This window comes from Lepus europaeus, chromosome 20, assembly GCF_033115175.1.
Source record: "Lepus europaeus isolate LE1 chromosome 20, mLepTim1.pri, whole genome shotgun sequence".
Classification (NCBI taxonomy): Eukaryota; Metazoa; Chordata; class Mammalia; order Lagomorpha; family Leporidae; genus Lepus; species Lepus europaeus.
The window spans coordinates 12,850,831-12,995,009 of NC_084846.1; the positions used below are offsets into that span (position 1 = coordinate 12,850,831).

A 144,179-nucleotide genomic window follows, 5' to 3' on the forward strand; every position below is an offset into this window, starting at 1 on the left:
AAAATGAAGTAAGCATTTTAACAGGAGGCAGGAAATTACACTGAGGAAGAACCCCACTGCTAAGTCTAAAAGCAAGTTTGATGAGTGCATTCTCTTGTACACAGGTTTCAAAAGCCAACAGAACCTCACGCTAAGCCCAATTTGTGGTATATTTAACCTTCCACTGACACTGCCCCAAGAAGGGTTAAGCCCTGAAACTGAAGGCCAATCTGCATGTGCTGGGGACTAATTCTAAGAGCCACTTCTAACCCTCCAACATGTATTTCTTTACAAACAAGCATTTGAAAACTTAAAGAATGGCAAAAAGAAAAATCTAGCAAAAAATAAAAATAAATAAAATAAAAATAAATCAAGGAAATGAAATGAAATAAAATAAAATAAATTAAAAATCTCAAGCCTCTCCAGGCAGGGTAACTATAGCAAGAAGACGAGCTGGTGGAAACCTAGGCCACACCAAAGTGTGCCGAGCCTCCCTTGCATCTTTCTAAGCACCTTGAGCCACTCTACCTGGCCATGTCCTAAATAAACCATTTCCCTGAGAAGGGGAGGATGGAGCAGTCAGCCTGTCAGCAACATGTAAATAACATATAACTGCCAATGGAGGATCAAAGCAAATTAGGGGGAACACAAGGCAGTTGGACAGCTCCTTCCACAGGACAGGAGACTGGGTAAGAAAGACACTACTGGGAGCAGACCTATATCCTCACTCATTTCCTTCCCACTTTTTGGTACAATGGAACCCTGTTTCTCTCCACTCTCGTAATCCTAACTTCATTACTTCAGGATCAAAGTCATACACAAAACCTTCCTCTGAAGCTGTCCCAATAGACAAATGACCCAGAAACCACAAGGTCCATAAGCATCATCTCTGGAGGCTGCTTGCTAAAGACAGACTCCTGTGCAGCATTCCCTGTGATTCTGCTGAGGAGGACTAGTGCAGATCCAGGCAATCTGCATTATATACAATAATCCCCACACTTGAGGACCCCGTTCACAACCACTATCACATAAGATCTGAAGCTAGCAGTCCTGAGATCACAGGATGACGCCTGCTCTTGAAATGCTCAAGCCCTTCCTGTCTGTTATTTCACATGGTCATTCCTTCTTCACATACGCATCCTAACTATCCACTTTGACCACAAGGCTCCCAAGGAAGAGGAAGCAGTGCCTTTATCGAGTTCCCTGCAAACACCACTGTGGACAGTGCTCTACACACAGGAACCCAAGGAATGTCCATAGGTTTAGAGAAATGATGAAGAGGCCAGGGAAGGGAAATCACAATGATGTTGGCACAGTACCAAGGACTCAGCTGGAATGAACTATTTTTGGTGTGTCTGTACATGCCATGATGGAACAATGGCTTCCTGTGCCTTCCTTTTTTCCTTCTTCATTGCTGTTGGCACTATACACTTAAGCTCCTTCATAAACATCAAGGCTGAGTGATGCACCTCCCATGAGAAATGCACCTCTGGGTATTTTGTGGCTTCAGCTAATGGCACTCTAGGTCTTGAGAATTAGCATGCCTTTGCAGAAGGCAAAACAGAGAGCTGAACATGACATCAATAAAAAGACAGGGGGCCTGCACCGTGGCTCACTTGGTTAATCCTCCACCTGCGGCGCCGGCATCCCATATGGGTGCTGGGTTCTAGTCCCTGTTGCTCCTCTTCCAGTCCAGCTCTCTGCTGTGGCCCGGGAAGGCAGTGGAGGATGGCCCAAGTGCTTGGGCTCTGCACCCGCGTGGGAGACCAGAAGAAGCACCTGGCTCCTGGCTTCGGATCGGCACAGCGCCATCAGTAACGGCCATTTGGGAAGTGAACCAATGCATGGAAGACCTTTCTATCTCTCTCTGTCTCTCACTGTCTATAACTCTACCTGTCAAATAAATTAAAAAATAAATAAATAAATAAAATAAAAAGACAGGACCCTTACTCAGCAGGGCAATGCTCTCTTTCATTCAACAAGTATTTCCTGAATGTCTCTTCTGGGCTAGGCATGCTTCTGAGCATTCTTTAGTCTCCTGGTGACTCCATAGTGACTCATCTTTACAAAGTTACTTGAAAAGCAAGGCAACCTATGATGTCAGGCCTCACAACCACAATGAACACAAAATGAACATTCTGAAGCATGCCTGGCAGTTGGAGGTCAGCTCTCATCCCTAGCAGGAAGAAATTTTTTTTTGTTACTTTCTCATGAGCAATCCTTGACAGCTCTGGAGTTCTTTCTTCCACTTACATTCTGTGCATTGTCCAAAAAGCAAACTGCCTTGCATAGATCCTTTGAATAAATAATTCCTTCTTAATTTTGAGAAATCAACACAAAGGTCACATGTTTCATTCCAGAAGGTTATCCCTGACTTTTTTTTTTTAAGAGGTATTTATTTATTGGAAGGGCAGAGTTACAGAAGGGGAGAGAGACAGAAAGAAAGACCTTCCAATCATTGGTTCACTCCACAAATGGACACACCAGCCAGAGCTAGCCGGTCCGAAGCCACAAGCTAGAGGCTTCTTCTGGGTCTACCACGTGGATGCTGGGGCCCAAGCACTTGGGACATCCTCTCCTGCTTTCCCAGGCACATTAGCAGGGAGCTGGATCAGAAGTGGAGCAGCCAGGACTCAAACAGGAGTCCATATGGGATGCCAGCACTACAGGTGGCAGCCTTATTTGCTACACCACAGTGCCAGTGCCAATCTTTGACTCTTAGACAAGACTAGATGCTCATAACTTTGAATCCTATGGCATTTTATACTTCCTCTTTAGAGCACTTTCCACAACACCCTGCAACTAACTAAAGTTTAAGGTCCAGAGAGCAGGAAGTTTAATCTACTTTGTTCAGCATCCCATCCTCAGTACTTAGACCACTGCCTGGAAAATGCCAAGTACTCAGTACATCTGGCTAGGTGTATAAATTAGTGAATTGCACTCCCTACCTAGGATGACAACTAAGTAATGCCTCAAGTACTCTGCTATGCTTTTAGTCACTCCCACCAATCAACACCTAAGATGAGACAGTACTATGCCCTGTAGTACCAGCATCTCATAGAGATAGAACTGGGAATCACAGGAATGCCCCAACAGACTCTAGGGCATGTGTTTCATTTCCAAAGAAGGATGCAATGCTCCAAAATCAATATGTCATCAAGAATCTCGGTATGAATTGGCCATGAGCCATAATGCCCGCTCTGTCCCAGACTTAATGAGAAAGTCTCTTATAAGTCACTCAACTTCTCATAAACAGCTTTGCCATGAAGAAAGTACCAGGCACTTCAGCAGAAGATGCTCTCTTCAAAGAAAAAAAAATGACAATAAAAGCTATCAGCACCACGCTGAGAAGTCAGAAGGAGGAGGCAGCATTTGCAATCAATGCTGTTAGGAAAGAGTTAAGTCCACCTATCTGGGTTCTTTCATGTATAAGTTAACCTTGATTTCTGCTCAGTCAAAATGAAGCCACAGCAGATTGGGTCTGTTTGGAAGCAATACATCCAGAGATTTGTTAGTCTGAGGTTGTCCTGTCTTTCCTTCTTTCTTTCTTTTTTTTTCCCCTGTTCAGGAAGGAAGCTGAAGCCTAAGCCCTAACTGTAGTCTGTTGATTCCTCCTCCAAGCCTGGGCTGCTGTCCATGCTGTTTACCTACTTCTAACTCCACCCTGCCAGAAGAATTCCTTCTTCATTGTGATCATGGCATTTGGCCCTAAATACCATTTTCAATGTTGCTCTTCCTGCTTCCCATATCCTTTTTGATATTATACGAGAAGTGCTGGGTACCGGACAGCAGAACTTGGTGTTTCATGATTGACAGAGGGGTTCTGTCGCAGTAGTCAGCTGAACCTCATCCTTTAAATTTAAAGGGAACCACGAAAAGAGCTGACAGGAGTTGAGCTATCATGTGACTTCTCATGTGTGTTTCGATGTGTACTTCTGCTATACACATGTGAACAGAAAACTTTTCAAATATGAGTCACATTTAAATTTGTCTATTTAAATAAAAGACTCAAATCCAGGTCTACAGAGAGAGGTTCAGTGTTTCCCACTCCCACCTTCCTACTCCCTACCTGTCTCACTGATATCCAGAACCCTTCTCTGATACTCCCAGGCCCATGGGGTTCCCTTTCTATGAAGAGAAAAACACCTGGTTTATTTGTGTGCTCTGGGTAATGGACAGCCTTCTTTCAAAACTCCCAAAAGAATGCACACAGACACTACTTAAGAGGCATCCCCCACCATCCTCCTAGGTAAGAGGCCTCTACCCACCCATCCTCCCTCTCTTTCCCCTGTTAATCTCTGCCCAGAAGTCCTTACCTCAGCCTTAATCTGTATTTTTCACCTGACCTACAAGGTCTCTTCAAGCCCCTATCCTAAGCCTCACATGAGAGTAGATGACCACATGGGCGAGGGTTGCAGATGTGTCTTATCTAGCCAAGAGGGTAACAGTGTCTTGTAACTTACAGTCTAAGCATACACCAGAAACTCTAAGATTTCAAATGGGAACAGTACTCAAACATTGTTATAGAGAATCTAACTATAAATTGCCCCAATTTCCAACTCACAATTTCTAGTAGCCCTTTAATTTCAATCAACATAATAGAAATTTCCAGAATAAGAAAACATCTTGGGACCAGCACCGTGTCTCACTTGGTTAATCCTCTACCTGCGGCGCCGGCATCCCATATGAGTGCTGGGTTCTAGTCCCTGTTGCTCCTCTTCCAGTCCAGCTCTCTGCTGTGGCCCAGGAGTGCAGTGGAGGATGGCCCAAGTGCTTGGGCCCTGCACCCGCATGGGAGACCAGGAGGAAGTACCTGGCTCCTGGCTTCGGATCGGTGCAGCGCCAGCCATCGCGGCCATTTGGGGAGTGAACCAAAGGAAGGAAGACATTTCTCTCTGTTTCTCTCTCTGTCTATAACTCTACCTGTCAAATAAAAAAAAATTATTAAAAGAAAAAACATCTTGAGATTGGGGGTTTTCCAACCCAGGTATTATGCAGATGTCTCACCCTAGTCAAGTTCCCTCCTGACTCAGAAACTCAGTTTCTTGTGTACAAATACAATGAAAGGAGAAAGAGGTTAGAAGAAACCCAGGGCTAATCCTTGTGGATGGATAATAATGAAGGCAGGAGAAGCATAGAAAAGGGCTTTTTAGTCTTCCTAGCTCCCTTTCCACACTCCCACAAAGGGAGAGAGGTGTGATGCACATTTTTTTTGTTTTGTTTTGTTTTGTTTTTTGGACAGGCAGAGTGGACAGTGAGAGAGAGGGAGACAGAGAGAAAGGTCTTCCTTTGCCATTGGTTCACCCTCCAATGGCCGCTGCGGCCGGCGCATCTCACTGATCTGAAGCCAGGAGCCAGGTGCTTCTCCTGGTCTCCCATGCGGGTGCAGGGCCCAAGGACTTGGGCCATCCTCCACTGCACTCCCTGGCCACAGCAGAGAGCTGGCCTGGAAGAGGGGCAACCGGGACAGAATCCGGCACCCCAACTGGGACTAGAACCCGGTGTGACAGCACCACAAGGCGGAGGATTAGCCTATTGAGCCACGGCGCCGGCCGTGATGCACATTTTATTATTTGAATACAGTGTATGTGTTTTGTTTCAAAGAAAGGCCTCCAAGGAATGAACTTGGGTTGACCAGAAGAAATCTAGAAAGCTTCCCAGGGGAAGAGTTCCAGAAACCACCAGGGCCCTAATGAATGCTGCAGTGTCCTCTGTGTGCCTGATTGTGGAGGCCATGGCTGGACACCACTGTTGGCTGACACAAAAAGCCTGGGCTTTGGAAATGCTCCCAGAGTGCTTCACAGCCTTGAAAAGGTGATGGGCAAAGTTCTGGACTGAAAGGACAATTGTGCAAGTGCCCAGGTACCCAGGAAAAAACTGAGTCCTGGTGCATGAGTCTGCAAATCTACGCCCCTGGGCACATGCCCTCATGCTTCTTAAGCCCTCGGCACCTTAAAGGTCCTCCCCATGCCCCCGCATATTCGTCCTTCTCCCAGAAACACCTGCATACCCCACCATCCCCCATCATCCCATGGTCCTGTTGTCTGCCCTCTACCCCAAACAGTCTCCTGCCCCTCACTCCATTCCCCACCCTCCACTCAAAGGACAGACAGGAAACTAACCCAAGGCTGAGTCCTTAGGATGACCTGGGGCACAGGGATGCCAGACACAAGGCGCAGGGACCCAACCATCCCTGGTTCCACACAGAGAATTCTCTTCCAAGCTCCATGCCCCTCAGAGAGACAGCAAGGTCACCAACATCTCTGAAAGCACTTGCAAGCCTCATCAGGGTGGAAGCTGGGGGTGAGGGGGGTTGGCAGGTGACGACAAGGTGGCCCTCTTTAACTTTGCCTATGCTAGCTGGTCCTGGGGCCCCTGGGACTCCTTCTTGAAATGGTCAACTTCTAGCCACCCTCATATAGAACAGCAAGGATAGCAGACAACTGTAATCAAGCAACAGCAGGGATCACTTTTTCACAACAATTGTTAAGCAGGCAGGAGCAGAAACAAATGAAAGTTCCCCTAGGCAGAGCAAGCTTAGCCTCCTGCCAGCAGCACAGAGTCGAGCCAAGCCAAGCTAAGGGCTCATCCTGTCCATCCCAGCCCTATATTTGCTAAGCAAACATTTCCTCATTCTGACAAGACAGAAACAGCAGCATGAAAAGGAGTCTGCATGATTGTTGAGAGTGAACACCCACACACATCACAGTCATCTGTGCCACCGACAGATTGGGAGGAGAAAAGAGGCTCAGCAAGATGCATGAGTAGCTGAACAAGAGTAGGGATAGGTCTGCTCAGGGCAGAGTGATGCCCCATGTCATATGGTGATTTCTGACCCAACACAGTGACCATCTGCTCCAGCTGCAATCCAGGGGTGCAGCCTGCTAACCTCCATACTGCCCTACAATCCCCAGTAACAGCAATTCTCCTAAAAGCCAAGGCTAGTGTCCCACCCCCATTTTGGGCCCAGGGCCCATGGAAATTATTCATTGACTCCCCAGCATTACCAGCCTGATGTCAGTCAGGCCCTGTTCATCCATCGATCCATGACCTGGATGGGTTCATCTGGTTCTTAGAACAGAAGATCCTCTAAGGCATTTGCCTTTAAAAGACACATCTCGGGGCTGGCACTGTGGCTTAGCGGGTAAAGCAGCCACCTGCAGTGCCGGCATCCCATATGGGCACCGGTTGCAGTCTCAGCTATTCCTCTTCCAATCCAGCTCTCTGCTATGGCCTGGGAAAATAGTAGAAGATGGCCCAAGTCTTTGGGCTCCAGCACCTGAAAAAAACTCCTGGCTCCTGGATTCAGATCAGTACAACTCCAGCCTTTGCAGCCATTTGTGGAGTGAACAAGGGGATGGTTCTGTCTCTCTGCCTCTGCCTTTATGTATCTTTGCCTTTCAAATAAGTAAAAAAATCTTAAAAAACAAAACAAGACACATCTCACAGTATAAAGTAGCACCCCCTATTCAGGGCTTCTAGGACCTGAGAAAGAACTTTCAAATGTATCACAGATGACAGCAAAGCAGAAATCCAGAAACTGCTGTGAGCCAAGTATTGGGACTACTAGAGAATATCCCTGACCACAGGGAAGACCAAGGAAAGAAGACCAAACAAAATCACTTAGGATCCATGTCCAGGGTTCCTCCTTGGGTGAGCCAGAAGGCAGGGATAGTCATGGGCAGTTCTGGGCCCCTCAACCCTGGAGTGAGCTAACTCCAATTCAGGCAGATGGATAAACTGGTAGGCTGGCCAAAAACTCACTCAGGCAGGAATCTGGACAACAGGGTGGCCCAAAGCAGATCATCAGGAGATGCACATGACAGGAGCCAGATTGCTAAGGAGCAGTAAATGCATGGATTCTAGCTCAAGGCAACAGATAATGCCTACTTTCTCTTTTGTTATAAAGTTTTCTTACTGAGGAAATGTTTATTTTCAAGGCCCTGGAGAACATATCTGTGGACACTTCATATGTAAGACACTCAAGGACTATTTGTAATTACTCCAGCAATATTAGCATCCTTTCCCTGGACAAGGAGCCTTTCTAGGGAATTATACATCTTCCATGAACAGCTTTTTATAAAACACTTATCCCATGTTCCAGGAGGAAAATGTCACCTCTAGAGGCTTCTTTTTTCCATAGAGCCCAACACCTGCCTTGGGAATCACCTGTGATGGCAGATGAATGGACAGGTAAGTCAACTAGAGTCATCTACTAGGAGAGAGGATACTTTACCCTAATAGCTATATTTCTACAGAAAAATGATAATTGAATCACAAAGAAATCCAGCTTATTGGTCTCCAGGTTTATGCCTCCCCATCCTTCTTCTCCCCTAAAGCCCCTATCCCCAGATCATTCTCTCCTCAGCCCCAGAAGTTGTCTCTCCCTTTGAAAGCAGGCTTGTCACTTGATTATGTGAAAAATACCATTTATTTGAAAATAGTTCTGTAGAGAGAACCTAAATGGCATCTAATGGGAAAAATCAGACCTTCTAATGTCCCTTAAATATATGTTTACATAAAACAGGCGGTAAATATTCTGACACATTTTGCCATATTATAGGAGCCAAGAAAGCTGCTGTCTACTTTGTCTAATACCTTTTCAATCTTTTCCTATAGAAAAAATATTTCTCTCACTTTCCAAACATTCAAAATCCAAAGCACCAATGCTTTCCAGTACAACTTTGTGAAGGCTGCTCCAGCACCTCGGAGGAAGAGAAGCAAGGAGCACAAACACTGGGTGTCCACAGAGTGACAGTCTCCTCCTTACTTTACACCTTTGCTTCTGCTTAGAGATTGGACACAAAGGTGTGGGAAGATATTTGTTGATCCTCTTTCAGATCATAAAAAGTAACCAGAGTAACTCCATCTTCTATCAATCCATCATCTCACAGAATTCAGACAACACATACAGGATATTGTGTTCAGTCTTGAGGGGCTCATATACATTTAGCCTAACCACAGATGGTCCTTCTACAACCATGGTTACAACAAAGACTAAACAGTTTTATCCAAGTCCTTCTTGCAAAAGTTATTGACATGGTTATGAAATTAAAACAGAAATGGGGCCGGTGCCACGGCTTACTAAGCTAATCCTCCGCCTGTGGCGCAGACACTCTGAATTCTAGCCCAGTTGGGGTGCCGGTTCTGTTCCGGTTGCTCCTCTTCCAGGCCAGCTCTCTGCTGTGACCCGGGAGTGCAGTGGAGGATGGCCCAAGTGCTTGGGCCCTGCGTCTGCATGGGAGATCAGGAAGAAGCACCTGGCTTCTGGCTTCGGATCGGCGCAGTGCGCCAGCTGTAGCGACCATTTGGGGGGTGAACCAACAGAAGGAAGACCTTTCTCTCTGTCTCTCTCTCTCTGTCTAACTCTGCCTGTCAAAAAAATTAATTTAAAAAAAATCAGAAATGAGTAAGAGGCACAAGAAGTAAAAATGTATGGTTCATTTTCAAAGAAAAAGTGCTTAGAGAAGCGATGGGGAATCATTATTAAGAAGAGCCCACCAGAATCCTGGACATCTCAAGATTAGTTTTAGCTGCCTCTCCATCTGTTGAGCCTATGTTGGTCTTTATCTCATAAATGCTAGCAGGCTGTTTTTGAGCTAGTTGTTTTAAACCAGCATTTTTTTTATTATTTTTATTTTTTTCCTTCTTTTTTTTTATTTAATGAATATAAATTTCCAAAGTACAGCTTATGGATTACAATGGCTTCCCCCCCCATAACTTCCCTCCCCCCGCAACCCTCCCCTTTCCCACTCGCTCTCCCCTTCCATTCACATCAAGATTCATTTTCAATTCTCTTTGTATAAAGAAAATCAGTTTAGTATATATAAAGATTTCAACAATTTGCCCTCACATAGCAACACAAAGTGAAAAAATACTGTTGGAGTACTAGTTATAGCATTAAATAACAGTGTACAGCACATTAATGACAGAGATCCTGCATATTTTTTTAAAAAAATGATTTTCTATGTGATTTCCAATTTAACCACAAGTTTTTTTTTTTTCATTTTCAATTATCTTTATATACAGAAGATCGCTTCAGTATATACTAAGTAAAGATTTCATCAGTTTGCACCCACACATAACCACAAAGTGTAAAAATACTGTTTCAGTACTAGCTATATCATTACTTCACCTTGGACAACCCATTAAGGACAGATCCCACATGGGACGTAAGTACACAGTGACTCTTGATGTTGATTTAACAATTTAACACTCTTGTTTATGGCGTCAGAAATCTCCCTAGGCTCTAGTCATGAGTTGCCGAGGCTATAGAAGCCTTTAGGGTTCGCCGACTTCGATCTTATTCCGACAGGGTCATAGTCAAAGTGGAAGTTCTCTCCTCCCTTCAGAGAAAGGTACCTCCTACCTTGATGGCCCTGTTCTTTCCACTGGGATCTTGATCCTTCATTTAGGTCTTCTTCTTCTTCTTCTTTTTTTTTTTCCCAGAGTGTCTTGGCTTTCCATGCCTACAATACTCTCATAGGCTCTTCAGCCCGATCCGAATGCCTTAAGGGCTGATTCTGAGGCCAGAGTGCTCTTTAGGACATCTGCCATTCTATGAGTCTGCTGTGTCTCCCCCTTCCCATGTTGGATCCTTCTCTCCCTTTTTTGGTTTTATCAGTTAGTATTAGCAGACACTAGTCTTGTTTGTGTTATCCCTTTGACTCTTAGATCTATCAGTGTGATCAATTGTGAACTGAAATTGATCACCTGAACTAGTGAGATGGCATTGGTACATGCCACCTTGATGGGATTGTATTGGAATCCCCTGGCACGTTAAACCAGCATTTTTAAACAAGTAATTTTTAATACTGCTTTAGCCTTTCCCTTCTCTGTTAAAACAAGAATAATGTGCTTAGCCTCGAGTGGAAAATTACTAACAGTTAACTGGCAGATTTGGCTACAAATGCAAAGCTCATATATGAACAAGAAGTTATAGTGAGGCAGAAATTGGTGTGTTAAAATGGAATAGCGCTGACTTGGCAGAGCAAACAGCCCATTTCTGAGAAACAAAAACACTTAAGGAGACAGGTAGAAAGGAAAGCAGGGGAGGGACCAGTGCACTAGGGTATATACACATCATTTCTTCTATCACGAATGTGTCTAGTCAACAGTCCCCCTTCTTTGCAAGGCTGTGAACAAAGCCTCACTTGTCCCTGACTTCATCTGTCAGAGTACATCTTTTGATGAGTAAAGTGGTCTCTGGTGGACTTATTTCCTACAAAGGCAACTCCAGATACTGTGGTCATGCACAAACACCCTCGGCCACAGGCTCCCTGTCTATGCACTAGGAGAACAGACAGCTCTATAAGGAAGGAATACATGGAACAAGAGAAGAAAGGATGCCAATCTACAGAGCATGCAACTAGAAACAAAGAATTTTTCCCACCCTTCTGGTAAGATTTTCATGAATTTCCAGGTCAGAATTCCATTTTACTTTGGTAGACAGACTCACTGAATTTCTCTCCAGCCAGCTGTATTCCTGTGTGAGTGATCCATCTCCATGGGGGATGATGCCACCACATAATGCAAACCATGTAAACAGCAGTTATGCCATGACACTCTGAAGAGAATGCAGTCTGACAGGTTTGGGTTAAAAAATGGAAATACAGGGGCTGGCGCTGTGGCACAGCAGGCTAAAGCCCTGGTCTGAAGTGCTGGCATCCCATATGGGCACCAGTTCTAGTCCTGGCTACTCCTCTTCCAATCCAGCTCTCTGCTATGTCCTGGGAAGGCAGTGGAAGATGGCCCAAGTCCTTGGGCTCCTGCACCCACGTGGGAGACCTGGAAGAAGCTCCTGACTCCTGGCTTTAAGTCAGCGCAGCTCCAGCCATTATGGCCATCTGGGGAGTGAACCAGCGGATGGAAGACCTCTCTCTCTGTTTCTACCTCTCTCTCTGTTTCTACCTCTCTCTGTAACTCTTTCAAATAAATAAAATAAATCTTTAAAAAAAAAGATGGAAATACACAAACAAGCTGGATTTGTTAGATGAGAAGAAAGGAATCTTCATCTCCAGTTGCTACTTTGTAGCTTATCACTTTTGAAAGGATTTCATTTTCCACTTGTATTTGGAGAAATAAAAAGGCAAAATCAGTCCCAACCTAATGCACGGCAGCTTTAACCACCTGTCAAATTACAGCTACCTTTTTTTTTTTTTTAAAGATTTATTTATTTGAAAGTCAGAGTTACACAGAGAAAGGAGAGGCAGAGAGAGAGAAAGGTCTTCCATCCGGTGGTTCACTACCCAATTGGCTGCAACAGCCAGGCTGCGCCAATCTGAAGCCAGGAGCCAGGAGCTTCTTCCGGGACTCCCACATGGGTGCAGGGGCCCAAGGACTTGGGCCATCTTCTACAGTACAGCTTGATCACTTATTACATCACTCAAGAAATGATGACCAAAATAAAACAGAACAGTCCAACAGAATGTCAAGACCTGTTCAACAATTATCTCCAAGAAGTAAGATCAGAACAAATACAACTCATCAGAAAGGAAAAGGGTGGGGCAGGCACTGTGGCACAGTGGGTTAAGCTATTGCCACCTAAGGTGCTGGCATTCCTTATGAGTGCCAGTTCAAATCACAGCTGCTCCACATCTTATCCAGCTTCCTACTAAGCAGTGGAAGATAGCCCAAGTACTTGGGCCCCTACACCCACATGGGAGACCTAGTTAGACTTCCAGTGTCCTGGTTTAGGCTTGGCCCAGTCCTATTCATTGCAGCCATTTGGGGAGTGAATCAATGGTTGGAATATCTCCCCTCTTCCCCCTCTCACCATTTCCCTCTCTTTCTGTAACTCTGCCTTTCAAATATATATATATATATATATATATATATATATATATATATATATATACATATATATACACATACATACATACATATATATGAAAAGGGTGAAAAAGGAGACATAGCAAAAGTGACAGACAATGGTAGCATTTGTGCTGTCCCTCTGCAGCCTTCTGCCTTAAGTGGGAAGGTCTCGAGCTAATGAACACTGACGTAAAAGGCCCACTCACAACATATTTCAGACCAAAGATGGGAGACTCACAAAGTAAACTGATTTTATGAGGACTTATTGAAAAGATATGCTGGGTTTTACTGAAAAGTAACATTGGGTTTAGGCAGATGCCCTTTACTGCACAAAGTCAACACAGTGCCTAATTCAAGGAGACAGCCTGAGCAAGTGAGAAGGAAGGCAGCTACAACATCTCTATTACTCTTCTCCTTACCATAAAGAGAAGAAAAAGAGGGGTATTTATGCTGGTGGTTATAAAAAGGAGGAAAGCACAAAAATTCAAGAAGAGGGGACAGTAAACCTCAGATATAGTTGTCCTGAGAAATTAATATGAAATAAATCTCAGAACAAAATGTGGAGTGGAAAAACACCCTCAGTTCATAAATTTTCAACAGGGTTGAAGAAAAGTGCCTTGTCACCCACAGCCCAATCATTTCCAAAAAGAACTATTTTCTGATTAAAATAAGCAGATTTCAGGGATCAGCATTCCTAGACTGCTAGTGCCAAGTAAAGGTGTCATTCCCACTACAGGTGGGTGTCCCCAGAACCAAACCATGGAGTTAGAGAACACTAAAAAGACCATTTCATAAGCAGGAATTAATAATAGTTGTGAACATGAAACATGGAACAGCTGTGTCTAGTCCTCCAAGTGAGCCCCAATGTAACCATCCACCAAATAAGTGAGGTCCGAAGAGAGGTCAGCTTTGTAGCCTTGTGGTCACAAGAAAAACACAGCTACTTGAAATGCGCTGATACTTTTGTCCTTCTCTGAAAAACAGCCTGATGTGGACAACAGCTGAGAATTGGGACAACAGAATCATATAGTCTTTTGAGTGTGAACCAATGACTAAAGTTAAAAAATAATATAAAGTTCAGAGAAAATAATAAAGGAAGAAAAGAAATGAGGGATGGGTGAGTTTCTTTATCCCTTCTCTCCCACCAAATTCCCTAGGAACCTATACTTGCTAATGCAGTAGCATTCACTCCAGGACATCTCTATACCCCTCTCACACCAGACTCCTCAGAGAATAAACCAACTATGTTCTTGGGAGAAAGGCAGCACTGAAGCCAACTTGCCTTTGGCCATCTTTAGAAAAACACTTCCTGGAAAAACTAGCAAAGCTCACTGATGAGAAACAAGTGAATGTCAATATTCTATAGCTATTGGGAGGGAAGGAGTTAGCCCTTCCCATGACTAGGAACATGCACAATGACACTCACATGTTGAAAATGACTGCCAGGGGGCCAGTGCTGTGGCATATTAGGCTAAGCCTCCACCTGTGCTGCCAGCATCCCACATGGGTGCTGGTTCAAGTCCTGCTGCTCGTCTTCCAACCCAGCTCCCTGCTCATGGCCTGGGAAAGCAGTAGAAGATGGCCCAAGTGCTTGGGTCCCTGCATCCATGTGGGAGACCTGGAAGAAGCTCCTGGGTGGATCAGCTCAACTCTGGCAGTTGCAGCCATTTGGGGACTAAACCAGTAGATGGAAGACCTTTCTCTCTGTCTCCTCCCTCTCTCTGTAACTCCACCTCTCAAGTAAATAAAATATTTTAAAGAAAAAAGAAAGGAAGGGAGGGCGGGAGGGATGAACAGAGGGAGACAAAATGACAGCTAGGCAAAGCTTACTTGAAGAAAGAGAACACTCAAACTAAGGTTCTTACATCTGACATTCCAATCCTCTAAGCCAGAACAGGATTTCCCATTAAAAATCAGGCCAAAAACAGCAAGAATCATCTCAGTGTCATCAATGTTAAGTGAATAGAGGGAGCTAAATGGCAGCTGTGACCACAAATTATATCCCTTGCCATCTGCACCTGTGAAGTGCAAATGGGAGAATCTGTCATTGCAGTTTGTTTTTTAAGATTTAGCTATGTATTTGAAAGGCACAGTTAGAGAGAGAGAGAGAGAAACAGAGACAGATCTTCCATCTGCTGGTTCACTCTGCAAATGACAGCGATGGTCGCAGCTGGGCCAACCTGAAGCCAGGAGCCAGGAGCAGCCTAAGACCTGGGCCATCCTCCGCTGCTTTCCCAGGTACACCAGGAGGGAGCTGCATGGGAAGTGGAGAAGCAAGGACTCGAACTGGCACCCACAAGGGTGCTACGCTATAGCACCAGCCCCATCATGGCAGGTCTTAAGCAGCTAGGCTGGCAGATGGATGGCAGATGGATATTCTGATCCTCAATGGAAGAAAAGATAGAAGTCCCCTATACTGTGATTCAGCATCCTGACTGCAGGCCAGTATACATTTGGGGGAGCAAACTGAGGGAAGAAGTACAGTAATAAAGTAGGAAATGACAAGTGCTAAAAGTACCTGGCACCTCACCTTGATGACAGTACAAAGGAGCAAAAGTGTAGGAACCACTGGTGAACAGAATATGCACATCTCCGTCTACCAAGACAGATACAACAACGGCTCATGGCTGCTGACAAAGGATGGGAGCCATCACAGCTGACTTCAACCGTGGATACCAAAACCATCTGGGCTGTGAATGCCAAAGGGTTGGAAGGTAGGACAAACTGTCTTGAAGGTGCCCAGTGTAAATCCATCTTCTTCAATGGCCAGTGTCACAGCAGTCTTCCCAGGGAACGAGGCTGAACAGAATTGTGGATCAAGGCAGTGAATATTCCTGGGAAATCAACTCCTTGGCAGACCAGCAGAAACAACAACAACAACAAAAAAAAAAAAAAAAGAGGGGAGAACAAAGACAGAGGGAGAAAAAAACAGAAACCCCAAGTGGTTTAGACTCCACATTTCTGGCTTACAGATGCTCAGCTGAGAACAACCATAGGCTTTAGGAGCTAGTGGGCAGCAGCAGCAGCAGACCACTGTCATTTAGGAACATCCACAGACAACTTTCCATGATCTGTACATGACTGACTTGGGTCTGTATATATTCTAAGTGAAATGTACCAGATCCAAGAAAAGAAAAAAACAACAAAAAAATTCAAATACACTATGCTTTGAGAAAATAAGTTTTGTAAGGCCAAGCCACCCAGTAGAACAGGTGGAAGTCAATAATTTCATAAGGTATCACTCATGGTGGTCCTGATATTGAGAGACCAGTTTCCAGCTATGAAAGTTCCCTCATATGCATCCTTTCTTCATCACACCTAACAAAGTCCAAACACTGAGAAATCCTCACTTGTGCACATCTAGAAAAAGAGCATCTGTACATGTTCTCACATCTGTATATATGAGTTGGTACAAACTATACACATGGATACCTCATACACATTGGCATAGACATAAACACTCATCTTCCTGTGCCATCTAAGACACATGTTTTCAGAAACAGGTTCTATGTGAGCCAACAGCAGCAACATTATTTCTGATACACATTCTCTCATTATTTCCTATTTGAGGAATAAAGCCTTTTTAACAAAACAGTTGGCATCTCTGACAGTATTTTAAAAACATAATGGGGGCCAGCGCCGCGGCTCACTTGGCTAATCCTCCACCTGCGGCACCGGCACCCTGGGTTCTAGTCCCGGCTGGGGTGCCGGTTCTGTCCCCGCTGCTCCTCTTCCAGTCCAGCTCTCTGCTGTGGCCCAGGAAGGCAGTGGAGGATGGCCCAAGTGCTTGGGCCCTGCACCCACATGGGAGACCAGGAGGAAGCACCTGGCTCCTGGCTTCGGATCGGCACAGCGCGTTGGCCATAGCAGCCATTTGGGGAGCGAACCAACGAAAGGAAGACCTTTCTCTCTGTCTCTCTCTCTCACTGTCTAACTCTGCCTGTCAAAAAGATAAATAAATAAATAAAATTATGGGTGTCTTTCAGATGTGTTCTCTAGAAGTATCTGTCTTGGAAGTCTGATAATTGTAGTTACCAACTCACTCATTCTTAAACTGCCTCATGTTTCCCATTAATATTTTGCAAAGTGAGAACCTTTGTTCTGCCAAGGTCTACCTGGATATTTGTAATATCATTCATAGGCCATATAAAATTATCAACTTAAAAATTAGTTTGCTGGGGCTGGTGTTGTGGCATAACAGGTAAATCTGCTGCCTGAATGCAGGCATCCCATATGCATACAGGTTTGAGTCCTGGCTGCTCCACTTCCAATCCAGCTCCCTGTTAATGAACCTAAGAATACAGCAAAAGACAGCCCAAGCGTTTGGTCCCTGTACCTACATAGAAGACCCCGAAGAAGCTCCTAGATCCTGGCTTCCATCTGGCCCGGCCCTGGACATTGCAGCCATGTAGGGAGGGAACCAGTGGGTGGAATATCTCTTTGTGTGCCTCTCCCTCTTTCTCTATAACTCTGCCTTTCAAATAAATAAAATAAATCTGTCAAATAAATGAGTCATTAAATAGAGTCATTGAATATTGAATTCCACCTACAGTTGCCTTTGCAGGGCCAGACCAAATGATTTCATGGACTGTTCATGGCGCATAGGCTGAAAGTTTCCCACCCCTGACTTACAGCAAAATATTAACACAATTTCTACTTCTTTTGCTCTGCTTATTCAACCAGAGTTGATGTCCAATAAATGCCCCTGGAACCAATTGGAGGTAGAAGAGTCTTCTGTTTCCTTTATAAATTTAGCTTGTAGATTTCAACAGCCACTGATTCCATTTCAAAACATACACTGAGGGGCTGGCAAAAATCCCCACCTGCTACAAATTACACTCTTTACATTGAGAGTCATATCAGGAAAAAACTTACCTCCTTCTTTAAAAGTCCCACAAATGCACTGAAGTATTCACTGCAGATAAATTCCCCTGGCTTAAGGCAGTTCAAAGAGAGGATTTCCTTCTCCCATCCTGTAGAAGATGTCAATGACTTTCAATAAAGGGAAGATGAATGGACACCATCAGACTGCTACCTCATCTGGTACCTTTCCTTAAATACATCATTGCTAAATTACCAGATTATGTATCTCATATTTTTTAGAAATTCTCTCTTCTCAATTTTAAATAACTTGATTATAACTTATAGCAGTGCAGGGAATTATCTGTAGAGGAGAATCACCCATCCTGACAAGTCTGAGAATCCTGTTCTTGGCTGTTTCCAAGTCAGATAAATGGTCACATAACATGGTTACTCAGAAAGTGAGCTTACAGCTCAGAGTGTTTAAAACAACTCTTCACAGCAAAAATACATAACTACTTCTCCATCAACAAACACTACGAGAGGAAGTATCCTGGAAAAAAGGGCAAAAATAACATTCAGGGGTTGAAAGGAGAAATGCTGCTACCTACTTACTGGAGCCCCTACTACCTAAGATTCACTTTCTATTTTTACTTCCTAGATGACCTCATTATGTTCAATGAGTTTCCTAAATTAGTAAGCTAGTGACAGCACCATGCTAACAGAACATGTGAATCACTCAAACCTGGTTATTGATATGAAAACATCAATAGAGTGAAAATTGTCAGCAACAGTTTTCAAGGCCACATCTCGTTCACTACACTGTGTGGGCATCTTTGGAGGTAGCAGGGCACTGTTTTCTTTTTCATTTTCTTATGGCTCCTTACACTCACAACTTCTATGGAGCTTCTACAGACCACAGTCATTATGAAAATCTATACACTATATTTCCCAATCTCAAAAATGTGATGGACTTAAAAACACAGAACCCAAAGTAAGAAAACTAACTGGCTTTCTTGATTCAAACAAGATGGACTATAAAAGAATCAGTTGGATGGAGCATCACAGGGTAACACCTCTGCAAAAATATAATATTAAATATATTTTTAATGGTGAGTATGACCCATGTGAACTCTAATGATTTGAAAATACAAAATTCAGGTTGAGTCACTGATTCTGTCTTTTCAGGACAAGAATAGATATTTCAGAAGATATATTATGTCTCTACCCCTCCTTAACAGGTTTTCTTTTTGTAGCTAAGTATAGATGTTTCACATATAGGTATATATATATATATATATATATATATATATATATATATATAAATTTCATGCCTACAGAATATTGTATCTTATAGGATGGCATAATAGTTTTCTGCACACCTGTTGTTGAAGGTACTCATTTTCTAATTGGTTTCCACTGTAATGCAACAGGAAGTAGGATGACACTGCATAGATCTTTGATGGGTAGGTATTAGGACATAGATCATTGCATTATCATTAAAGCCAGTGGATTGGAGAAGTATACTTGGTGCTACCAAGGTGATGCTATTTTAGGCATTTGTCCAAGGATCACTGCAGAAAAAATTTAATGGATACTAGCTCAGTTTAACAATATTCTCTTCACATTTTTATAAATTGTCCTAATTTGATATACACACATCATCCCTTCTATGAAGTATTAGTAGTAGTGGGATTCCTCATGGCTATGCATGCAGTACATCATTTAAGTGTACCCTGAAATGATGGAGACCAGGAGACAGTGAATTTCCAGGAGTAGGAAAAGCTTCTATGAATAGTGCCCAGGTTCCTGCCACATGAATACCATGCAAACTGGAGCTCATAACGAGTCTCAGCAAACCCAAGAGAAAACAATTGTTGAGGACACTTGAAAAAGCAAGCAATATTGAACAATAATCTTAGACACTATACCCTCCACTGTTAGATTCACCAACTTTAGAATATACATTGATTAGTGATAAACTGTTGGAGATGTGGAACACACTATAAAACAGATCAAAAGGGCAACTCTCAAAATGTCCAGTGTGCCAAAGAACCTTCCAGACCTTTTGATACCAGAAGGGAGCTGGAGGATGAAATGAAAACGATGAGGACTGGAGGAAAGAGTAGAAGAATGAGGAGAGGAATAGGCACATATGAAGTAGAAAACTGAAAATTATTTGATCCCTTTAGCAAGGATTTTCAAATTTCCTCGTTCTACATAAAAAAATGTGAATATTTGGATAACAAATATTTATAGTATATATATATATATAATTATACCAGCTGTATATATGGTTATAGACAACTATTTATAAATAATATAAATACATACATACTTATGCAACATAAACCAAAAAATGAAAAACTATCACTTCCTCTAGAGCACACAGTGACAATCAACAGGCAGTCAACATGACCTACAGTGACAATCAATAGGCAGTCAACATGACCTAGTCTGTTCATCAATACTGAAAATACAGGACATCTGAAAAAACTGAAAGGGGCTTGCCTTGCTTCTTGCTGAAGTGTCAGACCCCAGAAATAGAAATGCTTGGTGTTCTTTTCATGGAAGACAACTTATGTTCAATTCTGTAGGGCAAATTGAGTGAAAAAGGCTGGTTTGAACTAAGTACTGATACCAGTGGGAAGAATTTACTTTAACATATGCTTAGTATTCTGAATAAATGGATGACTGCCTTAATTGCAAAGCATCATGTGACTTGCAGTCCAGTGTTTCAAGTCCACTCAGTGAATGCTTCATGTTTTTCTATAAAGTGTTCTTTGCTTTTCCTGTTCTCCTTCTTTCAAGCTGTGATGTGATTTTATTTTCCTGGCTTGTGATGGCTGCTGATGGGTAAGTTTGATGGGGAAGAAATTTAAATGCCAGGCTTCAACTCTACCATTCTCAGTGCATTTTCTTGCTTCTAAATTTCATTACAATGGGATTTGAGGTTTGCATCTTATTAATGCTTCGAAGATCCTCAGGGGTCCTGGTTGAGGTAATGAGCTGTTTGCAATGTGCATAAATGAAGGTAGAAGAAATGACTTTCTGGATAATCACCTTGATGGGACATAGAAAAGGAGAAACTACTGCTAGATAATCCATCATCACATTTGCAGTCAACTAACCAAGGAATGGCTATGCCATCTTGGCAAAGTTTCCATACTGAGTGGGTATGTGCTGAAACCTGAGCTGAAAGCACATGCAATCAGAACCCAGAAATGACTTTGAAAATAGGGAAGAGAAGTGAACACCAAGTTTTAGTAAAACTGAGTGTCACCTTGGTGAGGGGTGGGGGTTTGAAAAAAAACACCATATCATTGTAATGTCAAAATAATACAAGACAGTATATCTATGAACTACTTCCTGTTACAGGAGGAACCCTGTGGCTAAACTGACTTAACTATCTCCAGGTAATAAAGAATTAAAGAGAGGTAGAAAAGGGGAATCGTGAAAGTAAGATTTAGAGGGATGGTACACACACAGGCAGGGTTATGGGGAATCTCTTATGAGAACTGCAATTTCTAAAATTTATTATTGTCCTTTTTATTGGATGTGGGTTGCATATGAGCCAACACATAGTTGAATATTCAATTAGGGCATATTTTGGGGGCAGGGCATGAATACTACCCACTGCTGATGTGTTTCCAGTAGTGTTTCTCTACAAACATATTCACAGTGCTTTCTCTATAATTCTGCTTTTTGTTGAAGTTTGCCTTATAAGAAAGGTTTTTATAGTTCTGATACATTCACAGGATTTTCCCTCTATGTGGGTTCTCTGATACATTGTTAAAATGATTTATGGTAAAAAGATTTCTGACAATGCATGTTCTTATCTCTAAGTCCTTTGATGTGTGAAGAATGAATTATGGTAAAAACATTTTTATACTATTATACAGGCTGTTATTTTTTCTTTGTATGAGTTTCTAATACCTCCTGAAGAATAACTTCTGGTAAAAATTGTTTTTATTTTTTCAGACTCAGTGCATGCAAAATGCTACCTCCTCCTTTGTGAATTCTTTGCCTGTTAAGAGTGTTAACTTCAGGAAAATTTTTTTCTATAAGGCCTGTCCCCTGTGTAAAATCCTCAGATGTGCAATGATGACTTCTGAGACTTTTTCATAACCATTAAGGTTCCTCTCATGTGTGAATTATCTAGTGCATAATGTGTGACTGCCAACAAAAGGTTTTCCACACCGATTAATGTTTCTCCCCTGTGTAAATTCTATGGTGTTATGAGTTACTACTTCTGGCAAAACTTTTCCACTTCAATCACTTTTATAAGATTTCCTCTCCACGTATGAATTCTCTGTTGTTTAGTGAGGTATGACATTCGCCAAAAGGTTTTTCCACTCATTCATTCATAAAGCTTCTCTGCTGTATGAATTCTTTGATGTTTAATGAGGATTGATATATGGCCAAAGGCTTTTCCACACTCATTACATTGATAAGGTTTCTCCCCTGTGTGAATTCTCTGATGTGTTTTGAGGTCTGACTTTCTGGAAAAGGCTTTTCCACATTCACTGCAGTCATAAGGTTTCTCCCCTGTGTGAATTCTCTGATGAGCTTTGAGGTGTGACATCTGGCCAAATGCTTTTACACACTCATTACATTCATAGGGTTTCTCCCCTGTGTGAATTCTCTGATGTGTTATGAGGTGTGACTTCTGGCAAAAGGCTTTTCCACATTCATTACATTCATAAGGCTTCTCTCCTGTATGAATTCTCAGATGTGTAATGAGGATTGATTTATGACAAAAGGCTTTACCACATTCATTACATTCATAGGGTTTCTCCCCTGTGTGAATTCTCTGATGTGTTATGAGATGTGACTTCCGACAGAAGGCTTTTTCACATTTATCACATTCATAAGATTTCTCACCTATGTGAATTCTCTGATTTCTAGTGATGTCTGAAATTTGGTAAATGGTTTTTCCACCTTCATTGCACCAAAAGGGCTTTTCCCTTGTGTGAGTTCTGGCAAGGATGTTAAGGCAGGATTTACAACTGAAAGATTTTCCATAGGGTTTACACACATGGGCTTTTTTTCCTGTATATGTTCTCTGATTTATTGTAAGATCTGATTTACGTGTTCCAATCTCATTTTCAACAGATTCACAGAGTTTTTGTCTTGTGTGGCTTCGCTGATGCTTACTGAGGTTATCATATTTATGTAAAGTTTTCTTTTCTATCTGAGTTGTGTTTCCAACAAAGACAGTTGATTTAATACAGGGCTCTTCTAAATGAACCTTCTCAAATGAAAAGAGTATCTTCTTCCTTTTGAAGGCTTTACCTTGTCCACTCCGTTTAAATGGCCGTTGCATAGTCTGAATCTTGTTATGCTGACAAAGCAGCTCACAGCATGGGGCAGAATTCCCAGGTACATTAGGGACATCAGATTTCTCTCCAGTTTGCATCTCATCAGACCCACTAGGGAGATACACATTGTGAAATATATTGCATGCCTTGTGTTTCATCCCTGAACAATTTCCCCTTTTGATAGTAACTTTTGGAATATGGCTTGAGCTTAAATGAACTGTTTCTTTAAATTCAACTCCCTTGTGAACTGATGTGTTATTGTTTGTGATTGTATCTTGATTCAAATTTATGTCTTCATTTTCCTGATTGGTCCCAATTAAGCCATCCATTTTCTGGGCAACTGAAATGAGAAAACAACCATATTCATGGACCACATGTAAGTATTTCTTCTTAAATGCTCATAGAAAGGCAATGAAAGTATTTAATATCGTAATGGCATAAGATTTTAGCATATCACTAAAAACATTTATTGACGATCATTATATGGTTTTTCTTAATGCATTAATAAAATCAATAGTAACATTTCTCAATGTTCAATCTACTACCATAAATATTTTAAGTGTGTGGCAGAATGGGTGATGTAAAGTAAGTTAAGCCACTGACTGGAATGCCTGCATCCCAAAACAGTCCAAATCTTACTCATGGCTAGTCTGCTTCCTATACAGCTTTCTGCCAAGCTATCATGGGAGGCAGGAAATGATGATTTCTAATGCTCTAGACACTGTCATACACTTGAGAGACCCAAATGGAATTCCGTGCTTTTGGCTTCAGCCTCATCCATCCATAACTCTTGGAAGTATTTGTGGAATGAGTATGTAAATTGAAGACCTGTGTTTGTGTGTGTGTGTGTGTGTCTCCTTCTCTCATGGTCTCTTTGATCTTCTTGAACATGAAAATATCTGAGATATTAAAGAATGGAATGGTGAAATACTTAGTAAATACATTTACCCACTGACTAGCTGCAACAAAACATGGAATGCTTTCCACCAGTTATTTTCTCCCTGTCCTTTTTCTACAATTTTTTTCTTTTTATAAAAACTGTGCTTTGTGCTTCTCAACTGAACTTTCAGTCTTAACAATGGGCATATTCTAATGGATCATTTACTTGCAGAAGATGTATTTATGTCTGTCCCCTATGCAGGATCACAGTTTAGAAATAGGACTTGAATTTACGGTTGTTCCCTGTTCAGTCATCCTGGGGGAATGGTATTTGTGGGGTTTTTCTAAATGCAAAAAATATCCTTTTATCTAAACTCCATAATGACAGCTTTACTCATACTCCTAAAGAAACCCAATATCTTCAGCTTCTCAGAACCACAATAGGTAAAAAAAAAAAAAAAAAAAAAAAGTCCAATATATCATCCTGCATATGTGCTCCAAACAATTTAAGGGATTTGTTTCTATAACCCAGGGCATGTTCAGCTTCTTGGAAAAGTGTTTTCTAACACATGCTGATATCCACAGCCCTGCCTTTCTCCTTTCAATTCTTGGTACACACTCCTGCTTGATAATTTGAGTTTCTGAATGCTTTTTGATTTCTGTTTTTAAGGATCATCTGTCTCCTACTTACATAGAAAACTGAGTCTCCTATGTCATTCACACAGGTCTATTGTTTGTTTAAAGCTGCTGAAAAAGGGAAAATTCAAACTATTCCCAAAGAAATCTGAGCTATTCAACTTGAAGCCATGTGTTTAAGTGACCTTGGGAAGAAGAATCTCTTGATTCTCTTAGTGAGTTTAGGGCCACCTATTTCCATGTTCCTATGCTGGGGATCCTGCTTAACTTCATGATTTCTGATGTCAGAGTATAGCTGATTGCTCTTGAATATCTTTTATCATTTTATTTATTTATTCATTCCAATCATTTGAGAGTCAGAGAGACAAAGAGAAAGAGAGAGCACCCATCAAACGGTTCATTCCTCAAATGTCTGAAGCAATCATTTTATTACTGATTTGAGAGAGAAAGAAAGAGATAAATAGAGTTCATATTCATTGGTTAAATCTTGAAATCTCTGCAAAAGCAAGCTCTGTGCTCAATCAAAATCAGGAACAGGAACCAGCAGTAAGAAACCAGTACCTATGAGCTTTCCAATAACCAAGTGTTCAGGGAATTAATAAATACATGATCAAAATACATAAAGAAAAATCAGAGTGTGAAAATGGAGAAAAAAAGTCAGAACAGGCTTAGTACAGCAAGAAATGGGCTGGATTTCTTTTACACCAAAGAAGATATTCATCAAGAGAAGAAGAGGTAGAGAGATGTACACAGGAAAACCTTCCCTGGAGACTATAGAATGACCATGTCTAATGCATGAAACCCACTGAACTCAGAGGGCTGGGACTTGGAGAAAACTAACAAGAAGAGTTTTTGTCAATATTTGCTTCATTCATTCTGTCCCAGCTACTATACCCACAATATGCTGACTGACCTGATAGGTTCCAGTTTAGCGGTTTTTCCACTACCCAAGGCTCTGCACCATCTTCTAACCTGAAGATTAACTCAGGTTTGGTAATGCAGTATCCTGTTAATGAGAAATAATGTAAGATTTTGTCAAATAACTTAAAGGTTATTTGAAGAACATTAATTTTGCACAAGAGCTGTGCAACAAAAGTGCAGATTTGAATCCTTTCCTGGGGGAGAGATATTCAGACTCTTCATGGATACAGATTCTATATATAACCAGCATTAAACCTTACAAAGTTTTCATGTATTTATCAAACCAGAAGAAAATGTTCCAACTGAGAACATAATAAGGGAATTATCACTCACCCAAGGACACCAGGCAGTTATATGTCTCTAGCATCACATCCCTGTACAGGATTCTCTGAGCATCATTCAGGTCCTGCCACTCCTCCCAGGTGAAGTCCACAGCTAGGTCTTCGAATGACACCAACACCTGAGACATCATATTTCTGCTAAACATATCAGCTGTACCCAAAAGCAGAGATTGGGAGTCTATTCTTCTGTGTGCGTCTTATGTGCCTCTGAAATAAAATGCAGCCAACTTTGTAATATGAATGAAATAGAAGGAAACCACTATGAAAATATCTTATTCGATATTAACTTTATAATTTCAAAATCAATACAATAAATGTTATCTGGAACTGATCTTTCTGCTAATGATTCTGAAAGGAGCTCACAGTGTAGTCTACAGATGCAAGTATAAACACAAGACTGAAATAGCGGGGTCAGAGCCAAGATGGCGGATAGTGAGGACATGCGCTGTAGTTTTGGAAAATAAAGTTTCATAAAAGTGGAATTACTGTAGCCTCAGGAAAAGACTCAAGAAAAAAACTGCAGAGGAAACGATTCCAGATCTAGTGGATGTGACACAGAGGACCTACAGGGAGCCCACCGCGTGGAAACCTAACCATGGGAGCCGAGCCGCAGAATCTCGCCAGCGCGGGAACGAACGGAAGGTAAGACAAAGACGTCAGAAACCCGAGACACTAGGGGGGAAAAGCAGAGGCATCTCTCTTCACTCACCGAGCAAAACAAAGAGCAGGCGCCATTTTACATATGTAAAGCGCCACCAAGGAGTTCACAAACTCAGTAACTTTGGAACTTTGGTGAAACTTGAGAACACATTGAGGGCTGCATAAACTCTTTGTGTGGTCCCAGGGGTAGATCAAACGAATACTCACAGAGGCCAGATTTCAACTACCCTCAATTCCACTCAGCTGTACGGAATTACTTCTCCACTGAGTCAAAAAAAAAAAAAAAAAAAACAGAGAGAGAGAGAGAGAGCGAACCAGCAAGGAGCAAGGGAGAGAACAATCTGGGTGAGTCACTTTTTGCACACCCTTAAACCTGAAGAATCAAGCGGAGCTCTCTGGCTACACCCATCACAGCCTCTAAGGATCCATCAAAGCAGACAGCCCACTTAGAGGCATAGTATAACCAGAAAAAAAAACCACAGCAAAAAAAACCAAAAAACAAAAAACAAAAACAAAAACAAAAAAAACGTAAATTATCTACAAAATGCCAAACAACAAACGTAGAAACCGAGGTAACAAGAGCAAGGAAGACACTATAATGCCCCCAAATGAACAAGAAACCCCAATGCAAGATAATGAAGATGAAGAGATAGAGGAAATGCAAGAAGCGGAACTCAAAAAATTGATAAGAACATTAAGAAGTTCTCAAAAACAAATTCTTGAACTACAGAAATCCTTAATGGACAAGATAGAAAATCTCTCCCATGAAAATGAAATATTAAGGAGGAATCAAAATGAAATGAAACAACTAGTAGAACATGAAACTGTGATAGTGACAAAAAACCACAATGAAATGAAGAACTCAATAGATCAAATGACAAACACATTAGAGAGCCTTAAAAACAGAATGGGTGAAGCAGAAGAGAGAATATCGGAATTACAAGACAGAGAACAGGAAAGGAAACAGGCAAACCAAAGAAAAGAAGAGGAAATTAGAAATCTAAAAAATATTGTTGGGAATCTAGAGGATACCATTAAAAAACCCAACATTTGGGTTCTAGGAGTTCCTGAAGGCATAGAGAGGGAGAAAGGATTAGAAGGCCTTTTTAGTGAGATATTAGCAGAAAATTTCCCAGGTTTGGAGAAGGACAGAGACATCCTAGTACAGGAAGCATATAGAACCCCTAATAAACATGATCAAAAGAGATCCTCACCACGACATGTCGTAAACAAACTCACCACAGTGAAACATAAAAGATCCTAAAATGTGCAAGAGAGAAACATCAGATTACTTTCAGAGGATCGCAAATTAGACTCACAGCTGACTTCTCATCAGAAACCCTACAAGCTAGGAGGGAATGGCGAGATATAGCCCAGGTATTAAGAGAGAAAAGCTGCCAGCCCAGAATATTATATCCTGCAAAGCTCTCATTTGTGAATGAAGGTGAAATAAAGACCTTTCACAGCAAATAGAAATTGAAAGAATTTGTCGCCACTCGTCCAGCCCCGCAAAAGATGCTTAAAGATGTGTTACATACAGAAACACAGAAACACGGTCACCAATATGAAAGAAGGTAAAGGAAAGAAATCTCACAACAAAAGATCCAGAAATCTCAAACCATATATTAGAAAAAATCTTTGGCAAATGGCAGGGCAAAGTTACTACTTATCAATAGTCACATTGAATGTTAATGGCCTGAACTGTCCAGTTAAAAGACACCGATTGGCTGATTGGGTTAAGGAACAAAACCCATCTTTTTGCTGCTTACAAGAAACTCATCTTTCCAACAATGATGCATACAGACTGAAAGTGAAAGGCAGGAAAAAGATATACCATGCCAACAGAAATGAAAAAAGAGCGGGCATAGCCATCTTAATATCGGACAACATAAACTTTACCACAACAACTGTTAGGAGAGACAAAGAGGGGCACTATTTAATGATTAAGGGATCCATTCAACAGGAAGATATAACGATTATCAATGTATATGCACCTAATTACAGGGCACCAGCTTATTTAAAAGACTTGTTAAGGGACTTAAAGGGAGACTTAGACCCCAATACAATAGTACTGGGGGACTTCAATACTCCACTCTCAGAAATAGACAGATCAACAAAAGACAGATTTAAATGACACTATAGCCCAAATGGATCTAACAGATATCTACAGAACATCTCATCCTACATCTAAGGACTTTACATTCTTCTCAGCAGTACATGGAACCTTCTCTAGGATTGACCACATACTAGGCCATAAAGCAAGTCTCAGCAAATTCAAAAGAATTAGAATCATACCATGCAGTTTCTCAGACCACAAAGGAATGAAATTGGAAATAAGCAACTCGGGAATCCCTAGAGCACGTGCAAACACATGGAGATTGGACAACATGCTCCTGAATGAACAATGGGTCAGAGAAGAAATTAAAAGAGAAATCAAAAATTCTCTGGAAGTAAATGAGGATAAAAGCACAACATACCAAAACCTATGGGATACAACAAAAGCAGTGTTAAGAGGAAAGTTTATATCAATAGGTGCCTACATCAAGAAATTGGAAAGGCACCAAATAGATGAGCTTTCAAGTCATCACATGGACCTAGAAAATCTGCAGCAAACCAAACCCAAACCTAGTAGGAGATGACAAATAATTAAAATCAAAGAAGAAATCAACAGGATTGAATCCAAAAAAAATTACAAGAAATCAGCCAAACGAGGAGCTGGTTTTTTGAAAAAATAAACAAAATTGACACCCCATTGGCTCAACTAACTAAAAAAAGAAGAGAAAAGAACAAAATCAATAGGATCAGAGAAAACCTAAACAGACCCATAACTGACACAGAAATTGAAACAGTAATAAAGGCCCTCCCAACAAAGAAAAGCCCAGGGCCAGATGGATTCACTGCTGAGTTCTACCAGACATTTAGAGAAGAACTGACTCCAATTCTTCTCAAACTATTCAGCACAATCGAAAGAGATGAAATCCTCCCAAATTCTTTCAAAGAAGCCAGCATCACCTTAATTCCTAAGCCGGAAAAAGATGCAGCATTGAAAGAGTATTACAGACCAATATCCCTGATGAACACAGATGCAAAAATACTCAATAAAATTCTGGCCAATAGAATGAAACATCACATTAGAAAGATCATCCACCCAGACCAAGTGGGATTAATCCCTGGTATTCAGGGATGGTTCAACGTTCGCAAAACAATCAACATAATACACTACATTAACAGACTGTAGAAGAAAAACCATATGATTCTCTCAATAGACACAGAGAAAGCATTTGATAAAATACAAAACCCTTTCATGAAGAAAACTCTAAGCAAACTGGGTATGGAAGGAACATTCCTCAATACAATCAAAGCAATATATGAAAAACCCACGGCCAAATCCTATTGAATGGGGAAAAGATGGAAGCATTTCCGCTGAGATCTGGTACCAGACAGGGATGCCCACTCTCACCACTGCTATTCAATATAGTTCTAGAAGTTTTAGACAGAGCTATTAGGCAGGAAAAAGAAATTAAAGGGATAAAAATTGGGAAGGAAGAACTCAAACTATCCCTCTTTGCAGATGATATGATTCTTTATTTAGGGGACCCAAAGAACTCTACTAAGAGACTACTGGAACTCATAGAAGAGTTTGGCAAAGTAGCAGGATATAAAATCAATCCACAAAAATCAACATCCTTTGTATACACAGGCAATGCCGTGGCTGAGGAAGAACTTCTAAGATCAATGCCATTCACAATAGCTACAAAAACAATCAAATACCTTGGAATAAACTTAACCAAGGACGTTAAAGATCTCTACGATGAAAACTACAAAACCTTAAAGAAAGAAATAGAAGAGGAGACCAAAAAATGGAGAAATCTTCCATGCTCATGGATTGGATAATCAATATCATCAAAATGTCTATTCTCCCAAAAGCAATTTATACATTCAATGCAATACCAATCAAGATACCGAAGACCTTCTTCTCAGATCTGGAAAAAATGATGCTGAAATTCATATGGAGACACAGAAGACCTCAAATAGCCAAAGCAATCTTGTACAACAAAAACAAAGCCGGAGGCATCACAATACCAGATTTCAGGACATACTACAGGGAAGTTGTTATCAAAACAGCATGGTACTGGTACAGAAACAGATGGATAGACAAATGGAACAGAAATCAATCCAAACATCTACAGCCAACTTATATTTGATCAAAGATCCAAAAGTCATCCCTGGAGTAAGGACAGTCTATTCAATAAATGGTGCTGGGAAAATTGGATTTCCACATGCAGAAGCTTGAAGCAAGACCCATACCTTTCACCTTACACAAAAATTCACTCAACATGGATTACAGACTTAAATCTACGACCCGAAACCATCAAATTATTAGAGAGCATTGGAGAAACCCTGCAAGATATAGGTACAGGCAAAGACTTATTGGAAAACACCCCAGGAGCACAGGCAGTCAAAACCAAAATTAACATTTGTGATTGCATGAAACTGAGAAGTTTCTGTACTTCAAAAGAAACAGTCAGGAAAGTGAAGAGGCAACCGACAGAATGGGAAAAAATATTTGCAAACTATGCTACAGATAAAGGGTTGATAACCAGAATCTACAAAGAAATCAAGAAAATCCACAACAACAGAACAAACAACCCACTTAAGAAATGGGCCAAGGACCTCAATAGACATTTTTCGAAAGAGGAAATCCAAATGGCCAACAGACACATGAAAAAATGTTCAAGATCACTAGCAATCAGGGAAATGCAAATCAAAACCACAATGAGGTTTCACCTCACCCCAGTGAGAATGGCTCACATTCAGAAATCTACCAACAACAGATGCTGGAGAGGATGTGGGGAAAAAGGGACACTAACCCACTGTTGGTGGGAATGCAAACTGGTTAAGCCACTATGGAAGTTAGTCTGGAGATTCCTCAGAAACCTGAACATAACCCTACCATACAACCCAGCCATCCCACTCCTTGGAATTTCCCCAAAGGAAATTAATTTGGCTAATAAAAAAGCCATCTGCACATTAATGTTTATTGCAGCTCAATTCACAATAGCTAAGACCTGGAACCAACCCAAATGCCCATCAACAGTAGACTGGATAAACAAATTATGGGACATGTACTCCATAAAATTCTATACAGCAGTAAGAAACAATGAAACCCGGTCATTTGCAACAAGATGGAGTAATCTGGAAAACATCATGCTGAGTGAATTAAGCCAGTCCCAAAAAGACAAATATCATTTGTTTTCCCTGATCGGTGACAGCTGAGCACCAAAGGGGAAACCTGTTGAAGTGAAATGGACACTATAAGAAACAATGACCTGATCAGCTCTTGTCCTGACTCTAGATGTACAATGTAATACTTTATCCTTTTTAGTATTTGTTGTTGTTCTAGTACTGGTGGTTGAACTGTGTATTAACACACAATTATTCTTAGGTGTTTAACTTTTAACTGTAAAGTGATTCCTGTTAAATTTAAGAGTGGAAAAAGAGAGGGAGGAGATGTACTATTTGGGACATGCTCAATCAGACTTGCCCCAAATGATGGAGTTAGAAATGTGCGAGGGGATTCCAATACAATCCCATCAAGGTGGCATGTACCAATACTATCTCACTAGTCCAAGTAATCAATTTCAGTTCACAATCGATGGCTCTGATAGGTCTAAGAATCAAAGGGATCACACAAACAAGACAAGTGTCTGCTAATACTAACTGATAGAATCATAAAGGGAGAGAAAGATCCAACATGGGAAGTGGGATACACAGCACACTCATAGAATGGCAGACGTCCTAAACAACACTCTGGCCTCAGAATCAGCCCTTAAGGCATTCGGATCTGGCTGAAGAGCCCATGAGAGTATTGTAGGCATGGAAAGCCAAGATACCATGGGAAAAAAAAAAAAAAGAAAACGACCTAAATGAAAGATCTCTGTGAGTGAGATCCCAGTGGAAAGAACGGGGCCATCAAAGAAGGAGGTACCTTTCTCTGAATGGAGGAGAGAACTTCCACTTTGACTATGACCCTATTGGAATAAGATCAAAGTCAGCGAGCTCCAAAGGCTTCCATAGCCCTGGCAACTCATGACTAGAGCCTAGGGAGATTACTGACGCCATGAACAGGAGTGTCAAATTGTTAAGTCAGCAACAGAAGTCACTGTGTACTTACATCCCATGTGGAATCTGTCCTTAACGTGTTGTCTAATGTGCAGTGATGCTATAACTAGTACTGAAACAGTATTTTTACACTTTGTGTTTCTGCGTGGGTACAAACTGATGAGATCTTTACTAATTATATACTGAATCGATCTTCTGTATATTAAGATAATTGGAAATGAAAAAAAAAAGACCTGGTGTTAAATTGGAAATGGCATAGAAAATTAATTTAAAAATTATTATGTAGGATCTGTCTTTAATGTGCTGTACACTCTTATTTAATGCTATAACTAGTACTCCAACAGTATTTTTTTTTCACTTTGTGTTGCTATATGGGGGCAAAATATTGAAATCATTACCTAATATATACTAAACTGATCTTCTGTATATAAAGAGAATTGAAAATGAATCATGATGTGATTGGAAGGGGAGAGGGAGCGGGAAAGGGGAGGGTTGTGGGTGGGAGGGAAGTTTTGGGAGGGGGAAGCCATTGTAACCCATAAGCTGTACTTTGGAAATTTATATTTATTAAGTAAACGTTTAATAAAAAAAAAAAAGACTGAAATAGCATGTAAAAGAAACTACAGGGGAACATGTTCAACATCAATAGGGTAAAAGAAAACTGTTTTTAGTTTTTTTTTTATTTAATAAATGTGAATTTACAAAGTGCAACTTTTATATTGTTGTGGCTTTCCCACTCAGCCTCCCTCCCTCCCGTGGCCCTCCCCTCTCCCACTCCCTCTCCCATCCCGCCCTTCATCAAGTTTCATTTTCAATTACCTTCATATACTGAAGATCAACTTAGTATATACTAAGCCAAGATTTCAACAGGCTGCACTCAAAGAACCACACAAGGTATAGGGTATTGTTAGACTAGTAGTGTTTTTAAGTTCCATAGTAAAACACTTTAAGGACAGAGATCCTATGTGAGGAGCATGTACCCAGTGACTCCCATTGTTGATTTAACAATAGGCACTCTTATTTATGACATCAGCAATCACCCGAGACTCTTGCTATGAGCTGTCTAGGCTATGGAAGCCCCTTGAATTCACCGACTGAACTTGTTTAGTCAAGGCCGTGTCACAGTGGAGGTTCCTTTCTCCCTTCAGAGAAAGGCGCCTCTCTCCTTGATGGCCTGTTCCTTCTGCTGGGGTCTTGTTCACCAGGATCTTTCATTTAGATTGTTTTTTGCCAACGTGTCATGACTTTCCATGCCTGTGAGACTCTAATGGACCTTTTAGGCAGATCCGAATGTCCCAAGGGTTGATTTTGAGGCAGGATTGCTGAAGAAAACTTTTTAAAGGATTTTTCTGTATCAGCAGGCTGCAGTTCACTGAAACGCCAAAGTTGGTTAGACTTTCTCCATGAGTATGTTCTCATGAATATGATACAACACAAATCAGATGGTTATAGCACAAAGAACACAGGCCAGGTAATGGGGCTACAAACTGCACCACCAGTGAGTGAGTGATCCCAGGCTATGTGAGTGGTGTTCACATGGGCAGTGAAGTGCAAATAATCTTTATTTACATGCTTGAAAGAATTCCAACAATAAAAATGTATGGGCTCACTATTTTTGTAAAGTTATTTATCAAATATTTTCATAAGCATATTCATATTTCCTTCAATAATCAAAATTATTTTTCACACAAAAATGATTGCTCACATCCTAAAGTACAGAGTGTAAATTATAGGTAACCAATAAAATCTGGTTGTTACTTGAAAAGAATATTTTAAATGTCATCCAAGGGAGGCAACAGGGTAAGCACTATATGGTAAACAGAGGGAAAACACCACAGTGAGACATGATTATTTACCATCGGGACACAGAGCAGTAAGAGGGCAGAACATAACATTCACTATACATATGAAAAAGAGAACAAGAAGCAAGAATGGAACTCACTCTTAATTTGTTGTGAAGCAAGTGAAATATGGAGTTTATTTCCATATCATGTGCATGAGAGTTGGGGTAGACACTGTCACTGAAATGAAATTGGGAAAGAAAACAAAGAATATGGTGGAAAGGAGAGATATTGAATTTGGACACATTATGTTTGAAGTTTCAATAGCCATATATGTGGTGATGTCAAAATGGCAGCTGGGCATATGATATACAATGCAGGAGAGATGTGGGCTGCAGACAAAGATCTGGCAAGCAGCAGCATTTCAGTAACACCTGAAGCCAAGACAGTAAAGGCAAGATTCAAAGAAAAGTGAAGTGACAGGAAGCAGATAAGGGAGGAGCACAGAATGTGAGGAAAAACTGACACTCACTGATACAGAAACTGAAGGAAATATTAGTGTAATGGGCCACACAGAATGAAAATTTAAAATTTCTTCCAAGGACTTATAAAAACTCAATGATAAGAAATCCATGAGCACAAATAATTTTAAAATTTCTTATAAATCCTAAGAAGTACCTTCATGTGTTTCATCATATTTGGAGCTCTAAGGAGAAAAAATTCTAGAATCATCCACACAAGCAATGAGAAAAAAGTTCTTAAAAAAATATTCCATTTCTTGTAAAACAGATTCTGTAAGAGGTTCCTGCACATTCATTTTGGATCAGTGACATATTTTCTCTAGTCATAAAGATAGGCGATGTTGTAGTAAAGGCCATTTTGACAGGCTAATAGAAATAAGTGATGTGATACACAACTTGAATGTGGAAGCACTTCAAAGGCTGGGAGTCACTAGTTACTATTATAACCACAATCAGGCTCTCACTGCCCCTGATATTCTAAGACACCCAGAAAAAGCATCAGTTAGAACAGTTCATTCTCATAGATACTTATGGGATGGCCCTGTGGGCTTTTTAATAAATGGTGTGTGAAACATAGGCAGAATATAAGTTAAAAGTTAATCGTAGTTCACACCAAGTGTAAAACAACATGAAAACTATATGGAATTTGTGGTGTACAGTCTTGTGTTCAAAGTCAATTCTATCTTAAACTCAATATCCAGAAGTTACACAAGCCCAAGCTGAAAAATTTGAATATACAAATGTCAAAATAAAGATTAAAATAAATAATAAAGATTAAAATGTTAAAATAAAGATTAATGATATATAAAGAATGATTAAAAAAATTAACTCACACTACCCCAGAAAATTCACCTTCCTAATAATAAAATTTGCCATCCAAAGAAAAAATAAGGAAAGAACTGGCATCAAAATGAGAAAATGGAGGCTGGCACAGTGGCACACTGGGTTGATCCTCTGCCTGCGGCACTGGCATCCCATGTGGATGCCAGGTTCTAGTCTTGGTTGTTCCTCTTCAACTCCAGCTCTCTGCTGTGGCCTGGGAGGGAAGTGGAGGATGGCCTGAGTGCTTGGGTCCCTGCACCCACGTGGGAGGCCGGGAGAAAGCTCCTGGCTCCTGATCGGTGTAGCTCCGGCCCTTGCAGCCATTTGGGGAGTGAACCAGCAGAGGGAGGACCTTTCTCTCTTCTCTCTATCTGTAACTCTACCTGTCAAATAAATAATCTTTAAAAAAAAATGAGAAAATGTGTAACTATTATTGGTTATTCTCTGCTTTTCAAAATGCCAGTCTTTTAAGTTATAACAAGATGGGGGCACAGCAGGTAAAGCTGCCACCTGCAGTGCCAGCATCCCATATGGGTGCCAGTTTGATTCCCGGTTGCTCCACTTGCAATACAGCTCTCTGCTAAGGCTGGGAAATCAGTGGAAGATGGTCCAAATCCTTCTTTGGGCCCCTGCACCTGTGTGGGAGACCCAGAAGAAGCTCCTGGCTCCTGGTTTCATATAAGTCCTGTTCTGGCCTTTGTGACCATTTGGGGAGTACACCTGCAGATGGAAGATTTCTCTCTCTTCTGTGCTTCTGCCTCTCTGTAACTCTGCCTTTCAAATAAGCAAGTATTTAAATATATATATGTATACATATACATATATATAAAACAAGAATAAATTGTGACAAAAATGAAAAACACCAATTAAAATTACACTGCAATATACTGTTTTACCTAACACACTGGACAAAGTTTTATAAAATCTTTTTTTCTAATCAATAGGTAAACATCATTTTATTGGTTCTAGTCTCAAAATATATCCCATATTGGATCAGTACTTAATACCACTTAACTATGGTTTTACAAAACACCAGCTTCCAAACTGTTCCCAATACAGTCTCCAAGGAGAGAAAACCCAGAAAAGCTTTGAGAGGTCACAAGAAGATAGAAAAACAAAATTAGCTACTTGAAGGACTTCAACCCATGGCCATTTTTCATGTCATGCTATTTGAGAAATTCGGAAGATGTGCAGGGTAAGTTAAATCCAAAGTCAGGAAAAAAAAAAAAAAACTTTAGGAGGACATAGATTCTGCCAGGATAAAGGGCACCATTAACATGAGATGAGAGAACTTGAAATTCTGTGTTGGGGGTGCACTATCAGGTAGTATGACACACATGTAAATGCAGACTTAATTAGCGGTAGACCAGAAAAATGTTCAATGAAATGAAAATTGAAAAACTCTACTATAAATTATAATATCACTGATCAGAAGCAGCTCAGGCTGTAATCAGAATCTGTATCAGAAAGAACGAACGTGTCCTGAAGAAAGTTTGGCTCTTATCCAGAACCTAGGCTGGGTTCTCTTAACCATTAGGTCTCACATTGTATAAATGTCTTAGGTCCCATCCATATACTGTTCTCACAATGTCATCTGTGGTGGTGGCAGGCTTTTTGCTCATGTGTAATCAACCCAATCTCTGGATATGCCGAAGACAAAAGATAGGATATGGTTGCTCAACCCTGTCTATGTAACCAAATTTCAAAAAGGACCATAAACACAGGCTCAGATTAGATTGTTAATATCCTGGTGGTACTGTCACACAATGTGATTGGGAGAAGTAGGTAATGATAATAAGTAAATAACCACAAGATTATGCTGAAGGAATCATGGATCCTGCTCTATGCATCTAATTCCTTGACACATCATACTGAATTCTGTTATAATAGTGAATTAGAATGTAAGTATGAAGGTTTTTCTGAATTTTTAAATTCCTTTGTGGCATCACTGATCAGGAGATTCATGTTAGCGAAGTAAGGATGTTCTTGATACCAAAATAATCATGACTTCTGGGATATCCTAATTTCACCCAGCAAAAAAAGATATCAATTATACTATGGTTTATTATAATCAAATTTCAAAAAAAGTTACAGACAATGAAACGTAGAAATCTGAGAACATACAAATACTGGAAATGGTAAGTATGGGAGCACAAGTATTTTTCACTGTTATTTTGAAACTATTTAAAAAGTTATTTACCATTTGAACCAAGAAAATGAAAATGTATAAAAAAGACTTAATAAGTAAGTAGGAATACAATGTATCATAAATATGACACAGAAGAGGGGAACAGAAAACTAGAACTATGGTACTATAAAGATACTATTTTATACATGAAGAAGTATAATACTAGTTGAAAACTGATCATAACTCAAAATGACTACTGAGAATTGCAAAAAAAATCTATTTAGAAAGTTAGAATAAGCCAATAAAGTAGACTACAGGCCATACAAAAACAGGAAATGATCTAAATCTGACAGGTAGGCCTATTTTTATTTTGTACAAAGTATTCCTATGCAAGAAGTACCTGACTTGTACATTAAAAAATAAGATTGAAAACTATCTAAAGTAATAGTCCAGAGTAGAAAAAATGAAACTGAACAAATATAAACAGATAAAGTATAGAAGACAAGTTTTTATTAACAAGTCAAAAGTATCATGGTGAATACACATGATATTTAAAAGAATTAAAATTATAAAATCTGAACAAAATTTGTGGTTTTGTAACTCTGAGGATTAGAGAAATAAAAGGTAGAAATTGGATTGAGGGAACTCCTAATTGAAACCTAACCATTTAGGGCATTATACCAGAAGACACTTCTGTTTACACACAGATCAAGGAAGCAAAATGTTATAGTGGCAAGTTCATGGTTGAAAAGTCGACCAAAAAATGAAGTAAGAAGACATGTCCTGGGAAAGAGAAAGCTAAAGAACTCAAGTCCCTGTATTTGCACACAAAACAAGCCAAACTGATTGGCTGACTACATCATTACACATGTGTGGGATATCTCAGTGAACCCAATTTAAAAAAAAGTCAACCAGTGGGAGCTGAGAAAAATACAGTTACTAATCACTGCAAAGAACAGAGTTTGAAATTTGAATCAAGTCAATTAACTGCCTTGTAAAACAGAACTTATTCCCCAAGAAAGATAACATTATTGATAATTTCAGCAATATGCTATTTTTTAAAAAGATTTATTTACATGAAAGTCAGAGTTACACAGAGAGAGGAGAGGCAGAGAGAGAGAGAGAGGGAGAGAGGGAGAGAGGGAGAGAGGGAGAGAGGGAGAGAGGGAGAGAGGGAGAGAGGGAGAGAGGGAGAGAGAGAGAGGTCTTCCATCCTTTGGTTCACTCCCCAATTGGCTGCAATAGCCAGAGCTGCACCGATCCAAAGCCAGGAGCCAGGAGCTTCTCCAGGTCTCCCACATAGATGCAAGGGCCCAAGGACTTGGGCCATCTTCTGCTTTCCCAGGCCATAGCAGAGAGCTGGATTAGAAGTGGAGCAGCCAGGTCTCGAACCGGCATCCAAGTGGGATGCCGGCGCTTCAGGCTAGGACATTAATCCACTGCACCACAGCACCAGCCCCAAAATATGTTATTTTAAATACTTAAATTAAAATTCAGAATCATTACACATGTAAAGAAAATTTGACTCACTGGAAGAAATCTGTGTGAAGTCAGCTGTTGCAAGTGGCAGTAAGATGATTAAACAATGTCTAAATATCTTGGAATATGTAAAGGACAACATAAAAATGATGTAAAGAATGACAGATGTAGATTACCAGTAGAAAAGTAAACTAAAAAGCTTCCGAAACACATGAAACAATTTAGAAAGGAATGTAACATACATGGGTGCTTCAACATAATTTGGGGACCAACACTGTGGTGTAGTGGGTTAAGCCACCATCTACAGTGCCAGCATCCCATATGGGCATTGTTTCAAGTCCCAGCTACTCCACTTCCAATCCACCTCCCTGCTGCTGTGCCTGGGAAAGCAGCAGAACATTGTTCAAGTCTTTCAACTTCCGTACCCACATGGGAGACTAGGAAGAAGCTCCTGCCTTCTACCTTCGTATTGGCCCAGCTTTGGCCATTGTGGAGTAAACCAGAGGATGAAACATTCATTCTCTTGCTCTCTCTCTCACTTTCAAACTTAAAAAAAAAAAAAGGGCAGGCCAGCGTTGTGGCATAGTAGTCTAAGCCTCTGCCTGCAGAGCTGCCATCCCATATGGGCACTGATTGTATACTGGCTGCCCCTCTTCTGATCTAGCTCTCTGCCAATGGCCTGGGAAAGCAGTTGGTTGGAAAATAGCCCAAGTACCTGGGCTCCTGCACCAGTGTGGGAGACCCAGAACTAGCTCCTGGCTCCTAGCTTTAGATCAGCACAGCTCAGGCCATTGGGGGAGTGAACCAGCAGATAGAAAACCTCTCTATCTCTCCCTCCATCTGTAACTCACAAATAAATAAAATCTTTAAAAATTTAAGTTTTACAGCTGTAAAATATAGTTACTTGTAGGCTAAACAACACATTGGAAAAGGACAAAAAAAATTGAACTTGAAATATGGTAGGACTTTAATTTACTCCCAAAATGCATGTGTTAGAAACTTAATCCCCAAGGCAACAGCTCCTGTCTCTAGGAATGGGTTAACACAACTGTAAAAAACTTAAGGCTATGAATACCACTCTTGATTTCTCTCATCATGTGATGTCATCTACCATGTTATGATATAGAACAATGGCACTTGCCAGACAACATGGCTTGACTTTAGACTTCTCAGCCTTCAGACTCTAAATAATAAATTGATTTGAAGCATGCATGTGGGGACAGGTTATGCCACCACTAATAAATCCAACAGCACAGATCAGAGTGCTGATTTGAGTCCTGGACGCTCAGCTTCAAATTCAGCTTCCTGTTATGCATCTGGAAAAGCAGTGGATAACGGCCAAGTACTTGGGATTTTGATGCCCATGTGGAACACCCAGATAGAATTCCTGATTCTTGGCTTTTCTTGCCCTCAATTAGTTGTTTCAGACATTTGCTGAGTGAAACAGTGGGTGGAAGATTTGTGTGTGTGTGTGTGTGTGTGTTTTCCACTCTATTGCTCTATTAAGGAAATAAGTGAAACCTGAAAATGTTTTCCTTCTTAAATTACCAATTGTAATATTTTTTCAGCAATATAAAACAGACTATGGCACAAAATAGATGAACAGATTTTATTTTTTTGACAGGCAGAGTGGATAGTGAGAGAGAGAGAGAGAGAGAGAGAGACAGAGACAGAGAGAAAGGTCTTCCGTTTAGCCGTTGGTTCACCCTCCAATGGCCGCTGTGGCCGGCGCATTGCGCTGATCCAAAGCCAGGAGCCAGGTGCTTCTCCTGGTCTCCCATGCGGGTGCAGGGCCCAAGGACTTGGGCCATCCTCCACTGCCTTCCTGGGCCATAGCAGAGAGCTGGCCTGGAAGAGGGGCAACCGGGATAGAATCCAGCACCCTGACTGGGACTAGAACCCGGTGTGCCGGCACCGCAAGGTAGAGGATTAGTCTGTTAAGCCACGGCGCTGGCCTACTTGCTATTTTTATAGCATGCATTTTCAATGAAATTTTAAACCAGTTTTAAACATGAACTACAAAATTTGGTGCACCAAAAGAAAAACAAAACAAAACAAAACAAAAAAACACCTTTCCATGTACCCTCATAAGTGCAACTGAAGTTTCACAAGGAAAAAAAGAAATGAAACAAAATGAAACACCCCAAATTTTTAGATTTGTTGGGACTGAGATGCCATCTGGATAACTACAAAAAGTATTCAACAGGGAGTAGAAAAGCTGTGGAGGAGACCCTACTGGAAGGAAGCAGGTGTGTCAGCCCACAGAGGTTAGAACTGTTGAGAATTGCAGGGAGGAATGAATGGGACAACAAATGCAATGTCAGAGTGGGTGACATAAGGAGAAAAAAATCTGAATTCAAGTAGAATGACAAGAAATCATCAGTGAGATAATACATGAGGGTACAGATAACTCTCTTACATGATGATTTCATTTTCTAATTCCCAGAAGTTGAATGGATGTTTCATATCGTAGGTCTATTTTCAGATTTCTGAAGTATCTATCACCATACTGTCTTCCACAGTGGCTGGACCAGTATACATTCACACCAACAGTGGATCAGCATATCTTTTTCCCCACCATCCTTGCCAGTAGCTGTTTGTTGATGTTGGTATGAAAGCAATTCTAACTGGAGTGAGGTAAAGTATCATGTAGTTTTGGTTTGCATTTCCCTGATGGCTAGTGATCATGAGCATTATTCCATGTGTCTGTACATCATTAGGATATCCTGTTAAAAAACATTTTCCAATAAATCTGACCACAATGGAATGAAGCTGGAAATCAACAATTCAAGAATTTCTAGAACATATGCAAACACATGGAAACTGAATAATATGCTCCTGAGTGAATAGTGGGTCATAGAAGAAATCAAAAGAGACATAAAAATTTCTGAAAATAAATGAAGATGGCAATATATCATATTAAAACTTAAGCAGTGTTAAGAGAGAAGTTTATTGCAGTTGGTGCCTACATCAAAAATTGGAAAGACACTAAATAAATGAGCTATCAGTGCATCTCAAGGATCAAGAAAAACAAGAAGCCAAAGCCAAAATTAGTAGGAGAAAAGAAATAATTAAACTTGGAGAATAAAGTTGGAACAAAAAAAAAATAAAAAATCAACAAAACGAAGAGCTGGTTTTTTGAAAAAACAAAGAAAATTGATAACACTATTTGCTCACTAACGTCAACAAAGAAGATAGAGAAGACTCAAATCAATAACACCAGAGATGAAGAAGGAAATGTAACAACAGATATCACAGAAATAAAAAGAACCATTAGGGATTACTTCAAAGAGCTGTATGCCAAAAAATTGAGAAACTAGAAGAAATTGATAGATTCCTGGACCACTGAAAAGGGCTTCTAATGCCGTCTCTCTTTCAATGCCTTTAGGAATTCCTAAGACCCATATGTTGGATCATTTGATAGTATCCAATAAACCTCCAACATTATTTTTAATTTTTCTAATTTCTTTTTTTTTGGGGGGGGGTGTCTAAAATTTCCAGAGATTTTCTTCTAACTTGGATATTCTTTCTTCTGTCTCACTGAGTCTGTTGTTAAGGCTTTCCATCACATTTTTTATTTTTTCTCTTGAATTTCATTTCCATAATTGCATTTTGATTTCTCTTGAAAATCTCAATTTCTTGGGAAAAATTGTTATTCATGTCATTACAGATTCTTTTTTTTTTTTTTTTTTTTTGACAGGCAGAGTGGACAGTGAGAGAGAGAGACAGAGAGAAAGGTCTTCCTTTGCTGTTGGTTCACCCACCAATGGCCGCTGCGGCCGGCACACCACACTGATCCGAAGGCAGGAACCAGGTGCTTCTCCTGGTCTTCCATGGGGTGCAGGGCCCAAGCACTTGGGCCATCCTCCACTGTACTCCTGGGCCACAGCAGAGAGCTGGCCTGGAAGAGGGGCAACCGGGACAGAATCCGGTGCCCTGACCGGGACTAGAACCCGGTGTGCCGGTGCCATAAGGCAGAGGATTAGCCTATTGAGCCGCGGCGCGGGCCACAGATTCTTTTAATTCACGGATTTGCTTCTGTATACTCCTGTGTAATCCTATGATTAATATTTTGAATTCTGTTTCCAGCATTTCTTCAATCTCTCTATCTTCACATTCTACAACTGAAGTGTTGTTCTGTTCCTTTGGGGGTGTCATGTTGTCCTTCTTATTCTGTTACTTGAATTTCTGCAGTTATCTGTAGGCATTTGTGGAGATATTCTTTTTTTTTTTTTAATTTTCTCCCCTCTGATGACTTTATCTTTGGACTATACCTCTGTGGTTTAATAGAGTGCTCCTTCAGTAAATACCCAGAAGCATGTGCTAGGTGTGCCCAGAGAGCTCTGTTCAATGTAGTATTTAAGGTGACACCCAAGTTGAGCATGGTAGATATCTTTTTATCAGAGGGGAGGATTTGATGAGCTCTGTTGGCATGGTCTCAACCTCAACTCCTCTCCTCCAAAGTGACCAATGCCCAGGCACTAGCCCCAGTGGGTGTAATATTCATCCACACTGCCACAAGGACCACACAAAGGATATGTAGAGTACTCAGTGTGAGCATGGATCCTGCAACAATGACCTACCCCAGGCAATCAGGGATCCCCGAGAATATAGAATTGCCTACAGTAACTGTCCAGGGACCCAGCATCCCACACAGAGAGAGTGTTTCCACAGTCCCAGTACACAAGGCTCTGAAAGTCACAGTCACCAAGGATCCACTCTGCTCTGCCAGTCTATCTTGTCCACAGAGAGGCGGAGATGCTCCCATAGCTAGCTGCCTGTAGGTATTCCACCCAGGCAGCCCAAGCCCCAGAGCCTGTGACATGCTGGGAGGCTGGGGACACCTCACAGTCCTATGTAGGCACCCAGGCCCCTGTCAATCCTCCCAGCCAGACTCAGGAGTCTCTTCTTTGCTGTGTGCTGGGTGTGTGCAGCTGTTATGTATTTCCAAAATCCCTCTCTCAGCTAGTTGTAGGATGCCATTATGGGGGTTGGGAAGAGAGAAACATGTCTCTTTTTCTCTAGGTTGGCCTGTACACTGTCCCCCACAGAGCTTCAGGCTGTATTCAGACACAGTTCTCCCCAGAGCTTTATCACCAGTAATGGGCTGCTGCAGTCTGTTCTCACTTCACTCTCCAAAGCTGGTGCTGAGGCTCTTGGCTGCTTAGGACCTGTGCTGTGTGTGTCCATGCTCCTGCTACAAGTCACAGCCTCCACATAGATTCACAGCATCCCTCTAACATCCACAGAGTTTCCACTGCGGTTTTATCCCTAATTCTTCCCTGAGATTGCACTCTCTCCACTTTTTTTTTTTTTTTTTTTTTTTTTTTTTTTTTTTTGCTATCTTCCTCTAGACTAGAGCAGTAACTGCCATCCCTATTCTGCCTTCTTGGAATATCCTTCTAATTCTTATAACCATGACAACTTTACTTTATATGTTTCTTATATGTATTCAGACATTGAATTATATTTACTTTTACTTTTTCATTTTACTTAATAAAACCTCATAAATCTCCTAAAATATAATGTAACACAAGCAAATAAATAAATAAATAAAACTTATTGGAGATGTATTCATTTTTCTTTGATCTTAGAAACATGTAGAGGTCTCTAAAATTACACCTGGAAGAGAAAGTGAATGGAGGGAGTAGTGAAAACTGGTCTGGCTTGTGCCTAGATTCCAATGTGCTAAGTAAAATCAAGACAGGAATGATTATAGAATGATAAGCACATTAGTTGGAAAAAAGCTTTACACATGAGAAGGGGCAGGAAAGTCTTCCTTGAAAGAGCACAGGCAATTCCATCAATCTGCAAAAACTAAACACAATTTACCATTGGATTAATGAAAACATTTATTTGCTGCTTATTTTGTAAAGAAATAATTTATGATTTTAAGCACAATTGTTCAAGTAAATTACTAATGAAAGATCATGTTGTTACTAAAATCTATACAACAGAAAAATAATTGGGAGACATTAACTATTCTCCTATTAATACAGATACAATACATAGGACTCTATATTAGTATTTTTACTAAATCATCTGATTTTTATATACCCAAAATTCCATAGAAAGTATGTATCTTATGATCTGAATTTTTTGCTCACAATTTATAGGAAACATATTTATAATACATTTTATATAGAAAGTACATTCAGTCTTACCTCTCACTTCTAAATAACACAAACACAAATCTCACAAAACATTTCCGCTTATGTCTTTATCCTCCTCCAATTATGCCACAGTCTCAGCTCTATAGACGACCTGGGTTGATACCAAAGCCTATCTCTCTGCTAAAATAGAAAAGGGAGCAGCATTTGCAGATGTAGCAAAAACTGTCTTCAAAAATCGTCCCACAGCACAAGCAGACCAGGTCATTAGATATTTCAAGGCTTGTATGTCAAGTATTACAAAATTCCCGCATCTCAGAACCAGATACTTGGCCCAGTAACCAATATGCCACTCCTAGACAAGGTCCATTTTTGCACTACAAGGGCCCTATTTCAGGGCAACATTATACTGAGGGACTTTCTTCCTGAGCTTTGTGCTCTAATGATCAAGATTACTGGCCCTTCAGAACACCAGGCTGAGTTAATCACTACATTTCCCCCTAGGCTAACAGTAAACTCACACAACCTATCTTGTTCATAGGCACCCATTCTCTTTGTGCCAACTTTATGCTCAACTCCCAGTTCTATAAGTGCCATCCCTCCACATGCACGGATTCTTACCCTGGGAACATGCCTTGGAAACTAAAACAAAATGTCTGCTTCCAAATGCATATAAAAATTCTATTGACCCCTTCTGTACTGTCTGGGAAGGGAGTCACAGGGCATTGTTCTTGATTCCCAGTGTAACTTAAATGGAAGCTGTCACAATGTCCAGAACCTTTGATGTCCTACAAATGAAGGAGGAGAATGTCCTCAAATTCCTTGCAGCAGGAACCCACCTAGGTGGCAAATGCAACAGTGCATCTACAAAAGAAAAAGTGATGTTAGAATACTGAAAGGAGGGCAAGAGGCATCTACATCATAAATGTGAAGAGGTCCTGGGAGAAACTTGTGTTGGCAGCTTATGCCATTCTTGCCATTGAAAACCCTGCTGGGGCCAACACTGTGGTGTAATAGGTTAAGCCTTTGCCTGTGGCACCAGCATCCCTGATGGACTCTAATTTGACTCCCAGCTGCTCCTATTCTGATCCAGCTCTCTGCTAATTGTCTAGAAAAGCAACAGAAGATGGCCCAAGTGCTTGGGTTCCTGTGCCCATGTGGGAGACCTGGAAGAAGTTCCTGGTTCCTGGCTTCAGATCAGTTCAGCTAGCAATTGCAGTCATTTGGGGAGTGAAGCAACAGATGGAAGACCGTTTGTCTGTCTGTAACTCTGCCTGTCAAAGAAATCTTTAAAAGAAAAAAGAAAAAAAAAAAAAAAAAAAAGAAAACCCTTCTCCTGTCAGTGTGATATCCCCCAAGAACACTGGCCAGACAGATGTGAAGTTTATTGCTGCAACTGGAGCCACTCCTATTGCTTGCTTCACACCCAGACCCAAGCAGCCTTTCAGGAGCCACATCTTCAGGTGGTTACTGATCCCAGGGTGTCACAAGCCTCTTACAGAGGCATCTTACGTGAACTTGCCTACCACTGCTCTATGTAATGCCAACTCTCCTCTCTTCTATGTGGACACTGCCATCCTATGCAATAAGGGAGCCCACTCAGTGGGTCTTAAGTGGTGGATGCTGGCCTGAGAAGTTCTGCACATGTGTGATACAATCTCCCACGAACACCCATGGGAAATCATACCTGATCTCTACTTCTCCAGAGATTCTGAAGACACTGAAAAAGAAGAGCAGGCCACCACTGCAAATGCTGTGACCAAGGGAGAATTTCAGGGTAGATGTACTGCCCCAGCTCCTGAGTTTACTGCTACTCAACCTGAGGTTGCAGACGGATCTGAAGGTATACAGATACCTTCTGTGCCTATTCAAGAGTTCCCTATTGAAGACTGGAGTGCTCTTCACCACTGAGACTGGGTCACAGCTCCCAGTGCTCAGGATACAAAAGGTAATAACAACTACTGAGTGGTCTTTAGCTGCTCTTCCCAGTCTCTGAAGCAAAAATGGAAATGAGGTTGATGGAAAATAAACACTAGTTTCTAAAAAAATAATTTTTTTTCTACAGACTGGTTCTTATAGTTACCCACAAACATTTTATTCTTTATGAAAATAAAACACCAGGAGTAATCCAAATTAACCCTAACAACTACTACAACCCCTCAGGGATGCCCAATGGAAGATACACTAAACATCTAGGAGAATGAACCAACACCAGGAGGCACTTACATTTACCAACATCTGTTTTCCCTCCATCTGACAGCTTGCTTATATAAACCGAATTGTGTGTGTGTGTGTGTGTGTGTGAGAACAACACTTAACTCTGCAGCCCGAACCAAGTAGCCTGGAATTTGTACTCTTATCTGTCTCCCAATGTTAGTGTAGCTTTCAATAAAACCAATTTCTACAGGCTTCTCTAACCATAAATATTCACCACAAAATAGCTGTCACCCTAATACAACTGTTAGCCAGCTAAAAAATTGACATTAGGGTAGGAATGTGAGGAAATAGTTGATATTTGGAAAGGCAGGTTTAGGGAGATAGGGAACAAATAATTAGTTTCTATGGTGGCACCAGCAAGGAGCTGCAAGATATATGCATATGCCTGTATCCAGCTAATGTTAACTATTTTCTACTCAGTAATTCAAAACAAGTCCCTAAGAAAGTAAAAGGACATGCGAAGGGAAAGAATCAAAAGACTAGGGACTGGCGCCATGGCTCACTTGGTTAATCCTCCGTCTGTGGCATCGGCATCCCACATAGGCACTGGATTCTAGTCCTGGTTGCTCCTCTTCCAGTCCAGCTCTCTGCTGTGGCCCAGGAGGGCAGTGGAGGATGACCCAAGTGCTTGGGCCCCTGAACCGGCATGGAAGACCAGGAAGGAGCACCTGGCTCCTGGCTTCGGATTAGTGCAGCACCAGCCGTAGCAGCCATTTGGGGAGTGAACCAACAGAAGGAAGACCTTTTTCTCTGTCTCTCTCACTGTCTGTAATTCTACCTGTCAAATTAAAAAAAAAAAAAAAAAAAAAGAAAAGAGAATACTAATAGGGAAACAATGGGTCCTATAATTAACTGCCAGATCCTGACTTTACCCCACAAGAACGTATGAATGCAAAGAATAAGGAAGTGGTTATATCTGATCTAATAGCCATGACTACTTTCCAAAACATATGTAAGGATTAACAGTCCCCCTGACACCAGAGCAACCAAAAGGCAGGAAGTAGCTTGTTTTTTGTCCCCTATATAAAAACCCATACCCTATTCTTTCTGGAATTCTCCATTCCCCTTCTGATTAACAAGAGTTTCTCACTGTTAAGTAACTTTATTAAGCTGTCTTCTCTCCTGTTCATTGACCTCATAGTTTGTCATGGAGAAAACACACTCCCAGAGTTCGGGGGTGGATGCAACAGGAAAACTTGCTACATTTCTCTACTACTATCAGACTCTTTCTAAAGATATTCAAGACAGCTTAGATGAAATATTTCAAGGCCTTTTTAAGGTTAAAGACCAAGTTGACTCCTTGGCAACAATATCTTTACAAAAGCAACAGAGTTTAGACCTGACAACAGAAAAAGAGGGTCTCTGCTTATTTTTAAAGAAAAAAATGTTACTTTTATGTGAATCAATCCAGGCTTGTTTGTGATGTTCCTCAGAAGCTGACGGGGCACCCAAAGTTTGACAATGGACATCTGGCTCTTGAAACAACTGAGTTCAAAAGCTGGTTACCACGGCTTGCACCACTTCTCACTCTCTCATAACAATTTTTTTTTTTTTTTTTTTGTCTCTAGGGTCATGCCTCTTTCAGTTACTGGAAACCTCACTCAAACTTATATCCATAGCATCCATCTGCTATAAAGCACCTAATCCCAGCACTGGGAGAGGGAGGTATCACTCCCCTAACCACACTCCCTCTCAGCAGGACACAGCTATGGAGACTGCTGGAATCCTCATTCCCTGGTTCCTCCCTCCCCTAGGACCCTTTAATATGTAACAACAATTTTTTTTTTTTCTTCAGGCCACTGAGGCATGAGTAGTTAAGCCCAAACACAATGAAAGCAGGTATAGATAATCTAAAATTTAGTGGTTTATTGTCCAGCAAAGCCCCTGACCTGGGACATTCCAAACTGCTAAGACAATCATTGCAAACCTCAGCAAACAGCATTTCTGCACACACAGCTGCCCCACTCGACTTTTAACAGTGTCCATGTGGCACACTGAGCATCCACATGATGTCTCCCAACACTTTAAAAAGGGATTCTGCCAACTGCCCAAGAAAAATGAAGTTTGGCTTCAAATCCCATGCCCTCTGTCTAGGTAGGCTGAACCCCCATTCTCTTTAACCAACTATTGTATTCCCCCATATAAAACTTTTCTGCCTTAGTCATCCCTGTGCATCTCTGAACCCTAAAATCCTAAAACCAAACAGCAAACAAAAATATTTCAAAATTATCTTTGAATGGAATAAAGTGATTCTGAAGACTATTCTTATACATAATTTCTTATACATAATATTCCCTGAATGAAAAGGATTATGGTCCAAAAAGTGAGAATGTATATTACTTTGTTTAATCAACATGTCTATTTTATATCATACTTATTTTTCCATGAAATGTTTTTTAAAAGACACTTAATCTTCTTCTCTATAACATGTCATTGCATGTTTCTTAAAATGACATTTTATCCCATTATATATTTTCACATGTGGCATAGTATGTCAGACCACCACTTGGAATGCTTGTATCCCATATTGAAATGACTGGGATTGAGATGCACTTCTGCTTCTGTTCCAGCTTCCTAATGATGCACTTGGGAGGTAGCAAATGGTGGCCCAAGTACTTGGGTTCCTGCTTTCACATGGGACACCTGGATGAAGTTTCTGGCATCTGGCTTCAACCTGGCCCAGCACTTGCTGTTGTAGACATAACACATTTTAACTTATTTGAATGGCAAAGCAACAGTGATAGATGGACAGAGATCTTTCATCCACAGATTCACTACTCAAATTCTCACAATGCCCATGGTTGAGCCAGACCAAAGCTAGAATTCTGGAACTCCAACCCGGGCAGCAGAAATCTAAGTATTTGATCCATTACCTGTTGTCTCTCTGGGTATGAATTAGTAGGAAATGGATCAGGGACAGAACTAGGACTCAAAATAACACTCCAAAATGAAGTATGTGTGTCTCAAGCACCATCTTAACTGTGATACCAGACTTTTCAAAGATATTTATTTATTTGAAAGTCAGAGTTAGAGAGAGAGAGGGAGAGCCAGAGAGAGAAAAAGAGAAACAGAGAAAGACCTTCCATCTGCTGCTTTACTCCCCAGATGGCTGCAATGGGCAGCGCTGGGCCAGGTTGATCCCAGGAGCTAGCAATTCTTTGGGGTCTCCCATGTGGGTGGCAAATAGCCCAAGCACTTAGGCTATCTTCCGTTGCTTTTCTCAGGCCATTATCAGGGAGCTGAGTCAGAAATGAACAGCCAGGAGAGAAACCGGTGCCCATATGGGATGCTGGCATCACAGGCGGCAGCTCTGCCCATTATACCATAACACTGTTCCCAAATGGGGACTTTTAAGCTGATCACCATCATTTTATCAAATTCTCAAGATGGCTCCACTTAACCTGAATTCCTGCTTTAGCAGGGAACACTTTGTTGTCAATTGGCTGGGCAACAAACATTCACAAACAACCAAGTACTATCTGGGTGCACACTGGATGCTATGTTGAGGGCTGAGGCCCAAACTGCCTCTTGGAAGCACATGTAAACATAAGGGTACTTCGAAAGTGTGTGGAAAACTGAATTAAGATAAACCTATGTTGTGTATAAAATGGAAACTGCATATTTTTTCATGATGCACATTTTGAGGAACTTTTGTTAAGAAGCCTTTGTAATTACATGCCAAGTGCTTTAAGGAATAAGGGCCAGTTTCTCTGGAAAGTAATATAAAGAGGGACAGAAAGACGGAAGGGTGACCCTGAATTAGGTTGGAGGTGACACCAAAGAATGACTACTGAAAGTGTATTTAGTAGATTGTGATGAGATGAAGATCAGGAATTGCCAGTGCTATCATCATATGTATGGCTGGTGCATAGCCCAGCTCTGCACGGCTTATTAAAAGTAAGAGCACGGTGTGATGGGGCAGGCCTTTAAGCTAGTGTTTAAAATACTGGTTTGATCAGCAGTGACAATTATTTCCTTAAGAGACTGCTTAGAATAGTTTCATAAATGCATTTAATTGCTCATTATACTTCCTAACAGCATCCCCAATCCGAGTTGCTCCCCTGAAAGCTAATCAGTAAGATTCAACTGCTTGGCTCATGCAGCTGGCCCACACATAGGCCTATGCAGGCCACATTTGCTCTTCCCTGATGGCTTAGTAACAGAAATTCTACTGCACTCGATGGCTACTGAGGGTAAATGAGAGTGAGTGTGTCCTGGCAGATTCCCATCTCCCATGCTTCCACTTTCACACACTTCTTAAGTGGCCTCTAATCCTCATGGGAGAATTTAATCTGCTCATCTGTACACAACAACTTGCTTTGCTGAGAACTGGTTGCTGTCCCAAGGAAAAGACTTCAAAATCTTTTAAAGCTTTTCTGACAGGAGCCATGAAATCGTGCTTTATTCAGAGTGCACTCAATTTGAAACTCAGGGGTTTCAGGACTCAGAAATCACCCACTTCATGTAGCACTTAAACTGGGAAAACTACTTCCTTGTCTTCTATAAGTCCCTCCCCTGGTCTCTGTGCTAAGTTTCTTTTTTTAAAGAACAAACTATATATATTGGAGTGGCAGAGTTAGAGGGAGAGGGAGATAAAGAGGTCTTCCATCTGCTGGTTCACTCCCCGAGTGGCCCCAACGGCCAAAGATGGGCTGATCCAAAGCCAGGAGCCCAGAGCTTCTTCCAGGTCTCCCACATGGGTGCAGGGACTCAAGCATTTGTGCCATCTTCCTCTGCTTTCCCAGGCCATTAGCAGGGAGCCAGATCAGAAGTGGAGCAGCTGGGACATGTAACTGGCACCCATATGGGATGCTGGCATTGCAGCTGGAGGCCTAACCTACTACACCACAGTGCTGGCCCCTGTGCTAAGTCTCTATACACTGTTGGGCCTTTTTGAACTTACTTCTTTCTTTTCTCTCTTGCTCACATACACACTTATCTTAGCAAGAAAACCAAGGAAAATAGGAAGTGGCCAGCTCTTCCCTAAAGATAAAAAGCTGTCTCAGCTGCACCTTCTCACAGGTCCATAATGATCATTGCTGGGGCCCAGAAATCCTGATTGGTCTATGTAAGGGCCAAATAATTTACAGAGCCAAACAATTATAATTACATCCTCATCAAGGCATTTAATTAGGCACAAGATAAGAGGCTTCTGGACTCCTAGGAACCCTTGCAGAGAAAATTGGGAATGACCCAGAAACTAGCTACTTTAAGTCTCAAGGAAGCACAAACCTCAGCAAATAGAGGGAGAGAAAATTTCATTTCCAAAATCCAGGCAAAGAGTTAGGCTGAGAGAAAATTTTAGCACTTTCTCTTTCTAAAGTTCTCTTCTTAATATTTTCCTCTTTATACTTGGAAATCTAATTAACTAAAAGTGAAGAAAATTGGCTCAGGAGAAAAAAATCCTAACAGTGTAAAGGCCCAAAGAGTTACCCCTCTTCTAAGGAATCCTGTTAGTTGTGGCTGGGATCACACAGAAGCTTCACTGACCATTATCTGAGGTATCCTCATGTCTTGTTAACCCCAATGTTCACCACTTACCAAGAGACCACCATGAATCAGGAGCCATGCTCTACATATATCACCGCACGTAATTCATTCAATAAAACAGAGGGGGTGAATTAAGCCAGTCCCATTGTACAGAAGAAAAAACCAAGGCCCAAAGGGTTTAAATTCCCTGTCCCAAAAGCAACGTAGCTAAGAAGTGCCAGAGCTGCAATTAAAAGCAGATTAGTGGAACTCCAAATTCTGGACCCAATACCATGTTGTGCAGCACCTTGTCTGTCACAGGTGCATCTTGTTTTGTTTTAGGGGTTTTGTGGCATTGAGTGGTTTATAAATTTTATTTCTTCAGTATTCCTTGAGGACCTAGTATGGGAAAGCTACTATGGACATTTTAAAAAGCATAAGACCTGATTCCTTCCCTCATCTCTCACTCTGACTATTGCAATAGCCTGTTTACAAATCTGTTGCCAACACTTTTTTTTTGGACAGGCAGAGTGGACAGTGAGAGAGAGACAGAGAGGAAGGTCTTCCTTTTGCCGTTGGTTCACCCTCCAATGGCCGCCGCGGTAGCGCGCTGCGGCGGGCGCACCGCGCTGTTCCGATGGCAGGAGCCAGGTGCTTCTCCTGGTCTCTCATGGGGTGCAGGGCCCAAGCACTTGGGCCATCCTCCACTGCACTCCCTGGCCACAGCAGAGAGCTGGCCTGGAAGAGGGGCAACCGGGGCAGGATCGGTGCCCCGACCGGGACTAGAACCCGGTGTGCCGGCGCCGCAAGGCAGAGGATTAGCCTGTTGAGCCACAGCCCCGGCCGCCAACACTTTTTCTAGTTCAACCCATTATTCATGTAGCAGTCACAGTATTCTTTAATTTTTCAAAAGATCTATTTATTTGGAAGGCAGGGTAAAAGAAAAATTTTTGCATTCACTGGTTCACTTCCCAAATGGGTGCAACAGCAGAGGCTGTGCCAGGTTGAAGTCAGAAGCCAAGGACTCCATCTGGGTCTCCAAGGTGGGTGGCAGAAACTCAAGTACTTTAGCCATCATCCACTGCTTCCCAGGAAAATGAGCAGAAGGATGAAATGGAAGTGGAGTACCCAGGATTTGAACCAGCACTGTCATGAGATATGGGTGTCTGAAGCTGAAGCTATAGTCTAATCTTCTGTGCCACAATTCTCACCCCCAGAGTAACCTTGTTAAATGAAAGAAAACTCACTTTCTGCTTCTTCCTCTTTACAATAATCTATGGCTTTCCATTACAATTGGAATAAAATCCAAGCTCTTGATGGTCTAAAAATATCAGGAAGGTTTGCCTCCTCTCCATCTCATCTACTACCACATGCCTCAATTCACACTCTCACGGCCTTCTCTTTACTCCTCAAATGTGCCAAGACCCCTACTTTCAAATCCTTACACAGTTGTCTCCTGCTCATCACATTTCAATTGGAAATCATTTCCAAGGGCATACCAAGCTTATTTGGCCTAGTTTTTTTTTTTTTTTCTTTGATGACAAATCATTACATAAAATCAGTCATAATTATTTTCTCGATAAATTCTTTAATTTTAACAGAAGCAATTAATGACCTAAAAGAAACTTTCATTTTTAAAGTATTCAAATTTAATATACTATCTACAAAGCAAACTAAAATTTGCACATACCAAACAAAAATACTATACTCTGCAGCTGAGTTGGTTTGCTTTAAAATATAATCAAAGGGGTGTGCATTTGGCATAGTGGTTAAGGTACCAGAAGTGGACACCACATCCTACATCAGAGTGCTGTGTTTGGGTCCTTGCTCTGCTTGCAATTCTAGTTTCCTGGGAAGCATCAGGTGATGAATCAAGTATCTGGGTTCCTGCCATCCACATGAGAGACTTAGATTTAGTTCCTGGCTTTGGCCTGGCCCAGGTCCCAGTTGTTGGGGCACTTGCAGAGAGAACCAGCAGATGGGATACCAGTTTTTCTCTCTGGATGAATGCAAGCATATGTAGTATCACAGCTGTTGGAGATAAAACCTTAGTCCCAGGGACCAACCAATTCTGAAATACTACTCTCAAATCTAACTAAATCTGCAATTTCAGGGGTCCACGGTGTATATTATGTGCATTAAAGTTACAACATATATATCAAAACTTAAGTAACCACAGCAATTTTTAAACCCTAGATAAACCAAATTTTTTTTAGGAGAGAAATATTTTACAATGGTCATTGTTTAAAATTGCCAGTATATGATATATAGGAACAGGCCAAATATTACTTGTTCCTTTGGTTTGTTTAAAAAACATTCTTTTATTTATTTGAAAGGCAGAGTTACAGAAAGAGAGAAGAGAGACAGAGAGAGAAATCTTCCATCCACTGGTTCACTCCCCAAATGGCCACCATGGCTAGGGCTGAGTCAGACTGAAGCCGGAACCTAGAGCTTCTTCTAGGTCTTCCAAATGGAGGCAGAGGCCAACTACTTGGGCCATAGTCCTCTGTTTTCCCAGGCATGTTAGCAGGGAACTGGATAGGAAGTGGAGCAGCCAGGCTGGGACTTGAACCAGTGACCATATGGGATGCTGGCATCATGGGCAACAGATTTACCTGCTATGCCATGCCAGGCCTATTATATTGGTTTTTTTTAAACGTTTCTTTTATCTACTGGAAAGGCATAATGAGAGAGGTGGTTGACTTTCCAAATGGCCACAATAGCCATGGCCAACCCAGACTGAAGCCAGGAATCAGGAACTCCACCTGAATTTCCCACACTAGTAGCCATAAGCCACTGCCTTCCAGGATACATCAGGAAGCTAGATTAGAAAAAAGCTGCAGGGACTTGAATTGGCACCCCAATAGGGAAAATGGGCACTCTGAGTGGTGACAACCTGCTGCTGTACCACAGTACCTGTCCCACTGATTGCTCTAAAATCCTTCTACAGAGTAGCAGCATCCTGCTCCCTTCCCCTGCACAGTCATTAAAAATAAATAAATAAATAAATAAAAATTGGTGTGTGTTGTTATGTGGGGAAATAGGGCATGAGCATGACAGCAGCATAAACATGGAGGAGGAAGTAAAACAATGGAGGTAAAATGTACCAGAAGCCAAGGGAGGGTAAATTTCAAGAAGGATGAAGTAGTTGGTTGTAACCTATACTACAGAGCACCCCCTCTTCTCTTGTCAAGGCCAATTGGTAACACAGTCCAGAGATCTCCTACTACATGGGGAGGTAAAATCAAAGTGCCTTTCTCTGGTCAAGATACAAATTAATTCAAAGGGGAAATTTTTTTTTGAGGGGGTAAAGATTTTATTTATTTATTTGAGAGGCAGAGTTACAGAGAGAGGGAAAGACACAGAGAAAGGTCTTCTATCCGCTGGTTCACTCCTCTTATGTATGCAACAGCTAGAGCTGGGCAGATTTGAAGCCAAGAGCCAGGAGCTTCTTCTTGGTCTCCCACATGGGTGCAGGAGTCCACACACTTACGTCATCTTCAACTGTTTTCCCAGGTCATAGCACAAAGTTGGATCAAAAGAGGAGCAGCCAGAACTACAACCGGTGCCCATATGGGATGTTGGTGCCACAGGTGGAAGCTTAGCCCACTAAGCCACAGCGCCGGCCTGCAAAGGGGAAATTTCTTACATTTGTTCTTAACCATACATTAGTGTCAAAGGCAGGAAGAGAGATGAGTACATGTGATATTCATGCAGTGTCACGTTTCTGTTCCTCAACCTTAATCCTGCATAGAAGTCAGCCAATGGCTAAATAACCTTGATGGTGCATGAAGAGGGAGGAGATTCAACTTGGGACACGGGTAGCAAGACGATCTCCTGGTCTGCCTCTTAGATGCCAACTTGAGGAAAGTTCTCAAAAATAACCACTCACAGAGCTGGTTAAATGCAATTACACTGACCACTCACATGTGCTTTCTATCCCATCTGTATCTTGCTCACTTAAAGAAACAGCAAGCACTTGACCACTTTTAAATCATTTCACTTTTTAAAAGATTTATTTATCATTTCTTTACTTGAAAGACAGTGAGGAGAAGAAAAACCAGAGAGAGACAAAGATTGTGTTCTTCTATCTGCTGGTTCTCTATACTCTCACAACAGGATGATACTTGGCCATGCTGAAGCCAGGGTCCAAGATCTCCCATAATGGTGCCAGGAATCTAAGTATTTGGGCCACCATATGCTGCTTCACAGGGTGTGTGTTAGCAGGAAGCTAGACTGGAGTGGACCCCAGAGTAGATCCCATGTATTCCATCATGGGATACAGACATCCCAAGAGGCAGCTAAACCCTCTGCAACACAACACCACCCCAAGTCTTTTCAATTTTAAACCCCCTTCTATAGGTAGGTCTCAATCTGTGATTTTTGGATGGTGAAATTGAAGTAACCATCACTTAACAGTTTTTCAACTTATTTATTACATAAAACATTTTGTAAGCAAAATCACTTTCCTAGCAACTGTGGCTACACTCCTATCCATTTCACTATTTAGAAGAAACATAATCAATTAGTAATTGGTTCTAGATGCAGAGGCATCATTTTTCTCTATTAATTCATCTCTTCAATTCTCAACCTTTAAATGCTAGGTTACAGGCCTTTACCATAATACTGACTTTCAAGTTATCTCTTTAAAGTCAATTTTTGTTTTACAATAGTTTTCAGATTTACAGAAAAAAAAAATGCAAGAGTAAAACGGAATTTATATATCCCTCACCCCCAGCTTCCACTCTTACTAACATATTAATATGGTACGCTTACCAACAACTAATGAAGCAATGTTGATAATATTTTTAAAAAATATATTTATTGGAAAGGCAGAATTACAGAGAGACAGAGAAAGAGAAAAAATCTTCCATCTGCTGGTTTACCCCCAATTAGCTTCAATGGCTGGGGCTGAGATAGGCCATAACCAGTAGCCCAAAATACCATCTGGGTCTCTCACATTGGTGGCCAGGGCCCATGTACTTGAACCACCTTCTGCTGCTTTCCCAGGAGCATCAGCAGAGAGTTGGATTGGAATTGAACAATCAGAACTTGCACCATCACCTATACAGGGTGCTGGCTTTGCAGGTGGTGAATTAACCCACTGGATCACAACACTGGCCCCAACATTGATATGTTATGAACTGAAATCCACATTTTACTTGCATTTGCTTAGCTTTTACTTAATGTTCTTTTTCTGTTCCAGGATCTCCGAATTGTAATTTTAAAATTAGAAACTATATCTTTTAGTTATAAAAACAATAAATGAAGGCAGCATAGTGGTGCTGCAAATTAACCTGTTGCTTACATGCCAGTATTCCATATCAGAAAGCCAGTTAGAGGACTGGCTGCTCTTCTTCTGATCCAGCTTCTTGTTAATGCAGTGGAAGATGGTCCAAATGGTTGGATCACTAACATGCAAGTGGGAAACTCATATGGGGTTCCTAACTCCTGGTTTCAGGCAGTTCCACCATAGATGTTGCAGCCACCTATCTCTCTCTCTCTCTACTTCCCTCTTTAAAACATAATACATGTGGGAAGAGCCAAGATGGCAGATAGTGAGGGTGCGCACCAATAGTCCGGGAAAAGATAGTTTAATAAAAGTGGAGTTACTGTAGTCTCAGGGAAAAGACTCAAGAAAAAAACTGCAGAGGAAACGCTTCCGGATCTAGTGGATGTGACACAGAGGACCTATAGGGAGCCCAGCCGTGGGAGCCCAGCTGCAGAATCTCGCCAGCACAGGAACGGGAGGTAAAACAAAAACCTCAGAAACCTGAGACATTGGCGGGGAAAGGCAAAAGGAGGCCTGAGACCCCACTGGGCAAAGTAAACCAGGCTGACTGGAGGAGAGAAAAAAAACGAATAAATCAGGGGAATTGGCACGGACACTAGCCTCTCTCTCCACTCACCTTACAAAGCCCAGCAGGCGCCATTTTACATATGTAAAGCGGCAACCCCAAGTAGCCAGCCAGAAAAATTTGACTCTGGTGGGGAGAAATAACAGGAGGTTAGAATCTAGTGAGGAGGAATCTGGAAAACATCATGCTGAGTGAATTAAGCCAGGACCAAGGAGACAAATATCATTTGTTTTCCCTGATCGCGACAACTGAGCACCAAAGGGGAAACCTGTTGAAGTGAAATGGACACTATAAGAAACAATGACCTGATCAGCTCTTGTCCTGACTCTAGATGTACAATGTAATACTTTATCCTTTTTAGTATTTGTTGTTGTTGTTGTTGTTGTTCTAGTACTAGTGATTGAACTCTGTAATTAACACAGAATTATTCTTAGGAGTTTAAATTTTAACTGAAAAGTGATTCCTGTTAAATTTAAGAGTGGAAAAAGAGAGGGAGGAGATGTACAATTTGGGACATGCCCAATCAGACTTGCCCCAAATGATGGAGTTAGAAACGTGCCAGGGGATTCCAATACAATCCCATCAAGGTGGCATGTACCAATGCCATCTCACTAGTCCAAGTGATCAATTTCAGTTCACAATTGCTCACTCTGATAGGCCTAAGAGTCAAAGGGATCACACAAACAAGACAAGTGTCTGCTAATACTAACTGACAGAATCAAAAAGGGAGAGAACAATCCAACATGGGAAGCGGGAGACACAGCACACTCATAGAATGGCAGATGTCCTAAATAGCACTCTGGCCTCAGTATCAGCCCTTAAGGCATTCGGATCTGGATGAAGAGCCCATGAGAGTATTGTAGGCATGGAAAGCCAAGATACCATGGAAAAGAAAAAAAAAAAAAAAAAGAAGACCTGAATGAAAGATCTCTGCATGTGAGATCCCAGTGGAAAGAATGGGCCATCAAAGATGGAGGTATCTTTCTCTGAAGGGAGGAGAGAACTTCCACTTTGACTATGACCCTATCGGAATAAGATCACAGTTGGCGAACCCTAAAGGTTTCCATAGCCTTGGCAACTCATGAGTAGAGCCTAGGGAGATTACTGATGCACAAGAGTATCAAATTGTTAAGTCAACAACAGGAGTCACTGTGTTCTTACGTCCCATGTGGGATTGGTCCTTAATGTGTTGTCTAACGTGAAGTGATGACATAACTAGTACTAAAACAGTATTTTTACACTTTGTGTTTTTGTGTGGGTGCAAACTGATGAAATCTTTACTTAGTATATACAGAATCGATCTTCTGTATATAAAGATAATTGAAAAAAATAAACAAATCTGGTGTTAAATTGGAAATTGAATAGAAAATTAATTTTTAAAAAATATCATGTAGGATCTCTGTCTTTAATGTGCTGTACACTGTTATTTAATGCTATAACTAGTACTCCAACAGTATTCTTTCACTTTGTGTTGCAATGTGGGGCAAACTGTTGAAATCTTTACTTAAAATATACTAAACTGATCCTCTGTATTTAAAGAGAATTGAAAATGAATCTTGATGTGAATGGAAGGGGAGAGGTTGTGGGTGGGGAGGGAAGTTATGGGGGGGTGGAACCCATTGTAATCTATAAGCTGTACTTTGGAAATTTATATTCATTAAATAAATGTTTAAAAAAAACCCATAATACATGTACATATTAAGTGTCAAATACCACACAGGTGTATAAATAAAAGTATTACTTCTTTCTTTCTTTCCAAGAATAAACTACTCTAACAGTTTCTTACATGCCCTACTGTAAGTTCCATATGCATATACACAGTTGTACTTAACATCATGAAAAATGGAATTAAAATGTAAACATTGTTTTATTATAAATTTTGAAATCCATGCATAGAAGGGGTCTTTGAAAAGATTGTGCAGAGTGTGTATTATGAAAAAAATTGAATGGATTTCAATTTTTTGCACCAAATTAACCTTATCTTTTAACTCCATTTTCTATGAATTTTTTGAATTTACAAAGATACATACGCTTGCATCTTTTTTTTTATATGAAGTGGTATTTTTTTCTGTGCCTTCTTTGACATATAAGCAATCTGTCCCTAACTCATTTTTCAAACTACTACATATTTTATATTCTATTATATGGATGTTTCATAATGTACTTTAGTATTTCCCTAATGATACACACTTGTTTGTTTTGTTCTCATTGCAAAAAATATTATGAAGAACTTACAAAGTCTTTATGTACTTGATTATACATCTGTAGGATAAATTCCTGCAGCTGAATCCTCCTACCAAAGGACACTTGCATTTAAAATATTTTGTAAAGATACTGGCAAATTTTCCTCCAGAGACACTCTTCTGTATTATATTCCTGCCACCTGTGAGTACAAGATCCTCTTCCCCAACTTCATCAAGTATGTTATCACACAAACTGTTCATGTCAAGGAGATGCTTCAAATTTTCCATCTTCTTCCTTTCTCTAACTTCAAGTTGTCTTCCTTCTTCATGGCTCTCTGATCACATTTGGTTCTTTTACCAAATTTCTGTGAATACTGTCCTGTACTTATTTCCCTCCATCCTTACACTCTAATTCCTTTCCCTTACACCTCCAACCTCATTTTCCCTGCTCATAAATTACCCTTATAGTTTCTCTGCAGCTCAGCACCAGCGAACAGAAAGCAGACACTCTTTCCCTGCTCTCCCAATCTGTCAACTTCCTGGACCAACAGAGAATGTTAATCAAGAAACCTGGAAAGATTTCATCAGGGTCAAATTACAAGAAGGAATAAATTGCCACTGCTGTAGCTCTGAGGAAAAGTATGCCTGGGAAAGCATTGGAAGATGGCCCAAGTCCTTGGGCCATCACACCCGTGTGAGAGACTTAGAAGCAGCACCAGGATCCTGGCTTCGGATTGGCACAGCTCCAGCCATTGCATCCATGTGGGGAGTGAACCAGCAGATGGAAGACCTCTCTCTTTCTCTGCCTCTGCCTTCTGTAACTCTGCCTTTTAAATAAATAAATAATAATAAAAAAAAAGAGGGTGGAAAATCTTTGTCCCCCAGCCTTTCAAATGAAATGACAATAAGTAAATATTAAAAAAATAATAATAATAGAGAAGAAGTAGGGCAAAAAGTAGGGGTGGAAGAAAAGCAAAAACCTAAAATCCTAAAAGTACCAGACTATAAAATAGGAAACAAATCACAGAAAGGGTAGAGATGGGAGAGTAAAGATTATCTCAGGAAAAAAAGCCAACTTCTTGCATCCTCCAAGAAAAGATCTTTCACTCCATCACTACCACCTTCTGTCCAGAGCTCTAAATACAATTCAAGAGAAGGCATGGGTTGCATGCAGGGTAGGGCACAGTGGAAGGGGCAATGAAAACCCAATTCCTCTAATAGCATATTCCTCACCCCAACTTCTTATGCAGCAAATCTATACTCACCACCAAAAATCAGCTTCACAGAATAAACCACTGAGGCTCAGAAAAATCAAAGATCCACAAGTTGCTGGCCTATTAAGCCTCTTAGAAATTAGGATGCTGCTAGATAAAGTGGTATTATGGTCAAGATACTTATAAAGACAAAAACAGGAGCTGGCACTATGGTACAGTGGATAAGCTGTGGCCTGTAATGTTGGTCTCCCATTTGAGCACTGGTTTGAGCACCAGTTGCTCCACTTCCAATCCAGCTGCCTGCTAAAGTGCCTGGGAAGTTAGCAGAAAACGGTCAAAGTGCTTGGGTACCTGCCATCCATGGTGGAGCTCCAGATTTTGGCTTTGGTTTGGCCCAGCCTTGAGAAGTGTGACCATTTGGGGATTGAACCAGTAGATGGAAGATCTCTCCCATCCCCATTATTGCCTTTCAAGTAAATATTAAAAAAAAAAAAAAAAAAAAGATGCAAATTAGATGGTAGTCTATGGCTTTATGACTACTGAAAATGAACTGAAGACAATGGAAAGTGCTAGATAAAATAACTGGGGCTAAAGCATGCAGCCCTGACAACAGTACTCAGTAAGGCCTCAAGCAGATTAAGATAAGTATGTGCAGGAGCCAGCGCTGTGGCATAACAGGTAAAGATGCTGCCTGCAGTGCCAGCATCCCATATGGGTGCCAGTTCAAGTCCCAGCAGGTCCACTTCTGATCTAGCTCTTTACAACAGCCTGGGAAAGTAGTAGAAGATGGCCCAAGTCCTTGGGCCCCTGCACCCACATGGGAAGACCCAGAGGAAGCTCCTGGCTCTTGGCTTCAGATCAGCGCAGTGGTTTATTTTGTGAAGCTGATTTTTGGTGGTGAGTATAGATTTACTGCAAAAGAAGTTGGGGTGAGGCCAACTGGAAAGTGAACCAGTGGATGGAACACTTTCTCTCTCTCTCTCTCTCTCTCTCTCTCTCTCTATCTCTTACTCTCTCTCTCTCTCTCTCTGCCTCTTTAAAAAAAGAAAAGAAAAAGAAAAAGAAAATTATGTACAAATAGGCCAGTGCTGTGGTACAGCAGGTTAAAGCCCTGGCCTGCAGCATGGGCATTTCATATGGGCACTGGTTTGGGTCACAGCTGCTCCACTTCCTATCCAGCTCCCAGCTAATGCACCTGGGAAAGCAGTGGAGGATGGCCCAAGTCTTTGGGCCCATGTACCCACATGGGATACCCAGAAGAAGCTCCTGGCTTCAGATCAGCTTAGCTCCAGCCATTGCAGCCTTTTGGGGCGTGAACCAGCAGATGGAAGACCTCTCTGTCTCTACCTCTCTAACTCTGCTTTCAAATAAATTAAATAAAGCTAAAAAAAAAAAAAAAAAGTAACAACTGCAACTGCTCACTTATGATGCCACTTTTAAAAAAAAGTATTTGCAACATGCACAACTGAGATGAGATCTATACAGAACAAAAATCATTTTTTTTTTCTTAGAATGCAAGGGAAAGGATTCTTTGTTTTTGTTTTAGATTTTTACCTGTTTGTTATTTAATTTGAAAGGCAGGGAGAGAGAGAGAGGAGACAGAAAGAGGTAGAGAGCAGGAAAGAAAAAGATCCTCCATATGCCAGTACAAATCCAAATGCCCACAAGAACTAGTGCTGGGTCAGGCTTAAGCCAGGAGCCTGGAACTCAATCCAGGTCTCCCAAATGGGTGGTAGGAACCTAAAAACTTTAGTCATCACTTGCTGCCTCCAAGGGTGAGCGTTAGCAGGAAGCTGGATAAGAAGCACAGTCAAGACCTGAACTTAGGGGTGGCACCATGGCACCAAATGGACGCCGGTTCAAGCCCCAGCAGGTCCATTTCCAATCCAGCTCTCTGCTATGGCCTGGGAAAGCAGTAGGAGATGGCCCAAGTCCTTGAGCCCCTGCACCCACGTGGGAAACCTGGAAGCTCCTGGCTACTGGCTTCAGATTGGCTCAGCTCCAACTGCTGCATCCAACTGGGGAGTGAACCAGCGAATGGAAGAATTCTCTGTGCCTCTCCTTCTCACTCTGTGTAACTCTGGTGTAACTCTGACTTTCAAATAAATAAATAAATCTTAAAAAAAAAAAAAAAAAAAGGACTTGAACTTGGCACTTCATATGGGTGTCCCAAATGGCAGCTTTTTTTTTTTTTTTAAAGATTTATTTATTTATTTGAAAGACAGAGTTACAGAGAGAGGTCTTCCATCCATCCACTGGTTCACTCCCCAGATGGCCGCAACAGTCAGAGCTGCGCCGATCCGAAGCAAAGAGTTTCCTCAGGGTCTCTCATGTGGGTGCAGGGGCCCAAGGACTTGGGCCATCTTCTACTGCTATCCCAGGCCAGAGCAGAGAGCTGGATCAGAAGAGGAGCAGCTGGGACTAGAACCGGTGCCCATATGGGATACCAGTGCTTTAGGCCAGGGCATTAATCCACTGCACCACAGCGCTGGCCCCCAAATGGCATCATAACCACTTGCACCCATCCTGGAAAACACAATTCTTAGGTCTTAAGTACAATAAATCAAAAAGGAGAGAAAAGAGGTCTGCAGCAGTTCTCTAACAGCTCAAAATTCCCTGTAATTTTAGACACTATATTATTCACTCATCTTCTCTCCAAAGTCATTGGGAAGGAGTGAATTGTCCTTAGGCTTGGTATCTGACAGCCACCAAGGTAGAGGCAAAGAGTATGACTAACTAATCAAGCCCCTTGCCCCAGAGAAAGACCCTATGTCTTATTATCACTCCCCAGTTAGGAATGTAGCATCACATCCTAGTCATTTCCTCTGTCTTTAGAGAGTTCATACAGGGGGTCATGGAGTGAGCTCTCAAGTCATTCCTGTTCTAGCCACCATACAACTGGAGCTATGGAGGAAAGGCAACATTTTAGGTACCAATTCCTTAACATCAATTAGAATTGGTAGGGGGATGCTAAAGACCTGTCACAAACTACACAAACCCCTAAAAGATCAGGGCTTGCCAGAGTCTGTCCTTGTAATGCAATCAAAGCATATGTGAAAGGGAAGCGCGGTTCAAGAGACTTCAGCTCTGTGCCCAACGCTTGTAATATTAATTTAGCTCACATTTACAAAATGCTTACTTTGTGCCAGGCATTATTACTCTTAGGACCTTATCTGTATATTCTATTAACTCACTTAGCTTTATGACAACTCTCATAATCTGGTATCAGTGTTCATCCCACTTAGCCCTAAGGAAAGGGAGGTATAGAAACAACAGGAGCATCTCTGCATTCTCAAAGAGTTAGCATGAAAAGCAGAGCAACACACACATACACACACACATACACAGAGGGAGAGGGGGAAAGGGAGGGGGAGAGAGGGAGGGCGAGCGATCTCTTTATCCACTGGTATACTCTCCAAATGGCTACAACTATCAGAACTGTGCCAGGATGAAGAAAGGAGCCAGAAATTCCATTTAAGCCTCCTGAGTGGTTTGCAGGGGTCAAACTTCTTGAGCCATCTTTTGCTACCTTCCCAGGAAGGCAGGATTGTAAGTGGAACAGCTAGGATCTGAACCAGTACCCTGACAGGGGACGCAGGCATCACAAGTAGTGAGTTAACCTACTGCACTACACTACCAGCCTCAAGGAGCACTTCTTAAAACACAAGATCTATAAGGTGCTTTGAGTTGCCAGAGGCAGATGCTACAGCACAAAGAGCATTAGGAGTTAGCAGGTACTAAATCATCTTGTTCCATCCCATCAAAGGATACATTTGACAAACTTGTTTTTAAGATTATAACTAGTGGGGCTGGCACTGTGGCGCAGCAGGTTAAAGCCCTGCCCTGAAGCGCCGGTATCCCATATGGGCGCCAGTGCTAGTGCCGGCTGCTCCACATCCTATCCAGCTCTCTGCTATGGCCTTAGAAAGCAGTAAAAGATGCTCCAAGTCCTTGGGCCCCTGCACCCGCGTGGGAGAGTCAGAAGAAGCTCCTGGCTCCGAGCTCCAGATCGGTGCAGCTCCGCCCATTGCAGCCATTTGGGGAGTGAACCAGCAGATGGAAGACCTCTCTCTGCCTCTCCTCTCTCTGTAACTCTTTCAAATAAATAAAATAAATGTTAAAAAAAAAAAAAAAGATTATAACTAGTAAGTCACAGGCAATGCATCAGAAACTTGGAACAAAGGTTAAAAACAAAGCCCTCAACTCAAAGGACCCACAGTGTGGCAATGTGACAAAGGCTTGGGAGTGTGCTAAAATAGACTAGATCTAAAGACTACCACCCTATATAAGATTCCTATCATTTCTTCAAGTATAGACCCAGCTGGACACAAATATATCCACATGAAGTGCTCAGATTAGGATTTGAGAGCCTGGATTCTGGTGGATTGAGTTAAGCTGCTGCTAGTGACACTGGCATTTCATAACAGAGTGCCAGCTGGAACCCTAGCTGTTCTGTGCGTCTATTATAGTGCCTGCTTAATGCCTGAAAAAGCAAGGGAAGATGGACCAAATAAATGGGCACCAGCCACCTATGTGGAAGATCCAGCCGGAGTTCTTGTAACTTGGATTCAGCCTGGCCTAGCCCTGGCTGTTGAAGCCATTTGGTTAGTGAACTAGTAGATGAAGGATCTCTCTGTCTGTCTCTCTTTTTCTCCATCACTCTGTATATCAAATAAATATTAAAAAGAATGTCTAGCAGTCCATGAACAGATGGAAGCATCATTGTAACGACTACATCATGAATCTGATCTATAGTTCTCCCTATACTGGGATTTTCTTCCTTTTCAATTGATCCTATAGCTACACTACCCAGGTTTGATTTTCATCTACGATACTTCTTGCTTGTGTGATAAGGGGAACTTTGCTTAAAAACCCGGTGGCTCAGTTTCCTGAATTGTAAATGGAAATATGTAACACCTATCTCAAAACAGTGATATAAAGATTAAATAAATGATTACCTTCAATGCAATCAAAATACTGTCTGCTATTATTATCGGGAGAAGCACTGTTTCTGTCTTCCCTTGTTGTCATTTCAATAGTCATAAAAAGATTGAATTTCAATGTGTCTCCTTAGCTTAAGGAGGACAGGAAGTGTGCAAATAAATATGAAGAGAACAGTTCCCCTAGGAAGTTGGAAGAGTAATCCTGAAACTTATTAAGATTTTGTTAATGAATCTGCTTGATAATGGTCTATTAAAAAATCACATAATGAAATTTCCCACACAACTAAAGCCTTTCCCAATTGCTTGCTCTTTCCAATCCTCCCAGCCCAGCTCTAACTTCTAAAGATCTCACCTAAGGCACAAGCCCTTCCAAATCCTTCGAAATCTGTCCTGGCCTCTTCATAGTGGCCCAGCACAGAGATCGGTTATGCTTACAGCCTAGAAAAGATCACTAGGCAAAAAGCCTTCTTCATCTCGTTTCTGCTTGTCATTCCTCAGACAGGGTGTTATACCCTTATTTCCCTCCATAGAAAAGAAAGTCACAGGCCCTGGACACAGAAAAACAAAGGTGCTCAGATTTCTGTTGAGTAGAAAGGCGAAGGGTGAATTCTTCCCAACGGGGATATGGCAAAGTGAAATGTCAGCTGAGATGTCACAGATCAGCATAGAACAGGGTCTGTTAGCCTACATTCCCAAGAGTCTACAAAAGTTGGGAAGCTTTTGCCCCAAATTGCCTAGGGAAGGAATGCTATAATCAGCCTCAGGGAACAAACCCTCTACTGTAGTCCAATTCCAATTACAGAACAGCATATGAGAAGCCTCCCTCCAAATTCTACTCTAGGGTATTTATTTTAAATAAATAAATAAATAAATATTTGACAGGCAGAGTCATAGTAAGAGAGAGAGACAGAGAGAAAGGTCTTCCTTCCATTGGTTCACTCCCCAAATGGCTGCTATGGCCAATGTTGCGCCAATCCGAAGCCAGGAGCCAGGTGCTTCCTTCTGGTCTCCCATGCAGGTGCAGAGCCCAAGCACTTGGGCCATCCTCCACTGCCCTCCCGGGCTACAGCAGAGAGCTGGACTGGAAGAGGAGCAACTGGGACTAGAACCCAGCACCCACATAGGATGCCGGCACTGTAGGCGGAGGATTAACCAAGTGAGCCACAGCGCCGGCCCCTACACTAGGGTATTTCATAAGCTATTTTAATCCCCTAATACTGTTTCATTCTTTTTTTTTTTTTTTTTTTTGACAGGCAGAGTGGATAGTGAGAGAGAGAGAGAGAGAGAGAGAAAGGTCTTCCTGTTTGCCGTTGGTTCACCCTCCAATGGCCGCTGTGGCTGGCGTGCTGTGGCCGGCGCACCGCGCTGATCCGATGGCAGTAGCCAGGTGTTTCTCCTGGTCTCCCATGGGGTGCAGGGCCCAAGGACTTGGGCCATCCTCCACTGCACTCCCTGGCCACAGCAGAGAGCTGGCCTGGAAGAGGGGCAACCGGGATAGAATCGGTGCCCCGACTGGGACTAGAACCCGGTGTGCCGGCACCGCAAGGCGGAGGATTAGCCTGTTGAGCCGCGGCCTGTTTCATTCTTTAGACAAACATTTCTTTGTGTATCCATATCCATGCATACAGTGCCTACGTAGGCATTTACTTAGTTACTTTTGGACTACAAAACACACCTGTGTGATCTTTTTCAACTCAGCCACCCTGTAAGGCATGGCAAGGATTATTTGCTACTTCTCATTTTAAGTGTGAGTAGCTGGGTTCAAAAAAACAAAGTGATTTACCCGGAGTCATACAGCTTGTCCCTGACAAGCCCAGCATCTGATTCTGCGCTGTGACCCTGTCCCTGAGCCAATCCTCTCGCCAGAAGGTGCTCAACACTGGAGGGTCTTTCACACTATGTCAAAGAGGCTGGAGCCAGCCAACGCCTCTTGGCAGGGCTCCACAGGGGAAGTGGTGTTCTCACAACCACTATACAACTACACGAAGTCACACACTGGATAGAGTCACAAAGGAGACAGAAATTGGCGCATGGAAGAGAAAACAATTAAGCAAATATTTACAATAGAATATGATGAGTTATCTTAAAAGGAAGCAGGAAATTATGTTGGGAGAAAATACCACTCCAAGTCCAGAAGCAAGTTTGATGAGTGTATTCCTTAGTACTCAGGTATCTAAAGCCACCAGAACCTCACCCAGAGACCCTTTCTGTGACTCATTTAACTTCTCACCCACTGGCACTGCCCAAAGGCTAAAGCTTGAAGCAGAAGTCCAATCTACACATGCTGGTGACTAATCTTGAAAGCTACGTCTAACCCTCCAACCCTTATTTCTTTACAAATGGGCATTTGATACCTTAAGAGTTGGTAAAGAAAAGAGCAAGTTGGCCAAAAAAAAGCCTCCTAGCACTGGCATCATAACAGCAACAAGGAGATGAGCTGGTGGGTCCCCAAGCCACAACAATGTGGGCTAAGCCTCTCTCATATCTGGCTAAGCACCTTAAGCCTCAACCACTGGGCCACCTCTTTGTTAGAATATTGCAATGAGAAGTGGAGGCCAGAGCAGGCATAGTCAACTAATTAGCAATGTGAGAAGAAAAAGGAAGTCCCCACGGAAGAACACAGGCCATCGTGGAAAACACAGGCAACTGGACAGGTCCTCCCCAGGCCAGGAGACTGCGTGAGAAAGACACTGTTAGGAGAAGCCCTTCCCTGTTCCTCTCCTCTCTTCCAGTCCTAACTCCCCTTTCTTCAGGTCAAATTCCTACGCCAAACCCTCCCTCTGATGCTTTCCCCCTAGATGAATGATTCAGAAACCACAAGGGCCATAAGCAGCAACTTGGGGGTGGCTTTCTAAAGATCCAGAACACTGAGTGGTGATTCCTGTGATTCTGCTTAGAAGGATGAGTGCAGGCTCTGGGAACCTACATTACACTACACAATCTCCACACTCCCAGTCCCCTTTCCCCACCAGCACTACCACACATGACCTGAAGCTGACAACACCATGCTTACAAGTTAGGAGGAGGAGGTAACATTTGCAATGAGGAATCTGTGCTGTTAGAAAAGGGTTAAGTCCACCTGCTGGGTTCTTTTATTCATAAACCAGCTCTGACTTCTGACTGGCCTGGCAGAAAGCACATCCATGCACCCAAATTTCTGTTACTCTAAGGTTGCTGTTGCTTTGTAATTTTACTGCTCACGAAGGAAGCTGAAGCCTAGGACCTAACAGCAGACCTGCTAAAGCCTTCTCCAAGCCTGGGTATCTCTCACATTCCATCCTGGCTTTTTCTAGAATTCTTTTTTCATTATTATTGTGGCATTTGGGCCTAAATTCCATGTTAGTGTCTCCCTTCCTGCTTCCCATATAGCTTTGTGACAATATACTGGAAGGACTAGGGACTAGAGAGCAGAACTGGGTGCTCCATGATTGGCAGGGATGTTCTGCCCCAACAATGAACTTAACCCCTTCCCTTAAACCTTTTTTTTTCTTTTTTGTAAGATTTATTTTATTTAAATGGCCATAAAAACTGGACCAGGTCAACGCCAGGAGCCAGGATCTTTTTCTGGGTCTCCCACATGGGTGCAGAGGCCCAAGGACTTGGGCCATCTTCCATTGCTTTCCCAGGCACATTAGCAGGGGGCTAGATTGGAAGTGGAGCAACCAGGACTCGAATTGGTGCCCATATAGGATGCTGGCGCTGCAAGGGCTTTAACCCACTGAGCCACAGTGCCAGCCCCCTTCCCTTAACTTTAAAAGGGTCCATAAAGGAGTTGACAAGAATTAAGATGTCAGATGTCTGACTTCTCATGGCTGTTTCTGCTACACACATATGTGAACATGAGGCTTTTCAAACATAAGCCATATCTAAATGAGTTTATTTAATTAACTGGCTGAAATCCAAAGCCAGCAGAAAGGCAGGTCAGTGTTCCCCACTCCCACCCTCCTACTCCTCACCTCTCTGACAATCAGAGTCCTTCTCTGGCATTCCCAAGCCCCATGGGGGCTCCCTTTTCATGAAGAGAAAAACACTGGGTTTATCTGTGCACTCAGGGTAATGGACAGTCCTCTTTCACCCCTAGGAGGATGCACACAGACACATGAGAGGCCTCTCCCCACCCATCTCAGGCCTATATCTAATGCCTGTCCAGAACTCCCCACATCTCAGGCCTGCTCTGCATTCCTCTCCTGACCTACAAGGCCCCTTCAAGTTCTATCCTAAGCCTTTCCATGGTGCTGTGGGCCTGTGACATACACATGGGGGAAGGCTTGCAGATGGGTCTCACATAGACAAGAGGATAAATGTGTCTATGTAGATTCTGATGGAAGGACACACAGGAAACCCTGGAACTCTGAATTTGAACACTATTATATATCATCACTGCAATTATAATTATATACCACCCCAAACACCATGACACACAAATTCTAATAGTTCATTTGTTTCACACAATATCTGATTCTACAAAATTCCTCAGAGGTTCTCTAACCTGGGCTACCACATAGATATCTAATCCTAGCCAAGTCCCCTCCTGACCTAGAGACTCAGTTCCTCAACTCTGTTATGACCTTGCTCAATAAACTGAAGGGAGAAAGAGGCCAGAGGAAACCCAGGGCTACTCCTGGGGAAGGGATAGTAACAGAGGGAGGAGAAGCAGCAGGGTCAGCACAGAAAAGTGACCTGTAGCCTTTCGAGACTGCCATCAAGGGGAGGTAGAGCAACTTCTGTTATTTAGATACTACATTTCAATTTCAAAGAAAGGCCACCAAATAATCAAGCAGAGGTTGCTGACCAGAAGACAACCTTGGAAAACTTCCTGTTGCAAGATTCTAGAAACCAGCCGGACGGTAATCAATGATGTGATGCCCAGGTGTGGTCCTCAGGTGACAGTGTGACTCACTTTGTGCAGATGCCACAGCTGGCCAAACCTCACTCCCCCACAACCCACAAGCCCACCCTGCACTCTACCCTTCCACATCCTGTGCTCCTCCCTCCTCTATGCACCACTTGCTGGCCCCATCACTCCATGACCATGTGGTCTGCCCTCTGTCCCCTCCTCCTGCATCGCCTCTGGCCACATGCCTTCTCCTGACCATCACCCACATCCTCCACCCTGTGCTCAAAAGACAGAAAATCAACCTGGGGCTCCATCCTTAGGGTGACCTAAGGACACAGAGGACACAGACCCTCCTACCCTTGGTCTACGTGTGAAATTCTCCCACAGAGAGATGGCAAAGTCACCTGCATCTGTGAAAGCACTCGCAAGCCTCACTGGGGGAAGAGGCTGGGAGTCCTTTGCAGGCAGACACCAGTGCCCCTCCACATCCTAACTTCCGTAGTCTGGTCCTGGTACCTCTCAAGTCCCTACCTGAAAATGATCAATTTCTAGCCACCTTTTCTGCACAGCAAGGGTGACAGGCAGATGAGAGCAACAAGCAGCCCAGATAACTTCTGCATGATAAATTGCCAGGGGAAGCAGGAAGGTGGGCCCAGTACCAGCTTTCTCACCTGGTGATTAGAAGTTCCTGCTGGGTGTAGGAGCACAGCTCAGAGTGGTGTGGAGCTTGATCCGCCAGAGCCATGCCAAGCTAGACTAGAGGATTCCGCAGCCATCAGGGACAGCTCCCATCCAGCCAGCCCATTCACTGTGCAAACATTTCTTCATTCCTACAAGACAAACCCAGAAGCATGAAAAGGAACCTGCAAGACTATGTTGAGGAAAAACAAGAAACCACCACACACATCACTGAAGTCCCTGCCTCCCCTGGAGAGAAGGAGAAGAGGCTTAGGGAGAATGCAGGGGCAGACGAGCCAGAGCTGAGCTATGTCTGTGCAGTCAGGATAGATGGATGGTTCATCAAGTGATCTGCTGACCCTTCGCAGTGGTCATCTGCTCTGGCTGCAATCCAGAGGTGCACCTGATGACCTTGGCGCTGCCCCATTTTCCTCAGCAAGAGCAATTCTAAAACCCCATGCCAGGTTTCCCCCTACTTTCAGTCTCAAAGACCTTGAAAAGTATCCCCCCTAGTGTCCAGCATCATAGGCACAATGTCACTAGGACCCTGATCATTCCAGGCTGGCCATGGCTTTGATGGGCTCAGTTGATTCTTAGCAACACATGACCTTATAAAGACACATCTCTTGGGGCTGGTGTTGTGGTGCAACAGATTAAGCTACTGTCTGCAATGCTGGCATCCTATATGAGCACTGGTTGGAGACTTGGCTGCTCCATCTCCAATACAGCTCCCTCCTAATGTATCTGGGAAAACAGATGAAGATGGCACAAGTAGTTGGGCCCCTGCCACCCACATGGGAGACCTGGATGGTATTCTTGGCTCCTAACATCAGCCAGGATTACCCTGGCCATTGGAACCATTTGGGGAGTGAACTAGATGATGGGCAATTTCTCTTTCGCTACCTTTGCCTTTCAAATAATAAATCTGGGGCTGGCGCTGTGGCATAGTGGGTAAAGCCACCACCTGCAATGCTGGCATCCTACATGGGCGCCAGTTTGAGTCCCGGATGCTCCACTTTTGATCCACCTCTCTGCTATGACCTGGAAAAGCAATAGAAGATGGGCCAAGTCATTGGGCCCCTATATCCACGTGGGAAACCTGGAAGAAGCTCTGTCTCCTGTCTTTGGGTTGGCTCAGCTCCTGCCATTGTGGCCATCTGGGGAGTGAACAAGCAGATGGAAGACCTCTCTCTCTCTCAGGCTCTGCCTCTCTGTAACTCTGCCTTTCAAATAAATAAATAACTTTTTTTTTTTGACAGGAGTTAGAGAGACAGAGAGAAAGATCTTCCTTCCATTGCTTCACCCGCCAAATGGTCGCTACGGCCAGCGCACTGCGCTGATCCAAAGCCAGGAGCCAGGTGCTTCCTTCTGGTCTCCCATGTGGGTGCAGGGCCCAAGGACTTGGGCCATCCTCCATTGCACTCCCGGGCCACAGCAGAGAGCTGGACTGGAAGAGGAGCAACTGGGACAGAACCGGCGCCCCAACTGGGACTAGAACATGGAGTACCGGTGCCGCAGACAGAGTATTAGCCTAGTGAGCCATGGCACCAGCCTAAATACTCTTTAAAAATAATAATAATAAATCTTACAAAAATATACATCTCTGAGTACAAAATATCACCCTGTACTCAGGGCTTTTGGGACCCAAGAAGACTTTTCAAATATATCATAGATCAGAGCAAAGTAGAAAGCCAAAGCCTGCTGTGAGCCACCAGGTTTCCTGCCTACCCGAGAATGTGCATGACCACCAGGAAGGCCAAGGATGGAGGACCAAGCAAAGTAATTTAGGGTCTGTGCCCAGTGTCCACTGCTGTGGTGAGCCAGAAGAGAGGGACAGTCATAGGTATTCCTGAGCACTTCTAACCCTGGAATGAGAATGCACAAAGTCAACTCTCATTTAGTCTGAGCGGATATTCCAGCAGGCTGGCTAAAGACTGTCACACAAGCAAGAATTTAAACACAGAGATGGCCTAAAGAGAATCATAAGGATGTACAGAGGGGCCAGAGGGCCAAGGGGGTAATAAATGCATAGACTGTAGCCTAAGGCAGCAGACAATGCCTACCTTCCCTCGTTATAAAGTTTCCTTACTGGGGAAATGTTGATTTTAAGGGCCCTGGGAAACATATCTACAGACACTTCATATGTTAGTCACACTACTGTGTAGGACATTCGTAACTGGCCTATAAATGGTAGTCTCTTTTCCCTAGAGAAGCAGCTTTGGGAACTGGCTTAGGGAGTGACCATGAACAAAAATTACTGCAGCCCCCACCCTAGGGAATTATGCATCCTCCACGAACTGCTTCTCCCAATTTCCAGGAGAAATAAGTCAGTTCTGCAACAGCTTCTTTCTTTCCACAGAGCCCAATACCTGCCTTGGGAACCACCTGTGATATCCAGTAGAAGGACAGGCAAGCCAGCTGGATTCATTTACCAGGAGAGAGGATACTTTACCTAAATAGGTGTATTTCAAATTCTAAAGAAAAAGTGCAAATTGAATCACAAAGATCCAACCTATCAGTCTCCAGGTTTCAGCAAAGGGCACATGTGAATTACTGCAAGTCTGCAGGTTCCCCATTCCAAGGTGCTCACATGTGGACCTATTTACATAGGGATGCCGAGAACGGGCATTGCACCTGTAAGGACTGCCAGTGCTGCCACTATAAAACTGATTTTAAAGACATGAAACTCACTGATAAAACTCCTGCCCCAACCAAGGGATACACACACACATATCCACCCCTCTCCCAACTGCCTATCAAACTCTAAAGCTAACGGCTTTTAGGAGTTTACTATTGCATTTCACTAGATCATTTTTCTACATCTTATGAAAAAATTTTATGTGAAGAAAATAAAAATGTCAGAAATTAACTCTAAGTTTTAAAAATACAACACACTAAAATATACATGATTAATGTTGGCCATCTGCACAAATGTCCTATCTCATTACTTTACTGAACACATTCTAACCTCTCTTCTTTCGCTGCCTCCCCCACCCCCCCAAAAAAAAAAAAAACATTCAATCTGCCGTTAAAGCTTGCTTTCCTTTGGAAACACTCTTATAGATGGTCACCTAATTATATGAGAAAGAGCACTTACTTCAAAAGAGTTCTGTAGGGACATGACTTCTAAGGGACATACTCAGGCCTTCTAATGTGCCTTAAATATATATTTACATAAAACTGACCATAAATATCCTGATACATGTCAGCAGGACAGGAGCCAAGAAAGTTGCTGCTGACTTTGTCTAATGCCTCTTGAATCCTTCCCTATAAAAAAAGAAAAAAGAAAAAACAACTATTTCTCTCCTTTCCAAAAACTGAAAGCAACAATGCTTCCTGGTATAACTTTGTGAAGGCCGCTCCAGCTCCTAAGGAAAGAAAAAGAGCAGGAGCACAAACCCAGAGTGGCTTCAGGGTCACAGTCTCCTCATTTTCACCTTTGTTTCTGGTTAGAGACTGGTCACCAAGGCAACTCTGGATACTGTGATTGTTCACAAATATTCTCAGTCACCAGAACACACAGTTCTCCATGAAGGAGGAAGACCATGAACAAAAGGGAAGAGGATGCCAATTTATAGAACACCTAATTTGAAACAAATAAGTTTCCCCACCCTTCTGATGAGAATCTGATGAATTTTCAGATCAGAATTTTATTTTGCTGGCCGGCGCCGTGGCTTAACAGGCTAATCCTCCGCCTTGTGGGGCCGGCACACCAGGTTCTAGTCCCGGTCGGGGCGCTGGATTCTATCCCGGTTGCCCCTCTTCCAGGCCAGCTCTCTGCTATGGCCCGGGAAGGCAGTGGAGGATGTCCCAAGTCCTTGGGCCCTGTACCCGCATGGGAGACCAGGAGAAGCACCTGGCTCCTGGCTTTGGATCAGCGCAATGCGCCGGCCACAGCGGCCATTGGAGGGTGAACCAACGGCAAAAAGGAAGTCCTTTCTCTCTGTCTCTCTCACTATCCACTCTGCCTGTCAAAAAAAAAAAAAAAAAAGAATTTTATTTTGCTTAAGGAATACAGACTCACTGAACTTTTCTCCATGCCAGCGTATGGCATGGAGATCTCCATGGGGGACAGCACCACGCAATGCAAACCAAACAAACAGAAAAGCTATAGCTTTGCCACTCTGAGAGGAACAGATATCCACACATATCAGTTCTGACTAAGCTAACAAACTTCCTCTTCTCTAATAAGAGTCTGATAAGGTTTGGGCTGAAAAGATAGAAACATAGAGACAGTGGATCTGTTAGCTGAGTCCAGATGCTACTTTCTGACATACTGGTTTGGAAAAGGTTTCATTTTCCACTTTTATGTGGAAAAACAAAAAAGGCAGAATCAGTCACAACCTAAGGACATCTTTCGCCATGGCTCAGATTACAGCTAGCCTTGATCAACAGATTATAACAAAACACAAAACACAAACAAATTACAACAAAACACAAATTACAACTAGCACAAATTACAACAAAACACAAAACGCAAATTACAACTAACACAAATTACAACAAAACACAAAACACAGGTTACAACTAGCACAAATTACAAAGCCAAGACCTGCTTCACAGGTCTCTCCAACAAGCAGGGTCAGAACACACACAAGTCAACAGAAAGGGAAAGGATGAAAGATGAGCCACAGCCAAAGCCACACAGCAAGGCTGGCCGTTGTGCTACCCCTCAGCAGCCTTCGGCCTCCAGTAGGAAAACTCCAGCTTAAAGACACCGACAGAGGAGACACACTCTCAGCAGATTTCAAAACCAAAATCATGAGCAATGTACAAGGCAGGTGGATTTCATGATGACTTCTACTGAAAAGGTATACTGGGTCTAGGCAGATGCCTTTTAGTGTCTCCAGTCATGGAGACAGCCTGCAAAAGCACTGCCAACGTGGACAAAAATGCTGTTCTCAGCCTCTAAGGGGAAGACAAAAAAAAAAAAAAAAAAAGTCTTCCTGTTGGTGGCTATAGAGCGGAGAAGCACAAAAATTAGAGGAACAGGGAAAAACAAATCTCAGCTGTAGTTTTCTTAAAATGAAGCAAATCTTAGGGAAAATCATGAAGTGGAAAAACACCTTCAATTCAAGTTCTTATCAGGCTTGAAGATAACTGCCCTGCCTACCCACAGCCCAGTCATTTTAAAGCACAATTACTTTCTGAATAACTCTGAAAAGAAGATTTCAGGGCTTAGCACTTATATTGCCAAGTGCCAAATAAAGATTTAGTTTTTACTCTGGGTGACCATAGCCACATCCCAACCAGGCACTTGAAGAAAATGAGAAAAGCCACTTCACAAGCAGGAAGTAGTGGCAGTTGTGAATATAAAATACGGAGCAGTCACACAGGAACTCCTGAAAGTGAGCCCCAGGATAAGCACCCAGAAAACCTACTAGGTCCCAAGAGTCGTCAGTTTTCTAGCCTTCTGGTCACAAGGAAATCACAGTATTTGGGAATGTTTTACAGTGACTGAGAACAACTTTTTTCTTCTCTGACAAAAGGGTTGAGGGTTGTGAAAACAGAATCACATGGAATCTGGTGCGTGGGAGTCAATGGAAAAGCCAGAAAATACCAAGATTAGAGAAAGACAATGAGGAAAGCAAAGAAATGAGGGGATGGGTGAATTTCTTTACCCTATCTCCCCCAAATTCTCTAGAGGTCTACACTTGCTGATGTAGTGAAATGCACTGCAGTGCATCTCTGCACCCCTCTTCACTCCAGAGTCTCCAGAGCATAAGCCAACCAAGGCAACACCAAGGCCAACTTGCCTTTGAACACCATTAGAAAAATACTTCCCACAAGTATATATATATATCAATGCTCATTGATGAGACTGGCACATGCCAGCACTCCACGGCTATCAGGTGAGAAAGAGTTGGCCTTTCCCATGACCAGAAGCATGCACAATAGCACTGACTGGGGGATTGGAGGGCTTGAACCTGCCGTCCCAATCTTCTGAGCCAGATGAGGATGCCCTATCAGAAATGAGGCCAGAAACAGCACACACCTTCAATAAGTGATCAGAGAGACCTGGAGGGGTACTGTGACCCCAAGTCCTATCACTTGCCATCTGCATCTGCTAAATGCAAACCGGGGACCATGGCAATTCTGCAGTTCCTAGGCTGGTGTAAAAGTTAACTGACAGCTCATCTGGTTCACAGTGGAAGAAAATGCATGGAAAGCCCCTGCCACTGCGATCCAGCACATCGCCTGAAGTGCAATCTAGATTATGAGAACACTGAGGGCAGAGGTATAGTTAAGGAAGGCGCAAAAGCAAACTTGGCAAAATTGCCTGGCAGCCCACCTTGCAGAAGGTACAGAGAAGCAAAGGTATAGAAACTACTGGTGAATACAATATGCACATCACTGTCTACTGTGACAGATATACACCAAAGGATCATGGCTGCTTCCAAGGGATAGAAGCATTATGGCCAGCCTCTGTCATGGGTGCCAAAACCACCAGGGCTGGAAATTTTAAAAAGCTGGGAAGGTAAGACAAGCTGTCCATCTTGCCGATGCCCAGTGTAAATCCATAAAGTCTCTTTCAGTGGCCAGTGTCACACAACAAGCAGTGTTCCCAGGGACAGAGGACAAGTAGCATCTTGGATCAAAGCAGTATGCTTAGCGAATCACCCCTGTTGCAGACCATGAGAAACAGCAAAGAGAAAGAGATGGAGGAAGAAAGTCAGGGGGAGGAGGAAAAAAAAGTGGTTGAGAGTCCATATTTCTGGTTTACAGATGCTCAGGCAAAAGACATCACAGGCTTCACAAGCCAGAGGGCAGCAACAGACTACCACTTTCATTCAGGAAAATCAACAGACAACTTCCTGTGATCTACACACAGCTGACTTTGGTCTGTATGTGTTCCAGGCGAAATACACCTTAGGTAAGTAAAAAAAAAAAAAATTATGAAACTTTCAAATACAATACTCAAAATAAGCTTTGAAGGCCACATTACCCAGTACAATACCTGCAGAGGTCTATATTGTAAAGAAGCACCATTCATGGGGGACCCAAAGGAATCTCCTGGCTTCTGTCTTCAGATCGGCCCAACTCCAGCTACTGCAGCCATTTGGGGAGTGAACCAGCAAATAGAAGACTTTTCTCTCTGTAACTCTGCCTCTCAAATAAAAAATCTTTAAAAAATAAAAAAAATATATATATGTATACACACACACACACACACATATACATATAGACAGAGAAGCTGGAACTGTGTCATAATGTTAAGTCTTTGCTGCGATGCTAGCATCCCTTATGATTTACCAATTTGCATCCCAGCTGCTCCACTTCTGATCCAGCTCCCTGCTAATGCCCCTGGCAAAGGTAGCAGAAGATGGCCCAAATACTTGGGTCCCTGCCACCCAATTGGAGACCTAAATGGAGTTCCAGGCTCCTGGGTTTGGCCTAGCCAAGTCCACACACTGTGGGCATTTAGGGAATGAATCAATAGAAGGAACACCTCTCTTACTCACTCTATCATTCTATCTTTCAAATGAATAAAATAAATCTTTCAGGGGCTGGCACTGTGGCATAGCAGGTAAAGCCACCACCTGCAGTGCAAGCATCCCATAGAATCGCCGGTTCAAGTCTTGGCTGCTCCGCTGCTCCACTTCCAATCCAGCTCCCTGCTATTGCCTGGGAAAGCAGTAGAAGATGGCCCAAGTCCTTGGGCCCCTGCACCCACATAGGAGACCAAGAGGAAGCTCTTGGCTTCAGAGACTGGCCCAGCTCTAGCCCTTACAGTTATCTGGGGAGTGAACCAGTAGATGGAAGATCTCTTTTTCTGCCTCTGCCTCTCTGTAACTCTGCCGTTCAAGCAAATAAATAAATCTCTGAAAAAAAAGTCGTTTAAAAAAGTACATGGAGGGGCTAGCATTGTGACATGGCTGGTTAAGCCTCCACCTACAATGCCAGCATCCCATATAGAAGACTTATTAAAGTCCCAGCTTTTCCACTTCCAGTCTAGCTCCCTGCTAATGCACCTGGGAAAGCAGAAGATTGCCCAAGTGCTTTGGTTCCTGCCACCAATGTGAGATACCTGGATAGAGTTTCAAGCTCCTATCTTAGGCCTAGACCAAACCTGGCCATTGTGGGCATTTGTGGAGTGAACCAGCAATGAAAGTTATCTATATCTCTCTCCCTCCCTCTCTAACTCTGTTTTCTAAGTAAGCAAATAAATAAATCTTATTTTTTAAAAAAAACCTATCTTTAGTGATACATAGAAGAAAGGTTATTTATCAAAAGCAAAGATGGGGCCAGCGCTGTGGAGTAGCTACCTGCAGAGCCAGCATCCCATATAGGCGCCACTTGGAGTCCTGGCTGCTCCACCTCTGATCCAGCTCCCTGTTATGGCCTGGGAAAGCAGTAGAAGATGGCCCAAGTCCTTGGGCCCCTGCACCTGCATGGGAGACCCACAAGAATCTCCTGACTCCGGATCAGCCCAGTTCCAGCCGTTGTGGCCATTTGTAGAGTGAACCAGTGGACAGAAGACCATTCTCTATCTCTGCCTCTAACCCTGCCTTTCAAATAAATTATTAAAAAAAAAAAAAAAAAGATAACATAAAAGGAATACTAAGGCTTGATAACTTCCACATAGAAACTTAATGAACTCAAAATGTGATCAAAAAACACCATCTGCTACCAATTATGATCTTTACGTAGAGATTCAAAAAAAGAAAAAAAAGGTGCCCCCTCCTTCAAATAACCCATTTACAATGAAGTACTCTGGTTATTCCCTTGAACAGAAAAACCTCAGTTAAACTACAGCTGAATCCTCCTAGCAATTCAGAATATTTCCTTTCACCCTGTAGCAGATGTCAATCACTGTTATTAATGGGAAGATGAATGGATATCATCAGACTGCTTCCTAATTGATGCTTTTCCGTACTAAGTTAAATATTTCATATTTTTAAAATTTTCTTTTCCAAATTTTAAATTTACCTGTCAACTTATAGCAGTACAGGGAAGGATCTGCCAAGGACAGCCAGTTGGCCTGACATGTCTAGGAATCCTGTTACTAGTTGTTTCAAGTCACATTAACGGTCACACAACATAGTTGCTCAGAAAGGGCACTTACACCTGTTTTGAGGGTCTGAAGCAGTCCTTCACAGCAGAAATACCTAACTGCTTGCCCTTCAATAAGCACACGGAGGGACCAGTGCCATGGCAGGTGAGGCCGCCACCTGCAGTGCCAGCATCCCATGTGGTCGCTAGTTTGGGTCCTGGCTGCTCCACTTCCCATCCAGCTCTCTGCTGTGGCCTGGGAAAGCAATGGAGGATGGCCCAGGTCCTTGGGACCCTGCACCCACATGGGAGACCTGGGAGGCTCCTGGCTCCTGATACATCCTGCTCTGGCCATTCTGATCATTTGGGGAGCAAACCAGCAGATGGAAGATACCCCTCCCTCTCTCCCCCTCTCTGTAACTCTGCCTTTCAAACAGATATATAAATCTCTAAAAAAATAAAATAAGCAGAAAGATAGGAAGCTTGCTAGAGAAAAGAACAAAAATAGCACACTGCCATTTAAGAAGTAAGGCTGCCACACACACACACACACACACACTTAGGAATCACTTTCTACTTTTACTTTCTACCTGGCCTTGTTAATTTAAATTAGTCTCATAAATTAGTCATCTAGTCACAGAGCCAAACCCTCTAACAGAACCTGGGAATCACTAAAACCTGATTATTCATTTGAAAACCTCAGAAAGTAACTCAGCAGTATTGTTCAAGGCCACATTTCTCTAGACTCTGCTGTGTGGGCCTCTCTGTGGGGGGAGACCTGCAACTTTCTTTCTCTTCCCTTTTCTCTCTTAGCCCCTCCTCACACTAACAGCTTGTACAGAAGCTTCTGCACATCACTGACATTATGAAAAATTTACAGTTACTAGGCTCCCAATTCTGAAATTGGCTTGGGCTTCAACACTGAACCCAAAATAAGAAAACTAACTGGCCCCCTTAATTAAAACACTAGGGCCTGTAAGATAACCAAGTTGGAGTCTTTGGGCACAAACCTTACCTTTCTGCCTGGCTGTGTTTGTAGCTTCTCACTTGAGACAACTCCAGATGAAAATAGCTCCAGTTACGGCCCCAAGCAGAGTAGGCTTGCATTCACTGCACTTCTCATTTTGCAAAGGGATCAGGAGCCGCCAACCCTGCTAAAAGGAGAAAAAGAAGGGTTGAAGCCAGAAATCGAACAGCAGCCCCCCCAAAAAAGAAGAAGAAGAAGAAGAAAAAAAAAAAAAAACAAACACCAGCTACTTAGCTACTTTCCCACCGCCTCAAACTCCGGGTTGCAAAGAGTGTCTGGGGACTCCACACGGAGCCGGGGGTCCATCCAACAAAGCTGCTGCATACACCCCCACCCCCACTGGGAAAAAGTCCAGCAAGTACGCAGAGTCCCAGCTGCCCAGGGTGTCCGCAGGCTTCCCACTAGCAGATGTGTGGGAGCACAGCGAGGCCGAGCCTCACCTGAGCCTCCCTCCCCGGCTGAGGGCCGCCCAGCGCCGCCGCGCCGGGTCCCGCCCCCTTGCATACGCAAAATAAAACACATGGAGAAAAGTGCTGAGCGGAGGCAGCGCCAGGAACTCACTAAGACGCTGGGAGGCAGCGGTTGCAGCCACTGTCAGTGCTGCGAGCCGACGGTCACTGGGAGGCGCGCCCAGGAGAGCGAGCCCAGTCAGGAGCCGCCAGCCGCCCTCGCACCCAGGCCTCTCCCACACGCACGTTTGCACTACCCTTCCCGGTCTCCGTACTTGCCGTGGAAACTCCTGAGGGACCCAGCCGCGCGCCTCAGGACAATGCAGAGAACCTGGGGCTGAAGGTACGCGGCGGGAAAATCCCGCGGCACGGCGGAAGCGGAAGTGGAGGCGGCGGGGGCTACGCAGGGCTGCGCGCTCGCGAACCCCCTGGGATTGCCAGGACGGGACAGGAGCCTGGTGAGTGTGAGAGCGGGAGCGGCGCTGAGGCAGACGCTGATGGGGCCCCGGAGCCACACTCACAGGGAATGCTGGGAGTTCCTAGGGAGCTCTGGGAAATGGAGTCCAGGTACGGGCATTCCTAGCGGTCAGAGCTGCTGGCCCTCCCCAAGGGCCTGGCAGCCTTGGGCAGAGACTGAACTGGAAACTAGAGCCCTTTTCTTTCCTTTATATATACCCCGCCAAAAATCTCAAGATTTGGTTGGTGTTCATCCTTTCTTGTACCCAAAGCTTTAAGAATGACACCTGCTCTTGGCCAGCGCCGTGGCTTATCAGGCTAATCCTCCGCCTTGCGGCGCCAGCACACCAGGTTCTAGTCCCAGTTGGGGCACCGGATTCTATCCCGCTTGCTCCTCTTCCAGGCCAGCTCTCTGCTATTGCCCGGGAGTGCAGTGGAGGATGGCCCAAGTCCTTGGGCCCTGCACCCACATGGGAGACCAGGAGAAGCACCTGGCTCCTGGCTTTGGATCAGCACGATGCGCTGGCCACAGCGGCCATTGGAGGGTGAACCAACGGCAAAAAGGAAGACCTTTCTCTCTCTCTCTCTCTCTCTCTCTCTCTCACTGTCCACACTGCCTGTCAAAAAAAAAAAAAAAGAATGAAGAATGACACCTGCTCTTGCTGACTGACCCCAATCCTGTCTTCTTCATAACCTTGTTCTTTCAGAAAAATATCTGCTGCTTTTCTTTCTGGAGGATTTCTCTGGGTCTTTGTCTATAAGAATCAAATAATAAATGAGTATGAATACAATATAACTTTTAGGTGGCGTACAAAGGCATAGTTTTGTATCCAGATTGGAGAATAAATTTTTATATTGATATGTCATTGATTTTGGTGATTGTTTTAAATCATTTTATATGATCATTTTTTGAAGATTCTATTTATTTATTTGAGAGGTAGTTATATATAGAGAAAAAGGTCTTCCATCTGCTGGTTCAATCCCCAAATGGCCACAATGCTTGGAGCTGGACTGATCAGAAGCCAGGTGCCAGGAGCTTCTTCCCAGACTCCCATATGGAGGAAGGAACCTAAGCTCTTAGGCCATCCTATAGTGCCTTCCTGGGCCATAGCAAAGAGTTGGATCAGAAGAGGAACAGCCCGGACACAAACCAGTTCCCGTATGGAATGCTGGCACCACAGGCAGAGAATTAGCGCCAGCCTTATTAATCCTTTAATTCACAAAGTTTGGGCCGGCGCCGTGGCTCAACAGGCTAATCCTTCGCCTTGCGGCGCCGGCACACCAGGTTCTAGTCCCGGTCGGGGCACCGATCCTGTCCCGGTTGCCCCTCTTCCAGGCCAGCTCTCTGCTGTGGCCAGGGAGTGCAGTGGAGGATGGCCCAAGTGCTTGGGCTCTGCACCCCATGGGAGACCAGGATAGGCACCTGGCTCCTGCCATCAGATCAGCGCGGTGTGCCGGCCGCAGCGCGCTACCGCGGCGGCCATTGGAGGGTGAACCAACGGCAAAAGGAAGACCTTTCTCTCTGTCTCTCTCTCACTGTCCACTCTGCCTGTCAAAAATAAAAAAAAAAAGAAATAATTCACAAAGTTTGGAAAGACAAACAGGGGAACTAGAGCACAAACATTCCTGAAAATCTCCTAGGAGCCAAGTTAAGGGACTAATTGCCTCACACCACCTCATTCAACGCCTTAGATTAATTCTGAAGACAATATTATAACAGTTTACAAAGAGAAAACTGAAGTTAGAAGGGTTGTCTTGGGGCCACCGCTGTGACACAGAGGGTTAATACCCTGGTCTGAAGCACCGGCATCCCATATGGGTGCCAGTTTGAGTCCAAGCTGCTCCACTTCCCATCCAGCTCTCTGAAATGGCCTGGGATAGCAGTGGAGGATGGCCCAAGTCCTTGGGCACCTGCACCCATGTGGGAAACCTGGAAGAAGCTCCTGGATCCTGGCTTTGGATTGGCACAGTTCCAGTCACTGAGGCCAATTGGTGGGCGAACCAGCGGATGGAAGACCTCTCTCTTTCTCTCTCTCTCTCTGCCTCTCTTCTATGTAACTGACTTTCAAGTAAAATAAATAAAAATCTTAAAAAAAAAAGAAAGAAGGGCTTTCTGATTTGCCCATGGGAATGTGATTAAAGAATATAGGAGAAAAGCCAATCCAAATCTAATAGTGGTTTCAAAATCATTCTTTTGTCTTGTGGATCTCTTTCTAATGCCTCTGATTTCTCATCTGGAAAAACAAAATGAGAAAGAGTAACAGTAAGGATAATCCACACTACGGAGAAGCACATAGGGTTACAAACTGTCCAAGAACAGGATGAGTCTCAAAGCCTCATTCTTGATATTATGCCATGATCATTTTTTCTTACATTGAGGTAGCAGCTAAATAATATGCATTCTTAGGTATATGTGTGTCATTTGTGTTTTAAAATTTTAATTGGAAGCTCTATAAATAAATGGTTAACCAGATCACATGGCATTCTATGCTTATGACTACTTCTGTCCCTTGTAGTCTGTGAGATTAGAGGTGCTGGATTGGGAGTGTTTGAATCTGTTCACTTCACATGAGTGTTTACTATGTTGTGCAATACTCTTTGGAGAGATTGCTCTTTCATACCAGATTGTAAACTTCATGAGGAGAAGAACCGTATCTGCTTTATTTGCCATTATAACATCAGCACCTGACCTATTTGTGGAATGTAGTCTTTGGAATTAGATTCTGCTGATGTCTAATATTTCTTTTCTTTCTTTTTTTTTTTTTTGACAGGCAGTGTGGATAGTGAGAGAGAGAGACAGAGAGAAAGGTCTTCCTTTTTGCCGTTGGTTCACCCTCCAATGGCCGCTGTGGCCAGCGCATCGTGCTGATCCAAAGCCAGGAGCCAGGTGCTTCTCCTGGTCTCCCATGCAGGTACAGGGCCCAAGGACTTGGGCCATCCTCCACTGCTGTCCCAGGCCATAGCAGAGAGCTGGCCTGGAAGAGGGGCAACCGGGATAGAATCCGGTGCCCCAACTGGGACTAGAACCCAGTGTGCCGGTGCCGCAAGGCGGAGGATTAGCCTGTTAAGCCACGGCACTGGCCGATGTCTAATATTTCTGGAAGGAATCTTATTTTGAAATTCGGTTGGGTCATGTTGGCATTTGGATTTGATGTATATGGGTCTCAGCTCTCATTGTAGTTACTCAGTAGAAACTAATCTTCTGGCATTATTCAGTGACAGGCTAAACAGAAATAAAATGTTCAAAGTGACCCACTTCAAGACTATCATTGTGGCATAGCAGGCTAAGGTACTTCTGCAACACCAGCAAGTGCCACAATTGTCAGTTCAAGTACTTGTTACTCCAATTCTGATCCAGTTTCTTGCTAATGTGCCTGGAAAGCTGCAGAAGATGGCCCAAGTACTTGGCCCTTGCCACACATCTGGGAGACTGAGATGGAATTCCTGGACCCTGGTTTCTGCCTGGCCCATACTTGACTGTTGTGGCTATTGAGGGAGTGAACCAGCAGATCTCTTCCTCTGTGTCTGTTTCTCTCTCTCTCTCTCTCTCTCTCTCTCTCTCTCTCTCTGACTTCCAAATACATAAATCTTTAAAAAATTACAAAAGATCATCCACTTACAAGTGAAGGATGCTCACCTGCAACAACATGCCTAACACCAGTGCATATAATTAAATATAAGGGTAAAATAAATAGCATCTGTGGCTATATCAAAGATGTGAGGCCTAAAGCAATTATTTGGAAGCTCACCCATGCTTTTGAAAACATGATCACGTCGGCCGCAGCGGCCATTGGAGGGTGAACCAACAGCAAAGGAAGACCTTTCTCTCTCTCTCTCTCTCTCTCTCTCTCTCACTGTCCACTCTGCCTGTCAAAAAAAAAACCAAAAAAAAACAAAAAAAAATGATCAATGACTTACTGTTTTTGATTGCTTAATAGATACCATGAAATGGTAGCCAAGCCACCCCCTTTCCAGTATTTCTCTTTCATGTAGTACTTTCATCCAAGGCTCAACTATGTCGTCATAGTTTAGTGTGGGACATAAGGATCAGATTGAAAATTGGCATATTTACAAGAATAGGGCATGCCTAAGGATCATGGCTACTGTACAAGTGTCAATATTGAGGTTGTTACAAAGACAGTTGACTCAGTTTGTGGTGTTAATACATTTCCTCCATGGAACAATCACAACAGTGCTGAACTTTCTTCAGGGGAAAACATAGATGTACCATTGGATTAGCCTCAAAGATACCTTGCTATGATGTTTTCCCTCATGAGAGCTTGTAAATATTGCATTTAATACTTATAGGTCCCTTTTGTACCACCTTGTCTCAAGGAAGGATGGAGCTGGTGGATTGGGGATGGGTCAGTGGAGACAAAAGAGGGATGCAGATTTGAGGAGGTAAATTGTCTGTTGGAGGTTTTAAAAACTGTCTACAGCACCACATTTATGAATCATTTAATATGGCAATACTTTGAAACATACAATTTTTCTCCTGAATTCTTTGATAGATTTTCTGAAGACACATAGTCTTTTCTAAGATCAACCTGAAGATTCTCATTTGCTGTTTAACCAGATTGTTTATTAGCTCAGAACAAGGCCTTCCTGTTAAATTTTCACTTATTTTCAGGGAGCATCCATGAGGAAGTTTTATTATTGACCAACTCTTTGGACATCCATACTCCTCAGTTAAATTCAGAAAGCAGAGTTGGACTTTGACATAAATAGAAAAGTGAAACTTTTTACTCTAAGGGCTTGAAGATCTTAAGGAGGTTTTCATCTTTCACCTCCTCCTACAGTGTATATTATTATTTCCCTGCATGCCACATGCATCTAACACAACTTTCTCACTTCCTTCCCATAGGAGTCCATATGTTCATTTGCCTGAAGCAGAAAGTCCAAGAAGTTGTGGCTACCTGCTGCCAAAGGACATTTGAAATAAAGTCAGCTTCTAAATCACCATGTTTTATGGACATATTTATTTCCATTTTAAGAGAAAGACCAGCCTCACAGTTGTGTTTATATCTGTGAGCATTGATTTTTCAAATTCAGTGATAGTTTATTTACCTTGCAAAAATGTCCATGACCAGTATGATAAATTATAGATATGAAAATTTATTAAATTTCTACATGTGTCTAGCTGGGGCTGAATAACTGCCTGCATGTCAGTGTGTGCAGGTGTAAGACCATACAAGCTCCCATTCTTAGGGCTGTGGCATAATAGGCTGAGCCTCCCTCTGCAGTACCAGCATTCCATATGAGTGCCGGTTCGTGTCCTGGCTGCTCATCTTCCAATCCAGCTCTCTGTTTATGGCCTGGGAAAGCAGTGGAAGATGGCCCAAGTCCTTGAACCCCTGTACCCACATGGGAACCTGGAAGAAGCTCCTGGCTCCTGGCTTTGGGTGGGTCCAGCTCTGGCCATTGGACTGAACCAGTAGATGGAAGATCTTTCTCTCTGTCCCTCCCTCTCTCTGTAACTCTGCTTCTCAAATAAATAAATAAAATATTTTTAAAAAAAAATTCTCATTCATGCTCAATGATTCTCCTCCAAAGTATCTTGATATAATCTGTTTCTATGATACTGATTAGGAGCTTCAGGAGTTTCCCATACACCTAATGTTCTCTGGTGAGATTTATCAGCTATTTGCAATTTTATTTTAGTAGCTGGAAAAAAAAAGAAGATTGAAATCTCTGCTAATGTCCTGCAATGAAGAAGTCTCTGCTGCTCACAACCAAGTGGCTTCTTTCAAGGTATACTGAGAATATAAATTTTATTTCATTTATTCACCTTCTTGCACAGTTGTTTGGTTGGTGAATATGGCTGGGAGCAATTTAGGGAAAGATGTAAGAACTTACTCTGATTTACTCTCTCTGGGGAGAATGCTAGTGACCAGCTCACCAGCAATCACTATTAATCTACTTATTAATTAAGGCAATTAATTTCTAAAGGAAAAGGCCTTTCTTTAACCAAACTGAAGGGAGAAAATTAAAAGGAAGTAAGCACCAAACTGTGTAATTGGAATTCAACAGAGATCTTTTAAAACAGATGTTAATATAGAGCAGCACATATAAAAAGTTTCCATTCCTTTGGAGATGATAGGATATAGCACATAGTAGATGAAGCTTGAGTAATGTTCCCCAGTGCTTTGCTACCCCTTGTACCTGTGCTAAATATAATGTCTCTCCCCAATGAGATTTTTCCCAATTTAACATACAATTAAATTGCCTCTCCAGCATTCCTTTGACCCTACCAACTTTGTATGACAGCAACCACAAACCTATTTCTTGACACTTAATAAACAGCTTTAGAAATCTGTAATCCAGAGACTTTGCTACTGTGAATATCCAAGCGCACTCATTGCCATTCCTTTAATCCTTTTGGATCCTTCCATGAGCACCTCACCTAAACACACATCTTACCATAATGGTCCCTACTATAGCCCACAGTTCACCAAAGCATCTCCCCAGAATCAGCAAGCTCTCCCTCCAGGTTGCCAGTGCCTTCTTAGAATCAAGTCCAGTTGCTTCTCAGTGTATTTGCAAGCCCTTGGAGGGCCTTTGCACACACCTGGGACAAGCCACGTCTCTTTGAGCTGGTATGTGGATGTACATACAGATGCCACTGTGAAAAAGATGACTTTCTGGTCCTGGCTTCCTGGATTGCCCCCCTCTCCACACCAGCCAGGCATCCCACCACCCCAGTGGCAGCTGGGCATGCATGAGGCCACTAGGAAAGCTGATTTAGCCAATGGCCAGGTACTACCTGTCTGTATTGGAGAGGTGTTTCTTGTAGGGCAGCATGGGACTGCTCATTCACTTTGGATGTTCACTGCAGCTGCTACAGCTCTTTCTCTGAGTACAACTGCCCCACCACCTCATCGCTTAGGTTGAACAGCTACACCCAAGGAACAATGTCCACTGGGCACACGCATAGATCAAGCAGACTGTCCAGGAGCAGGTCTAGTAGAAGTTGCCCAGGTGATTTGATTCTTATAGACAAAGACCCAGAGAAATCTTCCAGAAAGAAAAGCAGCAGATATTTTTCTGGAAGAACAAGGTTATGAAGAAGACAGGATTTGGGGTCAGTCAGCAAGAGCAAGTATCATTCTTAAAGCTTTGGGTACAAAAAAGGATGAGCACCAACCAAATCTTGAGATTTTTGGCAGGTGATATCACACAATGTATCATTTCTGAACACAATGCAATGAAACTGAAAAATAACAACTTAAAAATCTCTAATCACTATGTTTATAAATCTGAATACATGAAATTTGGATACCTTAAATATATTTTTAAAGATTTATTTGAAAGTCAGGGTTACACAGAGAGAGGAGAGGCAGAGAGAGAGAGAGAGGTCTTCCATCCAATGGTTCACTCCCCAATTGGCTGCAATGGCCAGTGCTGTGCTGATCAGAAGCCAGGAGCCAGGAGCTTCCTCCAGGTCTCCCACGTCGGTGCAGGGACCCAAGGACTTGGGCCATCTTCCACTGCTTTCCCAGGCCATAGCAGAGAGCTGGATCTGAAGTGGATCAGCCGGGTCTCGAACCATCACCCATAGGGAATGCTAGCGCTTCAGGCCAGGGCATTAACCCACTGCGCCATAGCCCCAGCCCCTTAAATATAATTTTTAAAAGAACTCTAGAAAATGTGCAAACCCATGAATACTGAACACACAATCCTGAATGAACAGTGGTAACAGAAGAAATCAAACAGATTCCCAGAAACAAATGCAAATGACAATGCAACAAATCAAAACATATGGACTCAGCAAAAGCGGTGTTAGGAAAGTTTCAATGGTCAGTGCCCATATCAAGAAATCAGAGGGGTCAGTGCTGTGGTGTAGTGGGTTAACGCCCTGGCCTGAAGCACTGGCATCCCATATGGGCACCAGTTTGAGACCCGGCTTCTCCATTTCCTATCCAGCTCTCTACTGTGGCCTGGGAAAGCAGTGGAAGATGGTCCAAGTCCTTGGGTCCCTGCTCCCACGTGGGAGACCCAGAGGAAAGTCCTGGCTCCTGGCTTCGGATCCGCACAGCTTTGGCTATTGTGGTCATCTGGGGAGTGAACCAGAGAATGGAAGACCTCTCTCTCTCTCTCTTTGCCTCTCCTTCTCTCTGTGAAATTCTGACCTTCAAGTAAATAAATAAATCTTAAAAAAAAAGAAGGAAAAACAAGCAATTAGAAAGGAGTCAAACTAGTGATCTAATAATGCATTTCAAGGATCTAGAAAAACAAGAAACCAAACCCAAAATTAGAGGGAGGAAATAAAAAAAAATTTAGAGAAGAAATAATCAAAGTTGAAATTAGAGAAAAAAACATAAAAAGATTAGTGAAATGAACAGCTGCTTTGAGGGAAAAAATAAATAAATTTAATATGCTATTGGCCCAACTAACCAAAAACAGGAAAAGACCCAAATTAATAAAATCAGAGATGAAAAAGGAGATGTTACAACAGATTCTACAGAAATAAAAAGAATCATCAGGAATTACTACAAAAAGCTATATGCCAGCAAATTGAAAAATATAAAAGAAATGGATAGATTTCTGGGTACATACAAGTTACCAAAACTGAGGCATAAGGACATAGAAAACCTAAATAAACCAATAACCAAACAGGGATTGAATCACTAATAAAGATTTGCTCAACAAATAAAACCCAAAGACCAGATGGCTTCACTGATGAATTCCACCAAACATTTTTACTTTTATTTTTAAAGATTTTATTTATTTAGTTGAAAGGTGCAGAGTCAGAGAAACAGAGAGGGAGAACCAGAGAAAGGGAGAGAACTTCCATCTCCTGTTTCACTCCCCCAAAATGGCTGCAATGGCCAGGGCTGGGCCTGTCTGAAGCCAGGAGCCAGGAGCATTTTATGGGCCTTCTATGTGGGTACAGGGACCCAAGGACCATCTTCCACTGCTTTCCCAGGCACATTAGCTGGGAGTTGGATTAGAAGTGGAGGAGTGGGGCTGGCACTGTGGTATAGCAGGTAAAGCCACGGCCTACAGTGCCCACGTCCCATATGGGAACCGGCTCGAGTCCCAGCTGTTCCACTCCCGATCCATCTCTCTGCTATGGCCTGGGAAAACAGTAGAAGATGACCCAAGTCCTTGGGCCACTGCACTCACTTGGGAGACCCAGAAGAATCTCTGGCTCCTGGCTTCAGATCAGTGCAACTCTGGCCATCGCGGCCAATTGGGGAGTGAATCAGTAGATGGAAGACCTCTCTCTCTCTCTATCTGCCTCTCATTCTCTCTGTGTGTAATTTTATTTATCTCTCTTTCTATAAATTTATTTATTTATTTATTTGACAGGCAGAGTTAGACAGTGAGAGAGCGAGAGCGAGAGAGAGAGAGAGAGAGAGAGAGAGAGAGAAACAGAGAGAGGCAGAGAGAAAGGTCTTCCTTCCATTGATTCACTCCCCAAGTGGCTGCAATGGCCAGAGCTGCACCAATCCGAAGCCAGGAGCCAGATGATTCCTCCCTGTCTCCCATGCAGGTGCAGGGGCCCAAGAATTTGGGCCGTCCTCCACTGCTTTCCCAGGCCACAGCAGAGAGCTGGACTGGAAGAGGAGCAACTGGGACTAGAACCGGCGCCCATAGGGGATGCCAGTGGCGCAGGCAGAGGATTAACCTAGTGCACCATGGCACTGGTCCCTAAATAAATCTTAAAAAGAAGAAATGGAGGAGCTGGGACTCAACTGGTGCCCACACAGGATGCTGGCATTGCAGATGGTGGCTTTACCTGCTATGCCTTAGAGCTGCTCCCCAACCAAACTTTTAAAGAAATAATCCCAACTCTCATACTATTTAATACAATTGAAAGGGAGGGAATCATCTCAAACTCCTTCTATGAGGTCACTAACATCTTAATTCCAAAATGAGAAAACGATACAACGAAGAAAGAGAACTATAGACCAATATTCCTGGTGAGGATAGCTGTAAAAATCTTCAACAAAGGTGCCAGCATTGTGGCATTGCAGATTAAGCCTCTGCCTGCAACATTGGCAATCCATATGGCTGCCAATTCTAGACCCAGTTGCTCCATTTCCAACACAGTTCCCTAATAATGTGCCTGGGAAAGCAATGGAGGATGGCCCAAGTGCTTGGGTCCTGCATCCACATGGGAGACCTGGAGGAAGCTTTAGGTTCCTGGCTTCAGCCTGGCCATTTTGGGGAGCCAACTAGCATGTTGAAGATATTCTCTCTCTCTCTCTCTCTCTCTCTCTCTCTCTCTGACTTTAAAGTAAATAAAAGTAAATCTTAAAAACTTCCTCAACAAAATCCAACAACACATAAAAAAGTTCATCCACTCATACCAAATGGTATTTATCCCTGGGATGTACAGATGGTTCAACATACACAAATCAATAAATATGCTATATCACATTAATAAATTGAAAAATAAAAACCATATGACTATCTTGAGAGATACAGAGAAAATATCTGATAAAATAAAACATCCTTTCATGATGAAAACCTTAAGCAAATTGAGTATAGAAGAAATAATCCTCAACACAATCAAGGCAATATATGATAACCCCACAGCCAGCATGATATTGAATGGGAAAAAGCTGGAAGCATTTCTGTTGAGATCTGGAACCAGACAAGGATGCCCACTCTCACTACTTTTATTCAGTATAGTTTGGAAGTTTTAGTCACGGCCATTAGAAAACAAAAATAAATCAAATGATACAAATTGGTTTTATCAGTTAGTATTAGCAGACACTTGTCTTGTTTGTGTGATCCCTTTGACTCTTAGACCTATCAGAGCCATCAATTGTGAACTGAAATTGATCACTTGGACTAGTGAGATGGCATTGGTACATGCCACCTTGATGGGATTGTATTGGAATCCCCTGGCACATTTCTAACTCCACCATTTGGGGCAAGTCCGATTGAGCATGCCCCAAATTGTACATCTCCTCCCTCTCTTTCTCCACTTTTATATTTAACAGGGATCACTTTTCAGTTAAAATTTAAACTCCTAAGAATAATTCTGTGTTAATTACAGAGTTCAACCACTAGTACTAGAACAACAACAACAACAACAACAACAACGGGAGACACAGCAGACTCATAAAATGGCAGATGTCCTAAACAACACTCTGGCCTCAGAATCAGCCCTTAAGGCGTTCGGATCTGGCTGAAGAGCCCATGAGAGTATTGTAGGCATGGAAAGCCTACCATGGAAAAGAAAAAAAAAAGAAGAAGACATAAATGAAAGATCTCTGCAAGTGAGATCCCAGTGGAAAGAACAGGGCCATCAAAGAAGGAGGTACGTTTTTCTGAAGGGAGGAGAGAACTTCCACTTTGACTATGACCCTATCGGAATAAGATCAAAGTCAGCGAACTCTAAAGGCTTCCATAGCCCTGGCAACTCATGACTAGAGCCTAGGGAGATTACTGACGCCATAAACAGGAGTGTCAAATTGTTAAGTCAACAACAGAAGTCACTGTGTACTTACATGCCATGTGGGATCTGTCCTTAATGTGTTGTCTAATGTGCAGTGATGCTATAACTAGTACTGAAACAGTATTTTTACACTTTGTGTTTCTGTGTGGGTACAAATTGATGAGCTCTTTACTAATTATATACTGAATTGATCTTCTGTATATAAAGATAACTGGAAATGAAAAAAAAAAACAGGTGTTAAATTGGAAATGGCATAGAAAATTGATTATTTTTTTAAAAAAATATTATGTAGGATCTCTGTCTTTAATGTGCTGTACACTGTTATTTAATGCTATAACTAGTACTCCAACAGTGTTTTTTCACTTTGTGTTGCTATATGGGGGCAAACTTTTGAAATCTTTACTTAATATATACTAAACTGATCTTCTGTATATAAAGAGAATTGAAAATGAATCTTGATGTGAATGGAAGGGGAGAGGGAGCGGAGAAGGGGAGGGTTGCGGGTGGGAGGGAAGTTATGGGAGGGGGGAAGCCATTGTAACCCATAAGCTTTACTTTGGAAATTGATATTCATTAAATAAAAGCTTAATAAATGAAAAAAAATACTTGAATAAAAATTTCTTCCTGTTGAAAAAAAAATGATACAAATTGGAAAAGAAGTTAGATTATCTGTTTTAACAGATGACATGATCCTATACATGGAGGAGCCTAGTGACTTCACTAAGAGATTATTGGAACTAATAAGAGAGTTTGGCAATTTTGCAGGATATAAAATCAACACAAAAAAATCAATAGCATTAGTATACTCAAACAATGCCATGGCTGAGAAAGAACTTAAAGGTCAGTCCCATTTACAATAGCTACAAAATAACTGAAATATCTTGGAATAAATTAACCAAATATGTGAAAGATCTCTACAATGAAAATTACAAAACATTAAGGAAAGAAATAGAAGAAGACACAAAAAATGAAAAAACTATCCCATGTTCAAGGATTGAAAGAATTAATGTTAAAATGTTCATAGTAGTCAAAGCAATTTACAGATTCAATGTGATCCCAATCAAAATACCAAGGACATTTTTTCTGAGATCCAGAAAAATTACCCTAAAATTAATATGGAACCACAGAAGATGCCAAATACTTACTCAATCTTGAACAATAAAAATAAAGTTGGAGGTGCTCAAGACCAGAATTCAAGACCTATTACAGAACAGTTATAACCAAAGCAGGCTGGTACTGATACATAAACATATATGTGGAGCAATGGAACAGTTTAGAGACTCCAAAAGTTAATCCATGCATCTACAACCAACTAACATTTGACAAATGAGCTAAAATCACTCCCTAGATAAAGGACAGTCTTTTCAACAAATGGTGTTGTGAAAACTGGGTCTCCACATGCAGGAGTATGAAACAAGACCTTACAAAGGTCAACTCACAATGCATAAGGATAGTCCTTGTCTATACACATTAGGAAGAATGGTTTTTCTACTTGTTGAATTCTTTATTTAGTGGAGGAATAAATTATAAAGCAAATTGAAAGTGTTTTGTTGCAAAAATTATAGGAAAAGTAAGAAAGGAAAGTGGGTAGGGGCAAGAGAGGGAGAGAGGGAAGGTAGTATGGGAAGTATCATTATGTTCTTAAAACTGTATGTTTAGGGCCAGCGTTGTGGCACAGTGAGTTAAAGCCCGACCTGCAGTGCCAGACTCCCATATGGGTGCCAGTTTGAGTCCTGGCTGCTCCACTTCTGATCCAGCTCCTGGCTGATGTGCCTGGGAAAGCAGAAGAGTATAGCCCAAGTCCTCATGTCCCTGCACCCACATGGGAAGCATGGAAGAAGTTCCCAGCTCCTAAAGGCTTCAGATCAGCCATTTGTGGAGTGAACCAGCAGATGGAAGACATCTCTCTCTCTGTCTCTACCTCTCTATGTAGCTCTGTCTTTCAAATAAATAAAATAAATCTTATTTAAAAATCTGTATTTATGAAATCTGTTCCCTTTATATAAATAATAAATTAAAAAAAGAGTAATGGGGATATGAGAGAGGCTGCCTTGGAGAGCAGTTCAGTTGAGTGCCTTTTTCTGAGATCAATTCAAGACCCTGGTGGTTCAGAGACTTAAACCGAGTAGAAAATAAACCAGTTTTGGGCCAACACTGTGGCACAGTGGGTTAATGCCCTGGCCTGAATCAACGGCATCCCATATGGGCACCAGTTCAAGACCTGGCTGCTCCACTTCATATCCAACTTTGCTATGGCCTGGGAAAGCAGTGGAGGATGGCCCAAGTCCTTGGGCCCCTACACTCTGCATGGGAGACCTAGAAGAAGCTCCTGGCTCCTGGCTTCGGATTGGTGCAGCTCCAGCCATTGTGGCCAATTAGGGAGTGAACCATCAGATGGAAGACCTCTCTCTCTCTCTCTCTCTCCCTCCCTCTCCCCTCTCTGTGTAACTATTTCAAATAAATAAATAAATTTTTTATAAAAAGAAAATCAACCAGTTTGGGCCCATGCTGTTGCTAAGATGCTTTGGCCTGCAGCACTGGCACCTCATATCAACACTGGTTCATGTCTGGATTGCTCCTTGTCTGATCCAGAAATCTGCTAATGGCCTCGGAAAGCAGTGGAAGATGGCCCTAGTTCTTGGGCCTCTATACTCACATGGGAGACCTGGAAGAAGTTCCTAGCTCCTGGCTTTGGATTGGCCCAGGTCTGGCAATTGTGGTTATTTGGGGAGTGAAGCAGCTCGTGGAAGATCTTTCTGTCTGTCTTTCCTCTGTCTGTAACTCTGCCTCTCATATAAATAAATAAATCCTAACAAAGAGTAAACAACTGAATTCTATAATCTGGAGCAGTCTGGAGGGTGTGCATTGAAGTTATAGAGCAGAATGTTAACCTCGTTGCTAGCCAGAGTGTCTCACCTTTCTGACTGACTCCCAGGGCCATTCCTGGGTGATTTTCCCCCAATCTTTACTTTCTTCTTTCAAAAGAATAAAACAATACATAACACACATATTGTTCCCTAAAAATGCTTTCAAACACACATACACACACACACACCATAATGTGACTCGAAACCATTCCATGTTCTTCCTGGGTTGGGTTCAGAAAGCAGCCATGGTACACCTTCCTAGGAGTCCCCTTTTCAGGTTAGCCTCTTCCTTTTTCAGGCACTTGGTCCACCAGAGGTTTCTCCTGGGTATTCAGATCCCTTCAAAACCGGAACCTATGACTTCTAAGAAGAGAGATTTAAACGCACATCTTGGTTCTAGTTCAGTGTTTAACCAAATTCTGTGTAAAATTAGAAGTCCAGAGATTGTTCACATTGAAATGTCAAGGATCCAAGACAATTTTAACTCAAGAATTGTCTGTTTCCAAGCAGGTTCTTTCTTGTATTAGTTATAGTGTTGATTATCTTGAAGGCGATGCAAATATAGACAGGCAACCTGTTAAAAAGGCTGAGCTGTAATTTTCTGAATTTAAAGTGTCTTTCTGACTCAAAGGGAGGAAAGTTGTGGGAAATAATTCGGGGCAGGTTTCAGGCCCATAGGTCAAGTCAGCTGAGTTTGCACCCAATTTCCTTCTCATTTGGAGAGGCTTCCTGTCTTCCTTCATTAGGTTAGACTACCACAAAGTAAAAGCATGCTCTTGGATCAACTTAGGGACTTTTAAAACTAACACATGATAAGGCTTCATGTCCTTATCCAAAATATTAATTTCTTCAAAAGATTGGAAAGCCCTTTCTGGTGGATGTAGGTGAGTTCTGAGAAAATGTGGTTCACTGATATGATGGGGGGCTGTGGGAGTGGGTAAGTTTGAGTATGTTTCATTCCATGTGATTTTAACAATCAGATTTCTCAGAAAATCATCCTATATATTGTTGACTAGTTTGCATATAAGTTATCAATGTAATTCAATTGAGCTAATGGGGAAACCACTGCTGGTAGAAAATCATAAATCATCTTGGGGTTGGGAAAAGGTCATATTGAGTTTCCAGGAATTTTTTGGAGCTCCTTGGGTGAGCTTTGTGTAGTAGGGAAAGAGAAGGTACTAAGGTACTAACTTGCTCTAAGCACCATTTCTTCTTCCCCCTTTTCCTCCTGCCTACATCAGCCCCCAATTTTTCTCTCTTAGAGAATTGCTGGAGGACTATAGGTTGGTGTTGCTGGGAGCCCAGGAAAAGGCTTACAGACACTGAAACTGTCCCTCCCACACACATGCTGTAAGAAATACATGATTATTCTTTTTTAAAAAGAAGGAGAATAGTTTTATGGCTCACTGGATGTCACAACAGAGTGGATGACTGTCTTCTGCCACTAGAAGAAACTGACTTGTTGACGAGAAGACTGAAAGTGCCCAAGTAGAGTCTCAGACTCATTCCAGTTACTCCTCTCTCCTGCCGGATTCTCTAGGCAGCAGGAAAACATGCATAAAATGTGATATGCCTCATGGAGAGAAAGATGGTCTCAGAACTGCCAGCAGCTCCATGCACTGTTATACTCTCCAAATGCTGGTAATATCCAGCACTGGGACAGGCCAAAGCTGGAAAGTAGAAATTCAATCTGCATTTCTCATATGGATGACAGGGACTCAACCATTTGAGCCACCACCTGTTGTTTCCCAGGGTGCACATTAGCGGGAAACTGGAATGAGAAGGAAAGCTGGGACGGGAACCCAGACACTCAGATATGGAATATGGGTACCCTAAATAGCATCTTAATTCCTGAGCCAAACACCTTTCATATTTTTCCCCTTCTAAAGACCTCCTGTCTCATTATAAAATAAAATTTCATTACCCAAGGTGGACAGCGTAAAGGGCACTGTTATCTTTATAATGCTAAATCCTGTGGAGGCCTCAAGATGTTTTCATCAAGACCAGCACTGTGGCATAGTGGGTAAAGCTGCCGTCTGCAGTGTCAGCATCCCAATATCTTCAAGTCCTGGCTGCTCCAATTCTGATCCAGCTCTCTGCTATGTCCTGGGAAAGCAGTGTAAGATGGCCCAAGTTCTTGAGCCCCTGAACCCATGTGGGAGACCCAGAAGAAGCTCCTGGTTTCTGCCTCATATCTACCTAGCTTTGGCCATTGTGGCCATTTGGGGAGTGAGCCAACAGATGGGAGATTCTCTCTCTTTTCTCTCTCTCTCTCTCTCTCTCTCTCTCTCTCTCTGTTACTCTGCCTCTCAAGTAAATAAATAAATCTTACAAAAAAAGTCTCACTCTGTAGCCAGAAAATCTTCCCAGAAAACAGTAAGCTGCAAGAATGATCTGACTATGTTATTGCTCCTGGCCCCACCTCACCGTTTGAAAGCTCTGCTCCCCATGGCTCAGCCATATCTCTAGCTTAGACTCTTAAGTGTACCCATTTGACTCTTGGCTTCTGCATCAGTGAACGCTGGTTGCTTCTGCTGGTAAAAGAGAAAGTGAGCATTGCACTATAAACCAGAGATTGCAAAATTATTGTGGTTAATAAAAATCATTTGAGGACTGCTATCGCCAGGAGGCCTGGATGAGGGAGGTGGCACTGGGCAGAGTGAGGTGGGCAGCAGTCAGTCGGAAGCATGGCCCTTCCTTCCAAACCCTTCTCTCAGGGCATCTCCAAGTCCTTTGCTCTTGTGTTCTTCTCCATTGTGTTCATGGTTACCACAAATATGGCAGATCTGCCAGAGACAGGACTTCCATCAATAAGCAGCCAGCAACAACCTCCACCATGGGAAGCCATGGATCAGTGAAACAACACTACTTTGACATACTCTATGTCCCTGGTTCCTATCCCCTGGAATGGCAACTCCACAAATTAAAAAAGGAGGAGTTTCAACTTACCCATTGCCCTGGGATTCAGTAGGTGCTTTATTTTTGTCTGATAAATAAGGAAACATAAGTAGCCTGTGTTCTTGCCTACCTTGACCAGAGTCCTTGAAAATCTACAAACATAGCTCAGACACCACCAATCTGTGTACACCATGAGGGTCTCCTCTTTTCACTGACACTAACATCTGGAATATGGGGATAATGGCACCCCCTGAGAACTCACTGAGCCTCCTGAACCCCATCTGAGCATCATTATAGTGATTCCAGCTGTCTTCATGAGCAAGATGTTCCCCACATCTGTTCTACATCACAAGTTATATAAACAATGCAGAATGACAAGTTGTGGGAATGGATTCTCCCAGGGCTTACTCCATCCTTTAGACTTCATAACAATATCTACCATGCCCATGACCCTATATACAGTTCTTGGTCTTCTGTGCTCCTGTTGTTACAACTTCCTAATACCAGCCCTGTACTTGAAATCATAGGATGATTGGGATCCAGAGATATCCCAGCTTCTCCCCATTGGCAGGTTCAACACTCCGCTTTCAGACTGAAACATCACTTATTGTTTCTGTAGGTTCAAGGATCCTCAATCCACAGCAAAATAAGGGTGGATGCATCTAGAAGCACAGGAGGCTAGGAGTGCATCACATGTACTGTATGGTGGCCACCAGCTCCACCTGCTGTCCAATGTGACTGTCTCACTAATAGTTAAAAAGAAAGACCAGGAGATCTGGGACTGATCACTGCTATGTTCATCAGACTATGTTCAGTGCTTAGAAACGTGTCTGCACATCACAAGGCTTCAAGTAAATTTCTTTAATGATTGAACCATAACTTTGAGGATACCTAAGTTTCCTGGGTGGGTCTTCAGCCTCTAAGCCAGACACCAAGGACAATTGCTTTTAATGCACCTAGAACCCTGTAGCAGAAATATCCATATTCTTTACAAATAAGAACCCAGCTTAACTCATGTTCAGAGAGTCAGAGGGGGTAAAAAAAAAAAAGCTTCCGAAAGGAGAGAAGGAAGTAATAGAAGAGAATAATCACGTTCCCACTCAGTATATATTTTCATGGACTGGCATAAGTAAATGTGCAAGGTTCCATGTAGTCTCTGAGTATTAAAAATGTGTGCTTGCACTCATTAATGGTGGGCTATCACAACAGCAAACTGGAGAACCAGATACACACAGTGACCTCAAAGACACACTGGAAACAGGAGGCCAAGTCACAACAAGCAACGTATAGTTCTACCATGGGTGTGGGGGGGTGGGGGTGGAGTGGGTCTCATCTTTCTCAAAAGGAGGTTCGGGGGGCGGAGCCAAGATGGCAGATAGTGAGGAAGTACACCGATAGTCTGGAAAAAGATAGTTTAATAAAAGTGGAGTTACTGTAGCCTCAGGAAAAGACTCAAGAAAAAAAATGCAGAGGAAATGCTTCTGGATCTAGTGGATGTGACACAGAGGACCTACAGGGAGCCCACCACATGGAAGCCCAGCCGCGGGAGCCGAGCCACAGAATCTCGCTGGCGTGGGAACGGGAGGTAAGACAAAACCTAGGAAACCCGAAACATTGGCGGGGAAAGGCAGAGGCCTGAGGCCCCACTGGGCAAAGTTCACCAGGCTGACTGGAGGAAAGAAAAAAAAAACAAATAAATCAGGGGAACCAGCACGGACACTAGCTTCTCTCTCCACTCACCTTACAAAGCCGAGCAAAACAAAGAGCAGGCGCCATTTTACATATGTAAAGCGGCAACCTCGAGTAGCGGAGCAGAAAAACTTGACTCTGGTCGGGAGAAATAACAGGAGGTTAGAATCTAGTGAAAGCAGGTGGAGATAATGATCTGAGACTGTGAAAATCTGAGAGGGGGCGAGCAAACTCACTGAGTACACAAACTCAGTAACCTTGGGACTGTGGCAAAACTTGAGAACACATTGAGGGCTGCATAAACTCTTTGTGTGGTCCCAGGGATAGATCAAACGAATACTCGCAGAGGTCAGATTTAAACTACGCTCAATTCTACTCAGCTGTGCAGAATTACTTCCAAACTGAGTAAAAAAAAAAATAAAAGAGAGAGAGAGATCGAGCAAGGAGCAAGGGGGAGAACAATCTGGGTGAGTCACTTTTTGCACAGCCTTAAACATGAAGAATCAAGCAGAGCTCTCTGGCCACACCCATCACAGCCTCTAAGGATCCATCAAAGCAGACAGCCCACTTAGAGGCATAGTATAACCAGAAAAAAATACCACAGCAAAAAAAAAAAACCTATAAAGTATCTCCAACATGCCAAACAACAAACGTAGAAACCGAGGTAACAAGAGCAAGGAAGACACTATGATGCCCCCAAATGAACAAGACACCCCAATTCAAGATTATGAAGATGAAGAGTTAGAGGAAATGCTAGAAGCAGATCTCAAAAAATTGATAAGAACATTAAGAAGTTCTCAAAAACAAATTCTTGAACTACAGAAATCCTTAATGGACAAGATGGAAACTCTGTGGTGCGAAAATGAAACATTAAAGAAGAATCAAAATGAAATGAAACTACTAGTAGAACATGAAACTGTGATAGTGACAAGAAACCATAATGAAATGAAGAATTCAATAGATCAAATGACAAACACATTAGAGAGCCTTAAAAACAGAATGGGTGAAACAGAAGAGAGAATATCGGAATTAGAAGACAGAGAACAGGAAAGGAAACAGTCAAATCAAAGAAAAGAAGAGGAAATCAGAAATCCAAAAAATACTGTCAGGAATCTACAGGATACTATTAAAAAACCCAACATTTGGGTTCTAGGAGTTCCTGAAGGCATGGAGAGGGAGAAAGGATTAGAAGGCCTTTTTAGTGAGATACTAGCAGAAAATTTCCCAGGTTTGGAGAAGGACAGAGACATCCTAGTACAGGAAGCTCATAGAACCCCTAGTAAACATGACCAAAAGAGATCCTCACCACGACACATCGTAATCAAACTCACCACAGTGAAACATAAAGAAAAGATCCTAAAATGTGCAAGAGAGAAACATCAGATTGCTCTCAGAGGATCTTCAATTAGACTCACAGCTGACTTCTCATCAGAAACCCTACAAGCTAGGAGGGAATGGCGAGATATAGCCCAGGTATTAAGAGAGAAAAGCTGCCAGCCCTGAATATTATATCCTGCAAAGCTCTCATTTGTGAATGAAGGTGAAATAAAGACCTTTCACAGCAAACAGAAATTGAAAGAATTTGTCACCACACGTCCAGCCCCGCAAAAGATGCTTAAAGATGTATTACATACAGAAACACAGAAACACGGTCACCAATATGAAAGAAGGTAAAGGAAGGAAACCTCACAGCAAAAGAAAACAGGAATCTCAAAGCATATATTAGAAAATATCTTTGGCAAATGACAGGGCAAAGTTACTCCTTCTCAATAGTCACATTGAATGTTAATGGCCTGAACTGTCCAGTTAAAAGACACCGATTGGCTGATTGGGTTAAGGAACAAAACCCATCCTTTTGCTGCTTACAAGAAACTCATCTTTCCAACAATGATGCATACAGACTGAAAGTGAAAGACTGGAAAAAGATATACCATGCCAACAGAAATGAAAAAAGAGCGGGCATAGCCATCTTAATATCGGACAACATAAACTTTACCACAACAATTGTTAGGAGAGACAAAGAGGGGCACTATTTAATGATTAAGGGATCCATTCAACAGGAAGATATAACGATTATCAATGTATATGCACCTAATTACAGGGCACCAGTTTATTTAAAAGACTTGTTAAGGGACTTAAAGGGAGACTTAGACCCCAATACAATAGTACTGGGGGACTTCAATACTCCACTCTCAGAGATAGACAGATCAACAGGACAGAAGATCAACAAGGAGACAGTAGATTTAAATGACACTATAGCCCAAATGGATCTAACAGATATCTACAGAACATTTCATCCTACATCTAAGGACTTTACATTCTTCTCAGCAGTACATGGAACCCTCTCTAGGATTGACCACATACTAGGCCATAAAGCAAGTCTCAGCAAATTCAAAAGAATTAGAATCATACCATGCAGCTTCTCAGACCACAAAGGAATGAAATTGGAAATTAGCAACTCGGGAATCCCTAGAGCACGTGCAAACACATGGAGATTGAACAATATGCTCCTGAATGAACAATGGGTCATAGAAGAAATTAAAAGAGAAATCAAAAATTCTCTGGAAGTAAATGAGGATAAAAGCACAACATACCAAAACCTGTGGGATACAACAAAAGCAGTGTTAAGAGGAAAGTTTATATCAATATGTGCCTACATCAAGAAATTGGAAAAGCACCAAATAGATGAGCTTTCAAGTCATCTCAAGGATCTGGAAAATCTGCAGCAAACCAAACCCAAACCCAGTAGGAGAAGAGAAATAATTAAAATCAAAGAAGAAATCAACAGGATTGAATCCAAAAAAAACATTACAAGAAATCAGCCAAATGAGGAGCTGGTTTTTTGAAAAAATAAACAAAATTGACACCCCATTGGCCCAACTAACTAAAAAAAGAAGAGAAAAGACCCAAATCAATAGGATCAGAGATGAAAAGGGAAACGTAACAACATACACCACAGAAATAAAAAGAATCATCAGAAATTACTACAAGGACTTGTATGCCAGCATACAGGCAAATCTATTAGAAATGGACAGATTCTTGGACACATACATCCTACCTAAATTGAGCCAGGAAGACATAGAAAACCTAAACAGACCCATAACTGACACAGAAATTGAAACAGTAATAAAGGGGGAAGCCATTGTAATCCATAAGCTCTACTTTGGAAATTTATATTCATTAAATAAATGTGTAATAAAAAAGGAGGTCCAAAAATTTTTTTACAATAAAAAATAAATGTTGGATGATGTCAATGTTTCAGTCAGTGCTCAGGAATGTGGGGACTTAGAAGTCACTACCAAGAAAGTAAGGAAATGGGTTCTCCAATAGCTTTTCCATCACACTTGCCCCAACTGCCCTTGTCATGCAGGTCTCATCTATTTCCACACCACATTCATATTCATCCTGGCATAAGACAAAGTAGGGACACTCATCAGGGTCACCATGAATCACCAGGAGGTTTAATCACTGAGCTACCCTTTCATAAAAATTGTGCTTTCTAGAGCCTAGGGAGATTACTGATGACATAAACAAGAGTGTCAAATTGTTAAATCAACAACTGGAGTCACTGTGTACTTACGACGTCTCATGTGGAATCTGTCCTTAATGTATTGTCCAATGTGAAGTAATGCTATAACTAGTACTGAAACAGTATTTTTACACTTTGTGCTTCTGTGTGGTTGCAAACTGATGAAATCTTTACTTAGTATTTACTGAATTGATCTTCTGTATATAAAGATAATTGAAATGAAAAAAAAAACTTGGTGGTAAAATGGAAATTGCATGGAAAATTAATCCAATTTAAAAAAAAAATCATGGGGGGCGGAGCTAAGATGGCGGATAGTGAGGACGTGTGCCTTAGTTTGGGAAAATAAACTTTCATAAAAGCGGAATTACTGTAGCATCAGGAAAAAACTCAAGAAAAAAACTGCAGAGGAATCGCTTCCGGATCTTGTGGAGGAAACACAGAGGACTTACAGGGAACCCACCGCGTGGAAAACCAACCGAGACAAGCCGAGCGGCAGCGGCGGGAGAGGAGGCAGAGCCACAGAATCTCGCCAGCGCGGGAACGGAGGAGGGTAAGAAAGACAAAGACCTGAGGAGTCCAAGACATTGGGGGGAGGGGGAACAGAGGCCTCTCCCTTCACTCACCAAGCAAAACAAAGAGCACCGCGATTTTACATATGTAAAGCTCAGCCAAACTCAGTATCTTTAGCGAAACTGGAGAACACATTGAGGGCTGCATAAACTCTTTGTGTGGTCCCAGGGGTAAATCAAACGAATACTCACAGAGGCTAGATTTCAACTACCCTCAACTCCACTCCCAACTGAGTCAAAAAAAAAAAAAAAAGAGAGAGAGAGAGAGAGAGAGAGAGAGAGCGTCCCAGCAAGGAGCAAATAATCTGGGAGAGTCGCTCTTTACACAGCCTTAAACCTCAAGAAACAAGCATAGCTCTCTGGCCATACCCATCACAGCCCCTAAGGCTCCAACAAAACAGACAGCTCACTTAGAGGCATAGTATAACGAGAGAAAAAAAAACAAAAACAAAAACAAAAACACCACAAATTATCTCTAACTTGCCAAGCGGGAACGGAGGAGGGTAAGAAAGACAAAAGACCTGAGAAGTCCGAGACATTGGGGGGAGGGGGAACAGAGGCCTCTCCCTTCACTCACCAAGCAAAACAAAGAGCACCGCGATTTTACATATGTAAAGCTCAGCCAAACTCAGTATCTTTAGCGAAACTGGAGAACACATTGAGGGCTGCATAAACGCTGTGTATGGTCCCAGGGGTAGATCAAACGAATACTCACAGAGGCTAGATTTCAACTACCCTCAACCCCACTCCCAACTAAGTCAAAACAAAAAAAAAAAAAAAAGAGAGAGAGAGAGAGAGCGTCCCAGCAAGGAGCAAATAATCTGGGAGAGTCGCTCTTTACACAGCCTTAAACCTCAAGAAACAAGCATAGCCCTCTGACCACACCCATCACAGGCCCTAAGGCTCCAACAAAACAGACAGCTCACTTAGAGGCATAGTATAACGAGAGAAAAAAAAACAAAAACAAAAACACCACAAATTATCTCTAACATGCCAAGCAAGAAACATAGAAGCGGAGCTACCAAGAACAAGGAAGGCACTATGACGCCCCCAAGTGAACAAGACATGACAATGCAAGATTATGAAGACGAAGAGATAGAGCAAATGCAAGAAGCAGATTTCAAAAAATTCACAAGAACATTAAGAAGTTCTCAAAAACAAATTCTTGAACTACAGAAATCCTTAATGGACAAGATAGAAAATCTCTCCCGTGAAAATGAAATATTAAGGAGGAATCAAAATGAAATGAAACAACTAGTGGAACAGGAAATTGCGATAGTGAAAAAAAAACCTCAATGAAATGAAGAACTCAATAGATCAAATGGCAAACACATTAGAGAGCCTTAAAAACAGAATGGATGAAGCAGAGGAGAGAATATCGGAATTAGAAGACAGAGAACAGGAAAGGAAACAGTCAAATCAAAGAAAAGAAGAAGAAATCAGAAATCTAAAAAATACTGTCAGGAATCTACAGGATACTATTAAAAAACCCAACATTCGGGTTCTAGGAGTTCCTGAAGGCATGGAAAGGGAGAAAGGATTAGAAGGCCTTTTTAGTGAGATACTAGCAGAAAATTTCCCAAGTTTGGAGAAGGACAGAGACATCCTAGTACAGGAAGCTCAGAGAACCCCTAATAAACATGATCAAAAGAGATCCTCACCACGACACGTCGTAATCAAACTCACCACAGTGAAACACAAAGAAAAGATCCTAAAATGTGCAAGAGAGAAACGACAGATTACTCTCAGAGGATCTCCAATTAGACTTACAGCTGATTTCTCATCAGAAACCCTACAAGCCAGGAGAGAATGGCGAGATATAGCCCAGGTACTAAGAGAGAAAAACTGCGAGCCCAGAATATTATATCCTGCAAAGCTCTCATTTGTGAATGAAGGTGAAATTAAGACCTTTCACAGCAAACAGAAATTGAAAGAATTTGTCGCCACTCGTCCAGCCCTGCAAAAGATGCTTAAAGACGTGTTACATACAGAAACACAGAAACACGGTCACCAATATGAAAGAAGGTAAAGGAAGGAAACCTCAGAGCAAAAGATCACAGGAATCTCAAAGCATATATTAGAAAATATCTTTGGCAAATGGCAGGGCAAAGTTACTCCTTCTCAATAGTCACATTGAATGTTAATGGCTTGAATTGTCCAGTTAAAAGACACCGATTGGCTGATTGGATTAAGGAACAAAACCCATCCTTTTGCTGCTTACAAGAAACCCATCTATCCAACAATGATCCATACAAGCTGAGAGTGAAAGGCTGGAAAAAGATATACCACGCCAACAGAAATGAAAAGAGAGCGGGCGTAGCCATCTTAATATCGGACAACATAAACTTTACTACAAAAACTGTTAGGAGAGACAAAGAGGGGCACTATATAATGATTAAGGGATCCATTCAACGAGAAGATATAACGATTATCAACGTATATGCACCTAATTACAGGGCACCAGCTTATTTAAAAGACTTGTTAAGGGACTTAAAGGGAGACTTAGACCCCAATACAATAGTACTGGGGGACTTCAATACTCCACTCTCAGAAATAGACAGATCAACAGGACAGAAGATCAACAAGGAGACAGTAGATTTAAATGACACTATAGCCCAAATGGATCTAACAGACATCTACAGAACATTTCATCCTACATCTAAGGACTTTACATTCTTCTCAGCAGTACATGGAACCCTCTCTAGGATTGACCACATACTAGGCCATAAAGCAAGTCTCAGCAAATTCAAAAGAATTAGAATCATACCATGCAGCTTCTCAGACCACAAAGGAATGAAATTGGAAATTGGCAACTCAGGAATCCCTAGAGCACGTGTAAACACATGGAGATTGAACAATATGCTCCTGAATGAACAACGGGTCATAGAAGAAATTAAAAGAGAAATCAAAAATTTTCTGGAAGTAAATGAGGATAACAGCACAACATACCAAAACCTATGGGATACAACAAAAGCAGTGTTAAGAGGAAAGTTTATATCAATAGGTGCCTACATCAAGAAATTGGAAAGGCACCAAATAGATGAGCTTTCAAGTCATCTCAAGGATCTAGAAAATCTGCAGCAAACCAAACCCAAACCCAGTAGGAGAAGAGAAATAATTAAAATCAGAGAAGAAATCAACAGGATTGAATCCAAAAAAACATTACAAAAAATCAGCCAAACGAGGAGCTGGTTTTTTGAAAAAATTAACAAAATTGACACCCCATTGGCCCAACTAACTAAAAAAAGAAGAGAAAAGACCCAAATCAATAGGATCAGAGATGAAAAGGGAAACGTAACAACAGACGCCACAGAAATAAAAAGAATCATCAGAAATTACTACAAGGACTTGTATGCCAGCAAACAGGGAAATCTATCAGAAATGGACAGATTCTTGGACACATACAACCTCCCTAAATTGAGCCAGGAAGACATAGAAAACCTAAACAGACCAATAACTGACACAGAAATTGAAACAGTAATAAAGGCCCTCCCAACAAAGAAAAGCCCAGGACCAGATGGATTCACTGCTGAGTTCTACCAGACATTTAGAGAAGAACTAACTCCAATTCTTCTCAAACTATTCAGAGCAATCGAAAAAGAGGGAATCCTCCCAAATTCCTTCTATGAAGCCACCATCACCTTAATTCCTAAGCCAGAAAGAGACGCAACATTGAAAGAGAATTACAGACCAATATCCCTGATGAACATAGATGCAAAAATCCTAAATAAAATTCTGGCCAATAGAATGCAACAACACATCAGAAAGATCATCCACCCAGACCAAGTGGGATTCATCCCCGGTATGCAGGGATGGTTCAACATTCGCAAAACAATCAACGTAATACACTACATTAACAGACTGCAGAAGAAAAACCATATGATTCTCTCAATAGACGCAGAGAAAGCATTTGATAAAATACAACACCCTTTCATGATGAAAACTCTAAGCAAACTGGGTATGGAAGGAACATTCCTTAATACAATCAAAGCAATATATGAAAAACCCACGGCCAACATCCTATTGAATGGGGAAAAGTTGGAAGCATTTCCACTGAAATCTGGTACCAGACAGGGATGCCCTCTCTCACCACTGCTATTCAATATAGTTCTGGAAGTTTTGGCCAGAGCTATTAGGCAAGAAAAAGAAATTAAAGGGATACAAATCGGGAAGGAAGAACTCAAACTATCCCTCTTTGCAGATGATATGATTCTTTATTTAGGGGACCCAAAGAACTCTACTAAGAGACTATTGGAACTCATCGAAGAGTTTGGCAAAGTAGCAGGATATAAAATCAATCCACAAAAATCAACAGCCTTTGTATACACAGGCAATGCCACGGCTGAGGAAGAACTTCTAAAATCAATCCCATTCACAATAGCTACAAAAACAATCAAATACCTTGGAATAAACTTAACCAAAGACGTTAAAGATCTCTACGATGAAAACTACAAAACCTTAAAGAAAGAAATAGAAGAGGATACCAAAAAATGGAGAAATCTTCCATGCTCATGGATTGGAAGAATCAATATCATCAAAATGTCTATCCTCCCAAAAGCAATTTATACATTCAATGCAATACCCATCAAGATCCCGAAGACCTTCTTCTCAGATATAGAAAAAATGATGCTGAAATTCATATGGAGACACAGAAGACCTCGAATAGCCAAAGCAATCCTGTACAACAAAAACAAAGCCGGAGGAATCACAATACCTGATTTTAGGACATACTACAGGGCAGTTGTTATCAAAACAGCATGGTACTGGTACAGAAACAGATGGATAGACCAATGGAACAGAATAGAAACACCAGAAATCAATCCAAACACCTACAGCCAACTTATATTTGACCAAAGATCCAAATCTAATCCCTGGAATAAGGACAGTCTATTCAATAAATGGTGCTGGGAAAATTGGATTTCCACATGCAGAAGCTTGAAGCAAGACCCATACCTATCACCTTACACAAAAATTCACTCAACATGGATTAAAGACTTAAATCTACGACCCGAAACCATCAAATTATTAGAGAGCATTGGAGAAACCCTGCAAGATATAGGCACAGGCAAAGACTTCCTGGAAAATACTCCAACAGCAAAGGCAGTCAAAACCAAAATTAACATTTGGGATTGCATCAAATTGAGAAGTTTCTGTACTTCAAAAGAAACAGTCAGGAAAGTGAAGAGACAACCAACAGAATGGGAAAAAATATTCGCAAACTATACTACAGATAAAGGATTGATAACCAGAATCTACAAAGAAATCAAGAAAATCCACAACAACAAAACAAACAACCCACTTAAGAAATGGGCCAAGGACCTCAATAGACATTTTTCGAAAGAGGAAACCCAAATGGCCAACAGACACATGAAAAAATGTTCAAGATCACTAGCAATCAGAGAAATGCAAATCAAAACCACAATGAGGTTCCATCTCACCCCAGTGAGAATAGCTCACATTCAGAAATCTACCAACAACAGATGCTGGAGAGGATGTGGGGAAAAAGGGACACTAACCCACTGTTGGTGGGAATGCAAACTGGTTAAGCCACTATGGAAGTCTGTCTGGAGATTCCTCAGAAACCTGAACATAACCCTACCATACAACCCAGCCATCCCACTCCTTGGAATTTACCCAAAGGAATTTAATTTGACAAATAAAAAAGCCATCTGCACATTAATGTTTATTGCAGCTCAATTCACAATAGCTAAGACCTGGAACCAACCCAAATGCCCATCAACAGTAGACTGGATAAAGAAATTATGGGACATGTACTCCATAGAATACTATACAGCAGTAAGAAACAACGAAACCCAGTCATTTGCAACAAGATGGAGCAATCTGGAAAACATCATGCTGAGTGAATTAAGCCAGTCCCAAAGAGAAAAATATCATTTGTTTTCCCTGATCGATGACAACTGAGCGCCAAAGAGGAAACCTGTTAAGTGAAATGGACACTATAAGCAACAATGAACTGATCAGCTCCTGTCCTGACTTTAGATGTACAATGTAATACTTTATCCTTTTTAGTATTTGTTGTTGTTGTTGTTGTTCTAGTACTATTGGTTGAACTCAGTAATTAACACACAATTATTCTCAGGTGTTTAAATTTTAACTGAAAAGTGATCCCTGTTAAATCTAAGAGTGGAAAAAGAGAGGGAGGAGATGAACAATTTGGAACATGCTCAATCGGACTGGCCGCAAATGGTGGAGTTAGAAATGTGCAGGGGATTCCAACACAATTCCATCAAGATGGCATGTACCAATGCCATCGCACTAGTCCAAGTGATCAATTTCAGCTCACAATTGATAGCTCTGATAGGTCTAAGAGTCAAAGAGATCACACAAACAAGACAAGTATCTGCTAATACTAACTGATAGAATCAAAAAGGGAGAGAAAGATCCAACATGGGAAGTGGGATACACAGCAGACTCATAGGATGGCAGATGTCCTAAACAACACTCTGGCCTCAGAATCAGCCCTCAAGGCATTCAGATCTGGCTGAAGAGCCCATGAGAGTATAGCAGGCATGGAAAGCCAAGATATCATGGGAAAAAAAAAAAAGACCTAAATGAATGATCTCTGTGAGTGAGATCCCAGTGGAAAGAACGGGGCCATCAAAGAAGGAGATACCCTTCTCCGAAGGGAGGAGAGAACCTCCACTTTGACTATGACCCTATCTGAATAAGACCAAAGTCAGCGAACTCTAAAGGCTTCCATAGCCCTGGCAACTCATGACTAGAGCCTAGGGAGATTACTGACGCCATGAACAGGAGTGTCAAATTGTTAAGTCAGCGACAGGAGTCACTGTGTACTTACACCCCATGCGGGATCTGTCCCTAATGTGTCGTCTAAAGCCAAGTGATGTTATGACTGGTACTGAAACAGTATTTTTATACTTTGCGTTTCTGTGTGGGCGCAGACTGATGAGGTCTTTGCTAATTATATACTGAAGTGATCTTCTGTATATAAAGAGAATTGGAAATGAAAAAAAAAAACAACCTGGTGTTAAAATGGAAATGGCATAGAAAATTAATTATTTTGAAAAAAAAATTATGTAGGATCTCTGTCTTTAATGTGCTGTACATTGCTATTTAATGCTATAATTAGTAATCCAATGGTAGTTTTTTCACTCGATGTTGCTATATGGGCAAAATGTTGAAACCTTTACCTAATATATACTAAATTGATCTTCTGTATACAAAGAGAATTGAAAATGAATCTTTACATGAATGGAAGGGGAAAGGGAGCGGGAGGGGGGAGGGTTGCGGGCGGGAGGGAAGTTATGGGAGGGGGGAAGCCATTGTAACCCACAAGCTATACTTTGGAAATTTATATTCATTAAATAAAAGTTTAATAAAAAAAAAATCATGTAGGATCTCTGTCCTTAATGTGCTGTACATTATGATTTAATGCTATAGCTAGTACTCCAACAGTATTTTTCACTTTGTGTTGCTATGTGAGGGCAAACTGTTAAAATCTTTACTTAATATATACTAAACTGATCTTCTGTATATAAAAAGAATTGAAAATGAATCTTGCTGGCACCGTGGCTCACTAAGCTAATCCTCTTCCTTGCAGCGCCAGCACACCAGGTTCTAGTCCCGGTCAGGGTGCCGGATTCTGTCCCGGTTGCCCCTCTTCCAGGCCAGCTCTCTGCTGTGGCCAGGGAGTGCAGTGGAGGATGGCCCAAGTGCTTGGGCCCTGCACCCCATGGGAGACCAGGAGAAGCACCTGGCTCCTGCCATCGGCTCAGCGCGGTGCACCGGCCACAGCACGCCAGCCACGGCGGCCATTGGAGGGTGAACCAATGGCAAAGGAAGACCTTTCTCTCTGTCTCTCTCTCTCTCTCATTATCCACTCTGTCTGTCAAAAAAAAAAAAGAAAATGAATCTTGATGTGAATGGAAGGGGAGAGGGAGTGGGAAAGGGGAGGGTTGCAGGTGGGAGGGAAGAAATGGGAGGGGGGAAACCATTGTAATCCATAAGCTGTACTTTGGAAATTTATACTCATTAAATAAAAGTTTAAAAAATTGTACTTTATGTTCAAAGTACATTTCATAAGGAAATATTGAAGAATATCAATATCATAATTCAGTTTTTAACTCAATATTGACCACTCCTCCCTGTGTTATAAACAATATCCTCTATATAAATGAGAAAATAGCGGCATATGAGGAGATGGGAAGGACCAGTGCACTAGGACTCATGGGGTGCTCCTGCAGCACTGTTGAATCACACAAAGCTCCCACAATATGGAAATCTGAATCACTGTGTTAACCAAATCTCTTCTGGAACATTGTTCAGCCTAGTGTGGCTGTTTCTCCATGCATAGAGGTGTTCTGCTGGTGTTACCAAGGACCGTACATTCCAGAGAAAAGGTCATAAAATGATTATGCTCCCATATTTTTTTGAAAAACACAACTCTGTCCCTCCTGATGGTGTGTGAGATATGGAGAAGGTATGGGGGCACTGTCAGGCCATCTACTACAAAGATAAAAGGTTGTATGAGTGAAAACCTGGTAACATTGCCAAATGTAAAACCCTTCTGATATACAAATGAATACCTGGATTGTAGCCTTTCCCTAGACAAGCAGATTCTGAACAGAGAGGTTGGTTTTGGGGGAGTATATGGGTCTGCAATTCCTTTGAGAGTCTTTCCATGGGAAAAATCAATTGGAGGGTGTGGTCATGGCAGAATCTGGGTCCCTTGGCTCCCTCTGGCCTTCTACATTTTCTAGATGTGATGTCCCCTCTGTGCCCACACTCAGATGGAACCTGAATTAATCCCTGTAGGCATCCTGAGCTCTTCACCTCTTCTGCAGAAGATGAGGCATATGATCTTTGTTCAGCACCTGGCTTGCGTGCTGCACGTGTCTAAGCAAAGACAATTCCTAGCAGCCAGACAAGAGGCAAGAGTCTTTCTTGGCCATGGTATGGGTTCTTTCTGATCCAGGAGACTTACTCTGACATCACACACCAACTTTGTGTCAGACAAGACCCTAGAGGGAAAATTTATGACAGATTGAGGCACGCGAGTGAACATCTAGCCCCAGTGAAGTGCCCCAGATGTTTCTTCCTACCCTGTCTGCCATGGCATTTGGTGTGGAGATGACAAAGCCATCAAGTTGCTCTCATCCCTTAACCTGCTCCTTTCTCCTGCTAAGCCTTTTCCTCTTATCCCCTTTTATGCCCAGTCAGGAAGAGTGTGTTGGAATGCCCAGAGTGTTGTGCTAGCCTTGACAGACTTGCCTTGGGTCATCTTGTTTTACACATTGATATCTAAAGGCAAGATGGAGGCTGTGGTGTTGAGATCTGAACACACATCTTCAGCTTTGGTAAAGGCTCATATTCCAGAGTCTTCTCTGAGGCCACAGACTCTGGAAGTAGGGATATAAGATGAAAGCATATTGTTGTCTCAACTATCTTTGGCCTTGTGATGTGGGTATGGTCTATCTCTAGAATCTGGGTGCCTCGTCTCCAAATGCCAGGTTTTGCCAGGGTGTGTACTCACTTAATCGGATCCAGTTAGCTGTTCCCTCTCCTCTGATATGAAATCCACAAACCTTCCTGAGACATTAACTTCTCAGTTTCCTATCTCACGTCATTTCTACATGTGCACACAATTACATCAAAATAACATCCCTACAGCCCTCATAGCAGTCCTTGATGCAGGTATGTTGACAGCTTTGAAGAACACAAAAATTCCGAGATGCATGTACGTGATGGGTTTTCATATAGGTCACGAAAAATATGTACTCTAGTTAAACGGATTTGGCCTGGTACTTAACTTGCAAGTTGAGATGCTTGCACCTCATTCTGGAGTGCTTAGGCTCAAGTCCATGCTTGACTTTTTTTTAAAGATTTATTTATTGGGGCCGGCGCTGTGGCAGAGGGGGTTAACACCGTGGCCTGAAGTGCCGACATCCCACATGAGCATTAGTTCAAGACCCGGCTGCTCCACTTCCTGTCCAGCTCTCTGGTATGGCCTGGGAAAGTAGTACAAGATGGCCCGGGTCCTTGGGTCCCTGCATCCGTGTGGGAGACCTGGAGGAGGCTCCTGGCTCCTGGCTTCAGATTGGTGCAGCTCTGGCCGTTACAGCCAGTTGGGGAGTGAACCATTGGATGGAAGACCCCTCTCTCTCTCTCTCTCTCTCTGCTTCTTACTGTGTGTAACTCTACTTTCAAACAAATAAATAAATAAATCTTTAAAAAAGATTTATTTATTTATTTGAAAGAGTTTTACAGAGAAAGAAGGAGAGGCAGAGAGAGAGAAAGAGAGGTCTTCCACCCACTTGTTCACTCACCAGATGACCGCAGCGGCTGTGCCAATCCAAAGCCAGGAGCCAGGTGCTTCCTCCAGGTCTTCCCACATGGGTGCAGGGGCCCAAGGTCTCATCTTCTACTGCTTTCCCAGACCATAGCAGAGAGCTGTATTGGAAGTGGAGCAGATGGGACATGAACCAGTGCCCATATAGGGCACTGCAGGCGGCAGCTTTACCCACTACACCACAGTGCCGGCCCCTCATGCTTGACTTTTAATTCTAACTTTCCCCTAACTTGCACTCTAGGAGATGGCAAATGGTGGTTCAAGTAGCTGGGTCCCTGCAACCCATGTGGGAGACTATGATTGGGTTTCCAGCTCCTGGCTGCAACTTGGGTCAGCCCTAGTCAATTAAGGACATTTGGGGAATGAATCAGCTAATGGGTACTATTTCTCTCTGGATCTCAAATTGATACTGTTTTTTTGAAAAATGAAAAAATAATAGGAGATGTAACATTTTCCTGGATAGACTTAATTGGGCAGTTGATTCTTGGTTGCAATTGTTTTCTTAACACAATTACAATCAAATACTCAGAACATTGTATGGTTAAATTTGTATAGGAATTAAATATCTATCTATGGGGCCTGCACTGTGGCATTGCAGGTAAAGTTGATGCCTGTAGTGGTGGCATCCCATTTAGATTCTGGTTCAAGTCCCAGCTGCTCCACTTCCAATCCAGTTCTCTGCTGTGGCCTGGGAAAGCAGTAGAAAATGACCCAAGTCCTTGGGCCCCTGCAACCGTGTGGGAGACCTGGAAGAAATTCCCGGCTCCTGGCTTCGTATCAGCCCAGCTCCAGCCATTGCAGTCATTTGGGGAGTGAGCCAGCAGATGGAAGATCTCTCTCTGTGTATTTCTCTGCCTCTATGTTACTCTCCCTTTCAAATAAATAAATCTTTAAAAAACCCATCTCAATGTAGAAATGAGTATTTTTAAATTTTTATTTAATGAATATAAATTTCCAAAGTACAGCTTATGGATTATAATGGCTTTTTCCCCTGCCCATAACTTCCCTCCCACCCACAACCCTCCCCTCTCCCACTCCCTCTCCCCTTCTGTTCACATCAAGATTCATTTTCAATTCTCTTTATATACAAAAGATCAATTTAGTATATATTAAGTAAAGATTTCAACAGTGTATACCCACACAGAAACACAAAGTGTAAAATACTGCTTGACTGCTTGAGTACTAGTTATAGCATTAAATCACAATGTACAGCACATTAAAGACAGAGATCCTACATGAGGAGTAAGTGCACAGTGACTCCTGTTGTTCACTTAACAAATTAACACTCTTGTTTATGGCATCAGTAATCACCTTAGGCTCTTGTCATGAGTTGCCAAGGCTATGGAAGCCTTTCGAGTTCGCTGACTCTGATCATATTTAGACAAGGTCATAGTCAAGTGGGAGTTCTCTCCTCCCTTCAGAGAAAGGTACATCCATCTTTGATGACCTGTTCTTCCCACTGGGATCTCACTCGCAGAGATCTTTCATTTAGGTCACTTTTTTTTTTTTGCCAAAGTGTCTTGGCTTTCCATGCCTACAATACTCTCATGGGCTTTTCAGCCGGATCCGAATGCCTTAAGGGCTGATTCTGAGGGCAGAGTGCTGTTTAGAACATCTGCCATTCTGTGAGTCTGCTGTGTATCCTGCTCCCCATGTTGGATCATTATCTCCCTTTTTTTTTATTCTATCGGTTAGTATTTGTAGACACTAGTCTTGTTTATGTGATCCCTTTGACTCTTAGTCCTATCTTTATGATAAATTGTGAACAGAAATTGATCACTTGGACTAGTGAGATGGCATTGGTACATGCCACCTTGATGGGATTGAATTGGAATTCCCTGGTATGTTTCTAACTCGACCATTTGGGGCAAGTCCGATTGAGCATGTCCCAAATTGTACATCTCCTCCCTCTCTTATTCCCACTCTTATATTTAACAGGGATCACTTTTCATTTAAGTTTCAACATTTAAGAATAACTGTGTAAGAAATGAGTATTACCAAGAGAATCATGAAAGGAAAGAATAAGGAGGGGAACATTATAACTGGAACATGTTTTAAAATACTTTATATTTAAAATTTATAATGTTAAATATTTTCATTTTATTTAAAAGAGAGAAAGAAGACAGAAATAAGGAAGAGAGATATCTATCCTTCTGCTAGCTTACTCCCCAAATGCTAGCAACATGTGGGACTGGACCAGGCAAAAATCAGGATCCCAGAGTCAGTCTGGGAACCCAGCCAGTTCTATATGGGATGAAGGCATTCTGAGTGACCTTTTATCCAGTGTGCCAGACACTTACTCAAAGCACTGTATATTTTATTGATGAATAAGGAAAAGTCATGGAGTACTCACATAAGAAGCAGACCATTCAATGCAACAGCATTTTTTAAAACAAAAAACAGCATCAGAGAAAATATAACAAAAGGTCAAATTTTTAGCCTACTGCAAAAATATAAACCATTTGGGGCAAGTGAACATCCAGTTTTAAAAATCCATAAATAATACACCATGCTCCAAAACAAAGCCAACCCCAAACCCCTTCCATGGTCATGCTTGTTCTCAGAGTCCTCACCCAATAAAAGGTATCCTCCTATCCCATACCCCATGTTGCCACCCAGATGGAGTGAACAAAAAGGATGTTAGATTACCTGTAAAAGACCCAGAGTCCCACTTCCTGAACAGACCCCCAGCTCTGGGGTTCCTCTATGTACTCCAGGTCTCCAGTGAGACAGAGAGCTTTTATTCTTTTTCTTGCTTGCTTAATCAACTTACATTTGCTTTGCATTTCAGATTCTTTCTTCATGCCTATACACAAGTCAAGAATCAGGTAATGCACTCCAGATACAAGAGGGCTAGGAAGTCTGCAGAAGTGTGTTCTCATTCCTTCTGGAAAATGCGCACTGAGTTCTGCTATCAAATTTGCACCTAATGGCACAGGTTACTACAATGTCTGAAATCAGGAAAAGAGCCTTTTGTCATTGCATCTGCTAAATTCTCAGAGACTGGCTAGGACCCGCAGGAATGTGGAAAGAGAATAAACTGAGGGATGATGAGATTTAGAGAGTTTTTACAGCATCCTTACATTCCAAGAGACTTTAACCCCAGTCAGGGGCAGACTGCTTTCCGACAGGAAGGGAGGGTCTCACTTTTCCCAGAGTGGACCCAATGCTTGCCTAACCAAGTCCCAACATTTATAAGTTTAAAAAAAATGGCGGGAGGGGGATGCAGATTTATGAAGCACCGACCTTGCACATAGGCAACCCAGCACACTGGGTCCCCGGGGGGTGAGGGTGGGAGGGTGTCAGCCTTTTGTGCGCATGTGCAGTAGGTAGCCTCCAGAGGCACGCCTGAGCACTAGTGTTTAACAGCATTGCTTGGCTACTATTGTGAGCTAAGAGGTTGCAAAGGCACTGAGCTTACCTCTTGGGATTTGGAGGGGAGACAGCATTGGCCTTAGGCTTTTGAGGCAGTGGAAAGTTGCGAGCAGTCTCCGCCTTGAAGGTTTTTACCTTTAAGGTTTTTGATTCAGGAGTGTCTTCAGTTCTTCGGTTGGAGGCAAGTGTAGCAAAGAAGAATAAATCACAGTCCAGATACTGCCTCCAAGACGAGGATCTTAAAAGATATACAAAACTGCCTAGACAGGTGAAATAACCCCAGGGCAGCCGCTTCTGTTGTTAGGAAAACTGGCCTAAATGAAGGTGACAAGAACAGGTAACAGGTACTGTGACTACCAAGTAACAGGGCCTACGATCCATGCACAAACAGTGGGGGGACGAAAGCCAGACAGAAAGGAGGAGAAACGCTTGAGTTCCCGGGCTCATCAGAGGCCTAGGCTGTGCTTTTGTAAGCAGGGGAGCTGGGCTTCCTCAGCACTTAAGATGCAGAAGCATCACCCTCAGACTACCACTCTGAGAAACAAAAACAAAACTTGGTCTGCTTTCTGATTTATTCATGATTTCCCTTGTAGCACATCGTACTGATGAAAGAAGTGATTTAACTAGCAAAATTAACTCTATACAGTTTATTGTTAATGTATGTGTTTAATGTATATATTATGTATATCATAGAAAATGTGTGATGAGAGAAATAATTTCTATAATCCACTTCTGAGTTAAAAATTCTTTGAGTAAAATCCAGTATGTGTCAGTGCACACCTGTGTATAGAAGTTTTAAAATAAGGGAAGTCAGAAGGAAATCTGAATGTGAAAATAGTGCTCTGTGATTGAAAAAAATTGCATTTTTCTCAAACTGAGTATTTCTTCAATAACTTTCTCACTTTTACATGAACCAAATAGAAATGTAAGAACAAACAAGGTTGAAAATTTTGGAAATACACATACTATTTTTTTTTACTTTTGAGATGATGTTAATTTGCAATGAGATGAAAAGAGACTTCTCCTTCTAGATATGAAAATGTGCTATTAATTTCCAGAAATCTGATTCAGTGATTGTTGAAAAAAAAAAGAAAAAGACACAACAGAGAGAGACAACTATAGACAGATATCCCTGATGAATAGAGATGCAAAAATCCTCAAAAAATACTAGCTAATCAAATCCAACACTACATCAGAAAGATCATTCATCTGGATGACATAAGACTTATCCCTGATATGTAGAGATGGCTTGACATTTTCAAATCAATAAATGTGATGCATCACATTAATAAACTGAGGAATAGAAACCTTATGATTGTTTCAATAGATGTAGAGAAATCATTTGATAAAATACAACATAGTTTCATGATGAAACCTTAAGCAAATTGGGTATAGAAAGAACATTCCTCAGCACAATCAAGGGATTTTATGACAAACTCACAGCCAGCATCTTGCTGAATGAGGAAAAGTTGGACGCATTCCCACTAATATCCAGAACCAGACAAGGATGCTCACTCTCACCATCACTATTCAATATAGTTCTGAAGTTTTAGCTAGAGCTATTAAGCAAGAAAAAGAAATCAAAAGGATTCAAATTGGGAAGGAGGAAGTCAAACTATGCATATCTGCAGATAACATGATTCTACATAAAGACTCCAGTGAGAGACTATTGGAAATCAGAAAAGAGTTTGGTAAAGTGGCGGGGTATAGAAGTAGCATGCAAAAAAAAATCAATAGCCTTTGTATACACAGACAATGCCATGGCTAAAAAATAATTTCTAAGATCAATTCCAGTCACAATAGCTACAAAAAATTAAATACCTTGGAATAAATTTAACAAAAGATGTCAGAGATCTCTAAAATGAAAATTAAAAAACACTAAAGAAAAAAAATAGGAAAAGACTCAAAAAAATGGCAAAATATTCAATGTTCATGGATTGAAAGAATCAATATTATTAAGTGCCCACACTACTGAAAGCAGCTTATAGATTCAATGTAATAACAATCAAAATACCAATTCAAAGGTCTAGAGAAGAATGATACTAAAATTAATATGGAAACTGAAGAGACCAAGAATAGCTAAAGCAATCTTATACAATAAAAACAAAACTGGAGGCATCACAGTACCAGGCTTCAAGACATACTACAGGGCCATTATAATAAAAAAAGACCTAGTAGTGCCAAAAAATAGGTGGGTAGATCAGTGGAACAGAATAGAAACTCCAGAAGCCAATCTACGCATCTACAACCAACTTATCTTTGACAAAGGAGCTAAAATCAATCCCTGGAGCAAGGACAGCCTCATCAATAAGTGATGCTGGGAAAACTTTATTTCTATGTGCAAAATATGAAACAAGACCCCTACCATAAACTTCACACAAAAACTCACTCAAAATGAATCAAAGACCTAAACCAATACCATCAAATTACTAGAGAAGATTGGGTAAACCCTGCATAACCTTGGCAAAGACTTCTTGGCAAAGACTTCTTGAAAAAGTCCCCAGGAGCACAAGAAATCAAAGCCAAAATTAACAAATGGGATTACATAAAGCTGAGAAGCTTTTGCACAGCAAAGAAACACTCAGCTAAGTGAAGAGGCAGCTGATACAATGGGAGAAATTGTTTGCAAACTATGCAATTGAAAAACAATTAATATCAAGATTATATAAAGGGCTCAGGAAACTTAACAACAACAAAACAAGCAACCCAGTTAAGAAATGGGCGAAAGACTTACACAGGCATTTTTTTATTTGACAGGTAGAGTTATAGAAAATGAGAGACAGAGAGAAAGGTCTTCCATCCATTGGTTCACTTCCCTAATGGCCACCATGGCCGGTGCTGTGCTGATCCAAAGCCAGGAGCTGGGTGCTTCCTCTTGGTCTCTCATGCGGGTGCAGGGCCCAAGCACTTGGGCCATCCTCCACTGCCTTCCCGGGCCATAGCAGAGAGCTGGACTGGAAGAGGAGCAACCAGGACTAGTACCTGATGCCCCAACTGGGACTAGAACCTGGGGTGCTGGCGCCGCAGGTGGAGGATTAGCCAAGAGCCATGGCACCAACCAACACAGGCATTTTTTAAAAAAAGGAAATTTAAAGGCCAACAGATACCTGAAAAAATGCTCAGAATCACTAACCATCAGGGAAATGCAAATCAAAACCAAAATGAGATTTCACCTCACCCCAGTTAGAATGGCTTTCATTCAGAAATCAATTAACAACAAATGCTGGTGAGGATGTGGGGGAAAATGTACCCTAATCCACTGTTGGTGGGAATCTAAACTGGTTGACCACTGTGGAAGACAGTATAGAAATATCTCAGAAATCTGAATATAGACCCACCATATGATCCAGTGTTCCCACTCCTGGGAATTTACCCAAGGGAAATGAAATCAGCACATGAAAGTGTTATCTGTACCCCCCATGTTTATTGCAGCTCAAGTCACAATAAGTAGGATATGGAATCAACCCAAATGTCCATCAGCTGCAGACTGGTAAAGAAATTATGCCTCTTTCTTTCTCTGTCTCATGATCTCTGTCTCTCTCTGTCTCTGGATCTCTCTCTTATGCTCTCCTTCTCCCTCTTTTCCTTCTTCACCCTTCCCCTCTCATCTGTTAGGTTTCCCCAAATAAACCCTATCCCTTAAAAAAAAAAGAAATGATGGTATATGTACACCATGGAATACTATGCAGTGGGAAAAATGAAATCCTGTTGTTCACAACAAAATGGATGCAACTGGAAAACATTATACTTAGTGAAATAAGCCAGTCCCAAAAGGACAAATACCGTGTATTCCCCCGATCTGTGGTAACTAATAGAGTACCTAAAAGATAATCTATAGAAGTGAAATCGACACTTTGAAATGCAATGACAGCCCTTGTCTCGACTGTTGATAAACAGTTTTTTATACGATTTGTTGAATTATTTTCTTAGTATAGAGTTCATATTATGTGCATAATGTTAATTAAAAATAGATCTTAGTAAAAAATAAGAATTGAAATTGGAGAGGCACAAGGAAGAAGGGTGGGAGTGCAGGTAGGAGAGAATGTGGGGGGAAGAATCACTTTGTTCCTAAATTTGCATTTCTGGAATGCATGAAGTTTGTATACCTTAAATAGATTAGTTGCACACAGAAAGATTGGGCAAAGAAGTGAGTATAAAAAGGATATAGGTGACCCAGTTTCTCACTGTTAGAGTAAGGGGTTAAAAATGGGAAGGAAGGAAAGCTGTGGTGTGACTAATACTGGCTATAAGAGTGTGAACCCAGGGTTTCATATATAGATATACACATATAAATCTAGATGAAAAAGTTCATGGAAAAGGTAGGTATTCTGGTGAAGCAATTAAGCCACCACTAAGAATGCCTGCATCCCATATCAGAGTGCTGGGTTCAAGCCCTGACACTCTTCTGATTCTAGCTTCCAACAAATGTGCACCCTAAAAGGAAGCAGATGTTGGTTCAAGTACTTGGACCCCTGTCACCACATGGGAAATCCATATGGAGTCCCAGGCTTCTGGATTTGTCTGAACCAGCACTGGATATTGCAGCCATTTATGAAATGGACCACTGAATAAAGAATCTCTCTCTCTCTTTCTCACTCTCTCTCTCCTTTTAATAAAAATACCTTTAAAACACACTATTTGGCATTTTTAGAAGCCTATGGAAAACTGAATTAAAATATAAGTGTGTTTTGCTGCAAAAAGTTTTTGAAACCCATGCATACTTTTTACATAATACACATTTTTCTTGAATTGTTATAAAGATCCTTTGTATCCATGGACTTCAGAATTTTTGGACCAAAATAAACTTAGTTTTTAATTCCATTTTTCTACAAGACTTTGGAAGCACCCACACACATGTACAAATATGCATATACATACAAATATGAACATAATTTTAACTCTAAGGAACAGTCAGGGAGCTGAAACATTCAGTGACAATGTGCACATCTAGCATCCAATTACCTTCCAAATACCACTCCTCAATAAAAGAACCAAAGTTCCTTGAAGATATGGCTGACTCCAAAACTGTGGCAGAGAAAGCCTTAGATGATCCTGCAACATTTTGAGCAATAAGCAACAAAATGCTCAAGAAGAAGTTAGGGGAATAAAGAACACAGAAGCTACTCTGAAGGGGCTTCCACTGATGGGTAAATAATGCCAGTTATGGATTACAGTCCACTGAATCAAATAGGGAACTGTAATCTCATAAATACAATAAGTAAAATTAAAGCTTTATAAAATTTCAGAATATTCCATATAAAATGCTTATTAAACACAATAGGGAATAATTCTATAATGCAGAAAAAAGGGATCTAAAGGACATCACAGTAGTGGAATAAATCAAAATCATGTGGCACTTGAAAGAATACAATGAGAGGAACAAAACCTCATTTCTGTGATACCCCTACTAAGGAGGCATAACCTGAGTCTAATCCTGAAAAAATATCAGACAATCCCTAATTGAGTAAAGACCTACTTTTTGATTTATTTATTTATTTGAAAGAATTACACATAGAAGCAGAGAGAGAGGTCTTCCATCCAGTGGTTCACTCCCCAATTGGTCACAACAGTCAGAGCTGTGCCAATCCGAAGCCAGGAGCAGGAGTTTCTTCAAGGTCTCCCACGTGGGTCCAGGGGCCCAAGGACTTGGGCCATCTTCCACTGTTTTCCCGGACCATAGCAGAGAGCTGTAGTGGAAGTGGAGCAGCCAGGACTTGAACTGGCGCCCATATGGGATTCTGGTGCTTCAGATCAGGGCGTTAACCCACTGTGCCACAGTGCAGGCTCCAAAAGGCCTACATAATAACCAACCTGTGATCCTCAAAAGTATCAGGATCATGAATGACAGTGAATGTTTACCAAGGAAAGTCTAAAAAAAATTAAGGAGCATTTGATAACTAAATGCAATCCATGGAGCCAGCGCTGTGGCATAGCAGGTAAAACCACCACCTGCAGCGCCAGCAGCCCATAGGGGTACTGGTTCAAGAACTGGTTCCTCCACTTCAAATCTAGCTCTCTGCTATGGCCTGGAAAAGCAGTAGAGGATGGTCCAAGACCTTGGACCCCTGCACCCGCATAGGAGACCTGGAAAAAGCTCCTGGCTCCTGGCTTCTGATCAGTGCAGCTCCGGCCATTACAGCCAATTGGGGAGTGAAATAGTGGATGGAAGACTTCTCTCTCTCTCTCTCCCTCACTCCCTTCCTCATTTCTTCCCTTCCTCCATTCCTCTTTTCCTTCCTTCCTCCCTCTCCTTCTCTAACTCTTTCAAGTAAAAATAATCTAAAAATGCAATTCATGATTCTGAACTAGATCATTTTCCTGCAAAGAACATTCCTGAGACAACACAAATGGAGAACATGGGAAAATATGAATGGGGTTTGAAGATCAGATGTGGGTAACATAACATTAACTTCCTGGTTTGGGTGGTTTTATTGTAGTTAGATGGAAAAATGTCCATCCACCCCTGTGGTAAATACATAAGAAATATTCAGGGTGAAGGAGCATTAGGTAAATAAACTTTAAATGGTTCAGGAACAAAAATCTTTGTATTGTACTTCCAACTTCATGCAAATTGAGGACTTCCCAAATGTCTTAAAAATTGGTTTTTAAAACCAGATTTGACATGATTTAAGAAAAAGGATGAGAATTTGATCTAGCATTTGTCAGTTAGGATGCCTGTGTCCCACATCATAGTACTGAGATTTAATTTCCTATTTCACCCCTGAATTCAGTTTTCTGCTAATGTACAACCTGGGAGGCAGTAGGTAATGGCTCAAGTGGTTGGGTCACAACCCCTTGTGTGGGAGACTTGTATTCTTGGCTCCTGGTTTTACTGTAGTTCAGCCCAGGCCATTGTAGACATTTGTAACCAGTCGATAGAGTCAGTCTCTCTCTCTCTCTCTTTTTCTTTTTTCTTCTTTGTCCTCTTCCTCCTCCTCCTCTCTCCCTTCCACTTCAATAAGTAAATTACCAAGAAATAGGAAAAAATAAACAGAACAGACAGTGTATAAGGGAGAGAACTCCAAATGGTGCTCTCGGAACATAAATCTCACAGTAGCCTCAGGTCAGATGATGTCTCTTTCTTTAGCTGAGTCTGCATCAGAGGAAAGACCCTTGAATTTCCCCCTCACTGGCACTCCTATCACCACCAAGTTTTCTCAGGAAACACCTTTGCTGTATCAGCAGCAGCATTCCACTGCCCTTGTACTCTCTGGCATCTTAGAGAATTCTTTTTTCTACGGACATCTTTAGACGATAGTCACAGATTTACAGAATATAGGTCTATAGCTTAAAAATATTAACTGGAACTTTATGTATCTAGTTGAGGGGCAAAACTGAGTTTGTGACTTTGCATATTTAGGATCCTTACTTTTCATCAGAGACCAAGGTTTATACACATCTATTCTCATATAATTCCTGAAAAAGTAAAGTCAGTGACTAGTTATGGCAAAGAGGAAAATGATTGATTCTGCCCCCCCAAAATAAAGGGATCAGCCCTGCAGTGCAGACACTGGAGTGGGGTCAACCAAATGTGGTAAAACAGGCCTGTCCCACAGCCCCTGGGGGATGGTATCTGTGTAGTGTTTACACAAAAGACATCAGTGGCTCCTCTGTCAGGTGAATAGCACATGTGCCAAAATATACATTTGGTGAGGGAAATAATATGCCATTATTAAAAGATTCAATATGTATATACCTCAAAGACCAAAATTGCACTGAATCACTAGATTAATTGAACCATAGAGGATTCCTTAAATTGTCTTGGGAAAATAGATGTTTTATTGCCTCCATTATTAGAGAAGTAGGGAAGAACATCACCCTTTAATACATACACAAGCCAGAGGAGCATAAGGGGTGGGAAAAGAAAAGGATTCTATCATGAAATATATGGTCTACTTCCACCCAATCTCCATAGCCACATATACATGGAGTCTCTAGGAGGGTTTGGGTTTATATAAGCATACTGTAAAATACAGTTTTTTTCTCCAAAATGCATGGTTTCTATGACCTTTTACATGACTCCGCATAGGTGTGGATTTCAAAACAAATATAGCAAACTCAGCATACCCTTTAATCCATTTTACCATAAATTTTTTGAAGTATCCTCATACCATCCCTGAATTCAATCCATGCCTTTAAAAGCCAGACTTGGAGGCAGGGATACATTCCAGATGGTAGCAGAAGAAGGTTCTACATCCAGCTGGCAGGAAGCAACTGAGACTGCTACACCTGTAGCTTCCTCTGCTTCCAGATTCAGGGCAAGTTCCCTTTCCAATCTGCTCTGTAGTTCTAGTGTCAGGCACCTGAGCCACAGAAACAGTAAGGAACATAGTAATGCCTGCCTGGAGCTCACTCAGTTATAGGCTCAACTGAAGACTGGATAAAGAAAGTATGGTATATGTACACCATGGAATACTACACATTGGGAAAAAATGAAATCTTGTCATTTGCAAAAAACAATGGATGCAACTGGAATACATTATACTTAGTGATATAAACCAGTCCCCAAAAGATAAACACCATATATTCTCCCTGACCTGTGGTAACCAATACAGTACCTAAAACGTGATCCAGAGAAGCAAAATTAACAATTTGAGATGCAATGACTTTGAACAGCCTGTGTCTGGACTGTTGAGGAACAGGATTTTTTTGTTTGTTTGTTTCATACTATTTGTTGAACTCTCTACTTAGTGTAAGGTTAATCTGATGTGTATAACATTAATTGAAAATAGATGTTAGTAAAAAATAAGATTGGGAATAGCAGAGGGAGAAGGGAGAAGGGAAGGAGTGCAGGTGGGAGGAAAGACAGGATGGGAAGAATCACTATATTCCTAAATTGTATATATGAAATGAATGAAGTTTGTACACCTAAATAAAAGATTTGTAGGGGGAAAAACTGCAAAAAATACAAAGTGCATGTCTTCAAGGTCATCAACTTCCATTTACCAATGCATCCTTACTGCCAGAGAATTTTCTGTGAAATCACGCAATGTCAAAGATAAAAGAAAATTTAAAAGATGAAAGTTCAGCCAAGAGAAAATATAAGGATCACAAAAACACAAGTACTGGGGCCAGTGCTGTGGCGCAGTGGGCTAACGCTCTGGCCTGAAGGGCCAGCATCCCATCTGGGCATTGATTCGAGCCCCGGCTGCTCCTATTCTGATCCATCTCTCTGCTATGGCCTGGGAAAGCAGTAGAAGATGGCCCAAGTCCTTGGGCCCCTGCACCTACATGAGATCTGGAAGAAGCTCCTGGCTCCTGGCTTTGGATTGGCACAGCTCCGGCTGTTGTGACCAATTGGGGAGTGAACCATTGGATGGAAGATCTCTCTCTTTCTCAACCTCTCCTCTCTCTGTGTAACTCTGACTTTCAAATAAATAAGTAAACTTTTTTTTAAAAGTACTGTGAAAGTTTTACACAGCAAGCAAAAACAAAAAATATAATCCACAGCAATACTCCAAAGTAGCACTAGGGGAGCACTCTCCACAGCAGAAGCAGTGACAAATCACAAAGGACTAACAGCTGAAGTTATGGAAGGCCTTCAGGGACACTGATGGTGTCATCATAGGACACAGAAAGCATTTGAAAACTTACTGTACATCATCATATGGAAGTCCTTGTATTATTGATTTGCATATTTTATCTACATTAATCTTTCCAAGGAACAAGCAAAAATGCCAAACAGTATTTCCATTTTACACATGAGGAAAAGAAGACTCAGAGGCACTCAGGTCTTTTGAGCCCTGCTTTCTCCCTACCATAATGTCCTATTTCTGCACCTGATTTCTCCTTAGCCATTTATCTATTGATGATCATCAACTGAAGTTTTTCTTTTGATATAAGGTGTGACTTTAATGAAAAATAACTCACCTTTAAACAATAATGAAATCTTTATGAATCATCCAAATTTATTTTCATAATTTCTTTTTAACATATATTTTAAAGAGAAACCAAGCACCATCTTGAGCACAAAAATGGAAACAGTATAGGAGAATTTTGGATTAAAACAACTGCAGTGCAAAGTCTCTTGTGAAACACAATTGTGAGACTTCCTGTTTAATAGAGGAGAGAACCTGGCAGGAAGCAGGAATACAACCAGCTCTTGCTAAGGTCCCCAAATGTGAAGTTTTCTTCCACAGATCTGTGTCGCTCCCCTGCCTGCAGAAGAACGACCAGGAATGCTGTTGATTCCCCTTCAGTAGGGCTTTATTACAAAGAATAAGAACAGCATATAGAAAAGTAAAAGAGAGAGGAAAAGAAAGCGAAGTCCCAGCCAGTCCTTTGTTTGGCATATATATTCTGCTCAACCAATCAGTTCTTAGATCACGCAGGCGCCGTCCAATCATCCTCCTGTCCACGCTGCTTCTCCGTGTCGCACGCATTGTTTGGTATTTTCTCATCATGTCCTTGGTATGTTCTTCACTGCCTGTTATTGTACAAGTTCTTTTTTTTTTTTTTTTGACAGGCAGAGTGGACAGTGAGAGAGAGACAGAGAGAAAGGTCTTCCTTTTGCCGTTGGTTCACCCTCCAATGGCCGCCGCGGTAGCGCGCTGCGGCGGGCGCACCGCGCTGTTCCGATGGCAGGAGCCAGGTGCTTATCCTGGTCTCCCATGGGGTGCAGAGCCCAAACACTTGGGCTATCCTCCACTGCACTCCCTGGCCACAGCAGAGAGCTGGCCTGGAAGAGGGGCAACCGGGACAGGATCGGTGCCCCGACCGGGACTAGAACCCGGTGTGCCGGCGCCGCAAGGCGGAGGATTAGCCTGTTGAGCCACGGCGCCGGCCTGTACAAGTTCTTACCATTGCTGCTAGACTCCCTTATGCCGTCCAGAACTGCACAAGGTCAGGTTGACTGGTATGTACACCGTCCAGAGGGCTGTGGGAGAGGGCCAAGCCTCCCACAGATCTGCATCTGTATTTTTAAAAAGTATTTATTTATGGCCGGCGCCTTGGCTTAACAGGCTAATCCTCCGCTTTGCGGCGCCGGCACACCGGGTTCTAGTCCCGGTCGGGGCACCGATCCTGCCCCGGTTGCCCCTCTTCCAGGCCAGCTCTCTGCTGTGGCCTGGGAGTGCAGTGGAGGATGGCCCAAGTGCTTGGGCCCTGCACCCCTTCGGAGACCAGGAGAAGCACCTGGCTCCTGCCATCAGAACAGTGCGGTGTGCAGGCCGCAACGCACCTACCGCAGCGGCCATTGGAGGGTGAACCAACGGCAAAAAGGAAGACCTTTCTCTCTGTCTCCCTCTACTGTCCACTCTGCCTGTCAAAAAAATATAAAATAAATTTTAAAAAAGTATTTATTTAAGAGACAGAGTTACTGATAGATAGAGAAAGAGACAGGTCTTCCATCCACTGGTTCACTCCCAATGGTTGCAAAGGCCAGAGCTGAGCTGATCTGAAGCCAGGAGCCAGGAACTCCATCCAGAATATAAATATTATATATTGGAATATAAAAACTGGGAAACATATCCCCATAACAACAGCCATAAACCAACACGGTTTCATCTGGAGGCAACTCTGCACCAGCTTTGGCAGTATCTCAGAGTATGATCTCAGAGAACTCATGTAACCCTCCTGGACCTGTTTCTTTACATAGGTACCAAGGATACACATGCTCACCACCTGGCCCACTTCCAGCAGTGGTGGTGAAAAGAAATAAGAGACATTTCAGAAACCTTTTACTAAGATGTGTGAAGTAACATGGGTGGCAACACTAATAAAGGACCTCAGACAGACAGAAGTGAATGATAGGTCACACTATGGTGAATTTCTATTGAGAACCTGTTTACTCCATCTGCCTTTGTGATGGTGTTGGAATTAAGGCATAATCTGAAAAAAAATCTGGGGCTCCCAGTAGAACTCCTGCTGTCTGAAAATTTTCCATTATAGGGGATGGTGCCTTTCTGTGGTTGCAATTTCCCTAAAACATATGATATGTAATTTATTTAAGTGAAATGGACATTTTGAGATTCCATGATTGTTTACAGCCCTTGTCTCTTTTGCTGAGGAACAGTAGTTTCTTTTTTCCTTTGTACCATTTGTTGAACTTTTTTACCTAGTGTATGGTTAACTTTATGATCAGTAAGTAAACTGAAAGTAGATCTTTGTAAAAAGTGTGGGAATGGAAGAGGAAGGAGGAAGAAGGGTCGGAGCATGGGTGGGTGGCAGGGTAGGGTGGGAAGTATCACTATGTTCTAAATCCGAATATATGAAATACATGAAACTTGTATAACTTAAATAAAATTTAAAAACTATAAAAGAGAAGATAGCTCTCTTAATTTTTAAATTCATTCTACACACCCTTCCCTTTCATCATCTTTTCCTGTCGTGAAACAGAAGATGGTATCTCCAACATATTCTTTGATAGACCTATTTTAAGCTTCATGAAGTTAGAAAAAAGAACCAGTAAACCATGTATTTAAAGATCCAATTATGCTTAGTCTAATTTTTTGGTTTTTAAAAGATTTATGTGTTTATTTATTTGAAAGGTAGAGTTACAGAGAGGCAGAGGCTGAGAGAGAGGTCTTCCATCCTCTGGTTCATTCCCCAGATGGCCAAGATGTCTGGAACTATGCCAATCTGAAGCCAGGAGCCAGGAGTTTCTTCCAGGTCTCCCACACAAGTGCAGGGGCCCAAGCACTTGGGCCATCTTTTACTACTTTCCCAGGTAATAGCAGAGAGTTGGATTGGAAGTGGAGTGGCCAGAACTTGAACCAGTGCCCATATGGGATGCTGGCATGCAAGTGACGGGTTTACCCACTAAGCCACAGTGCCAGACCCTATGCTTAGCTTTTAAGAACCAAAATACTACCCCAAAAGGGGCTAATATAAAAAGCTACCCATGTAACTGTTATAGCTTCCAGTATTTCCTATCCCCTTCAGTGCATCCTTCACACTGAAATCAGAACAAACTTTTTAAAGTACGAATCTCACATCAATCTGCTGCTTTAAAATATTGTGACAGTTTCTTACTATTGCTAAATTTGGTCTGAGGATCAGCAAATTATGGTTTGTGAGCCAAATCCAGCTGTTTTTTTAGTAAATAAAGTATTTGTGGAACACAAATTACTTTCATGCTGACTATAGCTGCTTCCATGCATGACCAGAGCTGAGTAGTTATGACAAAGACTCCCAAAGTCTAAATATCTCCTATCTTTCCTTTAGAGAACATTTTCCAACTCCTAATCTAATCTCTATCTCACCCCTCTCATCTAATTCTTAGAGTTTAAGATTTTAGCATTACTAGATTATGCCAGAACTGCCTCTTCACGATCTGTCTGTCTCATGACTTCATAAGTTCTCTGTTGCCAGGGACAGTAGCTGCCTTACCACTGCCACCCCAGGAACAAGCAAAGTTCTGGGCCTTTAGTTATTGAACAATCTCTAGGTCCCCAGTTATCAATCGTCATAATGCATCTGGCTAGCCTAAGCCTGATCCTGGAAACATGGAGACAGAATGGAGTTAACTAACCACCTCAAATTGACATACAACCCAAATTAAACCATGTTCCCAAAGTCCTTGACCAAACACATTTTGAACAGCCAGATGAATGGGCTTGTTCCCATTCTCTTAAGATGTGTATTTCTTAGGAGAAAGGATATTCTGGCTGCAGTCAACCATCCTAAACCTGATGTAGGTACTTATGAGTTGTTCACAAAGAAATAATAAGAGAACTCAAGGACCTGGATTTGCCATCTCCAGTTCTCACCACTTCATACACGTTGGGGTGAGTTTCAATAGGCTTTGAGCATACATTTCCATATCAGAAGCTACAGAAGAATGCAATCTACACTATTCCCCACCTCTACACCCAAGCTCAAATATTCATAAAAAGTCAGGCCAAACTTGACCATGCAAGAGGATCCTCACCTCTCCTTACTCTGAAGATGGCAAGAGTATCAGCTGAGGATGCTGAAGGTCCTGTGAGAGTTGGGAAGTCCCAATGCTGTGGACACACCTCTGCAATAAGTCAATCTCAATATAAAATATCAAATCTTGGGGGTGGCACTGTGGTATAGCAGGTAAAGCCGCCACCTGCAGTGCCAGCATCCCATATGGGCACCGATTCAAGTCCTGGCTGCCCCACTTCTGATCCAATTCTCTGCTATGGACTGGGAAAGCAAAGAAAGATGGCCCAAGTGCTTGGTGGGCCCCTGGACCTGAATGGGAGACCTGGAAAAAGCTCTTGGCTCCTGGCTTCAAATCAGTGCATCTCCAGCATTGTGGCCATCTGGGGAGTAAACCAGTGGATGGAAGACCTCTGTCTCTTCCTCTGCCTCTCTGTAACTCTGTCTTTCAAATAAATAAATAAATAAATAATCAAATCCCAGTAACTATGTCCCTACCCCTCAAACTGCTAAACACAAACTTGGGGGATAACAGTTTTTTATGTGGAAGACAGTTCCCCCAGGGAGTTTACAGAGCTATTGCTGTTAAAACTATATTTGTCCTAGAAGGTTAAATTTAATGTTCACTAGTGATGTACTTTTCTTCCTAAGGAGTCCTTCCTCCTACACACACTAAGCATGGATTGATGAAGTGATAGCTCTCTGGAAAATTTCAGAACCCTAGCCTATTCAAAGAGATGTTGATTAGGCTGACAATGTTCAGAATCAGAAATTAAGACTAGGCCAGAACCATGGGTTAGGAGCTGGTTGCTATAAACCCACAGGCCATCTTGCAAATGGCCACATAGACTAAGAAGCATTTTCAGGATACTTTCATATCTGCCTCAAGTTCTAAGCAGCCAATGTAACCAATTCCCATGTAAAAATATCAACACATATCTATTATATTTATTACTGAATTCAAATTTCCCAAAAAGAGTAGAAGTGAAAGAGATCCCTTTGTAAGCCACTGATGTCTTTTGCACACACAAAACACCTAAGATTGCAACCTGTGACCTGCTGTTCTACATACTTTGGATTTATTTTACTCATCTCTCTGATGAAATTGACAATCATCAACTAGTTCCATCATAAATGGAACTAAATAAATAAAATGGAATAAAAGCACTTCCATGGGCTGCTATTTTGGTACAGCAGGTTAAGCTACCATCTGCAATGTCAACTTTCCATATCAATGCTTGTCTGACTCCCATTGCATGTGCTTCTCATCCAGCTCCCTATTAATGTGCCTAGGAAAACAATGGAAGAAGGCTCAAAAATGTGGGACCCTGTCACCCATGTCAGACACCAAGTTAGAGTTCCTGGCTCCTGACTTTGGCCTGGCCCAGCCCCAGTCTTTTCAGCTATTAAGAGAATGAACAAGCAGATGGAATCTCTCTCTGTCTGTCTCTCTCTCTCTCTCTCTCTCTCTCTCTCTCTCTCTGTGTGTGTGTGTGTGTGTGTCCTGTCTCTCCCTCTCTCTCTGTAATTCTGCCTCTCAAGTAATAAATAAATCTTTACAAACAAAAGCACTTCTCTTTAGAAATTTCATATTGGAGAGGGAACTCTTAGTCAAGGTCTGTGACCTAGATAGCTGATTATTTATTGGGAAGGAGATGTTAATGAGCTTTTAATCTGAAGTGCTAATATTGCCTAAGTACTGTAAGCTCCAGTAAAGTACCGCAGAATCCATAAGGACATTTCATCAATCACTTTCCAGCACAATCACCTCCCAATGAAAGCAGACAAATGGATTTCTAACCAAATTCACAGACACACTGGTGGAAACATAGTCCAAATTCCTCCTTACAAATTGACTTTTAAAAGTAGGGGACAGGGCTGGTGTTGTAGTGTAGTGGGCAAAGCTGCCATCTGCAGTGCTGGCATCCCATATGGGTGCCAGTTCAAGTTCTGGCTGCTTCACTTCCAATCTAGCTCTCTGCTATGGCCTGGGAAAGCAGTAGAAGATGTCATGAATGCTTAAGGCCCTGCACCCACATAGGAAACCTGGAGGAGACTCCTCCTCCCTGGCTTTGGATTAGCTCAGCTCTGGCAGTTGAGGCTATCTGGAGAGTGAACCAGCAGATGGAATACCTCTCTCTGACTCTCTCTTTCTGCCTCTGCCTCTCTCTAACTTTGCTTTCAAATAAACAAATTAACCTCAAAAATATAAATTGTCGGGGACCCAGACATAATATACTTAAGCCCTAAGAATGATCACACTAAATTGGCATGCCATGCTGTGTATGATAAAGTCAGAATAAATCAGAATTTGATGAAGGCAAACTCTGATAGAAATTATATAATAAAATGTTATTTGGTCAATGGTAACCTACTGCATTTCAAATAGAGTTCTGTTTTTAGCCAGCAGGATATGTAGTTTTCTGCTCTTTCATTGGAAAACTGAGGAAAGGTCTAATAAGTGTAAATGCCATTTCTAGTAGACAGTGTTGGGCACTATGAGTTGCACAATCTAGTCCTAATGACAAAACACCAAATTTCTTTATTTTTTAAAGATTTATTTATTTACTTGAAAGCCACAGTTACACAGAGAGAGAAGGAGAGGCAGAGAGAGAGAGAGAGAGAGAGAGAGAGAGAGAGAGAGAGAGAAGAGAGAGAGAGAGAAGTCTTCCATCTGCTGGTTCGCTCCCCAGTTGGCTGCAATGGCTGCAGCTGCGCCGATCCAAAGCCAGGAGCTTCTTCCGGGTCTCCCACACAGGTGCAGGGGCCCAAGGGCTTGGGCCATCTTCTACTGCTTTCCCAGGCCATAGCAGAGAGCTGGATTGGAAGTGGAGCAGCCGTGACTTAAACCTGCCCCCATATGGGATGCCAGAACTGCAGGTGGTGGCTTTACCCATTATGCCACAGCTCTAGCCTCCACCAAATTTCTAATGAGCAGCCATTCAGCCACCTTCTTTCAAGTCAATAAGATATACTTATATTTTGCATGAACTCTCAGTCAATCCTCAAGCTATACTCATTTTGTGTGTGTGTGTGTGTGTGTAAGAAAATATCTGCTGCTATAGGACATTCAGGAAAGGCAAGCAGAAAGTTAGCCAAGTTAGGAACCATATTTACAACACCCAACATCAATTCTATCACAAGAGGTGTGTGTGTGCCTTGGGAAGGGGCAAGGGGTTGTAACATCTACTATCTCCTTGCTTGTTCTAGCTTGGCAAGCCTCTCTTCCTTTTCTCTGGTAGCCCCGGTTAAGAAGCTAGCCTCCTTAACCAAGTTATCCAGTCTGTCTTGCAAACCCCTTTCTCAGCTCCCCCTCTGCCAGAATTTTACTCAGATCATGCATGCAGGGTAAGTACACAGGCCTGCACATGAGGCTGCAAACTGTTGGTGCCACAACATACATCCTGCATGCATTCACAGGAGCCCAATCTGGGGTCTCTCAGCAATCAGCTACCCCAGGGTGTTGCTCCCAATTTGGGCTCAACTAAGTCCAGAGGAGAATAAGGGGAAGTGTGTAAAACCAAGGGACTAGTCTTATTTCCAAGACAGCCCCTTCCCCCACCAGGTACGGAAAAATTTGTCTCCATGGCAATGCTCCATCCTCAGGGCCATTGCATCAGGCTTCCCCCAGCCACAGGCCATGAGAGCTCCCTCTGCCTCAGAAGGCTCTCGGGGCACTTTCTTTTTGTTGTTATTGTTGTTAAAATGTATTTATTTATTTGAAAGTCATAGTTACACAGAGAAAGAAAGGGAGAGAGAGGGAGAGAGAGAGAGAGTCTTCCATCTGTTGGTTCACTCCCCAGTTGGTCACAATGGCCAGAGCTGAGCTGATCGAAAGCCAGGAGCCAGGAGCTTCTTCCAGGTATCCCAGCTGAGTGCAGGAGTCCAAGGACTTGAGTCATCTTCTTCTAATTTCCCAGGCCATAGTAGAGAGCTGGATTGGAAGTGGAGCAGCTGGAACTCAAATCAATGCCCATATGGGATGTCAGCACTGCAGGTGGTGGTGCCTTTACCAGCTACACTGAAGCACTAGCCCCTCTCAGGGCACTTTCTGAGAGTGAATTTGGCCTAGGCAGACTATAGTGTTGGCCAGGCCAAGGCAGGGCCAGCTCCACTCAATCCCCATCACCTGTTCCTGCTGTCTCAATAGCTATAGCCAGCTCCGTCAGTCCACAATATATGACTCACCTTTGCACCCTATGACCTCCACCTATGCATTGGGCAGATGGGTGAGGTGGCCAATTTCTGAGTATGCTGCAAGTGCCTTTGACCAATAGGTTCTAGTGGGGCATGGCTTCTCCCCAAATGAGTTCAAAGGTGCGTGAATATGGTAACTCCCCACAGCTAGCTTAATGGGACTTTTAACTTTCTGGTTGCACCTCCTCACAAGCTGAGGGCACTTCTGAGCTGTAAAAGGAATTTTCTTTTTTTTAAGATTTATTCATTTACTTGATAAGTATAGTTACAGACAAAGACAGAAACTGAAATGTCTTCCATCTGCTGGTTCACTGCCCAGTGGCTGCAAAGGTTGGACCTGGGCCGATCCGAAGCCAGGAGCCAGGAGCTTCTTCCATGTCTCCCACAGGTTGCAGGGGCCCAAGCACTTGGGCCATCCTCTACTGCTTTCCCAGGCCATTGCAGTGAGCTGGATCAGAAGTGAAGCAGCCAGAACTCGAACCGGCACCCATGTGGGATGCTGGAGCCACAGGTGGATACTTAACCTCTACACCAGAGCACTGGCCCCAGGAATTTTCTTATTTATTTTTAAGTAAGACTTTCTAAGTCTTAGAGTGACCCAAGTCCCCTACATCTTTTTTTTCTCACATTCCAGAATACCTATAAAGTGAGTAGAGGCTCATAAGATGACATGTTCCATTTAGATGACACTTCATAGTTCTGTCTATACAAGCAGTAATTATCATTTTCTCTCCTATGTGAGCTCATGGGAGATCTGAAAGCAGAAGAGGTTTAGGTTAAGCAGAAAATGCTTAGGTTTCTATAAGGCCTTCCAAAGGAAGAGGAAACTTCAGGATTAAAAATGTTCTGGCCTCAACTGTGGGGAGTTTCCACAGAATATCCAGCCAATTAAAGGCTGAGATAGTCTTCTTCTTTTTGGTTAGGCCTCTCTGTAAAGTCATGGGCACCATGTTGTAACCTGGGAGATCTCTGCCTTGACCAAGTCAGTGATGGCTGTGACAGCCTGCCAGTCAGGACCCATCTTCTGGGCCCAGCTTTAGTAACCAAGTCTTCTGTCTACTATCCATCTGCTTATTTAAGAAAATGATGTTATTTCTGGGGTCTATCAGCTCTGAGATCTGACCTTAACCTAGTATGCTCTGCCTGGCCTGGAAAGGCTGGTAGTCACCCTAGCAAGGAACGTCTTCCTTAATCTCAACCACAATGAAGTGGATGATTCTACTGTATGCCTATAGAATTTGTCACCTTGTTTTGTCATAGGTCCTTGTCATCTCCCCATATGTAGGGGCTCTTGACCCCCAGGACCTGCAAGACTCTTCTCTGGAAAACACAGAACACAGACAACTCTTAGAGACACATGCCAAAAGCATGCCTTTTATAGTGCAAAACAGCATAGTCAGCAGATTAAGGAAACAAGCAAAGTCCAAGGCCTTCATGCTTACTAGTAGGGTCTGTCTCTAGGGGATTTATCAGCCAAGGCCCAGCCACCTCATCTTGCACCACTAACAGATGGAGGTCTGTTGCTACAGAGATAAACATCCTTGACAACTGTTGGACTCATGACCTTATGCCAAGTCCTTCACTGGACCTTCTCCTTTGTGAACAGTCAGACCTTGGCTGTAATCTCCTGCACCATAGAACTGTAAGTGACTTTAGGGTAAGTGTTATTTCTATATCACTTATGCTGTATCTGTTATAACCAGCACAGCACCAGGCATTAACAAACAGGCTGGTGCTCTCTCTCTCCCTGCTTTTCGGCTCCATGACTATCACAGTGCCAGGGGCTTTGGCTCCTCTCCCCCTCCTGCATCCTTCTTCCCCACAGCCACAGTCACTAGCACCATGAGACTCCACATGCCACACTCCCCTGCCCCATCAGGCCCATGCATTCCCCCAGTTCCAGAAGCCCTGTAGAGAAGAGAATGAGAGGCCAACCTTAGTTATGCCTGTCAAGCCAAAATGCTGGGCTCCATCATCATGAAGTGCATTGTGATGCTTGCCTTGAATGCCTTAATTGTTGTCCTCAGTTCTTAGGGTCCTGGGACAGCTGAGGGCATGGCAATCTCCCAGGAAACAAAAAAGATGACTCCCTGCACACTACCCTCAATTAGGGGACACAGAGTTACAAAGCACTGTTGTTTTGCCCTTTCCACGTATTCATGATGCTTATCTACTGCCTTTTTCTTCTCTTTGTGCACTTCCACTCACACCAGAGTAGCCAAAATAAAGTTTGTTTATTTAAGAGTTACAGGGGCTGGTACTGTGGCACAGCAGGTTAAAGTCCCAGCCTGCATCCCATGTGGGCCCGGTTCGTGTCCTGGCTGTTCCTCATCTGATCCAGTTCTATGCCGGGGCCTGGGAAAGCAGTAGAAGATGGTCCAAGTGCTTGGTCCCTGCACCCATGTGGGAGACCCAGAAGAAGCTCCTGGTTCCTGGCTTCAGATCAACTCAGCTCTGGCCATTGTGGTCATTTGGGGAGTGAATCAGCAGAATGGAAAATCTCTCTCTCTGGCTCTACCTCTCTCTGTCTTTCAAATGAATAATAATAAAAAAATAAAAAATAAATTTAAGAGTTATAATGCTCAGTCGGAGGCAGGAACCCTTACTTTCACTTTATAATGCTCATTTTAGCTATTATGGGACTCTTATTTCCTGCTTCATTGAGCTTTGGGTAGCTGAGATGGGTGGACACATGAACTGTGAATTAGTGAGGTATTCCACAGTCAATTTTGGATTATATCATTTTGTGGGTTTTTGAATTTTTTTATTTAGATTTTTCACATAGACAATAATTATTTCTTCTATTTTCTAAGTAACAGCATCATAATGAGACAAAATAGTAGTTAAAAATGCTTGGCTTGGGGCCAACCTTGTGGCTCAATGGGTTAAGCCACCACTTGCAATGTCGAATCTCATATTGGAACACTGGTTCAAGACCCTGGTTGCTCCGCTTCTGATCCAGATCCCTGCTAATGTGCCTGGGAAAGCAGCAGAAGATGGCCCAAGTACTTGGATCCCTGTACCCATGTAGGAGAAACAGATGAAGTTCCTGGCTCCCAGCTTCAGCTTGTCCCACCCTTGACTTTCATAGCCATTTGGGGAGTGAAACAACAGACGGAAGATTTATTTCTCTTGGTCCCTTTCTCTCTTTGTCTTTCAAATAAACAAAATGAATCTTGAAAAAAATGTGACTTGATGACTGATACAGGAATTATCCATAGCACCTACCCATGAGATTGCATTCTGGATTTATGAGAACTCTGTCAGTTGATATGAGGAAGCCTTGTACTATTGATGAGCATTAATGTACTGACAACATGTGTCCTAAAATAATAAAACCCTATTTAAAATTTACATCAGTTTTCTTCCACTTTCACCTGTCACAGTAAATCACCAAAATTCTGTTGATCCTACTTTTTAGATTCACTGTTTCCCTTCTCTATTCACACTGCCTGATTAACATGATTCAGGCCCTACCACATCTCAACTAATTGCTTTTGGTAGACTTTCTAGTTGACCTCTTGTCTTCCTTATCTTTGTGTCCACAGACTTGTGATTTGGCCCACTCTCCCTGCCTGTATATTGCTGCTCAGTATCTCCTACTCTAATTTCTAGGGAAATCAAGTGGCTGGTAGTTCTCTCAACATACCACACAAAGACTGTGCAAGAAACGCCTGTAAAGTGAATGACTGAAATGCCTTACCTAGCTAGGGTGGCCATTTGACCTGCTTGTCCCTAGGTGGTTCCTCTTTACATATCATTTCTTTATGATTATTAATATTTTACATTTTATGATCAGATTTGTCTTAGAACAGTAAATTATATATTTACCTAGTTGTTGCCATCTTCAAACAGATTTCTAGCTCTTACCTTGTATACTTTAGTAGATAATGAGCTCTTGGGGGTCAGGAACTTTATTCACTTTTTATTTCCTCATTTATTCATTCAACTAAGAGACTCACTGTGTCAGGGGCTAAGGCTATAATGTCAAACAAAGCAAATATGGTTCTTGCTCTCCTGAAGCTTACTATCTCACAGGAAAGAGTAACTTAGCCCAAAAATATTCCCTGATATACTAAATACTAGAGATATGGATAAAGATTTAAACATTTTTAATCCACCAACTCTAATCCCATGAACTATAAGAGACAAAAGTAGTCATAAACATAGAACTTCATGTCATCAATTAACCATTTATTTTTAAAACACAAAAAATACAATATACATAAAAATATATAATGTTAAATGTTATCTTGGTATTCAACATAAGAAAATATGAGCATGGAATAATCGCAGGACTGAGACGATTTTTAGAAAATTTGTAGTCCTATGTGGTTCTCTGTGGATCATCATTATGGTTAATCCTCCTCTCTCTTTGTTTTTCCAGATGAGTAATCTGGAGTTTCACACACTGAGCCACAAGACAAAATCACATTTCTTAAGCTAGTATTAGATTCTGGATGGCCTTTCTCTTAAACATTTTAACCACATTTCCATGGGCAAATTACAAAACCCTTTCTGGGGCTGGTGCTGTGGTGTAATAGGTTAATCCTTTGCCTGCAGCATCAGCATCCCATATGGATGCCAGTTCATGTCCTGGCTGCTCCACTTCCAATAAAGCTCCTTGCTAATGGCCTGGGAAAGCAGAGGAAGATGGCCTGAGTGCTTGGGCCCCTATATCCATGTGGGAGACTGGATGAAGCTCCTGGCTCCTGGCTTCAGATTAGCCCAGCTCTGGCTGTTGCAGCCATCTTGGAGAGAGAACCAGCAGATGGAAGACCTTTCTTTCTCTCTATCTGTAACTTTGCTTCTCAAATAAGTAAATCTTTAAAAAATAAAAATCTTTCCACCTCAGTTTCCTCTGCAAACAAGTGATAATATTGTTTCCATAATTAATCTAAGTGTTAAATGAGATGATGTAAGGTATTTAGTATTTTCACCTGGCTCCCAGAAGATACTCAGGAATATTAGTTCTCTATCTAGCTATGCTGTTTATCTTTTCATACTTTGTTAATTAAATGATGGTGTAAAATGATTTGAAAAGAATGATAGGGTTTGGTGCTGTGATGTAGCAGGTAAAGCCACTGCCTGTAGTGCCAGCATCCCATATGGGCACTGGTTCAAGTGCTGGGTGCTGCACTTCTGATCCTACTCTCTGTTATGGCCTGGGAATGCAGTGGAAGATGGCCCAAGTCCTTGGTGCCCTTCATCCACATGGGAGACCCAGAAGAATCTCCTGACTCCTGGTTTCAGATAGGCACAGCTCTGACCATTGTGGCCAATTGGGGGAGTGAACCAGTGGATGGAAAACCTCTCTCTCCCTGCCTCTCTTTCTTTCTCTGTGTAACTCTGACTTTTAAATAAATAAATCTTTTAAAAAAATCTGAATGACAAACTTTTCCCTCTGCATGCCCTCTAAAAGTTTTGTTGTATTCATTCACATTTATTATTTTATTCTTATAGGCAGAGTCCCAAAAAAAGGCTTCTAGCAACAAAGCAATGTGGGAAATAAGCCCATCCAAGGCCACTTATCCACCAAAAGATGGGCTCAGAAACATGAAGAAAGCAGAAAGTGAGGCACTGGCTTCTCTTAGGCTTCAGAGCTGTGACCAGTTGGTGGAAGCAGGCCAGCATTCTCAGACATTCAGTTCTTTTCATCCCTGCCATGCAAAGGTCACTTCCTCCTGTTTCTTATTGATTGAGAAAGCTGGTGTAGAGGAAATACAGCCACAACCAGAGACAAAGGAAAGAAAGTGGACATGTGACACTGACCTTGAAAAGTGGCTGCTCAGCCAGCGCCACGGCTCACTAGGCTAATCCTCTGC

The 144,179-nt window shown here is 42.1% G+C and overlaps 1 protein-coding gene across 13 annotated transcripts; it reads right to left on the minus strand.

The window, feature by feature from the left end:
- Nucleotides 1–19,928: 19,928 nt before the first annotated feature.
- LOC133749531 (zinc finger protein OZF-like) lies at nucleotides 19,929–83,677 on the minus strand. 13 transcript variants are annotated; one of them, XM_062178716.1, is made up of 8 exons: nucleotides 83,459–83,677; nucleotides 82,723–82,861; nucleotides 72,707–72,865; nucleotides 48,035–48,309; nucleotides 45,936–46,178; nucleotides 25,683–25,897; nucleotides 25,342–25,434; nucleotides 19,929–23,253 (listed from the first exon to the last, which is right to left on the minus strand). In XM_062178716.1, exons 6-8 carry the CDS (start codon nucleotides 25,834–25,836, stop codon nucleotides 21,953–21,955), a joined length of 1,548 nt encoding a protein of 515 aa, XP_062034700.1. In that variant the 5' UTR covers nucleotides 25,837–25,897; nucleotides 45,936–46,178; nucleotides 48,035–48,309; nucleotides 72,707–72,865; nucleotides 82,723–82,861; nucleotides 83,459–83,677; the 3' UTR covers nucleotides 19,929–21,952. The 13 variants fall into 13 exon arrangements, 12 of the variants coding, with proteins under 12 accessions (XP_062034700.1, XP_062034699.1, XP_062034704.1 ...); XM_062178715.1 differs by lacking the exon at nucleotides 48,035–48,309 and adding an exon at nucleotides 56,494–56,627; XM_062178720.1 differs by lacking the exon at nucleotides 48,035–48,309 and adding an exon at nucleotides 71,155–71,275.
- Nucleotides 83,678–144,179: the final 60,502 nt, after the last annotated feature.

What these genes read in the sequence shown, in the direction of transcription:
- LOC133749531 (XM_062178718.1), bottom strand. Translation starts at nt 25,836, where the DNA reads ATGTTTAGCAGAAATATGATGTCTCAGGTGTTGGTGTCATTCGAAGAC. An exon ending in TAACTGCCTGGTGTCCTTGG is followed by an intron (nt 25,435 to 25,682) that starts GTGAGTGATAAT and finishes TCTCATTAACAG; the next exon opens with GATACTGCATTACCAAACCT. An exon ending in GCTAAACTGGAACCTATCAG is followed by an intron (nt 23,254 to 25,341) that starts GTCAGTCAGCAT and finishes TTCTCATTTCAG; the next exon opens with TTGCCCAGAAAATGGATGGC.